This window comes from Polyodon spathula, chromosome 10, assembly GCF_017654505.1.
Source record: "Polyodon spathula isolate WHYD16114869_AA chromosome 10, ASM1765450v1, whole genome shotgun sequence".
Lineage (NCBI taxonomy): Eukaryota > Metazoa > Chordata > Actinopteri > Acipenseriformes > Polyodontidae > Polyodon > Polyodon spathula.
In genome coordinates this window covers 31,144,282-31,288,460 of record NC_054543.1, presented here as the reverse complement: position 1 = coordinate 31,288,460, position 144,179 = coordinate 31,144,282, and the positions used below count along the sequence as shown (strand labels likewise).

At 38.6% G+C, this 144,179-nt stretch overlaps 5 protein-coding genes across 8 annotated transcripts in view; 1 reads left to right on the top strand and 4 right to left on the bottom strand.

Moving 5' to 3' along the window:
• Positions 1 to 3,833, bottom strand: part of LOC121322100 (caspase-8-like) — an 11,417-nt gene extending 7,584 nt beyond the window's left edge. Inside the window, exons 1-4 of the mRNA XM_041261620.1 lie at positions 3,477 to 3,833; positions 2,848 to 2,953; positions 1,197 to 1,332; positions 475 to 584 (exon numbers count right to left, since the gene is read on the bottom strand). Of these exons, the coding sequence (XP_041117554.1) occupies positions 475 to 584; positions 1,197 to 1,332; positions 2,848 to 2,953; positions 3,477 to 3,766 (642 nt within the window). The 5' untranslated portion in view covers positions 3,767 to 3,833. The remainder of the gene's footprint in view (positions 1 to 474; positions 585 to 1,196; positions 1,333 to 2,847; positions 2,954 to 3,476) is intronic.
• A 27,355-nt stretch (positions 3,834 to 31,188) lies between these two features.
• LOC121322097 lies at positions 31,189 to 44,475 on the bottom strand. Its single transcript, XM_041261615.1, has 7 exons — positions 44,303 to 44,475; positions 42,049 to 42,196; positions 40,398 to 40,684; positions 38,821 to 38,867; positions 37,147 to 37,279; positions 34,253 to 35,435; positions 31,189 to 31,861 (listed from the first exon to the last, which is right to left on the bottom strand). Exons 3-7 carry the CDS (start codon positions 40,675 to 40,677, stop codon positions 31,732 to 31,734), a joined length of 1,773 nt encoding a protein of 590 aa, XP_041117549.1. The 5' UTR covers positions 40,678 to 40,684; positions 42,049 to 42,196; positions 44,303 to 44,475; the 3' UTR covers positions 31,189 to 31,731.
• Positions 44,476 to 50,530: 6,055 nt separating this feature from the next.
• LOC121322098 (CASP8 and FADD-like apoptosis regulator) lies at positions 50,531 to 59,789 on the bottom strand. The gene is made up of 10 exons (XM_041261616.1): positions 59,539 to 59,789; positions 57,496 to 57,874; positions 57,169 to 57,274; positions 56,217 to 56,352; positions 55,237 to 55,301; positions 54,974 to 55,040; positions 53,997 to 54,046; positions 53,671 to 53,749; positions 52,967 to 53,450; positions 50,531 to 52,236 (listed from the first exon to the last, which is right to left on the bottom strand). The coding sequence occupies exons 2-10, from the start codon at positions 57,786 to 57,788 to the stop codon at positions 52,101 to 52,103; spliced, it is 1,416 nt and encodes a 471-aa protein (XP_041117550.1). The 5' UTR covers positions 57,789 to 57,874; positions 59,539 to 59,789; the 3' UTR covers positions 50,531 to 52,100.
• Positions 59,790 to 66,067: 6,278 nt separating this feature from the next.
• LOC121321894 (NADH dehydrogenase [ubiquinone] 1 beta subcomplex subunit 3-like) lies at positions 66,068 to 69,926 on the bottom strand. Its single transcript, XM_041261235.1, has 3 exons — positions 69,859 to 69,926; positions 68,843 to 68,974; positions 66,068 to 66,416 (listed from the first exon to the last, which is right to left on the bottom strand). The coding sequence occupies exons 2-3, from the start codon at positions 68,971 to 68,973 to the stop codon at positions 66,263 to 66,265; spliced, it is 285 nt and encodes a 94-aa protein (XP_041117169.1). The 5' UTR covers position 68,974; positions 69,859 to 69,926; the 3' UTR covers positions 66,068 to 66,262.
• A 1,182-nt stretch (positions 69,927 to 71,108) lies between these two features.
• On the top strand, positions 71,109 to 137,892 carry LOC121322095 (protein FAM126B-like). 4 transcript variants are annotated; one of them, XM_041261612.1, is made up of 13 exons: positions 71,109 to 71,238; positions 83,093 to 83,162; positions 96,132 to 96,214; positions 100,091 to 100,169; positions 100,647 to 100,748; positions 102,581 to 102,760; positions 105,088 to 105,168; positions 118,777 to 118,892; positions 120,702 to 120,797; positions 124,282 to 124,398; positions 127,368 to 127,455; positions 128,180 to 128,336; positions 136,937 to 137,892. In XM_041261612.1, the coding sequence occupies exons 4-13, from the start codon at positions 100,119 to 100,121 to the stop codon at positions 137,545 to 137,547; spliced, it is 1,599 nt and encodes a 532-aa protein (XP_041117546.1). In that variant the 5' UTR covers positions 71,109 to 71,238; positions 83,093 to 83,162; positions 96,132 to 96,214; positions 100,091 to 100,118; the 3' UTR covers positions 137,548 to 137,892. The 4 variants fall into 4 exon arrangements, with proteins under 4 accessions (XP_041117546.1, XP_041117545.1, XP_041117548.1 ...); XM_041261611.1 differs by lacking the exon at positions 71,109 to 71,238 and adding an exon at positions 71,875 to 72,141; XM_041261614.1 differs by lacking the exons at positions 71,109 to 71,238; positions 83,093 to 83,162 and adding an exon at positions 130,992 to 131,135 and having other exon boundaries at positions 94,185 to 96,214.
• The last annotated feature ends 6,287 nt before the right edge of the window (positions 137,893 to 144,179 follow it).

Sequence of the window (144,179 nt, the reverse complement as noted above, 5' to 3'; positions counted from 1 at the left end):
AATGTCAAAAAAGTTAGCCTAGGCATTTTCTTTATTTTATTTTAATATTCCATTTGTGGGATTTTCATGCCTAAACAATGTTAATTATGATATTGCTCCACATGTGATAATGGAAATTACAAAAAAAAAAGGATTTTCTTTAAAAAACTAACAAACTTCAAAACCAAAGTTCTCTCGGTTTCAAAAAACTGGGGCTTATGAAGCATAAAAGGCTTCATCTGTTAGGTCCACATAACCTGAAACTGCCATTCCAAAATGTACAGAGGCTAGTGCACACGTCTGACTCATTTTTACTGTGGTGAAGACGCTCGTCCGGGGAGCAAGTGGTCCCTGGTACTTTCCCATATCTTTTTTTTTAAACATGCCACTGATTGTTTCAGATGCATCTTGGTGGGCTTTCCCTTAGCCTCGACTACTACCTATGTATTGTACTACTAATATACTGTGATGTAAAGAACAAAGGCAAGCACTTACTTGTTGAGAAGAGTGACTCAGAGGAGGGAGCGGTGACTGTGCATGCGCCCGGCTGGGATTCCATCCTTGCGCTTCTGAAGAGCTAAACCCAGTCTCCTGTGTGCAGTACCCTGTCCACAAACATCAACAGTCATTTATAATCCAAACCGGAAAACAAACCTTTGCCAATTTCACATTTTAAGATGTGCGAATCCATCTTAGTAATTCTGAGTTTTCTTTCTCCAATAGTGATCTGTATTCATACTTCCCTTAAAGCAGTTTCTAAATAGCTTTCAGCTAAATTATATCCTACTGTCTTCAAATTCCTCTTTTCTATTTATAGGTCTTCCATGACTCCCACATGACAAGCTGACAACAAAACGATATCTTGGTTATCCATAGGGTGGCAAAAGTTATGCCAATCTTCTCAGAGAACCAGACTGCCCAGTCAAGTAACAGTGCTACAGAAGAGGTGTAGGCACTACTCAAATGAACATTGCCAATGAAAGGCATACAGTAATACAATATGCATCAATGGGCAGAATCGTCTGCACAGAAATGCCTTCTTTTAAACTAAGAAAAGTACTTAGTGACACAACCTTGTACCCGCACAGCTAATTTTACATTGCTACAGATGAGTTATAGAGCATATATGTAGGATCCAAAAGAATTATCAAAAATATAGCAACACTGAATTAATGCCAATGCCATAAAATAGCTTCAGGCTAGAAAATGGGGCTCACCATTTTCATTTTTATACTTGGTTATTTTTTTCACTAAACTGGGGGAGATGATTTGTAAGACTTTCTCTAGCATCTCCAGGTTGCTTCGGTCTAAGAGGTCTTCTTTCTCCATCTCTACGAGAAGTTTAAGCATAGTCTAAAAAATAAAGAAAAAAATACATCAGTTAGCTTATTTGAATAAGTTTAAGTGTAGTTTAAAACAAACAAAAAAAATGTCCATGCCCGCTGTGTAGCCAATCACCTCTTTACACCCGCTGAATCAAAGCCACAGATGTTACTATGCTACTGAACACCAGAGACAAGGGCCTATCCCAGGAAGCCTCTGGGGAACCTGACCAATAGGGGTTCTGAAGCGTGATGAGGTGAACAATTCACCAGTTTTTCTGCCATCCAGCGCCTTACAGCAGTGGTGCTGGTGCACAAACCTTTTATACACCGCCCCCTTTTTTTAGCATATAATTTGTCATGACCCCTACACACATATTAAAGCATTAGTTCCACGTACCTTTATATTTTAAGAGGTGTTTTTCCCCCAATTTCATTTAAATTACGTATTCACAATTTTACACTTAGTGAGTGAATATTTAGCTGGGTTTCTAACAAATAAATCTGTGAAAAAAATACAACTGATTTTTTTTTTTTTTTTTTTTTTTTTTACACTTGCCGATTCAACATTTACCTGACAGATGCATCTGAAAAACATTATCGTTCAGCAATTATCTACGAAAAAAAAAAATCTGTTTATTCACAAAAAAATATTTTACCAGCTAAACCTGGAGCTACATGCAAGCCCACACCCATTGACGCGTTTGTATGCTGCGGAGTTGCCGTCACGCCGGCTGTAGCTCTGAGGTGGCTGCACGGTGAGTCTGTTCTGTGAAAAGAAGCGGCCCGGCTGGCGGCACACGCTTCGGAGGACAGCGTGTGCTCGTCTTCGCAGCTCCTGAGTCAGAGTGGGGGTGGTAGGGGTGAGCTGAGCCTAAATAATAATCGCATACTCGAAATTGGGAGAAGACAATAAAATGGCGAATACGAAATTAAAAAAAAAAAAAAAATGCGTTTAACATTAACGTATTTTGTTAAATCTGGACTTATTTTTTGGTTAAACCTAGGGAAAAATATGCGATTCAATTTAAATCCAGAAAAAAACTGGTAGCTGTCATTTCAGCTCTGTTCAGTGCAGTTTCACTAACGCTCGCCACTTCAAACGTCATTTTTTCTCCGGTTCTACAAGTCGTAGAGTGATCGTCAACGGCTCATTTGAAAGGTAAGAACTTGGACTAATTAGCTGTCATGTATGTATTTATTTAAAATGTTCTATCTTTTTTTTTTTTTTTTTTTTTTTTTTTTTTACAGAACTGCCCCTTCAGTCATAGCCACGCCCCCCTTAGTGACTCCCCGCACCTCCCCCGTTTGCATGCCACTACCTTAAAGTTTGACTCACCCTGAGCATTACCTGTAAACAGGTTAAAAATTGATTTGTGATTTGAAACCACAGTGCTATCAAGCTAATCAGCTGTCAGCTACTGTAAGCATGAGTCAGAGTTATTCACCTACAAAGTTCAAACAAATAAAAAGCAAAGCCTCTTTCCAGACTGCACATCACCAGCTGGTCCTGGTACAGAGTACAGAAGAATGCAAAGTCACTTGCCATGTCATCTTCAAGTCTGCATCGCGGAAGGCTGTTTTGCAATAGAAACTTTACACTTTTCAGGTCATCTCTGGTTACGTCCTCAGACAGGTCATATAACAGTTGCCTGCAAATCAGATGAGATAAAAAGTTTTTATACGCTGCAAGTTTTCTCCATAATATGCAGACATAAAACTGGAGCTTTTTTCTCACGATTTTACAGACACCTGCCCAGGCACCATTTTCCCAATCAATGTATAATCAACCACAAAGAGAAAACACACAGAATTTTTCCCGTAATTTGAATGAGCTGGAATAGACCCTATTAATATAGTTTACAGTAAGTGATACATTTAAATGAAACACAGGACAAGTGTTATGGATTTGTAATGTAATTCTGTACTTAAATTTCCCAGTGGAGAGCAATAAACAGTGATCAGTGTGTTTTGTTATGTCATTTCCTGAAGTTTTTTGTCGTTGCCTGTGTTGTTTCAGACTTACTTGGTGAGCAGTGGGTTACTAAAAAAAGATTTCCTGCAGGTAAGACTGCATAAATACAACTGGGTCATTTGCAGTAACACATTGATGTGCATCCAAAATACCGCTGTGTAAGTACAGTACAGTATGGGAAACAATGGCAAACTACTCACCTATAGTTTGAAATTCTTCCTTTCTGTGGCAATTCTTTTTCAACCTGCTCCTTGCTGTTTCCCATTTTTTTGAGCAAACAAAACTGTCGGATTCGGTATAAAAGCTCTGCGACAATAAAGTCATCTTCGGCCTCTAAAAGGTCCATGTTCTTTAGCTTTGTGAAGAGATGGGATGCAGACTCTACTTTGAGGTCTATATCAACGATGTCTCTGCACAAGAAGGCGAGTGCCTCTGTTTCATCTTTGCACAGGGCTTGCTCTATTTTGTGGAGTTGTACTTGGAAGTCCATGGTGTCACGAGATTAATTACCTGAAAATAATAATATAATAATAATAATAATAATAATAATAATAAATGAAAAAGTGAAGGTAATTCTTTTTAAAAAAGAGCTTTTTAGGGTCTGCTTTTCAATCTAATAGATTTTTAGCGGATCAAAATAAACTCATTTATAATAATCTTTATTTTTATATAGCGCCTTTCATAGTGGACCACCATCACAAAGTGCTTTACAAGATACAAGACTGGGGTGTGTGAACTATGCATCACCTGCAGAGTCACTTACAACAACATCTCACCCGAAAGACTGAGCACAATAACAATAATTACAGTCAGCACTCTGATATAGACACTCAGATAGACGTCAGTCGCGTTTGACCGTCCTTGTATTAAGAAAATCAATCCCCATCTCTTTGGCTATTTTTTTTTTTTTTTTTTTTACTTAAACACTTGGTTTATTCTCATACAAATAAATCGAACAAAATAACCAGTTTAAACAATCCAGATTCTTGCAACAGTTCCCTCTGCTCCAAGCTAACCCAGAGGTTCTGCTCACAGCCCCTTTTATAGGGGAGCTGGAGGGAGGCAGTGCCCGCCCCAGCCAATCCACACAAGGCTGGAAATACCCTGCCTGACAGTTGATGAGGGAAAGTACAGGCAGATGGCGATGGGAAATTCCCCAGCCCAGAGATCCTGGAAAGTCCCTGTTAGGAGAAATGGGCGGCACCCGCCGTTACAATAGTGTATATATATATATACACACACACACAAAACATTAATGCACTTATCCGTCACACGCGATTTCCGACGCTGTCACAATTTTTCTGATATAAAGCCCATCTCTTCAATGTTACAATTGACTTGTTTAAGCGTCAGAGCCCGCATTTTTTTTCTGGCATGGCAAATCAGTCTGTCTTTATTGTGCACTGCAGTTACACAGCGCTTCCTCCAAAAACAAAGCGAATGAGCCAAGGCACGGTAATGTAAAAGTTAATCATTAAAGTCCATATCTCACATAGAAAATTTTTTTTTTGGCTTTGGGTAGTAGGCTACTTAGTTTACTTTCACAATGACCAATAAAATCTCCATGATCAATTTCAGAGCACTGAGGCCCAGATCTATAAAAGGACTGCGCCTGTTTTACTACTGTAAAATGGGCACTGAAGTTTCTGAATTCTTGGATGGGATTTCTAAAACACACACAATGGCATAAAATTAAACGTGATTAGCGGGGCAATGTCTCTGTGCGCTTTAGCCCTTGATGCATATGCAACTCTGTACATGCATATGTAATTCTGGGGCATTTGGGAGAGGATTTTGCAAATGAGGTCTATTAAATATTCTGTCTAATTTAGTAAAGCTGCCGGTAATTGTGGACATCGTATTTGTGTGATTATTTTAAGAACTCAGGCGTTAATTTGCCACAGTCAGACAGTATGCTATATAAAAGGCAAGGTGATGTGGGAGACTTAGCTGCAGTAAGGAGACATTGTTTTCAAGGACAAAGAAACATTTAATAACATTTTGCAAAGAGCTCATTTTTTAACCCTTCTGATCAAGTCAGTTTGTAAATTACGGTTTATAATACCACTACCATAGTTTTGCAAACTCCAATTTTCAATGCATGTTTCATAGCTTACATGACAAAACAGAAAGTCTACAAATACAGAATATAGAATCCATGTTAAAAAAAAAAAAAAAAAAAAGTTCTCGGAAGCACCTAAAAAGGTCTTCCCACAGTGGCAAAGCAAGGTTCTACCGAGAGCCAGGGTCGGATTTATTAAGTCCGGGGCCCTGGGCACAAATTTCTGACGGGGCCCAACCGTCACCTACCCACCCATTCATGAAGCCCCCTTGCCACCTTGTGTAACTTTTCCACATATTATGCATTTTGTTTTGATTATGTATTAGGTTTTTGGTATGTGTTTAATTTTATGGGAAAATCTGAAATTGGTTATTTTTAAAACGGAAATCAGGAAAAATGCAAAATATAGATTTCATAGGACCCTACATCTGCTAAACAATAACACCACACAGACACACACTATTTGCCCCGAATGCAACAATCACAAACACTCACTCACACAGAGTACGTAACCACATGAAAACACAGCATACTGTCTGTCTACACACCAACCCAGAGTCTGCAACAGGCAGCGATATCACCCAAAGTGATGACGGTGCACCATTAGCTATAAAACTACATGATGCCACTCTAGAGCACGCTTTCATTTCTAAAATTTCATTTCATAATAGAAATGATGGTAACAAGGCATGTTCATAGGGTTCGCTGAAGTTCACGCATATAACCTGCACAACCCAAACTCTAAGAAGTGAATCACACCAAAATAGTAGTCCATTGTGCATTGCTTTCAAGTTGTTTCAGATATTGTTTTCACAGTTGTGCATCAACAGCAAATGGGGAAAACCACTGCCTTATATTTTAGGACAACACCTTCCTCCTCGATTTCCTCTTGGCGAACTCTTATGATGTCCTCAGAGTCCATTATTTTTAACAGTTCCGACTCGATCGCCATCAGTGATAACGCATTAAGCCGCCTTTGGCACATTGTTGATCTCTGCTCATTTTTACTCTTGCCATCAATGAAAACGTGAGTTCCCCCTCACAATTCGGAACGGGCAAGGTCAGAAAAAGTCTTAGTGCAATGAACACATTGGGAAATGTTGAATAGAGTTTATTTTGCCATAGAATTTGAAGCAGTTGAGTAGGATATTTGTTTGGCTCTTCTTGAATGAAGAATTTGGACTGGATAAGTTCATCAACGACGTTGTGGTCAAGGTCATTTGAGTAAACATCAGCAAGCTCTTCTGCCCGTTTGCGTGTGTCACTGAGGTCAGACACGCCTTTTTCAAAGAGAACCCCAAAGTCATATTTCAGCTCCCTATAGGCACCCAGTCAGTGATTGAGACAAGACAGTAACCTGTCAATTATCACATTGAAAGTCTCTACTCTAAAGTTTTGGCTTCCATCAAGTGACACAGTAGGTTCCGTTTGTCACTAGCAAATGATTTGACTTTTTTTATTCGCCGCATTTCATACTGGTATTTTGGACACAAGTCGGTGCTGAATCCTGCTGTGGCAGACTTCTCAAAGTCTTCAAACCGATCCCGAGGTGAAGACATGAAAGATTCCAGCAATTCTAATAAACTGCTGGCAACAAATCTTTATCACTTTTCTGCAATTGTACACTAGTCAATTTAAATCTCAAGGACAGTCCCAAAATTGAGCCATGAAAGCAGTCTCAAGATGTCCCATTTTACTGTGTAGTGAAGCAGCCTCTCGTTTTGTGTCTGGCGATTGATTTGCGTCTCTAGACAGCTGTACCAAGGCCTCTCTAATGAAGGAGTACCTCTGGCAAAAGGCTAGTGTTGAGTCCGCATGAAAGCTCCATTGTGTGTCTGACAACAATTTGAGAGGGAGTGAATGGCTACTAGAATCACCGTGAAGAACTTTCTGCCAGCGATAAGTAGACGCTGAGCAAAAATTGTAGAGGGACTGCAGAAATCCAAAAAAGTTGGTTGCATTTTGACAACTATTCTCCACACTATTGACTAACTAAGTTTAATGAATGGGCAGCGCAAGGAACATAGTGAATTAATGGGTTGCGTCGATGTAGATGAGACTGCAGACCATTGTACCAACCAGACATGTTGCTGGCATTATCATACGATTGGCCCCAACAATTTGATAAATCCAGTCCCAAATATTGCTTATCATTGCCAATACACAGTCTGAAGCTTGCACCTGTGTGGATCTGGATAGGCTCCAATCCAATAAAGCGCTCAGCAACTTTCCCATCCACATGCGACGCATCAGGTGTTGAGTCTACAATTACAGAGTAACATTTAGCATGTTGACGTTCTGCGGATATGGTCCTTTTAATTTTATCCGCCATCAGATCAATAAATTCTTCGCATGTAATTGTAGAAAGATAAGAAGTGTAACCGCTACGCTTCTGTTTGTATTTGCCCATATGACAAGCCAAAAACGGATCAAACTGTGATATAACCTCCAAAATGCCCAGATAGTTCCCATTGTGTGCGGAGCCCAGCAACTCATCTTTGACTCTGAATGGGAGTCCACGCTCACCCAGAAACTTGATGACAGCTACAACACGCTTCAAAACCTCTTTCCAGCAATGACATTCAGGCTCATACTGTTGAACAATTGCTCCGTCAATTGTGCCTGTTGCCTTTGACCGTTGTAATAAAACCATCACAGTTTGTGTTCCTCGCTTTTCTCGTGTTCAGCGATACACTCCGAATGCCTCCAATCACAAAATTCCTCTACAAAAGCATTTTTTTTTGGTTGAAAAAAGTTTGCACGCAAAACAGTAAACGTGTCCCGTAAAAGGAGAATGGATAAGCCAATCCGTTGACACAGATTCTCCGTTGGGCAGACGACAAGAGAACAAATCATTGGCGAGTGTTCTTCTCTTTTCACCAAATTCTCTGGCAGAGGCGGGGTATTTTAGCCTTTTGTTTTGGCAAGCTAATGAACTCCTTTCAATCTTGTAATTCCTAAAACACTCATCAACCTTACCCCACAAGGAAGGGTCGCTGATCAACTCGATGGTTGTTTTTTCAACATCACCTGGTATATCGTTCACTGTCAGCATTATCTGCTTGCTCAAGTTCATCTCGCTGTTCACCGTCATCTCCTTCTCCAACTTTCTCTTCCTTTTTGTAGAGCCACTCTTATAACGTGCCATTTTTAACTAGCAGCTGGCTTTAGTCACCGTTTAGGTGCATGCATGCATGAGTGACGCAACTCTAAATTTTGCTCAGTAGCGAATTGACATTGCGTATAATTAGGTTGCGCGGGTTATGCAAAATATTTCACGGGACATTTTATGCACAGTTAATATTCGAGGGATTGTAAGCCTAAAGTGCGTTTTGGGGCGATGAGCTAGTTACCGTTGTGAAATTGCATGTGTTTAAAACCTAAAAATTGACAGCATGGTCCAGTGACCATGATAGGGATTTCTAGTGCAAAGCGGTTGTATATAAAACACACACCAAACAAAACCTAGATTAAAAGTGTTTTTATTTGAATCAGCTCACGTTCACATTATATCTACAAAAGGACTGTTGTCGCCACAGAGTTCTTGGGGCCCCTCGGCACCTGCCCCATGTGCCCAGTCTTAAATCTGCCCTTGTCGAGAGCCTTTATTTATAGTGTAGGCATTATTAAAAGAACGGTGGAGGAGAGTAAGAAAAGATGGAATGACATTCAGAGGCACACGAAAGAAAAAGTCTCATATACAATGAGGGCTCATCCTCCACCATTATTTTAGTAATGCCTACAGAATGTATTTTTTGTAATATGGCATTCTGGTATTTAACAATACTGGTTCAGGCAGTATTGTCAAATTCGAGTTAGAAAGAAAATGGTAAAAAAAAAAAAAAAAAAAAAAAAAAAAAAAAGGACAGAGGTGACGTGGTTAGTTTGTAGCTAGAGCAAGCAGTTTTTGACCATTTACAATACAGACATGCTTTAAAATCATACACAGAGTAAGAAATACATAAAATAGGAGCATTGTAACTAAGAAGATATAAGTTGTAGTTAAACTGAAGACTTTGTATGCAGTTGTATTGTTGCTGAACAACAATGGAAGGATTATTCACCCGTTTGACTGCCATGGATGTAAGTACACCAAACTTATTGGGCCTTCATGCAATCCCCTCACTAAATTTGTTCCTCAAAAAAATGTCGCTTGGCACAAAGAGAGATATTCCAATACGGCACAAAGCAGTTTCGCGACATTGGAATATAGCAGTTTTTTGTGCAATTCGCAAATCTGTTTGTGCCTCGCAAATCTGTTTATGCATCATAAAACCATCTGCGCACTACCAACATAGCAACTGCACACAGTCAAGCGAGAATGCAGAACGACGGACCGTTACCATGACCAAGACAAGCTGCTAGCATAGTGTACAGTAAGTAATATCCCCCTATTCTCCACACAAACGTAACCTGAACACGGAATACAGAATCAAACCGCAACACATATCGGTAGCATTGGCACCCCCGAACTGCAGAATTAGAATACAGTATTTATTCAAAATATAACAAATATATTGTAACGACTTGCTAATAAAATGTCAAGAAAGAGATGGCTTTTTTAGTAGCTCAGAATTACGCTGCATACAAACACACCCCGTCTCTTTTCACTAACCTGTTGTCGTGGCCGTCAACGCTATACAGTACACATATTTATAGAAGTATAGCCTGTAAAACAAATCCACAATGCCGAAAACACTCATCCATTTGGAAGCCCCGATCTACACGTGTACCCTTAATCATTCTCCTGTTGAAAGTCTCCCCCTTCCAACTGCCCTGCCTCACCATGCCCCCTGCCATTATCATGGCACAGTACAGGCAATGGCATGGAATGCACATCAAGCATGTATACCGGTAGGCCTACTTCTGATACTAATGAGAAATAAATAACACTATTAAAAAATAAAATCAACAGTCAGCTGTGTCCTTATAGTGTGTGTTGTATGAGAGTGTGAGGAGAGGGAGAGGAGAAGACGAGGAAGAGAGAGGATGGGAATGAGATTGAGAGAAAGCTACATTGAATAGTATTAACAAAGCCTTTGACTTGGTGGTTCAAAGTTATTATATAGGTTCCTGTTTACCGTTTAATAATAAAGAAAACTTAAACAACTGGGCTACTACTTGGAGAATAATTAGCCGTTTATCATCGTATTGAGACCTGCCAATTCTTCAAACTGTGCGTTTACTGGAAAATAAAACACAGACGCTTCATTCAAGAGGATCAGTGATCCGTTTGGATCCCTGTACCATCGAGTTCCAGCTTGTGGACTTGCCTGGTGGATCGGAGGACAAGAATACCTACTAACGGCAGCTGTTTTTGGTGTTTCTGGATGCGCGAGTACCCTGCTACTGGCAGGCTGTTGTAATGCAAATAGTAGCCACCCCCCCCCCCCCCCCCCCCCCCATGCATACATTTTGTTTCTGCACAGCGCAGAATGGATTGTGACGCGCAAAAGGACGTTTCCATTATGGCAACTTGCCACAATTTCGGCACAACGGCCATTTGCGACGCGCATACCCCTCTGCGCGGATCGCAAACCTTTCGAAGATCAAGCCCTATATGCCTGGAATTATTCTATACAAAATAAGAAGTTGAACTAATATGCGAAGCACAGTAACTGGATGATACATCATAATTTATAAGCAACCTACTACAAACTCTGAAGTGGTACATTTGTTTATTAAGAAGCCACCGCACATTCCATATTTTATTAATTTGTCCTGGTAACACATCTTCATGTGTTACAAATACTGCTTGTACCAAAATCTCCAATTCCATATTGGTAAATGTTTTAACATAACCCTGGTTACATTCCATTTCAAGTGGAATGACAACCATTACCAAATGGGAAGCTGTACCAAAACTGTTGTGGCTCCAGATTACCGACAGTACAGCCCCATGGCGATAGCCTCAGAGCCCTCATGACGCCTAACGGAATGCTGTCTGCAACACCCTCTTGCCCAGGGAGAGCCTAATTCGGTTTGCAACATCAAGGCGGTAAAAATGTGCAAATGTCTGACTTCCTGTCCATGTGGCAGCATTGCAAAGCTCATCCAAGGAGGCGCCCTGAAAGAGAGCCCACGAAGTCGCTTGGCCCCTGGTAGAATGGGCCGTAATGTCCCCTGGCATGGGGGGGCGCGTCCATCTGTTCATACGCCAAGCGTATGGCATCGGACACCCAGTGCGCTAGACATTGCTTCGACAGGGCTTGACCTCTAGAGCGGGACCCATAGCAGACAAACAGCTGGGTGGACTGTCACCAGGATGCTGTCCTATCCAGGTAACAACGCAGAGCCCAGACCAGGCAAAGCGTGTGCTGTCTGCGATCCTCTTCTGACTCATGCGGAGGAGGTCTGAAAGCTTCCAAAACCACTGGTTGGTTAATATGGAACCAGCTTTGGCAAAAAGCCTGGGTTAGTTCTTAATGTTACCCATGAGTCATCACCAGTGAAAGCCATACAGGTGTCATCGATGGCCAGTCAATGAAGCTCACTTACTCTTCTGGCAGACATAATGGCTAATAAAAACGCCACTTTGAGGGAAACAGGGTGCAGCTCTGCTGAGGCCATGGGCTCAAATGGGGGACCCGTAAGGACCCCCAGCACCAGGACGGAGCCTCTGGGCCCCTTTATGAAACTGCACTGCCAGGAAGTGTGCCCCAGCGGATACAGAGTCAATTCTATCATGGCACACCGATATTGCTGCCAAGTAGACCTTCAGAGTAGATGCAGATTTTCCCGCATCAAACAGATGTTGTAAGAAGGTTAGAATTGTCTCAATAGAGCAGGTCACAGGGTTGTAACCCCCAGCAATGCACAGTTTTGGAAAATTTTCCATTTATACAAATACTGGGCTCTGGTGCTAGGCGCCCTAGCAAACGGTAGTGTCTCTACCACTGCTTCTGGCAGACCTCGTCTGCATAGACTGCTCTGTATAGATAGCCAAACCCAGAGTTAGAGCTGGGCCGGGTTCGGAAGCCATAAATACCCCTCCGCTTGGCTCAGGAGGTCCTTGCGGAGTGGGAACTGCCACGGTTGGCCCCAGAACATGGTGGAAAGGACAGCAAACCAGGGATGCCTCAGCCATGTGGGTGCGACCAGCAAAACCTGGGCTTTCTCCACCCTCTCTAGTGTCAGGGCTAATAGCAGTAGCAGAAGGAAAGCATATAAAGAGCCCCTGTGGCAGGGGTGAGCTAGTCCGTCTTCTCCCCCTTCTGTCTTCATAGACATAGACAGGGCAGTGAGCGGACTCTGCTATGGCGAAGAGGTTGAATTCTGCTGTACGAAACTCCGAGCTGTTTCTACCTCCTCTTGACAGGAGGTCTGCTGCTCTGTTTGTCCACACCGAGGAGGTGAACCACCCTGATGAAACAAAAGTTTCTGTGCGTCCCGGACAGGAGTCTGTGTGTTGCATGGAGAAGACCAGGTGAGCGCAGGCCGCCTTTGTGATTTATGTAGGCTACCACTGTCGTGCTGTCCTTCTGGACCAGCACGTGTTTGTGCGCAAACTACTGGCGAAAATGAGATAGCGCCAGGGCTACTGCTTGCAGTTCTTGGGCATATATATGCGCTTGCTACAAAGGATTCCTTCCACAGACTTAATATTCCCCTCCCATTCCAGACCACTCCCCAGCCCAGGCTGGAGGCGTCTATAGCGACAACTTCCCTTCTGTGAGGAAAGACGAGGGGAGATCAGAGGTGCAGATTGCCAGGGCGGAGCACCACTCCAATGTTTTCTGGCATTGCATTGAGCATATTCACAAAAACTTGAAGCGGGCGCATTCTCAGCAGCCCTAGGGGAAAGATTCTCGAGGAGGCAGCCATTAGCCCCAAGAACCTTTGAAGAGCATCCTCCCCGAATTGGAGTGTGTTCAGTGGTCAGTCCGGTTGTGAGGAAGGTGACAGCCGGAGCCCCTCAGGGGTGGTCTCACTTGGGCTTGGGAGGGGGCATATCCTTTTTAGGCCCCGGCCTCCAGCCAGAAAACCGGTTACCCCTGGCCAGCGGTGGTCCCCTGCCGCTAGCTTTTCCTCTGCCTGCTTGTTTGGCCTGAGATGGAGGGCAGCGTTCAAGCCCAGCTGCCCCAGCAGGCTGGGAAGGCCACCTAGGACACTGGAGATAGGCAGGAAGGCATGAAAACATTGAAGCGACCACCGTGGCCTTGAGGGACCTCTCAGGGCTCACATCCACAGTCGCTCCGAATGTCTGCCCCGGTGTTATAGGGGCATCCAGCAACGCAGCCTTCTCTGCATCCACCACTTTGGCCTGGGTCAGCCAAAGATGTTGGTGGGCAGCCACCAGCGCCGCCAGAGACCTCCCTGATGCTTGACCTAGCTCCCCCATCAGGTCAGTCATCACTCCAGTCACCGACTGAAGCTCCCCCGCATCTGTCTCCGTTGCCCGCTCCTGCAGTCTTGCCGCTAACTGTAACTGGTAGAGCACCAAAATGGACATGGCATTCACCATGCTGACCGACAGTGTTGCTGAAGCATAAGCTTTCTTTAGCATTGTGTCTGTTGTCGTGCATGGCTTGGATGGGCAGGTAGGGTCTTTATCCCCTCTGGTGAAGGTGGACCCTTGCACCAGTACAGTAACCTTGTCCCTGATGGGAGGGAATGTGCCCAGGCCAGCTTCTTGGGCTCTGGCAGTGTGCAGTAGGGACTCCGCTGTTCTGGAGACAGAGGGAGCAGATGCCGGGTGGTTCCAGGAAGAGCGAACCAGCTCCAAAAAGTCCTCACAGAGAGGAAGGGCATGTTGTGGGTGCCCTTTTTGTTTGAGGAATAGATTCCCCTTTCTCTCCTGTTCCACAGGCCAGGGAACATCTGTGGCAGCATCAGAGCCCGGAACTCCTCCCTCAGAGGTATGTGGGAAGGACAGTGTGGAGCCCCCGGCTGTGGCCTGCCTGACCGAAGTGCCGAGGTCGGACACATCCGCCCTTGAGGCCGTGAAGGATAGCTCATCGGCGTTTGGGGGTCTAGGTGGGGACCGAGAGTGGGAGTGGGGGAGCTGGGGCTGCCCGAGAGCAGGGGGCAGTCTCCCCTGAGCCTGCAGCAAGGTATCCAGCATGGCCTGCTGTACTGGGCTCTCACAGCCTGAGCCAGCTCCTCAAAGTGCCACTCCGCATAGCTCTGGCGTTTCTCCGGAGACGCAGAAGGGGAGCAATACCTCCACGGCAATCGCCTACCTCCCGGTGATCTCCCTCTCGAGCAGTGCTGCCTCAGCGGTGTCCACCGCGATTCCGTGGAGGGGAGTTTATGCCTCTGCACTGGTGGTGGGGTAGGAGAGGGTGAACACGGTGTATGGGGGCGCTCCCTCACCACTGTAGCAGGTGGGGTTCCGGAGATCCTTTGAGAAGGGCCCTGGGCTACTACAGACAGTATCCTTCCCTGCCCCAAGGAATGGGAAACCGCTGGGGAGAGGGCTGCCCTTCTGCATCTGGTTCAATTAGAGAACCGTTGACAAGGGGAGCAGACAGACTCTCCTGCTAGTGCCCTGGCTGCGTGAGAGAGAAAATGATGATATTCTACTGTGAAGATGTCCCTCTTCAGCAGGAGGTGGGAGGGACTTCCCCCTCACATCAGGGCCCTGATAGGGCAGCTTTTTTTTTTTTATATATGCTCAGTGACTGACGGGTCAGAGAGGCAATGGTTGTCATTCCACTTGAAAGGGAATTTAAGTTTTTGCTTCTGAGAATCCTCATCACCATGGCTAGTATCAGGCTGAGGTCTTTATGTGCCATTCATTTTCTTTTGAAATGTGTAGCCTACACACGCAGGGTTAACCCAAACCCGCTATTTATTGTGAGAGGTGTGTAATTCTCCACTGCTAATTGCGGTGAGGCTGGGGTATTTAAATTGGTTGATTGCGCATGGGCTGCTTTACTTAATTATTTCTTATAGAATAGGTCGTTATTTTGACGATGATTTTAGTAGTACTGAGCACGCACATTAGTGTTTTTTTGCGGTCAGTCCCCCCCCCCCCCCATCATAAATTTGGGACAGAGACATAAAACTATCAATAATTCCAGAAAGTACCGACAACGCACCGGAGATGCACGAAGTTGATGTAATGTCACTTGGGGAACACATATCAGGAATAGCTGAGAGATATACATGGCTTCTGACTGCGAAAGCTGTCATTGCGAATTTCTCCGACATTTTGAGTAGTCTGTATTACAATAAGGACAGCGGGAGTGTGCTGCGGAATGAAATAAATTGTGGGGAGGTCCAATTCTGAACTGTTTTAAACCTCCAGCAGGAGAAAATAAGGTCGGCAATTCTGAATGTTGTTCTTGTATACAGTTAACCCCGGCTAGCAGATCATTTATTGCAGGAAAAAAAAAGCCTATTTCTGTATTTGCTTTGTTTTACCATTTATATCTTGCAAATAGTTAGCAATAAAGCATTGAATATTACAGGACCGAAGTGACGTGCATGGTCATGTACAGCTCTTCAACTTCATTCATGAAACACACTTATGCTTTCAGTGATTTAATGAAATTCAATAGGCCTAGCCTCCTTGTGAACGGCACGTAATTATTATTTCTTGGCAGACGCCTCTACCCAGCAATGTACATATGAACATTACCTTAAAGATAACATTGAAAACCGAAAGCTTAACTTAAAGCTAGATAAGCTGATTCATTCTTTTGATTTCTGCATCAGAAATCTTGCGCACGCAATGTGTTTGTACTGGTTTACAGTACTCTGAAGTTGTTGTTTTATTGTCAGCATATATATGAAAGCTGTGCTCATGTTTATTTTCTTTGGGTGGTTTTGGCCCACAGTTTATTTGATAATGGTATAATAACAACAACAAAAACAACAATATCTGACGTCTGAAAAAAACACTTGCAGAGAACTGCTCATGCGCAGTGGATAGCCTAGCAGTATTGAGAACTAGTGCAGAGGGTAAGAAAGAAATCTGTGGTAATCATTTTTATATCTGTATGAAGGGTCTTAAATGTACTTTTGATATAAAAGGAAACTGTACGAAATTGTTTAATTAAGGCTGGTAAAGGGAAAAAAAAAAAAAAAAGATTGTTCTAAATCAGTGGGCCTCAAAGTCGTGCCTGTGGCAGCTGTTCTTAAATTATGGGTCGTGAACATATTTCTGGTGGGTCATAGCGTGGGAAAATAAAGAAAGCTTTAAAACACGTTTTCCAACAAAAGCGCCACAGCAGTCTGATGACAGTGCTGCTCGCTTATGCTGGGCTTGTACGTACGCAACATTTTTTTCCCCGAATTGCTTTTGTGATACGAACAACCAATTGAATAGGTGCATTGTCTCTGCGGTAGCCCAATCATAAGCAAGCTACGTGGGACAAACTGTCTGTTACAAATGGTACTAACTAAGTTTAACCAATAGGAGAGTCAAATATCTGCCAAGTTTTACTTAGCTGTCCAATCATAAGCAAGCAGAGGCCGTTCACGGAAAGATCTGACAGCTGTCCAATCATTCGTGAGCAGAGGCGGGGTGTTAATATGCCTGGTACTTAAAGCATTCGTCGACTTCTTTTTATGTAAACATTACATCTTGTATGTAAAATTAACTTTTTGTATTTTTTTTTTTTTTTTTTTTTTTTTTCACCACCAGACAATGGAAACACCGTAGTCGATTTAGTTACGAATGCACTTTCTCTGAAAAATTGCACTGGAGATGAGCGATCTTTAAAACAAAAGTAGTGTTGACAAATTTGTCAAATTGAAACTAAGCGAGACGCTATCTACACTTTATTTTAGTTTATTCATGGTTATCTGGGTAAACATGCTATTTAAAAATATTTGCATTGCATATTTAATGTAAATTATTTAATGTAAATTATTTAAAGCGCAGCATGCACAATTACTACCTGAGACTTGGCCTTAGAGTGCTTTCTCGCAACATTCTGTGATTCAGTCTATAATTAATTACTTTAAGAAACAAAGGTAAATCTTTAAGACAAATCACAAGAACTTTGCAAGTGTCTGTAACTGCTGTGGCCAAGACTAAACGATTTGAAGAAACTGGCACTCAAGAGGACCGAACAAGGTCAGGCAGGCCAAGGATGACCTCAGAATCAGAGAACAAGTTCATTCGAATCACAAGTATGTGAAACCGGCGATTAACTGTCCCTGAAATACAAGCTCAGCTAAATGCTACTAGAAGTACAGATGTTTCAACATCAACTGTTCAGAGGAGATTGTGTGAAGCTGGCCTAACTGGAAGAATTGCTGCAAATAAACCATTGTTAAGAGTGCAGAATAAGAGGAAGAGACTTGCCTTGTCCAAAAAGCACAGAAACTGGATGTTGAGTAGAAGTCGGTCTTATGGACCAATGAATCAAAATTTGAAATATCGGGGTCCAACTGTTGAGTATTTGTAAGATGCAGAGAGGGTGAGCGCATGAGTTCTGCATGTGTGGTTCCCATTGTCAAGCATGGAGGAGGCAGTGTCATGGTCTGGGGTTGCTTTGCTGGTGACAGAGTTGGTGATCTTTACCAAGTCCATGGCAAGCTCAACCAGCATGGTTGTCCTAGCATACTTCAGAGGCATGCCATTCCATCAGGATTACAGCTAGTTGGGCAGTCCTTCATTCTTCAGCAAGATAATGACCAGAAACACACCTCAAAGTTGTGCAAGAACTATCTGGCAAAGAAGGAAAGTGAAGGACAACTCAATCTAATGACCTGGCCTGCCCAGTCTCCAGACCTCAATCCCACAGAACTTGTATGGGACAAACTGGACAGAAGAGTCAAACCAAAGCTACCCACAAGTGCCCTACATCTCTGGGAATTGCTGCAGAAGAGCTGGGAAGACATGTTGGGTGATTTCCTGCTAAACTTTTTAACCGAATTCCTCCGGTTTGTGAGGCTGTTAAGGCAAAGAGTGGCTATATTGAGGAATCCAAGATTGAGACAATTTTCAATTTTCCTGAACATTGCTTTGATACTCCTTATGTTTTGTTTATTAACATGTTTTCATTTTCAAGTATTTACAGAAACATCTACGACATAAAACAGTCAATTATGAAAAAAATATTAGCTCTCTTTGAGCTAATTATTATATATATATATATATATATATATATATATATATATATATATATATATATATATATATGTCGTGAGAAGGCAGTGCAGTGTGTAAGATAAGATCCTATGCAAGTCAGCGTGTCCGCAAGCAGCCAAGTAAGATCAATTTAACCATGCCATTAGTTACAGCGCAAAAGTATAAATGATATATAATTGATTTCGTTTGGCTGTTTCTTTAAGGGGCAATTTTACATACAGCTACAATACGTACCGGATTTAAAAGCGGATTTGCAGTTCGTGTCCCCAGTCATCTCTTTTGGCAAGTGATATTTTCAGAATCATATCGTTCTGAATTAAAATAGTACTTCTGTTGAAAATATAGTACTGTACCAGCAAAACCAACTGCAGTACATCTAAACGGAAGAATGCTTATTTTAAAACACAGCCCTTTCCCTATTTATTTATTTATTTTTTTTTTTTTGACATTTGTGTTCCTGAAAAAACTGACACGTTTTTATCTTTTACTCCTGTGTTATTCCCCCAAATCGCGCGCTAACAAATGTAACTTTCTCTAAAATTAACAATTTAAGTATTTGTTTCTCCAGATCTGATAAATTACAGGAAGCAGCATTTGCGGGGCTTACTACTAGCGGTATTAAGAACACATTCACCCCAGTACATACAATACAGGCTTCAGATCTGACAATTAACAGTTGCATTTGCCCGACGTATAAGAAAACCGGCGAATTATGAATGAATAAAAAAAGAAAAGTGAATGTCAACTTTATATGTAAAGAACAATGAATGTTTTTGAAGTTATACAACTAATGGCATATTCCAAAAGATGAATAAATCGCAAGTGAATACTTTTTTTTCTTGTTTTTCATTGCAATGGTATTATGATGACACGTTTTATCGTCGATACTGATGGGAGTTGGTTTAGCAATTGATATTGCATGCCGTGTTATTTCACTGGTTCCACTGAGTATTTATTATTATTATTATTACAAAAGCCAGTGACCCTATGATATTTATTAAGTGAATGTGCAATTGAAATGCGATCCATCGCTAACGCAGAAAGGAAACAAACAGAACATTTACGTCATTAAGCATGCCATTTTATATTTAATTACCTGAAAGTTTAAACCTTCTGCACCTTCACTGCTTCTGGTAAGTCAAACAACTTCCACACAGTGTTGCCCAAGTCTCACAAGAAAAAAGCGTCACTCCAGTCTGCCTTTCAAAACAAGCCAACCCATTTCAGAGAGAGGGGTGTGGGTGTGTTTATACAAATTTCATATTTTTTTCTAATGACGTGGCTATACATTAACACGTCGATCAACCAAACAACTCCTACAACCATTTTAAACTGTTGAAGTCACGTCACTTATTACAAAAACCCCGCGACTCTCAATAAAAAAGCCCAGTTCTAATTTTAAGCGGACTTGACAACTGTGCTTATAGGTAGAGAGCGACTGCACTCTAATCACTCACTCCAGGTACGACAAGGTACTGTACAACACAGGATTTCTGGACAGGAGTGAAACTGTTCAGAATTGTCAGAACATAACACATGGGTTTAATAAAACTAACCATTAAATATTTTATTTAACGGTTTGCATCGGTTTTCCAAAACTTTAATGCAAGAAATTATTAAGGTTTCGTTTAAAGTGGCAAGCAGAATAAACAGTACACAGTAATCGCTTAATCTGCAATGAAACCTGAACAAACTGTTGGTCTTGGACTGCTGCCCTTCAGGATATGAAAAATATTGTTTCCCCTGAAACACTACAACAAACAAGAGCATTCAACCTCAGGACAACACAATACTGCCCGAGCTGCTCGCAAGCAGCTCCTAAACAGAGAAGAGTGCAGAGTGACACACAAACAAAGGGAAAGACAGGACAGCACACACACACCCTCACACTTAGCACAGATCGCTACAATATGGTGGATTGCTTTTAGCAAAACACAGGGCCTTTGTGTCTTTTAAAGAATGAAGTTTGTAATACCAGCTACATTGGCATATTCAACAACAAAACAAAGAGCCATAAATAAATCTTTAAATGACTTTTGTATAATTTTGTATTGTGTTGTGCTTTATTTATTGGGGGAAAGATAGGCCTACAGAAAAAATAAGTTAAATTTGGTATATTGGTTACCAGTAAACAGCTTAGCCATCCGTTTTTATAGTTTATAGGACTTGAGAATTTAGTTAGCGCTCCGTGGAGGAGGCTTTTGTTTTGTTTATTGTGTTTTGTGTGCAACAATAAATAGTTTTTTTCTGTAGGCCTGTCCCCCACAGGCTTCACCCAGGCCTTCACGCAGACCTAAACCAAACATTTCAACTCTGCTTAAATACCCGTCAACCTTTTTTTGTATGATAAAAAGCTGCTAAATAAACTTGACTCTTCAACAAGCTCTATATAAAAAACATTTGGAAGTGGAAAAAAAACAAACATGTGCCCTATTAGGGCCAATACCTTGTAGGGAAGCACTGAATCCAAATTTTTAGGATTCGTCCGAACACCGAATCCATCTCAAAAAGTCGGCCGAATACCGAATCTACAAAAACTGTCAAGAAAACTGTTGCATGAACAGACTGGCAGCTACTAACAAGAGATGTGCACAATCTATAGTTTTGAGCCTTTTAGTTAATAGTATTTATTTACAGAATGGAAATAGATCCCTGAATAAGATTTCAGTTTGAACTGTACACAATTTACTGCTAGCCCCCAGCCCCCACAACAGAAACGTCAAACTACAGAACCGTGCCGTAACCCAATATTTTCATTAATGACGTTTCAACCTGTGTCACCTGATCTGAGAGTAGGTTTGCCAACTGGCAACAGAATCTTGGGACACTTTATGGAAAGTCAGGTTTTGTAACTCGCCTCTCTATATAAACTGCACTGTATTCAGTAAAGTGAGTGTGAATTGTGCGAACTGGCTCTAAATTAATTGAATTGTTTTACTTAGTTGTTACCAAAAGCACACACATGCCTGCGAGGATCTTTTCCATCAAACAGACTTATACAGCAGCTGATTAGCTTTCTGAGTCTCTGCCTGGGCGGGACCGTGTGAAGCAAGAAATATTAAACAAATAGAAACTTTACCTGCTGTCACAACGTTAAATGAAAGAGTGCAGGTGAGTGCAAAGGTATGCACAATAATGGTGTTGCACTGTTTTGAAAGATATTGTTTACTGTATAAAAAAATGTAAGCAATACAATTGTTGTTACGAGGCTCTCAATAGAATCACCACCACAATTACATTTACTGAACTGCTGAAGCAATTCACTCTCACTTTAATGTCGAATACATTGCAGTTTAGTTATGCGAGTTTTAAAAAAAAAAAAAAAAAAAAAAAAAAAACCCTGACCTGCCTTAGTGTCCCGAGGTTCTGGAGCCTGTTGACAACCCTATCTGAGACCTATGAGGAAAAAATTAGTGATGCACCGTGTGTATATAACACTTATCAAATAGGCTACGAAATAGTTTTAAAAATATTTTAGCAAAACACAGCGGTTCCCAAGTAAATCAACTTGTTTTGGCACATTACAGTAATTTAATTTACTAAAGCATACTGTTCGACAACGTCTTGCACATCTGATAGTTGTAAAGTTACATATACATTATATATATTATATATATATATATACCGATTATTAATATTGTAACATTGTAGCGATCTCAGCAGGCGCATCACATAGGTCGAAGCAATCCACAAATAGGTTTATTCTCACACAAATCGAACAAAATAACCAGTTTAAACAATCCACAGTCTTGCAACAGTTCCTTCTGCTCCAGGCTAACCCTAATGTTCTTCTCACAGCCCCTTTTATAGGGGAGCTGGAGGGAGGCAGTGCCCGCCCCAGCCAATCCACACATGGCTGGAAATACCCTGCCTGTCAGTTGGTGAGGAAAAGTACAGGCAGATGGCGATGGGAAAATCCCCAGCCCAGAGATCCTGGAAAGTCCCTGCTAGGAGAAGTGGGCGGCACCCGCCGTTACAATATATACACGTGATTTCCAACGCTGTCACAATTTTTCTGATACAAAGCCCACACCAATATAAGGATCTCAGTTCCCACAGGCAGGTGTATCACACAGGGCAAGGCAATCCACACACAGGCGGAGGGCGGGCACAAACCCGGGACCTCTCGCACTAAAGCATAGCGCCAATACCGCTGCATAAAACAGCCGACTCCTTTGAAAGGAGTGTATTAGTATGATCTCTAGAACACCTTTGATAGACAAAGTAACAAAGCACAAAAGTCAACAGTTTGCCATTACTATTACAGGTTTACTGCATAACTTTACTCCATGAAAAGTGTGATCAGACGTGCTGTTGCATGCGGGGGTATGTTTGCATTCAGCAGCTGCATGACTGTTTAGTGCGTGTGGCACTTGTAATAGGGAGTTGAGAGCCGTGACACAGGTCAGACGTGTTCTTGTTATTAAATACAACGTACATTCAATACCAGATTCATGATCACCGAATCCGAACCCTGCTCAAAAAGTAGGTGTTCGGGGCGAATCCGAAATGAATCCTGGATTTGGTGCATCCCTATTACCTTGTGAGATGAAAATAAACATCAGGGCCAGAATTTAATAGCAATGCAGTCATGGTTAACTGGTTATGAAGCGACTGCTCGGTTGTGCTCTGATTTCAGTATGAACTTTAACCCACACCTCTCTTTTGCAAAAACAAAATAGCCAGTCAGCCTGCTCCAACAAGCAGTCCCCAAAGAAAAGCACACATCAGCTTCTGTCCATGATAGACCTCAGTGTTAAATACATTTTACTGCTTCTAATATTCCAGGGTCAATATAATGTCAACTGTAGATTCGAGTGATAGGAGGCTGTAGCAGGCTTTCTTTTTTTTACTGTAATTTCAAATAAACTGCAACCAGTGTAGTTATCTGCCCCTCCCATGAAACAATTGCAAAATCAGTTGCTTTGCTGATCAATAGACAGAAATTGAATGTTTAAAATATTTGCATGCGGCAAACATTAATACATTGAACCTTACACCAAGTCGGTTTCAATTGCATTTTGACACTTGTTCTGAATATATTCTTTGTCAATCTTTTCTTTGGTTTAACAGGCCAGCCTGTTCCAATACATCTATCCATATGCAGGAATATACAAGGCTGGTATAAAGCTAGGATTTATCAAAACATGCCATCTCTTTTCCAGCTGATGTAGAGTGCTGCATTTTGGTATTGCCACAATCAAGCCACAGGGAACCATGTGTTCGTACTAGTACCCTAATTCAGCACTCTACGATAGCTAGATAAGCCACAGCATGTGTGGATGTAACTCATGCAACTTTATGCCAGTATGGATATTTTTGTTGCACTTGCAAGATTTCTCCGCTTTGAATGTAAATTATTCCCACTTATATACCCATTTCACTGACTTCCTTCTCTGGGGTAGCAAATGAATCTATGGTAAAATTTTGAAGTACAACTATGAACAGGACTTACTGAAAGTGTAATTTTTTTTTTTTTTTTTTTTTAAATTGTTGAACAATACTTACCTGACATTTTGGGAAAAAAAATCAGTGGAGTTACCAACAAGAACGTCAGCCCCTTGAAGACGCTCAGGGCAGCAGTCCCCTCTGTTGGTGACAATCACAGTGGAGATCTCATAGGTGAACTTCAGCTTCACTCTCCACCAGGAGGGGGAGTCAGTATTGGTAGATGTGCAGCTTCCCATCAAAGTCACCGTTTCTGTTCCCATCAATGGCATTGTTGGCTCCTCCAAGAGAGTTACCTTGAGATGACTGGTCTGCAACTCCATATCTCGCCACATTGATCTCTAATCAGAATAGAGAATAGTTTGTCAGGACCAATGGATCACAGATGCAGGTCTGCTGAAGTTTGGATAAAAAGACTTGGGGCTCAGAGCATGAGAACCATGCCTGGAGATGCAGTGAGCTTTGCAAAGTATTGAAGCAAAACAACACTGCTATACTTTCAGCAGAACACAATGCCACAGAAAATATCTGTAGACAAGTATCAACTGAATATTTCCCCAAGAAGGACATTGTCAGTTAAAGGTTTTTTTTTTTCTCGGATGCGAAGCTTGAACCAGAGTAATTATTTTAATCTAGTGGTTTCATTTCAATGTAAACGTACTTTCTTTTACATACATCGTACTTGTTATATTAAACAGAATAGTGACAATACTTGAATGTTCATAGAGTGCTGCATTTATTTCAATCATGAGGAGGCAAATGTTCATGCAGTATCATATCAATTACATACATATTTAGAGTTTTCTAGACATTGTTTATTGACTCTCAAAGGGGGGAAATTAAGTTACCATCAGGATGTCGCTAGCAGTCTTGTGCAAGGCAGTGAGCGACCAGCCAGAACAGATACCAGATCTCCATCTGCAGTTGAAACAGTGCTTTGTCAAGGTGCATTCACAAAATATCATTTGATCAAAAGGGCAATGAAAAAGACGCTTGGGTAACACCCACTTGGATAAGGGATGTGCAAAATGGATTGAAATGAGACATGCACATTGCAACTTTGCACTGACTTAGACCACTATCTTGGTACTAAACTGAGGTCTGGTTCAACCCCAGTTAGACCTTTATATTTTCTGTTAATTTACTGAATTTATTAAAACCAACATACAATTAGTCATACAAAAACAGTTAACATGTATTATTTTGTTATTTTTGTAACCTGCGTTTGATAATTAATCACTACTTTGTCAAAGACCCGATGAGAGAAAACTCACAGTAAAACCAAGGCATGGTCTAAGTTAAACCTGTAAATGAGGGCAACGTTTACTAGAAATGCAATACCTTTGCTGTGTTCAGTACTGTCTATCTCAGCGTTATATTTTTAACCATTGACTCATTTTAAGTTTTTAGTCATACATCATGACTCATAAGTCAACTGGGGAATACCGATGCAGACTAATTGCAGGCTTTTTTTTGCTGACAGTTTGATTGGTCACAAACAGAAATTCTTTACTTCAATGTGAGTTTCAAATGCAAAGTATTAAACTGATGCATAACAATGCTGGCATTTTTGTCATTCAACACAGCTGAACCCTTGACTTAAAGGGTATGTTGAACAAGCAAAGGTAAAGTAACTTGTTTGAAAACACTGCAGGGGGTTCTGTAACACTGCTGGTACCTTGAATTTGAAACTTTTGAGGAGGGTTCACATTTTGTGGTTTAAATTGGTATGTTGAAATTGAGCCCACAAAGCAGCGTTTAAGATTTGTTTTTATGTTTGAACCTCCACAGCAAGCAGTGTCTGTACAGAGAGAGAGAGCGGGAGGGAGGGAGGGGTGCAGTTCATCAGTATTCAAAATATTTTCCAAACATGACAACATTAAAATACATTTCCCGGTAGCTGTTTTTATTGTGTATCACTTATCTTTTAAATACATTTTGTAGGTCATGTTTTAATTGGACAAATTGTAGGTTAAAGCGCCAGTGAAGATAAAAAAAAAAAAAAGCTTGCTCTGCATTGTATGTTTATGGCAACACGCTCTCCACTAATTTAGTACAATAAATACTAATGTGAAATCGTCTTGTTTAGTATGTATTCTACTAACTAAGATGCTGCGTAACTGAGACATTTATATAATGTGTTATTTAGTACACATTATATAGTTACTGTGCATAGCAGCTAAAACGGTGTTATTTAGGATTAGGCTTAGTACCATAATTATACTGCATGTACAATATCACTTAATAATGAACTCTTGAAGCAGTGTTAGTAATAGCGACATTTACTGTTAATACCATGGCAATGAAACAACATAATTTTAACCGGACAACCAAGAAAGCCTGGAGGCGAGAAATGACTTAAAATACAAAGAAACAAATGATGTAACCTAAACAATCGTTTTGATAAGTCCAAAAATGAAAGTACCTTGACAAAATGTTTTGCCGGTACACAGTAGCGGGTCGTACAGGCTTAGTTTTACCTCTGAATACAGCTGCTTTATAATATTGTACGCACTGGTGTCTGCACTGCCTTCAGTTGTAACCGTCTTGGGAAACTTAACCATAAATTTTGACTAAAAAGCAGAGAAATCCAACAAAGCCACAAAATAGCATACTCGAAAGTGCCATGTGCAAAACAAAATTAAAAGCGTTAATATTTTAACTTTTTTTCCCCCCCCAAATTTAACTTGAATCTTGTATTTTTCCCCAGATTTAGAAATGTTGCGAAAATACGTAAATATATTTTAAAATGTGTACATAAATATTTATAAATCTTCAAATGTTTAGCAAGTTTAACATTTAAATGCTAAATCTGTATTTAAAAAAATATATATTTTCTTAGTATATATTTTGAGAATCATGACTTAGCCGTTTGCAAATGAATCTGGATTTTGTGAACTTAGATTTAATTAAATCTTAAATCTCTAAAAAGATGCAACATTTAGATAAATATTTAACTAAATTTAAAATCTCTTAAGATTTAATATTTAACTAAATATTTAACTGGTCAGCTAAATCTCTAAGAAATATTTAAGCACATTTGTTCATTTCATCCACAAATTGCAAGGCGTAGTTTTTTCCTATGTGATCTGCAACCATTGATACCTTAGGCCTTTACATCAGCCGTATAGAAAACAAAAACAGAGTGTTCACAAGACGAACGAGTGTTTAATTTATGCTAATATTGTAAAAATAAACAAGCAAACAAACGCATTCCTGTATGTGCAGACATGAGGCTATATGCCACAGAGTCTCAAATACAATAGAAACAAATAAGCCTACCCTATTGCGAGCAACACAAAATAATAATAATAATAACCACCTTATCTGCCACAGTTCCATGTTTGCGAGAAAATCTATCGGCAATTGAACACTGCGCCATTGCAACAGGTGGAAATAATAAAAAAGCTAGTGCCCTACAAGTTCTCGCAATTGACGCGTGCCCAGCAGGTTACGTTCCTGCGGACTCAGAGCTTCTGCAGAAGGAATCAGTCGCAAGACAGAAGCTCGTATGTTTAACGCTTTGCAAGAATGCTCCCAAAGTGATATGTTTACCTCGAGATGTTGGCATCTCGATTTGAGGTTGATATTTATGATAACTTGCAAAAGTTAGTCAACTGAGTGCAAAGGCTGTTATTGCGAAAAATGCGCGCATTGTAGTCTTAGAGGAAACCATGTTTATGCTCATTCTAAATAACACAAATGGGGTTGTGCAATATTACATATACCGTGTAATGTTTGTAAACCTTAAAGTCACATTTTTGTACAAATACTGTAATAGAAACGTGGCGTGCTGGAGAAGGTTCCAGAGAAACAGACGCTAGGAGAGCTGGTTCAATACTGTAGTGCCTGTGCTAAAGGCTGCCATGTCGACAGTAGCACTGGAACAATTTTTAAAGTGGGTGTGCTGAAAACCATTGAACAAAACTGTAACCCCAAGCTATGCACACCTAGTTCCAGCGCCCTTGCATGGCGATGGCCAGGTCTGCATTAGAAGCAGGCAGTGTCATGTGCATGTATAATGCATGTATAGCACAGAGGGCCCTGAAAATATGCTTTTTTTTTTTTTTTCTACTAAAACATTCCTCGTCTGTGTGCTTCTTAGATAAATATATTAAAATAAAAATTCCAAACAGATGATTTTGTACTGGAGTGTGCCACAGGGGTGATATCTTTCTCATAATGTGGCTCACAACAATCTAGGGAAAAAAAAAAAAAAAAAAAAAAAAAAAAAACTCAGCATGAATACAATATAATTGCCATTTTCTGCCTTTAACAGAAATGTTTCATTTTATTTTTAATGGAAATTTAGCCAGTTTTTTTTTTAGATTTAAAAATACTTTATGCATTGCATTAACAATACTACAGCAGTGTCAAGTCCTGTAAAAAATAAACAAACTTTTGGAATTACCTTACAAATTGGAATGGAACAGTGCAGTCAGGTATGCAGCAAAGTAGTTTCCTCTTTGTTTTATGGTTTGTGTGAAGTCACTTCACTGTGCTTTGAATTTGAATACCAGCAAAGATTAATTTCATACAGGTGTCACATTTGTGCCTCAAAGGCAGGCACAGGAGGGTCATTTTCTCCTGGTGTGTTAAGGGATATATTCGTGCGCTGGGCTCGAGTGAAATTAATTTAATAAACCCAATAAACCTTGAGGAAAAAGACTCAACGCTATAATAGGATAACAGCCTCCTTTGGAAATACTATATTTGTTAACACATTCTCAATTTAACAGCATTAGTTTAAAACATAATCCTAGCTTTCAGGAGCACAATCTTTCTAATAACCTACAATTATACAAGGAGAGCCTTCTTTGGGGAGACCATGTTTACTAAGAGTCCAGGCTCTCAATTCGGAACACATTTTCAGTTTAAAACGTAATCCTGCCTTTCAGGAGCACAATCATTCTTTGTAAAGTGCAGTACTATGTTATTCAGGCACACAAAACAATATTATCCACCCATCTAAAACTAATATTAATAGCATAGTAGACACATACATAAGATTTTAGGCAGAGAATTGTGCTTCCTCACTTCTTTTGAGGAGTAATTAACTCAGAGCGGGCAGGTTATGTCAAATTGGTGAGAGTTTTCAGTTTAAGATTCGAACTGCAAAGGCTGGGTTAATCAAGTCACAAGATCAGGTTGAGATCGGAGAATGAGAACATTTTAGTGGGGTTTGACTCCAGTATTTGTCTGAAAGCTGCCAACCTTCAACACATTAATAAAGATGTACTAAAAAAAAAATTAATACATATAATGCGTTTAGCAAAAATGCCAGAACTAGCTCAGGTCTCCAGTATTTAGCATTGCATGTATGCAGAATCAGTTCTGGCTGGCCCCTGTAATGTACTGAAAATTGCTCTATGTTCTCCCCACACTTCACACATTCTGGACTTTCAGCTGCTGCCCATTCTATGTGGTTTTCACACTTAGGACAAGTTGCCCTCACTATTTATTTTCCCATCAGAAACATGGACCGGTTCTCCTGGGTCAATTCTGGTATGAGCATGGCACAGACCCCTGTCATTTCTGACATCTGTCACAATTAGTCTTTTTGTCCGAGGCCCACATCTTGCTAGAATATATTACCCTTAACCCAAACCTATCTGGATCTCATGCAGGACAGTTGTGAAAAGTCCCGTACTTAACCCTCTCAGTCTGTTCACACAGGTACATCATTCTAAGTACTTGTCACAAAAAAGGTGAGCTGATATTTTACTTTATTTTATTATTACCTCTGTCAACACCCGTTCTCCACTCACCGAACACACAACAACCCAGAGTGAGTGAAAACATGCAGCTTTTATGCAGCTGTACCGAGACTCAATGGCTAATCAATCATTCAATTGGAGTCGCAGTACAACTGCACATGAATTAATAAAGTGCAATTCCCCGTGCTCACATATTACATTTTACTTGCATGTGAAGTGCTGTGCAATCCTTGTGCCCAAATACAAATATACATTTTAAACCCTCGTGTTAAACAGATCCGTTTATATCCGTTTACCAATGACTATACACCAACATTAACACATGACATACAACACAAAATGCACACAAGGGCGGGCACTTTGCCACAGTACTCCATTAACTATTTTAATGCTCAGCATAATATTGGCTCCCTTTCATGTCTCCAGACTGCCACTATAAAATTAGACAAAGATCCAGCCTGATCAGCTGTTCCTATTTTGTATATTTTCCTGTGACAGGATGACAGAGTGTTGAGGCTCAGAGACAGAGTAAAGGCAAAAAAAGTTCTTTATTAAATGAAAATAGTCAAATAAGTAGGCACAAGGGCCAACAAAAAGAGGTTCAAAAATAAATAATCAAAGTGAACTTACAAAAATAAACGGTCAAGTTCCAGGTCTTCAAACCAGATACTCCTTTCTTCTTAAAACACAAAACTCTCCAACACAAAAGCAACCTCCCAAACAAAAGAACACACCTCAAACAGAAAACACACACCACCCAGCCAGGGCCTCTCCCCTGGCTTTTATCCCCTGTGGCTGGAGCCCAATTAATCAATAATTACTAATTATTCAATTAGAGCTCCAGCCACATTCTCACATGTTTTCATGGCAGGGAGAAATTTAAACAAGACACAGACACATACCCACTGCATTGAAAGAATCCATTCCCAACAACAACATAGGAGGCTTGTTGCTAGGGAGCTGACATCACTACCTTGTGGCTTTTGCAATGCATTGCTGCCACACGTGAACACCTTGTCGGCTAAAATAAAAACCACTTCAGCAGGTTTAATTTGCTTTGTGTTACTGTGCAATACGTGTGTATATGTTAACAATACGATATTAATGCTTTGTTTTGAATTGTTTTGTATATTGTTGTTTGTGATGTGCAGTACGAAATAAAACAAACAGTAATTCTAAGTGCCTATATGTATATTGCAGCTAAGCCATACGCAGTTAGACAGTAAATATTGGGAGCCGACCAGGACCGTGATATATCCAAATCCACAGTATAGCGAGGGGTGATATAATGAGGGGTGGGTGTATTTAGATATTTAGGGGTTAATGTAAAGTGGGACTTTAACGGCCACAAAAAATGTGGCGTATGTAAAGAATGCTGCAAAGGATGCGGGTGCAAGGCGTTATCATCTCACTCTGCAGCTCATCCTATTAGCTGAATTCCCTTTCTCATCACCTGGTTTAACGGTCCTCCTGGTAACACCGACAGCATTGATCCTCTCCATTTCAGAGGACCATATGGCCTCTTTGGTAGCACAACTGATGTTGGCTGAGGCTTTTCCAAATAACTCAATTTCATGCTGAGTGACCTCAACCGTAAGGACTCTCAGCATCTCCTCAGAAAACATTTATTTTCTTTTCTGAGGACTTTGCTGCCCTTCCTCTGACAGATTTATTTTGTTTGGTTTGATTTTTCGTGCTCCACAAATCGCATACAGCACTTACTGCTCTCTCTAGTCCTAACTCACCTCAGAGGGGCTGTAAGTGCGCCGCTAAATAGCCCGCTCCACAGGCAGCGCTCATTGCAATCCTCATTCTCATGATTGCAGCTCATTATTTGTGCGAGTTGAGTACTTTGCATTGGTCTTAAGCTTACATAAGCCACCTTGCACAATAATTGCCTTGCTGCTAGGCAACTGGGATTTTGCAGCCCCAGTTGGCTAATATAATCCTGTTCAATAATTTAGTCTTGCTGTAAATCACTTGTTATTGCCATAATTTGTGCTGGTCCTTCTATATATATATTTTATACATTCTAACCTATAAGAGGTTAGAATGTATAAAATATAATTGCAAAAATGCCTACTGTATAAGGTAAGTTTTGTGTTTTTCTCTTAGCTATAAGACTGTTAACAACTGTTTTGCTCTACATAAACAACCAATAAGGGCATATCCAAGGGCTGTCAAGACGCAGGAAAGAAGAGCTTTTTCGTCAGGGTATATCTCGGCTCTGGCATTTGCTTGCTGTTCATAAAGTTTTCTCTGCTCAGTTCTCTGTTCACTGTGGTCAGGATACTCAGAATGTCTTCATTCCTACAAAAGAAAATTATATATAGAAAATAAAACATATTTTTTAACATCACAGGCAACTTGAATTCTACATAGTACCTTTGTCGAAGATACACTATTGCTCCTCTTGTCAATAGAACGTATAATGAAACTGTAGTTTCTTTGTATGAAAAAATAGCAGGCTAAAGTGTTTACAAGACACACAAAATAGATGTTGACTGTATGTACATCAGATACACACCAACAGTAAATTAGCTGTGGTTTATTTTTTTTAACCCTAGTCTAGACAAAGATAGATAAATACTAATACTATAACCCACACAGACCCCCCCCTCCCCAAGAAGCTCTGTCCTCTTACAGGACGAACAATATACAGTACTATGGCTTTGCCTTTCAACAACATGAAAGCAGAAGCAGTGAAAAATCTGCTGTTTATTTTTTACCCCTACCCTAGATAAAGACAAAATAGGAACACAGTAACCCACACAGAAAAGCATCAGGCATTCATTTTAGTTTCCTAGCTCAAAGTCTGCTGTGCTCAAATTTGGATCGACATTGGCTCTCTGAAACCACAAGTAGTAATTTTAGCGCAAATCGTTTCAGTAGATATCACAGCTTTCATACTACTACTAGCTCGTTGTCGACATGGCAGAGAAGTGAGAAGAGAGAGTATTTAGGGACCGGGCAAACCCTTTTGATGCGTATACACACTCAGAATTAGTATCAAAGTGCCAAGAGCATTTGTATGATTTATTAGCGCAAGAAATTAGAAATAAAACGCAACGAAATATGTCACCACACTGTAAAAAAAAAAAAATTGTGTTGAAAATGTATTGCATGTCTTAACTGCTCTATATGCAAGCAGTAGTTTTCAGGAAGTAGCAGCTGAGTGTCATGGCCACTGTTTCCAGATGCATATTCAAAGTTTCTACAGCTTTGTCTAACCACATTGGTGACATTACATTAATATTCATGTGATCTGGGATGCAGTATCTAGAAATGTTTAATGATTAATTGTTACATTACCCTAGCTTGTCTCTTCACTTTGTTTTGTCTGCAAACAGTAAAATATAAAGTAAAATAACAAAAATATAATTTAAGATAAAGATAAAATATAAAGAAATTGCAACCGTCATGCATATTCATGAGCAGTCAAGACTGGGGTGTGGTTTGGTAGCGTGTAGATTTATTGTCTGTATCTATTATGAATGGCAACTGCTTCAGACTGACAAAAAAAAAAAAAAAAAAAAACGCGGGCTGCGACGGATATTCAAATAAATTGTAACACTGAAGATATAGGCTTTGTATCAGAAAACTGGTGATGGAAATCTCGTGTGATGGGTAAGTGCATTCATTTATTACGTATATATAATGGGGATTGATTTTATTCTTAATACAAAGGAGGTAAACTCGACTGACGTGTATCTGGGTAACAGATAACCGAGTGCTGACTGTAATAATAATAATAATATAATTTGTTTACCTTATAAATGTTGCTCTACTTAAGTTAGATGGATAACAAAAGATTTGGTTACTTACTCGGAAATTGCGTTAAAGATAACAGGGGGGTGCTAGGTTTCGTTTCTTCTGCTTGTGTCCAATCTGCCCTCAATAAATTTGATTGCCGAGTGACTGATTTTTCACAGCGCAAATCGCTAAAAGGGATCACAAGCGATGGTCCTTGCGATGGGTTTTTATGAAACAGTTGCAGCGAAGACCCGCTCTTGCAACATCATCGCAATCGCAGACATTTCTGAAACTGGCCCCTGCATGGCTGGAAAATTCTCAGTTTCACTAAATACACCCCGGGGAATTGCGCAATTACGTGGCTGTGTAATTTTACGCATAAAACTTATCACGACACACAGGCGCTTAATATTAAATAATACAACGTATCACCATGCATATGAGCGTAATATTAAATAATATCGCTGTTAACAGAGAAGAATAGAGAAAAATGCTGGATCACACTGAGGAACGTTGATCAATTTTGCCAGAAAATGCCATGACAAAGGTCCCACATTGCAAATATACCAGCAAAAGAGAGTAAAAGATTTTCATTGCTGTGCTTTGTACACTGTGAAGGTGGCACCCGATGCGATCCAGAGCGCTCTACCGTCAGGGGAAATTGACATCGGAGACGCTCTCTTTCGGAAGACAAACTGAAAGAGCTGGTGTTCCTTTATTTCAATCTTGGAATTTAGAAGAACTGTTAAAAAAAAAAAATCCAGTGTTTTCTACTTTTTTTTTTTACATATGCTAGTGTTTTGATATCCAGTATGACAGAAGACCCCAAAACAACTGCACAATACTGTTGTTACTTTGCACATACTTGTACAGAGATACCACATAATTTTATATAATTTTTCTGTGCATAATTCCCTGGGGTGTATTTAAATCTACTTCTCTTCTCACCTGGGGCAGAGCAGTTCAAGATTTCTGCACAGGGCCTGAATGTAGAAGGAGCCTTTGGAGGTGCTTCTGTAGGAGAAGTAATCCTCCATTGTAGCCATGCCAAGGAGGAAGTCTGAATGCCTCGGGATGGTGTCCATCTGTACAGGTTTGGCAACCTCCTGTCCAGGGCTCACAAACTGCTGTGGAGTTCTGGCAGCCTGCAGTGCGGGGCTCACAAACTGCTGTGGAGGACTGGCAGGTTGCAGTGCAAGGCTCACAAACTGCTGTGGGGGGCTGACAGCCGGTCGTGCTGGGATGGTGGTCTCCTTTACCAGCTGTAGAAGTCTGTCGACATGCTGTATATTGTCAACAGCAGACTGTACTTGCTGTAGTAAGACAGTGACCTGCTCTATAGGGCTGGTGACCTGCTGTATCTGCTGGACTGGGCTGGTGGTCTGCTGTGCTGGCTGGCAGACCTCCTGTAACTGCTGTAGAAGGACAGTGACCTGCTGTACAGGGCAGACAACCTGCTGTTCCAGGTTAGCTACCTGCTGTGAAGAGCTGGTAACCTGCTGTAACTGCTGTAGAAAGCTGGAGAACCACTGGACCGGGCTGGTGTCCTGCTGTTCTGTGCTGGTGAGCTCCTGTATCTGATGTAGAAGGTAAGTGACCTGTTCTATAGGGCAGGCTACTTGGTGTACTGGGTTTGTGACCTGCTGTTCCTGCTGTACAGAGCTGGTAACCTCATGCATTTGTTGCAGAAACCTGGAGACATGCTGTATAGGGCTGGTGATCTGCTGTGCTATGTTAGTGTACTGCTGTACATGATTGACATCTGCTTCAGGCTCTGGTTCAGTTTCCGGTTGTGAAGCAGGACCTCCACTGTCTGCCTGGATTTCCACAGCTATTTGGATTTTTTGCCCCTGGCAAGCTTGGATGAAAAAAACCTTTGGCTTTTTCTTAAGAGAAGGGCACGAACTGCCAGTAAAATAGGAGGTAATGTCCTGAATGGAGACAGAACAGCCATCGGTTCCCTCAATGGCTCCCTTCAATCCATGGGAGAGGATGCAGCAGACAAAGCAGTCCCTGCTACTGTGGTCCTGCTGGCTATACCTCTTCATAGTGGAATGGATTTCCTCTGCTGTCTGGTCATTGTACAGCACAACTTCAAAATGCAACCACTTGAAGACCTTTATCAGGCTCACTGTAGAGGAAAGAGCAATTATTATTACACAAACTTTTGGTGCAAATATGTGGGTATATTATGAAAACAATATTGCACTTTAAAAAAGTGCTGAGTGCATTTAGGAAAGGTACGGTTCGTTAACCAGGCTTAAAATACAGGATAAAACAAACCATTGTAAAAAAACACAAAACATTTGACATGTTGTATAACAAAAAATATCTTTACTTTCCATACCACAGGCTCCAATCAGCTACCGACAAGGTAAAACTCTTAACTCATTCACGCTCATTGTTCAAACCGGCATACTGTACGCCAGCCAAATACATCTCCAGGCTCCTTTCACTTCTCTCTGTTACTCTTCATTCCAAACACTACATGTGTTTCCACTCCTGCACGGACACACGGACACAAACCCCCAGGATGGCCATCCAGTTTGCAAGAGATTATCATTAATTATGATGGAAAGTCTAATTGACCACTTGTATATTTTATGTGTTTGACTATGTTTTTTGGGTTTTTTTTGGTGACATTGTTTCCCTATTTTAATTCTCTATCTGAATAAAAAGAACCTCATCATGTGTCTAATATTCTGTGCTTTATCACACTGAACTGGTGTAGTCACGCTACATATTAAAAGATATAACCCTGTGTTTTGTAGCCCCTCTGACCGAGCGGGTGTTACAGAAGGGCAGGAAGGCAGAGGCTTAAGCCAGTTACTTATTCAATTTGCGTTATTGGCCAACTTGCTATCTGTGCCATGTTTGCCCGCTGTTTTCATATCAAAATAAGTTTTGGGCCAGGACACATACACATGGGAGGCATAGAGGGGTTCCCACTCTGTGAGAATCAACTTTGAAATAAGTGTCCCAAAGCAATTTAACCGCTGAAATACCCTAGTTACTTATTCAATTTACACTTGTTGTATGTGAATAATAAGCCGAAATGCGAATAAGAAGCTGGCCAAATAAGAAGCTGGCGAATAAGAAGCCAACTTCAGCATCATTGTGCTTTAAGTAAATGTGGGTTCTGAACCCAAAGCAAAACGGCATGGTGGCCAAAATAAACAGACAATAATCAAAACAAGTATATTGCTGGTGTAGACAGCACCAGTAGCAACTGTGATATTTTCTATTTAGTTTCTCTTTAGCTCACATACCTCCTCTCTGTACACCCAAAAACCTCGATCAGCCAAAGCTGCAGGTTTTTATACACGTGACCGTCTCTAGATTAGACAACTGTATAACAACTGGAGTTTAGCTGGATGGGAAATTTTAACCCCACTAGTGATGTAAAACAACAATACAAAAACACGTGTGTTTTCAAACACCAAACAATACCTTTAAATAATAATAATAATACAACAAATATAAAATAAACAAAATACACACATGAATTTATGTATTTATATTTATATTAATTCTGAAACGAAACAGCACTCTAACCCCAGTGCTGTGGATCTCAGTCCAGTGCATGACTCCTGAGGGATTTCAGATCAAAGTACATGAGCTTCATTTTTTGCTGTAGGGAATAACAATATCCTTCTGCATTACTATAGAGGCTTCCTATTACAATAAGTTTCAACGATTATATAGCAAAACCTTCAGTTGTCCCATATTTGATCAACCTCTTTAGTTAACCGTGTGGCTGGTTAATCCTTTACGAATGGCTTAACCAACAAAAGCATGGAGTTTAGGGATATACAGTAATGTGCTGTTATACGTTCTCTCACCAGCATCGATATCTGTGCCTTTTCTGTCATTCAGAGGTCGTGAAGGAAATTTCAGCCTTGCTCTTTCAAAGTCCTTGTTGTTTATTATCACACAGTAGCCCCTGGGCATGCTTGTCATTTTATAAGCATCAACCTGCAACATAAATAAATAAAATACCTTTCTGATCAAAAATAAAGCATTCCCTCTATCACAAATGTGAACTCACTCAATGTATTCTGTATATATTTGTGTTGGATTAAAAAAAACCTGCATGTTGCACACAACATGTAAATGAGATGTCACTTTTAATGAAACCCCTGAATTGTATTCTTGTAACCACTGTGTGGTTCAGGGGGCAGAAGCAAGGGCTCCTTCTCTTCCTTCATTCAGCTTACTATTTAAACCCTAGTTCAAGCACCTCTCCCTGTCTGTACAGTTTTTAGCCACCTCTGCAAATGCATCTCCCTCTGGGGACAAGCGAAGCTCGTTGTACTGCCTTGGAGGCCCGGCAGCGCCTACCTAATTTCTTTGACCCCCGACCAAAATTACTTAAGAAACCAGAACACATCAGAAAATCCTGTCCAGTGAATACTATAAATAAAACTTCATACGTAAGCAAGCACTGGCGGACCAAGTTGTGCAAGACTACTGTGGTAGCAGTCTTATAATTTACATCGATCAGATCTCTGAACACCAATTTGTTCATTCGCCTGATCTATGTGTGATGGACAAATTCCTGCATGCCATCACTAAATACTAACATTACCATCCTGCAAACTTTATGTAGCAGCATGTTAAGAGCTTCAGTTTAAAAAAAAAAAAATCTATAGCATTGCACGAAATGCAATTAAAAGGCACTTATTTGTGGGCGATATTCTTTATAATGATCCATGAGAAAAAAGAAAATAAGCATATTCAAACTAAAGGAGTAAATGTGTTTATTTTGGGGGAAAGGTACACAATGTTTTAAGAATTAAGTTAATGTTTTATAAAACACAATACGTTTAAATCATAATCGTCCTCGGAAACCAATAACGCTCTTTAAGGAGCACATACAACTCAAAAAAGAAGACACCCAGAAAATGTCTGCCCAAAACAATTAATTATTAGTTTTATATTCAGTACTACTAGTACAATATTAAAATCATACATCTGATCTCAAATAAAATGAGAAAAATTCCTCCACAAACAATACCTCCACTTGAAATTTACAGGAGAACTTAATGAACCAATATTATTGATAACTTTTGTGTCGCAGTTTAGTTTACAGTGTCTACTGGGTGCCTATTATCAGGAAACAAAAAAAACCACATGGCACTTCCATTCCAACCTAGAAGTTTCAATTATTCTTTAAATAAGACGTTGCAAACTGAGGGATAATTAGCAGGGGTAGTGATGACGACGGTGAAATCGCAAATGAATACAAGTTACCCTCATAGGGATGCTTACTTACAGTGCATGTACCATGGTCAACTTTTATACAGGTTTTCAAGTAAGCTCACCTTACCGGAAACGTAATACTAATTTTGAATGTAATCCACATTAACAGGTAAGTTTTTTCATCTCCGTTACTGTCCTAGAGGTAGCAGTGAGGTACAGTGCTTAACTGTTTAAAATCTTTAAAATAGTTCATTTCTACTACAGTACAGACCTGAGCACCTGTTTTAATGCACTGTGAAAATAAAAGCCATTACCTCGTTTGTGATTCCAACTTGTGATTCTTCATAGGTTAAGGATGCATCTGAAAAAAAAGAAATGTGTGTAATTAACTTGTGAAGGTTTCTTAGTGATTGCAACTAACAACAGCACCCTCTTACCTCCCATATGGAAAAAAATATAGACAAGCATCTTCTGTGTTAACTAAACATATAAGGACAGGTATAATTTTCACATAAGTGAAATTATGAGAACCTTGATAGAATAAACTGTTGTGCACATGTAATTTATATAAGTATGTTTATATGAAACATGCATGCATTTTAATATGTTTCCTTTATATGAAAGTGTCCATAATCAGTAAATAAAACATGTATTTTTCATTCAACATATCTTATATGGAATATACTATGATATACACGTACAAATGATATATCATCCATTCATTCTGTTTATATAAGAAACACATGTTACAGTAAACATGATATCTGGTACTACATTTGTTAATGAAACCTCGGTTTGATATCAATGCTTTCAGATTCCTTTGGTTTTATTCTGCAGTCTCTGACTTACTCTGCAGAGTTAACATCCATTTTGTGTGTATTAATACCCTGCTCACACGTATTGGAAAAATTTGTTTCGGTTTAGAATATACTGATATGATACCACTTTCTGTCCTAACTCACTTTTCAACACCAGTAAGTCTGATACCGTTGCGATATACCTATCCACATTTAACCTGGTTTACACTTACATCAAAGATACTCTGTATTACTCCACTCTACTACTGATTCTCTATAGGGGACCTCCGTCACACTGCACGCAAAGGGTTGTGGGATACAGAGCTCGGGAGAAGATTTTCTATTGCGTCAATGGAGCGCTGTCAGACTGAGCTGCTTTGAGTTTATTTTATCGATGTTTAAAAATATAAAAAACTTGTTGAGTCTATTTTACTCTTGTTCAACTTGACGAAAAATATAAACCATGGAAATGGTAACATACCGTAATCTATATGAAAAAATGCACTTTTCTGAACGCAAAACCAGTGACGGCACATGCGCAGAAAACAGAGATGAGCAAACCACCTATCCACACTTCACTGTTCTGAGTCATAACTGTACCGGTACGAAACTTGCTCTCGCCTGGGTGTTTCCATTACATTATATTGTCGTGTAGTATTCCAATTCTGCGCATTCACGCGTAGCTCTTGTGCATTTCTGCTATATAGGTAATGAATGCGCAGGTGGTTTTGCGAGGCACAAACATTTGCAAATTGAGCAAAAAACTGCTATTTTCCAACTTCATGCAAATGTTTTGTGCCGTGTTGGAAAATATAAATTTTTGTGCAAAAGCACTAATTTTTGCGAGGCACACATTTTGCAAGGGGATTGCGCATCGCTTCGAATATCTGGGTCACTGTGTTCAGCATTGAGAGATGGACGGACACGATCAGTGCTTAAGGCTACCCAATTTTTGAATGATGACTAAAAATATTTAATAAACTCATGAAACCCCAAATGACTTGCAAATAATAAATCTTATTATTAGGATTACTTATTAAATTAGAGAGAACTGTCAGCAAATGATTTGCAGAACGCAGGCTATGCAATAATACCTGTTTTAATTTCTTGAATCCTGCATAACCACGCTTCCAGTTGTGGGTAGGAGTCCGTGACCAATTTCAAGATGTTTAGAAAGTCCTGACATGCTTGATCTGATTTTCTCAGAATTGTGTCCAAGAGTTCGATGACCAGCTGCTCAGGGTTCTGTTGACACTTGACGTTATCATACTCTCGGTCTGTAAGGATCTTGCTGTGGCAGTGCTGAAGAATGGGAACTGGGTCAGATCTCAACCACCCGATGAGTTCCACTTTATGTGCTCTGATTATTTCCATGTGGGTTCTAAAATGAAAGGGAGATTGTTAATGGAAAATGGATCATGTTTAAGGAATAGTAACCGAATATTTTAAATGTATTTGCTTAAGTGTCATCACTGGTGATGAAAATATTTGGGTCATATGATTTTTCAAATGTAACATTATATATATATATATATATATATAATATATATATATATATATATATATATATATATATATATATATATATATATATAGACACACACACACACACGCACACGCACACATATATATATTTGGGTTTTTTTCGGGGGTGTCGCTTTTTATATACTGTATGAAATTACTGTTTTTGGTTACTTGCCAAAATTCTTGGGCATTTTTTTCTGTCACAATATGTATGAACTTGAGAGTACTTGTACACTTCAATTGTACCTTCTTTCCTTTGCTGTCTTCCACAACGAAATCCTCATGCTCACAACCATATTCTTCTGGGGTTTCTTAATTTTTAATTCAGTTTTAAATTCCACAAGCGTGTAAACACTCCCTATGATGGAACTGCAATATAGCTTTAAATCTTGTGAGCAAGAACAATCCTCTGCTTCTAGTAATTGTAATCTTGTTTTAAGTCTTGCATGTATGATACAATCGTCCAAAAGAAATGTATGAATGTGCTGCCACTCAGTAGTTGGGATGGGTTTAAAGTTTTAAGAACAAAACAATGCGAGATACAAGTCAGGATGGAGGGACATTGCCCAACTACACCGATAACGTTTTTTTTCTTTTTAGTAGGTTACTGTATTTTATTTATTTATTGCAGGGAAAGGGGTAATGACAACTAACCGAGTAACCATTTCCAGTGTTTTTCCAGTGTTTAGTGGATATGCACTGTTTTAATGTTTCAAAAATCAGAAGACCTAATTATATAATAAAAGCTGTATAATGTTTGCCTTCTATATCTGTATTCATAAAATTTAAATTAATATTGCAGCGGGGGTCCCCTAGTGCCTCACCTGGTAGAAACGCAGATCAGAGTTCTGTTAATAAGCACCTGTGAAAGGGGGGATGTGTGTATTTGCTGAAGGACTGGAAGAGATGCAGGAACTGACTTTGCAATAACACACACGCTCCCAGGAAGTATTTACAATTATTTACAATGGTGATTGCAGACTGCCGCGAGAGTACCATCAATAGTAGTGTCTAGGGCAAGGTTACACAAAACAGAATAACAGTGGTACAGTGCATGGGAGGTAAATACACATAAGTGTAAAATAAAGAAATACCAAAAATGCTCAATAAAACCCAGTGGGATAAAACAACAGGATCCTATACTAACTCTGCTTTTTAAAAATCACCTAAACTAATCCCTTTTCTAAATGGATTTTTCTGATCCCAGTCATCTTCACTCACCAAAGAGTAGATACAGGTTTGAGAACAAAGCTCTCTCTTGGACTGTTGTTCCTGGCTCATCAGCCCGGGCGTGTGTCTGCGGCTCTGTCGGGACACGCCCGTCTGCAGGTCAGGGATCTGGAGCTGGCCAGTCCCTGGCTGCCATTACCTGCAAATAATCAAGTTCAACATTTAAATAAAATAGCAAAAAATGTGATGTTTTTTTTTTTTTTTTTTTGTACCTTATAGAGACCTAAAACAACTGACAGAGAATACCAAATCAAGAATAAATGAACCAATATTACAACTACTTTTAGCATAACACCCTTCCACGAATTTGCCCTTGTACTTGTATAAGGAATACCTACAGTAAAAAGTAGATGTCTTTTTGCAAGAATTAGTTTTTCCTACTGTATTACTCTCTGGTCCTGTCTCCTCTTTTTCTTGTTCAGACTCTTACTTTTCAGTACCTGGCATTTATTTCAAAATTATGAATGAATGCATTGATATTACTGTACTAGGGTAAGAGAACAGTTCTAAAAAAGTTACAGCAACTATCATGAATAGTTCTACAGAAACAGGTGAGGTTCGTGTGAACTGGAAGCTTGCAAATGCTATGCTTATATTTAACCATGTTTTGCTTAAATAGAATGACTATATACAGGCATGAATACGTTGTGTTTTAGTGCTTGTACCTTGGCAACCTTAAATCAAAAATTAAAACCTAATATACCTACAGAAAAGCATTAAGTAGCTGTTTCCAATGATATCATTTATTTTGTTGTGGAGCTACAATATTTTGTCCGAGTCATGTGTATGAGGAAATTCCTAAAAGTGTCCCTAATTTCAGCTGTCTTATAGTAGTCCAGACTAAGCAAAACATCAACAAAGTGCATTGCCAAATCTTATGTAAAACTCTTTCTCCTTGAAATGTATGAATAAATACAAGTAAAAAAATACAGTTTAAAAAAAAAAAAAAATTAAATATTGAATATTCAAACATTTTGCATTATAAAGAGAAAATCATATTTATATACAGAAGTTATAGAATTCAATATAATCACGAACAACAAATCAACAATAAAAACAACAAAAAAGAGCAACTAACTATATGGTGGTTAAGCTAAATGTAAAAATAATGGAGAGATTAATGTGGCTACCGCTGTAAGCAAATACATACATAAATACATAAACTGGTGCAGTGCGGTGTACGTACTGACAAGTACAAGCCACCTCCCAAACACTCCATAAAATAGCTGACAGTGCCTGTAATAGGGCCATTTTGTCATACAGGCCATGGCTCGGACAAAATCTTGTAGCTCCTCAACGGTAGAAAATATTTTAAATCTGATGTTTTATTTGAAATCCTCACAAAACTTGGCAATTGTAATGTTCCAGTATTTTTTTCTATATCTAACTTAGAAAGGGGTCGAAATTGCCAGTTTTTAAAATTATTATTTGTTATCATAAATTGTGATATGTTTTTTTTTTTTTTTTTTTTTGGGGGGGGGGGGTTTGCAGAGCTTATATAAAAAGAAAAAAATATATACATTCCACAACAAAATACATTATATAATTGGAAACTGCTACGTATGGCCTTTCTGTGGATAAATTTGGTTTTACTTTCTGATTTAAGGTTGCCAAGCTACAAGCGCTAAAACACGAAGGGGTCATATTCATGCCTATATTGTCATTCTGCTTAGGCGTCAAATGGTTAATGTTTTGAAAAGCGCTCCTATTACAATCATTACGGTACATTTGAACGCACTCAGACACATATCATCAAGGGGCAAAAATAAAAGTATTGGTAAATAATTCTTAAATTTAAATTTATCATCAGGACAAATATAGTAAAATAATCATTCTCTGATGCTAAAAATATATTATCTGTTTTTTAAAAAATCCGCGATCCCCACTTATGTATTTAGACTCATCGTTTTAATTAACCGGTATGTTACATTCTTAAACAATTAGTTTTACAATGAAAATAGTTACACGATTATTATTGTAAAAAGCACCAGACGAAAAGCCTATACAACATTACAATCACTAACGGAAAGCTAACGACGTAGAAAAAGTTGATGGGCAATAAAGTTAAACTCAAGTATGTAAACAAAACGACAGTCCTGAACCATTACATATTTTTTGATTTTAGAAATTGTGAAAAAAAAAAATCTGAATATTAATCTAATTCTGTTTTTTTTTTTTCTATACCATAAAAACAGTTTTATACTGTATAATGTAAATGCTACTTATGATCAACTGTATTCCTTACCTTTCACGAACCAGGTAATTAACAGGTGTACATTTTCGACATGAGCGTATTTTGGTTTCCTTCCTCACTTAGTCTAATACAAAAAAAATAAGAGTGACGCCAATTCCCGTAATATAAGCGTGGAGCTCATAAATTCTTTTGAAGCGTCAGGTGGTCTGGGACTGAACTGCAAGCAACATCAACCAGAAACAAGAATCCGCCCAGGAAGTCCACTCTATACACGACCATACTGCAATCCATTTCATTACGATTACATAACTAGGGCCTTGCGTTTTGCACTTGTCCTGTAATTTAGCCCTACAGCCACAAGGTGTCGACAGCCTCCACAGTAAGATACGTAATTAAACAATCATCTCAGTAGGTTTTAACCATTTGAACAGCTCATGCCACTACTACAAGTACCTGTTAATATTAATAAACAGAACGCTGTGGCGACTGACATTTATTTAACCCTTGCATCCCTGTGGATACGTATAACAGGATTTTAAAAGGCTGTTTTTAAATATTATTTTAAAAAACTCATATACATTATTTATAGGTTTTAATTGACCAGTGCACTTTTACGCAATTCATTTTGTTAAAAAAAAAACCAAAACATTTTCTTGATATCTGGATACCACCGGGCACAAATATATATTTCGTCAAGAGAAGAGATTGTTTTTTTTTTTAATGGAGTTCCGATTCTGGCTCCAATCCCTGAAGTGTAGATATTATACCCATTTATTGGAATCTGGGCATTTGACAGATTTGATAGATTGTTCATAAGAAGCCCATAAGTGTCCAAAAAAATCCATTCTCAGTTCTTGTGCATTATATTTTGCTGTTAAACGTAAGCATTGTCAGTTAGTGAAGCTGGTCTTCTTTCATGGATTGACGTTGCTCTGTAAAAATGTGTCCATATGAAGAACACTTCTCTCGGCATCCAGAGAATTGGTAACAATACTGACAAATATGTACTGATGCACAATGAAAATGCAACAGTGTTTTACATCAATAGCTGATTGGGCACATACATAATGTTATTTACATTTCAAATAGTGAGCAGATAGTTTTGTTGATTGTTTGAATATTATTGTTCCTTGGGATAGCAAAATACTGAGTTCAAGTTATGTGATTTCATAAAAACGCCAGGTGCTCAGTATTTGGTATTTGCGTTGAGTTAAAATTGCCAAAATCAGTTGATTAAGAATCTGTATAAATAGCCATTCGAAAAGACATGATTTTAATTAACACAAGAACAGCAAAAGATATGACCATGCTCTGCTTCTGTAATGAAGATCGCCTGGTTGCTATTGGCATGATTGAAGACGGCCTGTCTGTGAGAGAAGTTGCCTGGAGAATGAGATGTTCTGCTTCAACAATCAGCAGACTAGACAAGAGAAACTAGGCCATGTCCAGGAGGGCAGAGGGTCACCACACCGGCCCAGGACCGTCACATCCAACTGATCCACCTGCGTAATTGCTTTCCGATTGCAGTGGCTACAACACAAGAAATTCCAGGAAGAAATAACCTGCGCATCAGCAGAATGACTGTAGCTCGCCGTCTGCGTGAAAATGATTTGCATGCTCAGAGGCCGTTCAGGGGCAACATGTTGACAGCTGAGAGACGAAATTGACGTCGTCTGTGGGCCTGAGCACATATGAAGCGGTGGCAGAGAAAGTGGTGGAGTGTTTTATTTACTGATTAATGCTCTTGACAAACCTGATGGATAACAACATGTGTGGAGACCTTGTGGTTAGCGTTATGCTGACTGTTGCATTGTTCAAGCAGGCGGTGGAGGTGTGATGATCTGGGGAGGAATCTCCTAACACAAGAACGCCTTTGGTGCAGATTGAGGGCAACCTTACAGCTCAACGATACATTGACGACATCCTTGATTACAATTGCACTGCTTCAAGAAAACAATGTCGAGGTCTTGCCGTGTCCAGCTTTTTCTCATGACCTGAGTCCAATAGAACATCCTGTGGGATCAAATTGTCAGTGCCATCCACAGGAGACAACTGTAACCAGCCAACCTTCGCCAGCTGGTTGCAGCTGCACTGGCGGAGTGATGGAACATCTCCCAGGAGTCTATCCAGAGGCTGATCAGGTCTATGCATCAGCATTGCCAGGATTGTGTTAATGCTCAGGAAGGTCATAACCAATAGTAATGTTTTCATTTAGACAGTGTGTCACAGTTCATACTGAAAACTTATCATGATTCTTTGATCTGTATTGTAGTTCACATTTTCTGTGATTTTGTTTGATATCTATGTTTAAAATATTCAATAAAATCCGTTTAGACCTGAGTGTTGTGTTTCTTTTATGCATCAGTATATTTTAGCCTTTCTTGCTAAATTGGGAAATTGTTTTTCTGCACACCTCCAAAATTCAGTCAAAGAAATTCCACTACCGTTTATTTTGCATATACCCCTTTTTCATTTGAATTTTTGTCTTTGTTTTAAATTCAAGTACAATAAAGTGATGCCTGTATTAAAATCACCAACAAAAGATGTGACTACCCGAGTTCACAAGCAGCAACGTGACTGACTGCCCGAATACACAAGCAGCAACGTTGTTTTCTACTGAGAAAAGACAAACAAAAAATTGCATGTGTGTTTTTTATCATTGTCTTGCTTCATGACCCAGATGCACTTCAACTTCAGCTCACGGACAGATGGCCTGACATTCTCCTGTAGAATTCTCTGATACAGAGCAGAATTCATGGTTCCTTCAATGATGGCAAGTCGTCCAGGTCCTGATGCAGCAAAGCATCTTCAAATCATGACACTATCACCACCATGTTTGACCGTTGGTATGAGGTTCTTACTGTGGAATGCAGTGTTTGGTTTTTGCCAGACATAACAGGGCCCATGTTGGCCAAAAAGTTGTGCTTTTGACTCATCTGTCCATAGAACTGTTCCAGAACTCTTGAGGATCATCCAGGTGCTTTTTGGCAAACAAGAAGAGCATTCATGTTCTTCTTAGTGAGCAATGGTTTCCGCCTTACTACTCTGCCATGAATCCCATTTTTGCCCAGTATCTTTCTGATGGTGGAGTCATGAACTCTGACCTTAGCTGAGGCGAGAGAGGCCTGCAAATCCCTGGATGTTGTTCTAGGGTTCTTTTGTGATTTCCTGGACGATTTTATGCCTTGCTGTGGGAGAGATTTTGGCAGGCCACTCCTGGGAAGATTCACTACTGTCCCAAACTTTCTCCATTTGGACAGTATAGCTCTGATTGTGGTTTGGTGGAGCCCCAGAGCCTTAGAAATGGCTTTGTAACCCTTTCCAGATTGATAGGCATAAACAACTTTTTTTCCCGGAGGTCTTCAGGAATTTCTTTTGATCACGGCATGATTTGCCTCTAAACCTGTGTGCTGACTTCACTCTGATGGTAAGGGCCAAAGTTAGTCAGAATTATATTGGGCAGAGCTGGCCCAGATCAAGCCTGATTGTTAACCAAAGTATTCAAACAATTGACCCTAATTATCCCTATAATTGGTTTGAGTTATCTAGGGGGGGGCAATAACTTCTTCACACCTGAAGATTGCATGTTTGATTACCTTGCACACCAAACAAATGAAAGAAGCACCAAACTTTGGTGTCATTTTTTCTGTCAGACTCCCTCTATATACTACTACAACCCACAAAAAGATCTGACCAAATTCAATGTGAAAAATGTGCAAAAATGCAGAAAATCAGACAGGGGGCAAATACTTTTTCACAGAACTGTAGTTAGTATTGAGCATACCATTTTGACTGTTGTGTTTGCAATTCTTGGTGTTGCCTGATGTTGTGGAGTGTTGTGTCGTGCTTGCTGTTGCGAGGTTGTGTGATGCCGTAAGTGAGTGAGGAGTGTGTCTACGACAGAGACGACATTTAAGTATTATACAGTACACAGCACAATAAACAAGCTCTGTGGTTAATCTACAACAACGCTATTTTGTGTCAGTTTGGTATGATACAACAGAGTAATTGAGGTTGTATCTTTGTAGCTTCGTCTTAAATTCAAGGGCTTCTTAAATTCAAAAGAATACGGTAGTTGATATCTCTTCATTTCTGATTTACAGTAATCATCACATCTAACCGGAGGGGTTCTTTACCCAAACTACAAACATCTTGTGGGCCTTACTGACTCCAGAAATTTGTGAGCTGGTTCAATAAAACATGGTTTTATTCGACATTGATCAGTGCTGTTGTAGTAACTCAACTATAAACTTCTTAACCATTGCTGTTTCAGTAAAGCTGGTCACACTTTAGAATGGACTGGTAAACATGACGAGTGTAGACAAGGTTTACTGCAATATCATTTTATTATTTGACACGTTACTTAAAAATTATTTGCGAAGTAAAAAGAAACATGACAAATAGTGTATTTTTAGCATGTAATTATTGACATAGTTGCAATGGACAGGACATCACAGGTTAACCCTTTGGAATTTCATTAGAGCTCTTTATGTGAGACAATCAAGTTGTGAACTGGGATGCCAAGTGTTGTTTGGAGTTGAGCAAGCCCTTTGATAATTACATTTTAGTATTACAAATAGACAAAGAGAAGGAGATGTGACACATTTTATTGGACTAACTAAATAATAACTATTCACAAATTTTCAAGACCTCAACAGTCTCTTCTTCAGGTGAAAGTAGGAAAGAGAGATTGATGTTTTACAAATGATTACTCGTTTATAATGAGTATTACAAATAAGCGTTATGCTTAAGTGTCAAGTGTATTGCTGCAGACAGTTAACTCACAGGCTACACAGAGTGGAGAAATTATTTTAAATGTAGTAACATTTTTACATTGACCACCATTGGGAAAGCCTTTACTTTAGTTCTCCCAGGGGAAAAGATGGTAACATATAGTATCAGTCACCACATCACTTTGTGAAAAGGGCCCAGTACGACATATTTACTGTAAAACTTTACACATTCTGAATATGATATTATATAGAAATCTATATATATATATATATATATATATATATATATATATATATATATATATATATATATACTATATATTATATATATATATATATATATATATATATATATTATTATCTATTGGAAAGAGCTTCCTTCCCCTGTGGTTTCAGATCAATATCTGGAATGTACTGTAATAGTTAATTAAATACTAAATTGACTTGCAATTACATAGCTTTTAATGACCATACATATTTTGTACACCACATAAAATCAACAATAAAACATTTAGTGAAGAGCAAGCCTTGCTCATACGTCCTGTCACCCGTTCAATGCTGGTAAGACCTTTATGGCATTGCCAAGTTCGATTTTTCTCATTTGTTGCCAGTTGTGCTCAATGCATTTGAGACAAACGCTCATGTACCTAATTTTCGCCAAAGTCAGGGTGTACTTACAAGCCTAGAAAACACATTTCTATGACATTTCATTCTGAGCATCTGTATCGGACCATGATCTATTGTGTGTTAATTGTCTAGCTACTAAGTAGACCAAGTTAAAATTAAGAAAAAACCCTGAAATCATTAAGTTTCAATTTAAAATAATCTTTTATTCGCATTGTACACCAATGTGTACAACGTAGCAGCATCATTTATTTTGTGTTACCAATAGGCTAAAGCAAAACAAAATGTGTGCAAGGTATTCATTTGATTTTACTACTGTACAGATTTATATTTTAACACAGTGTAATGTGTTGCGTACGCAAAACACATTAGGGTTATTTCACGCAATGATTTATACTTAAAATACATTGAGAACCCGACACCACCTTATGTCGGACAAACATGTCTGGTTTAGCGAGGGGCTACTGTATGATTCGGGGGTGAAGGTTGGGGCCCCACTATAGATCCTGATGTGATTAAACTTCCTTTCTCATATATATATATATAGAGAGAGAGAGAGAGAGAGAGAGAGAGAGAGAGAGAGAGAGAGAGAGAGAGAGATAGATAGATAACAGTATTAAAATAGGTCAAATGAAGACGGAACAGAATGCTTTGTACTGATTACGTTTACATTTTACAAAAACAATGTTGTTTTGATTCTTGCACACTTGCATGTATAGACGTTATCCTTCGGGCTCCCTCTGCTGCAACAAACCACAACTCAACCTCCGCTATTTGAAAAAATGTCGCACAACTCTCAATAGAGATCTCGCCAAGGTGACGCAAATAATATTTAAGTATTATATTAGTATATTAGTATATTGCGGCTCTCTTCATTAACATATTTGTTCTTAGTACATAAGACAAAATGTGCACTTTGCGAATTATCATAACGAAAATGCAAATTGCGGTATGTTTGCCCTGCGACTGGCCCATCTTAGTACATCTACCCCAAAGGTCTGTTATCTACAGGTATTGACCACTGCAGATGATATTCATACTATTATAAACTGAACAAAAGTGTATTTAGGTTATATTTTTGGACTGAATCTCTTGGGTTGCTTGAAGACTATGCTGCTGTGTAAGCGAGTTTCAAGATTCTGTTCTGTTAGCTTTCAGGGAGCATCTAACTGTGGGATAAAGACTGCTCTACTCGCGTCCTCATTGGCTGAAAAGACCTGTGAGCTCATCGTCAAAATTGTTGAGTATGATGACTTTTTAAGATTTTTTTGTGTTTACCAGCTCAGGACAGTCCCTTTTCAGTTCAACGAATAATTAAAACAATAATAACTGGCTGATCAAGATTCCAAGCTGCTGTTGCTAGCTTCCTCAGAGGTTTCATTTTCTTACACAGCTTGTTTTCAGTCTGGAATGGGCCATTTTGTCATCACACCAGACACGTTAAGGTTTTTATTGCTGTTAAATTACAGTCACAATGTGTCTTATTGCTTAAACTTTGGTCATGCACTGTAGTATCTGTAACTACTAGATAATATACACCTAAAAACAAAACAAAAAACCAGCAACTGAATCTCACACAGCACTGCAGTATACAAACCAGGACAGGGAATGTGCAGTCAGTTTTGTAAAATAATTTAATGCTGACATAATCTACTTTACATCAGGGAAATATCTCCACAATCCATTCAACTCTACTCAGATTACATTACATGACTGTACAGCTGCTAAAGCAATCATACTACCTACAATGTACATCTTCACTCTCGTCAAAGCTATTGTTTCCATCTCTATGCTTCCTGTATCCCCTCAACACCTCTCAATACATTAAAGAAACTATACAGTGTGTTTTTACCTGTTCTAAAAGAGATATTCACTTGAGAAGTATCTGATTGAAGACAATCACCCATCAACACTTCCTCACTAACTTCAAGACTTTCACTACCCTTCCAGAACTTCTTCAGTACTTGTCCAGTCCATTTAAAGAGATTAGAATTTCACTGAAGTCTTTGCTCTGTATTGTTTTTCACCCAGTAACCAAAACTATTCCAATTGAACCTGCATTCTACATGACCCAAGTGTCAAAATGTCCATGGATTTATTATATCTATGGTTAAAAGTACTGAGACAATACTGTGTACCCAAAAATGAGTTATAGCTTTAGTCCCAGAGCCAAAAAAATTGCTAAACATAACTTACTATTGCTAAACAGAACTTTCTTAGACTGTATAAAAGTGCACTGCTCTGAAAGCCAACACCAATGGCAAACTATTTTTTGTTGAATAGATAAATGTATAAAACACATAGAAAGACGCCATCAGATGCTTTTCACTCTTTTAAGGAAAGACCAGCCAGTCTCTCATAGCTGCAGAACTACAGTATCTACTGTACAAAATAAATATTAAATATACAGATAGCCCAACTCTATAGTTGGAAATAATACCACAAAACACTTCTTAACTGAGCAGTAAATAAATACGGCCCATATTAAGTATCTAATTTAGAGGAAAGAGCAGTTTCTTGCGCAGAGTGTGGCGCAGATCCATGGTGTAGGTCTCTCCGTGCTGCTGTCTGTTTTTCTCGTAGATCACATTGTTCACCTCAGTGTGGATGTCAATGAGATGCCTGTTTCTGGAATAAAACAAGGCCATTTCAGTTAATTTTCTTTGTGTTTATAAATTTACATTTACTTTTTAATTGTATTTTTTTTGTTTTCTTTTTTACATTAAAGGTGTAAATATATATAGTATATATACTTTTTACACACACACACACACACACACACACACACACACACACACACACACACACACACACACACACACACAAACACAGTATGAATATATGCCTAATTTAAGGATTCAAGGTGCCTAAGTTGTCTGTTACTTTTTTCCATTCGACCAAAAAAATGGTCTGCCAGTATTTGTTGGTCTTTTTCTTTCTTTGTAAACAGGGATTCTTGAATTGATTTGGTCAATGGGATCTATACAAGTGACATAAAAGAGGCAGGTCTAAATGCTTTTGCTGTTTGAATCATTAAATTTGAGCTCACTGGAGCCGACATCTAACAGTGCATGCAAGTCCCCTTGGCGTATTCCTGTCTTTAAAAATGTATGAAGACGCCAGGGAGGGATCTAGTTTAAAAGAACAGGTATGAAATGGCAGCTAATGTATTCCCTTTATATCACTTTCTATCACAGGGGTGTTTTAAACATCCAAGTCACCAGGATGTGATGACTGAAACCAGGATGACCACAGAAACCATGATGTGATGACTGAAGCGGAAAATGATACAAAGGGAATCTAAACAACAAGAAGAATACATTTAATAGACCCCGTGGCTGCAGAGGATGTGCTTTACCTTTTCTGTCCCCTTAGTAGAGATGCTGAGAGAGCATGTAGGTATTCTGACCGATGATGCACTTTTTCAAGGGTGCAAGCGTCAGTATTACAGCAGCTCCAAAAAACATCAGCTTCATTAGGGATATACTCTACCCTACTGGCAACAGAAGACCCATCAACCTCCACGTCATTGTAGTCACAGTGCTCTGGAACGGTGTAGTTCTGGATGAAGAATAGCTTTGGTTTGCCCGAAAGGCCCGGGCAGTGCTCCACAGTAAAGAGCTGCTTTATTGTGTCAAAGCCGATGCCTGGACCCTCTTTCTCAGTGGCTATCATCTTGGTGGAGCTGCCCCGACTGATAATGCAACAGACGAAGCAGTCTGAGTTCCTGTGCTCTCTCATCCTAGCTGTTTCCTTCAACACTGAACAGGCGTCACCTAGGCTTAACCACTTGTACAGGATGACTTGGAAGTGAAGTCTCTTGAAGGTGTGTTCTAGCATATCTGTAAGACACAAGGCACTTCTTTATAGGACGTACCTACCGCCTTTCACAGAAGCATTGCCTCAAGTTGATTTACAATCAATGGGCAACCACACCCGGAGATGTAAAGAGCTTCAAATGTCATTTAATTGCTGTTTTTTTTCTCCCTCACCCATTTAAATACTGTATACAGCAGAATGGGATCAAGCATTCTTTCAGCAGAGCAAAACATATCTCCTCACCTCCATCAGTGCCAACGCAGTCTATTATTAAACACACTCCAAAAGGACGTCTCTGCATTCTGTATACTTCTTCAGGGTTCTGTGACACAAAAGAGACAGGCTTGTGATAGGATTATCACCACAGAAAAGCCTGCCAATTAGAGCATTCTGCATGGAAGATCATTCCTAGTCAATAAACTAAAAATACAATCAAATAAATAGCTGGCAATACAGTTGGTGAAACCTTAAATAGCATCAGCTGAATATGCATGCACTAATGGAGATAACCTCATCTTAAACATTGTACATGGATAGTTTTAAATGAAAGCTTGAAATTTGTTTTTTACCTGCATTCCCATTTCAGGTACTGAAAAGGAAACTTTGATGTTTTCTGCAGCTGAAACAGAGAAAACTTTTTTTTTGTTGTACTGTTGGTCGTTGTTTTGATCCGCAAAGTACAGTATTTTGGTTTGAGTGAGTGCAAGTTATTTTTACATCATGCATCAGAGATGATCTTTTTATTGATCTTTACTTTTTTGAAGACCAAAGTAATATTACATCTACAGATGAGAGAAAATACAGACAAGCTTTCCAGCACGCCTCTGAATGGTCCTCAATGCAGCCTGGAGGAGTGGGAGGGCAGCTCAGATATATTTCAAGCCCATGCATGTCACAGATGGAAATAGATCATGGTTTTCTAATGTGGACCTTTGGGAAGTCTCACAAGGTAAAGGCAGGGTTAGAAACTCACACTAGTCTTGCACCCAGTCCTGGGTTCCAGAACGATCAGGAGCCAGTATGAGCAATCAGGCCCCCTGATAAATAAATTGTTATAGCTGCATACAATTCCTTGGTAAACCAAATGACTCTGTTGAAACTTGTGCATGCTGTGAGAAGAACGATTAGTTTAGAGCACATTTAGCAGAGGCCTAATTACTCCAATACCTAACTACTGGCCAGTTCAATAATTTACCTAACAAGGGGACCTGGAGACAGGACAAGTGTGAGCTTGTAACCCTGTAAAGGATTCTGAATAATTGTATATAAGACATAGCATATTTGTGCTGGGACATGAATAGCAGTCCAAACCTGAGTAGCCCACTGTTCAATAAATAGTGAAAGACAGAACGGTAATATTGGAAAGCAATACAGAGCTCTTTATGCACTGAAGCAATCCGTTCCAAGTGAATCACAATGTAAGGTTTCCATGGTGATCCATGAAAGCATGAAAGCAGACCCCTTTGTTTGCCAATTTGATTACATTGCAACAATTAATATAGTCTGACAGGGGTTTGAGAGGATAAAAATGAATGCTACAGCCTACCTTGGGCTCCAGCAGGACTTTGATAGATTCTTGCAGGAAGAGGTGGTGCACTGGCAGCTTCTTGTGACTTGGGTGAAAGAAATATGTATTAATAACAGATAAAATAAATAAAGCTACAACAGAAATAAAAGAGCAGACTTCATTAGTGGACTAATTGATAGACATTTTCACATTTGAACACAAACTGTAAATGAGTTGAATAGAGCAATGCTGTGCAGGAATTGCCACAGATAAACAAATACTTATTTGTTCAATATACTTACATGAGAAAGACCCAAACATTTTTCCCTCTGATTGTGTGAGGCAACGTTTGGATGTGAAACTTGACCTGTAATTTAGACAAAAATACTTTTCTTTAGAACCACGATATACCTTTGTTTCCATAAAATGTAGGAGTTGTCTATGTGCAGGATTACAAGAAAGACACACAGTAGAGTGATCTAATTAGTTACAGTTTTAATCACAAGCTAATTTACTGTATTTTTTTGCAGCTGTACATGGTCCTCCATCATTGTATGGCCACATACAGGCCAGGTACCATACCGGAGCTATTGCAAGGGTGGCATTACAACGAGGACCAACAACAAACCAATAAACTACAAAAACAAAGGCCAATAAAAAACAAAACTGCAAGTTAGCAATCAAAAAGTTTCATTTTCCCATACAACAATAACACTACTGTGTTCCGTACAGTAAACAACGAGGATGGTTAAGCAGTTGTTCTGTATTTTATTCGGTTAGGGTTTTCTACAGTAGCTGCTGGTAAAGTGAGTGCAAAATGCACTAGTTTGTATTGGTGCACATCAGAAGGATTGGCATGTGGCGAGGACTATATATTTGAACACAGACGACAATGCATTACTACTTGAATGAACCGTGCAGGGATAGAAATAAAACTCCTGTTGCATAGCAGTTTCACCCATTCCAGGTTTTACTATGAGCTTGGTAAGCCACAGTGTATAGGTATCAAGCTCTGGTGTGTATTAATAAACTAGATCAAACCACGTAAATGGTATCTGTCTGTACTTTATTGTTGATTGTTTGGTATGTTTGAGGAAATGTATGGGTGTGTGTTAATAAATAAATAAATAGAGATAGAACAACAGCCAGATAGATAGACAGACAGTTAGATAGATAGATAGATAGATAGATAGATAGATAGATAGATAGATAGATAGATAGATAGATAGATAGATAGATAGATAGATAGATAGATAGATAGATCAAGGATAAGGGTTCTTACTGCTGCGCTTGTACTTCAGCACCTTCTTCTTGAGGTCTTTCCTGTGGATGTGATGCAGGCAGTGCTCTATTAATTCCACTTTATCAGGTGAGACTTTATCATGCTTCTCCAACTCAATCACCACATCAAGGAAGCCCTGCAGCAACAAAAAATGTCTGGCTATAAAAGCATTGCTTTGATACTTTTCCAATACTTTTATTAGGGTTCATACTACTGGACTGAAGACACAAGGCCCTATGTTGACTGGCACAATGTCAGTTTTACAGACTGGTTTCATGGATCACACAGAAAAGTTTTTCTTTGGGAGTCAATTAAATAAATTAAATTGTTACTTAATATGGGTGAGCATCTAGATGAGAAATAAAGAAATGAAAAAGTAAAGGTAATTCTTTTTAAAAATAGCTTTTTAGAGTGCTTTTCAAACTAAAGATTTTTAGTGGATCAAAATAAACTCATTTATAATAATCTTTATACAGCGCCTTTCATAGTGAACCACCACCACAAAGTGCTTTACAAGATACAAGACTGGGGCATCAGCTGCAGAGTCAATTACAACAACATCTCAACCGAAAGACAGAACATAAGGAGGTTAATGACTTCCTCAGGGTCACACAATGAGTCAATGGCTGAGCTGGGACTTAAACTGGGGATGTCCTGGTTACAAGCCAGTTTCTTTAACCACTGGACCACATAGCATCCTATTTATATACACACAGTTCCGTATTACCATACAGCAGCTGATATCATATCTTAAAACGCTTTCCTGACAACTACATTCTAAAGATGAAGCATGAAATGTGTGAACACGACACATTTCCGACTAAAAGCCAGAGTATGAATTTTCAAATAAAGGCTGTTTAGAGGATGTCAAATGGATTCGGTCAAGATGTTGTCAAGCAATAATGTCATGAAATCAACTTTACAGTAAATGAAATTCAAATACAAGTCTTACTGTAGCTTTATCAAGCCGCCCTTTTGGTATAGTGTCATTTAATAAAAATATTAGTGAACGCAAATCTTCTTTATCTAGGTCTTCACTGATTTCTGCCATGAGCACCCTAGAACAAAAACACAAGAAACAGGTGTTACTATACTTTATACTTGATGATTGGGTCTTTAAAGTTTAAACTCGCTGAAGCCCGTGCAACACTTCCCACTTCCATTCAGAAAATCAGCCTTTTCAGAAGCAGTTTTTGCAGAATTAGTAAGCAAGGCAAGTAATGATATAAATCAGAAAGAGCAGATGAACAGACGTAGAAAATAAAAGTCCCATCCTTACCTGTAAGCAGAAACAGTGCACAGACTACTTTCCAAAAGAGCTTTCACTTGTTTTTTATTTGAACTTAGTATCTTTTTCAAAAGGTCAAATCTTTTGATTCTGTACAGCAGTTCAGCCAGAACTAGATGGTCTAGCACTCCACTTTTTATCTGTGATTTCAAAACTTCCTTCACGTCTTGTTTCGAACAGCCTCCATCAAGATCGCGGCACAAATAGATTAACGTTTGGCTTTCATCGCTGGAGAGTTCTTCATAGATCCAGTTGATTTTTAATGATAACTGTCCTTCAGCCATTGTAATAAGTGAGTCAGGAAAACTAAACCAGCATCATTATATGTTCCAAGACTCCATTACCCACTGTTCCACACTTCGATACCACTCTAAAAAAAAGGGGACAATGATTATATTTCCAATTTCGATGTAACGCCAATGCTGCTGAGAAGTACATATATTAGTATTGAAAGTGTCATATTATTAACCATTGATTTTTTAAAAAATATTCTTAACTCTCCTTAGCCTAACCATCTTCTCCCTTTTGAGTGGGATTTTTAAATTTCGTTTTCAGTCTTGTTTTTACTTGTTTTTACTGTAAGAAAAAAATTCTCTCAGTAAATCGTGAGCCGAAGCTTTGCGAGCAGGGCCAGATCACTCGCCAGTTTATAGTGGTAAGTAATAAGGATTCCGACACATGTCAATTGCATGGGGAGAAGCAGAAGTAAATACCATTATATATGAATATCACTGACCACATTTGCACAATAATTTTACAGTTGCCCCATGCACTTCCCATGGTTATAGTATGCGTTTCCAATTGTTTCCATGGTTTGCCATGTTTTTTTCATATGCTTTACTTTACCATTGTCTCTGGGTTTTACCATGCTTTCACTATCCTTTATTGCGTTTTGCTGTGCTTTTACTGTGGGAAACTTTAATAAGGTGTGCTGTTAACGCAAACCATCTATCTTAAATACACAATAGATAAAAGCAGCCAGTTCAGACTATCCTGTGCTCATATGCCTCCTTTTCCAGTTACTGTCTTCTGATCAAGCACGTGCAGGGCAGAAGGGAAGATGAGGGTTACTAGAGGGTGTTTATGAATTACACAACTGCTTTAGAAACAGTCTGTCAAGTATTGAAAATCAGCAACATTTTCTTAGAAAAGAGATTTGTGGCTATTATGGTTATCTGTTTAACACTGAAGCCAATAAAATAAAAAAAATAATAATAATAATAATAATAATAATAATAATAATAATAATAATAATAATAATAATAATAATATATTATAGGGCTTTTCACTTAAAAACAAACTTTAGACAAACAATAGACAAACAGTAAGAACAACAAATCATTTACAGAAAGCCAATCGAAAAAAGTTTTAAGATTTAAAAGCATCAGTTGAGTCACAATTTTTCAAATAGCACGGCAGGGCGTTCCATAGGCGTGGGGCTAAAAAGTGGATAGCCAGACCAGCCACAGTACGCAGACGACTCCTAGGCACAGACAAAATAACATTGTTACCACATCGCAATTTGCGTTTAGGTATATGGTACTGAAGGAGATCCCTAAGACAGGAAATGCCTTGAGAATGTAAGGATTTATGTTAGTAACAAAACCTCAAAATCAATGCTATATTTGACTGGCAGCCAGTGGAGAGAAGCAAGGGCAGGAGCTAGGAAGCTGGCAAATAACAATACTATCCTTCCAACGCCGATCGTAACTTTTCATAGGTATAGTAGTTTATACAGATTAAAAGTACCCAGCACTCCGCTTATATAAATATCATGACGAGTCACGGATTTAAAAAAATAATTATTGAAACCACATTTTAATGACAACAATGTCATACGGATATCCATATTACAATTGTACATTACAGTTACATATTATTATTATTATTATTATTATTATTATTATTATTATTATTATGTTTAATATCGTCTTTGCTCTGTATCGTATATAACTACTGACTGGGGTTTCTGAAATGATCGTTCTGTAAATAAAGTAGTACATTTAGTAAAATAAATAAAAAAAAATAAAATACCTGTTGTGTAGCTTTAACTGCGGCGTCGGTAAAAAATGAAACAATATGAAAGCTATCAGCAGCACACATTTTAAACTATATCAATTTCGGCTATTGCGTAGGCTGTAGAGTAATACTGGATGAAATGCAGGTTTCGTTTCACCCAGCTGGTGATGTAAGGTTTCTGGTATTTTGCCTGTATAGAGGATGTGAGTAAGTCTTTAGTTATTTTAGAATGTACCACTCATACTGTTCACTCATACTGGAAACTCAAAAGTAAGTAGGCGTTTTGGGCTGGTTTAAGTTAAAACATAGCTTTAGACTTTATTCTGGTGAAGACGGTCAACGTTTTGTTTTTTTCTTTTCCCCACTCATAATAATTATCGACATTTTATTTACGCAATTATAACTAGGTAGACGTGTATCAATATGGGCTACATCAACTGCAAATTTATAAAACGTTTTGATGAATACTTACATGTACATTATATCTGTTTCTAAATAACCAATTTGCATAGAGAGCAACGTAGCTGAAACGAATATGTTCCGCTTCAGTTGTTCCAGATGTAAGTGACTAATGGCGAAGGGAATTGCCCGAGAAAGACACAAGAATTACATTCATTATCACATGCTCTTGCATCTGTTCTGCCCACTGCGACTCATATAGGTGTCGGTTTTACAGCATGTGCGGTATAAATTGATATATTATAAAAACATACCTCTTCCTTCTATGATTGCCATGGCACGTCCAACAACTTAATTAAAAGTGAAAGAAGACTTTTTTTTTTAAAGGTGGACCAGGGTTGAATGCACACATGGTGTATCACTCTTCAATGTTAAATCAAGTAATATACAAATCGTTGTAAACCTATTTTTATATATATATATATATATATATATATATATATATATATATATATATATATATATATATATATATATATATATATATATATATGGGTCATTCTACAAATGCGGTGGCAAATGCTGCCACTCAGTAGTAGTTAAATTCAGATATAAATGACAAATAATACCAAAATACTTAGTTTAATTAAGGTCTTTATGAATATTCACATTATTTTCTACCTTTTTGGCTGCAAAAGTTTAATTTATTTTACATTTCAAAGTCAGTGAGAGTATGAAAATTGGCCGTCACTCATATTATGAGCAGAGGTGTTATGACATTTTTCTAGTGTAAAAAATATATATTTTGATAGTTTTTAAAGCTTGGCTGTAAACAAGTGCATTTAAATATGTGTTTAGATATGTGGAGAAGTAGTAGTCTTAAATAATTATTTAAATATGTTTCATTAAAATGTGTTACTCAATTTATCGTCATTGGTGTTACCACAATGAAAACTCTCCATTACAATGAAATAAAAAGGCCTCAAGAAGTCCTTACTGTTGCAAAAGGTCACTGGAGAGGGGGCTTGCGCAATGAGCACATGGTGAGTGAGCACCCTCTTGCACTTTTCCATAAATTTGATGAACTATACGGTTATTTTGTGTGTCACACTTTAAAAGCATCAGTGGTGTTACCCCCATTTATTGTTGGGAAAATGTAATTTCAGCAAAAATATCAAATACACTTAATACTTCACTGGTACATAAAGGGTTGATGAACTTTTTATCTTGGAGGCTATGGTCTCCACCTTGGAAAATCTCTCATTCCTCAAATTTGTCAGTGGTGTTACCATCAGAGGTGTTACCGGTCTTGCTGGTAACACCACTGACAATGAGGAACATCACTGGCTATTTGTGTATTTTTTAAACATTATCCAGCTTCTAAACAAATGTTCAACATAAAAAAACATTTATTTATTTATTTAGCATTTATTAAAGCGTCTTTAACCAAGGCGCTTTACAAGTTTTTAGAATTTGTGCGATCTGAAAAAAACGGGTGAAGAAAGAGGGTAAGATTATTGGGGCAAGGTGAGGAGATTAATAGCTATAAGAAAGCAAGGGCCAAAGGCTAGGTCAGGGTCGGGCAGGCAAGGTCATAACAGGAGGTCAGGGGCCAGCAGTAAGGGTAGGATGGGCTAGAGAAAAAATATGAGTTTTAAGGGAGGAATGAAAACTGCGTAGAGTGGGTGACTGTTTTATGATGAGTGGGAATTTATTCCAATGAAGGGGAGCAAGAAGAGAGAAGGAATGGAAACGGGATTGGGCACAGGGCGAGGGTGGGACAGAGAGGGACAGTAGGGATTGGGAGCGTAAGGGTCGAGCAGGAATATAATAGGAAATAAGTGCAGCCAGATAAGGTGGGGCACGGCCTTGGAGAGATTTATATACTAGTGTAAGGAATTTAAACAGGTAACGGTGGTAAACAGGGAGCCAGTGTAGCTGGAGGAAGAGAGGGGAAGTGTTTAAGGAGTCGGGAAGGTTAAATACAGGCAGCAGCATTTTGAATTTGTTGAAGGCATAACCAAGCTGGGTGAAAATGAGAGAATGGACCAGGAGTTTGGTAGTGGAGAAGGAGATGGAGGGGTGTATTTTGTGGATGTTGAATAGGTGAAAATGGCAGATGTGTGTTATGGCTGATATATGGTCAGAAAGGGAGAGGGTGGAATCGAGTATGACCCCGAGGTTACAAGCTTAGAGGGTTGGAATGAGGGACAAGGAGGGATGAAATGGTGGGGCAGGGTGGTGGAGATGAGGGGGAGGGGAAGAAAAGAATTTCAGCTTTTGATGGGTTGATGAGGAGGTAACGGTATGCCATACAGGATTGGACAGCGACCAGAAAAGGCTGATATACGGGCGGCCAGGTCAGGGGTAAAAGAGGGGAATGAAAAGAAAATCTGGCTGTCATCAGCAAAGAAATGGTGGGGGAAGTTAAATGAGGAAATTATAGCTTCTAGTGGTGAGGTGTACAGGGAGAATAGTAAAGGTCCGAGGACTGAGCCCTGGGGGACACCAACAGTCAGGGGGGAGGGGGGTGGTTATTGAAGGCAATGGCAAAGGTGCATGAAGAAAGATATAACTGTAGCCAGACAAGGGGTGTGCCAGAGATTCCCAGACTAGAGAGAGTTGAGATGAGGACAGGGCTGTTGACAGTGTCAAAAACAGAGGAAAGATTGAGAAAAATGAGGATAGAGGAAAGTCCAGCATGGGAGGAGTTAGCCAGATGGTTCTATTATATATTATCATTACTGTATTGGAATATCATAACCATATCTTATCACATGACTTGTCAAGTAGACAAAATTAAATGCAGCAGAGAAACAAAAGAGATACAGGTACAGTTGTTCCTTTAGAAAATGTATTCAAAATATTTAAACGATTGAATTGTTAGAATAAAACATCTTAATTGATCATTTTGAATGTATTTTAAACTAATGTCAGCTTTCAAAATATGATATATTTCTTAACAGTTCGTAAATGAATGAAGTTTGTTGATATAACAATGTGTCAATGTCACTGGTGTTACATTGTGTCAGTGGCGTTACTGCACAGAGGATTGATGCTCTGGTAACAAGAATGCCACAACCTAAAAATTCATCATTTCAACATGCCTAGTTGTAACATTATTTGAAAGACAACATGTTAAGGACATACTTGTGCAAGTTTGATGAAATATATTCAATTATTGTTTAAATTAGAGGAAAAATGGGCCAGCGCAAATCGATAAATAGCATGCAGTGCAATTTTACACTTAAAAAAAAAAAAAAGAAATAATTACAAAAATCTTAATTTAGAATTGTTAGAAGACATTCCTTTCTTAAACATGTTGAGCAAAAAAAAATAACAAATAAGATTGTGGTTAACCCATATTTGCATTTTAGGTATGAGTAACACCACTGACAAAAGAGCATCTTGACCACTATTTGAATAAAAATATTAAAATAACTGAAATTCATTAAGCTCTAAAATTAGTTGTATAATAAAGATAAGTAATAAATGCATTACACAACTTTTTCTTAAAGAATGGTGAGTTTCAGATCCAAAGCCACCGCATTTGTAGAATGACCCATATATATATATATATATATATATATATATATATATATATATATATATATATATATATATATATTTTGTCATAAATATATGTATAAATATATATAATTCATTATAACCTGACCGGCCTGTAAATACAAATATATATATATATATATATATATATATAATCTATATATATATATATATATATATATATATATATATATATATATATATAGTTGTGTGTATTTACAGGGCCCGCAGGTAATAATGACATGTTGACAAAATTTCGTTTAAAATGAACTTTACTTTTTTAAAATTTGCCACCATTTAAAAAATTATAATAATAATAATAATAATAATATATAATAATTATAATAATATTAATAATAATAATAATCTATCTTAATCAGGTTAACACTAAAATCATAACCCCTAGTTTTTCTGTGGTCCACCTTAACACTGCCCAATGTGAGAAAAGCAGGAAGTGGTTGAACTGGTAAGTTCAACATTCACAGTTTTATTTTTTTTTTCCTTGAGTTTTGTTTTGAGCTGTTAGACAAAGAGAAGAAGTGATACCTTTTATTGGACTAACTAAATAATAATTATTCACAAACTTTCAAGACCTCAAAGGCCTCTTCTTCAGGTGAAAGTAGGAAAGAGAGATTGATGTGTGATGGTGAACCATCACTGTAATTGTAAATCTGTCTATAAAGACCAGTAATGCTGCAAGTAAAAACTTATCTGTGTTGGGTCTTGCATACAATTCAAGGATTCCCATGGGAAGATATAAAAGATAAAAGACAAAGAAATGTTTGCTTAATTATATTAATGAACTACATTTTAAAGTGCACTTAGTCCTAAAGAATGCAAGCTTGCTTTTAAAATAAGGTTAGCTCAAATAAACACAATAAACTAGTGGCAAGAGAACTGCACTATATGTAGAAGTAGGGTCCTCTAGTGGTGAATGTCAGCACTGCGCAGTTTGTCTGGGAGCCGGTCTCACATGTATATTGGCCATATCAAACAATTTGTATTGGCTATAGGGTTAAATTGTTGTCTATTTACTGTATATGGTTGTGCGGGTTAATGTATTGATGTTTCTTCTCTTGGATGTATGTGTAACTGATTTATGGGTCATGATAATGGGGGCTGTTTATACAACTTTCTATTGGGACAGTATCCCTTCAAATGATTAAAGGTAACTAACCTGTGGTGGGGTTGGTGCTTATAAAATGAAGGCAATCTGGCTTCCCAAGGGAAGCTTTGTGCACTGCGCTGTTGGGATCTGCATGCTTTATCTAAAGTAATGAACAAGGGACTGTGCTACTGTTTTAAATGTGTTGGATATTCATGTGCACCGTGGAGCTACCTGAAAATAAAGTCTCTCTCACCTTTTTCTACAAATTGGTGTGTACTTGTTTTTTTTTTTTTTCCCTCCAGTCTTTGTTGTGTAGAGGCCGGTCCTTAAAAACACCCATGCCAGCATTGCTATGTTCTATGTAATTTCACTTGATTTCGTCTTTACTATTGTTTTGTTAAGTCTTGTCTGATAGTCTAGATAAATATATGTGAAACTTAATTTGTAAAAAATATACAGAACTCAAAATGTTTTTTTTTTTTTTTTTTTCTGGATAACACCAATAATGGAACTAGAATATGGAATAGGTACCAGGTATGAAGGTGTTATCCCAAGTTACGTTTTGAATTTTGGGCAAGCTTTTTTTGACTTTTTTTTTGGGCTTTCAAGTTACTGCGAATGAAAGACATTACAGAATTCGAACATAGTGTGCATTAAGGCAATTTCTAGCTGCATTAAAACAGGACTTCTTTATAAATTCCAGCTGTCTATTTTACTTCAACCAGAAACTGTGTGTGTGTGTTTTTTTAAAACTTTGTTCTGATTTTACTTCTGTAAAGAGCACAGTATATGTTTTTAAAAAAAAAAAAAAAAAAATCAGTATAACATAAAAGCTGAAATAAATTTAAAACACAATACGGTTAAATGTGTGTGTTTATTTTTAAAGAAAATTATTTTAGATTTTCTGTACATCAGAAGTTTACTCGGGAGGTTTTGTCTTCCTTTTGCTGCACAGTATTTTGTTAAATATAAAGAGCATGAAAAGAAACTTATCACGACTATAACACATTTTTGAAAAACAAATAAGGTATATGACAAGCTTGAGTGACTATGACTGAAGCATATGCACTAAATCACCCAATTAATGAGACAGCTGATTGGACACTGGATATGAAGTGATTTCAGCTGTTGAATTGGAGGCTTGAATAAAAGCAATAAAGAAAATCACAGAAAAAAAAAAACAATATGCCACGTCTGTCAAGCAGCGCCTTCGTGCAATCGGCATGTTGGAGGCTCACTGTCTTGGGTGCTCACACCCAGAAATTTCAAACCTGGCGAGATGGTATAAACAGACACACACTGTTAATGACAGGCCACGAACTGGGAGACTAAGAGTAACAACACCTGCCAAAACTAGACAGATCATTTTGCAGCATCTTTGTGATGTCAGTTGTTAATCAGCACAATAAAAAGTCACTGCATCTGACGTTTTATTTATAGTTTGTAATTTTTCGATCAAATCTAGTGAATTTTATCCAAATATAAGTGATAAGTTTCTTTTGATGCTCAAATATAAGTGAAAAGTTTATTTTGATGCTCAGTATACGAAGGTACTGTAGGTAAATTGTGGATATCGCAATATCTTCAAATGAATTGGGAATGGCTTCATGTTCTCCTGTATGGATGTTAAATCGCATGTTTAAAGTCTTGGGAATTTTGCACTTTCTAGTGATCTCCACTCTTCTTTGGACGGAACAGGGCATACTCAACGCTCAAAGCTGCAACGAAAGCTGCAAAACCCCACTTGAAGCCCCTGAAGAAAACATCTTTAAAGGTGGTTGGCTTAGTGAAGCCTCCCATGTACCTCCAAGCCTCGTTTCTGTAGAAAACAGGAAAACAAAGAAAAGACAATGCAGCACTTTATCATGTGCACAGAACCCTGAAGAGCATCACCCAAACCTAACTGTGTACCACTGCTTACAATTCAAGACTAGGAATATATTAATCCCATTTACTGACTGATTCAATGGTTAATGGGCACAAATCCTTCGTAAATAGTGGAATTAAGATAAGTACCATCAAAAGGGTTGATATTCTGACATTCTACACTTTAGAGATAGACAACGTGAGATGGCATGTTCTTAAATTAATGATGAAACCCAGCAGAATCATCCAATGGTAATTTTCCTGGACAAAAAGTGAATATGTTAAAATGTAAAAATACTATACAGGGTCATAAAAAACATGCCATAAGACAAAACAAATTGTTACTTAACATGTCTATTTCAGGTGCATATGTAGACAGTCATGGGGGGGGAGTGGGGGGGGGGCAGGAACACAAAAAGTGTTGATGAAGTGTGGACTTGGTATTTATGCAAGTTGTGCAGCACAGGCCCAAGTCATATTATGAATCCCCCATTTATACAATGAAACATGTACAAAATGAGTTATTTCATAGTATGGCAGCTGGATCTCCTAACCAAATATCCAGTGTACAGCATCCATGTTATATTAGCCATATATATATATATATATATATATATATATATATATATATATATATATATATATATATATATATATATATATATACACACACACACACACACACACACACACACACACACACACACACACTGAGTGTACAAAACATTAGGAACACCTGCTCCTTCCATGAAATAGACTGACGAGGTGAATCCAGGTGAAAGCTATGATCCCTTATTGATATAACCTGTTAAATCCACTTCAATCAGTGTAGATGAAGGGGAGACAGGTTAAAGAAGGATTTTTAAGCCTTGACACAGTTGAGACATGGATTGTGTATGTGTGCCATTCAGAGGGTAAATGGGCAAGACAAAAGATTTAAGTGCCTTTGAACGGGGTATGGTAGTAGGTGCCAGGCGCACCGGTTTAAGTGTGTCAAGAACTGCAACACTGCTGGGTTTTTCACGCTCAACAGTATCAAAGATGGTCCACCACCCAAAGGACATCCAGCCAACAGCAGGCCAGTGGTTGAAAAACGCTCATTGATGAAAGATGTCAATGGAGACTGACATGAATTATGCAGAGCAACAGACGGGATACAGTTAATCAACTGACAGTCCAGTACAACATTGGTGCCGAAAGACCAATAAAAGAATTCACAACTCGTCGTACCTTAACACGAATGGGGTATGGCAGCCGACGACCTAACAGAGTTCCACTTCTTTCTGCAAAACACAAGAAACTGCAGTTGCAGTGGGCTAAGGAACAAGAACACTGGACACTAGAGGATTGGAAAAACATTGCCTGGTCTGAAGAATCCTGGTTCCTGCTGTTTCACACTGATGGGAGGACTTGGGTATGGAGAAAACCACATGAGTACATGCATCCATCATGCCGCATGTCAACATTGCAGGCTGGTGGTGGTATGATAGTGTGGGGTGTATTTTCATGGCACACATTGGGCCCCTTGATAAAAGTGGAGCAATGTTTGAATGCCACAGGATATCTGAACATCATTGCCAATCAGGTGCCTCCCTTCATGGCAGCAGTGTATCCATCTGCTAATGGATTTTTTCAGCAGGATAATGCCTCATGCTACAAGGCTAGGATTGTCCATGAATGATTCCACGAACATGACAGTGAATTCAGCTTACTGCAGTGGCCCAGTCACTAGATCTCAATCCAATTGAGCATCTGTGGGATGAGATGGAACAAGCTACTCGGAGTAGAGATCCACTACCAGCCAACTTGACAAAACTGTGGGAAGCATTGGAGTCAACATGGGCCAGCATCCCGTGGAACACTTTCGACACCTTGTAGTGTCCATGCTCCGACGAACTGAGGCTATTCTGAGGACTAAAGGGGGTGCAACTCAATATTAGGAAGGTTTTCGTAATGTTTTGTACACTCAGTGTGTGTGTGTGTGTGTGTGTATATATATATATATATATATATATATATATATATATATATATATATATATATATATATATATATATGAACATCATGTTATCAAAATAACGACAAAATTATATCACAGAAGTCTACCGGAAGCCATAATACTACTACAAAAGTATTTCATGTTAGATTTCAAAATGTCACGTTTTTCAATTTGTCAGTTTTTCGTTATGTATATGGAAAACTACAAAGAGGTATGTAATTCAACATGTTAACGTAACGTTACACTGCAGGTTTCATTCTTGACTATCACACAGAATTAATTAATTGTACAGGGTGATGCAAAACTTTTGGCCGTAGCTGTGGGAGGCTCGACAGGGTTGAGCATTGTGCTCTCTGACGCAGCAATTCCACTTTCCATACCGAGCCCAGGGGTCTTTCAGCCCCCTCCTTGCCAGTCTCTCCTGTGTGAACTGCAGGGGGGTCCCCTCCACTCGCCACTGTTTGTAATCTGGCATCGAAAGGCCATGTCCTTGTTCATGGCCGTGACCCATCCTTCAGAAACAGGAAAACAAAAGCCTGCCATTGTAGCTATGAGTACAACCCAGAATCTTGTTTAAATACAAAGGCGCTAACTCAGTGTGTGCAGGACCTGGTACATTTCCTGATTTTACAAAACAAATTGCAATTTAAAAAAATCACATCCTTATAGTCTGTTCCAAATGCATTAGACCCCAGGTTACTAAATCGATGGTCTAATGACTGGGCTCTCTCGTCTGGGTTTTTACTATATTGCATTGTTTGGAAACTTTGTATTTATTAATCCTTCATTTAAGTTTGCATGTACTGTAGGTAAGATGAGTTGAACCATCATTTTCAACAGGGGAACTTACAACCAAGTCACTAAGTTTCAATAGCACATATTCACTCAGCATCACTGTAGAAATCTGAAATATGAATGTATGGATGAGGCGTCACTGGATCCTAATCATGAACATCAAGACACTACTGTTTGAGATATGGGCTGCATTGTTTAATACGTGTATTAAGTAGCCGTACCTGTCGTACCCATTACATTGCTATATTCATTGTAAATGTTAATGTTCCTGGGAATCATTTAAATCCGAGACCTCTGAACATTTTAAAGAATGTCATAAACTACCTGACTTTTTTTTTGCTTTTGAACACAAAACTTACATGTACATTACAAAACCGGGAAATGTGTTATAACTACAGTATTGTATTGTCAACACAACATTTTCATACACTCTACACACAGTAACTAAGCTCTAGGCCTCGTTATCCTTATTTTTTAAATAATCACAGCTGATACATTATATATTCTATAATATCGCTCATGCATTTCTGATTAAAAGACAGTTGCTAAGGAACCGAACACACCAGACGTTTTATTTATAAACATTAAATAAAAGCCTCACTTCTGGCAGTTGCTCGTTGACCTCTGTAGAAAAGCAATCAACTGCACTCGCCGACGAGAGACACGGCCCCTTTAAAACTACGGGCACGCACAAAGTCCAGACATCTGTAAAACGCGTTTCAATATTTAGTGACAGTCGATTTAGCTCTTGTTAATTATTATTATATTTTTATTACAAGAATAATTTGTTTTTTTACTTATGAATGTTACAAATTTTATATAACTTTTTTTTTTTAGGCCTTCAAACAATAGTTCTCAATATTACCATTAAACTAGCTATCCTAACTGCATTCCTCAGTGTACAATATCTGCAACAAGGGCAGTGCTAAAAGATCTGCCTGCAGAGATCGCTGATGTATGAGAAAAAATGCTGGACAAAAAAAATCATAGTGGCAATGCTGACTTTGTTTAAATTTCCAGTCCCGCTAAGGACTGATTCAGTTGTTATGCACATTTTATTAGCGACTGTTCTGTATGTATGTCGCCACCTGTATTGTTCTGTATTGTTCTGTATGTATGTCGCCAACTTGAAGTACGTCATAATAATACATATTGCACAATGCTGCATGATGCATTTTGTTTTATAAAGGAAATCTGTATTTTACTAATTTGCATATTCTGAGAACACACTATTACCACGTTCTTTAAAAAGATTGCTCTTGCAGTGGTAGAAATAGCTATTCGTTCTTTCTGATGATTACAATGAAGACTCCCGGGGACCACAGGCTCTCTGTGTGTTAAAGATATGTTCTGAGATCTCATAGGACAGCTATCACATTCCTGTAGGACATCCTACGGAATATGTTTTGTGAAGGTTACTGAAGTAAATACCGTAGTAAATTGTCCTGTACACTTCGTAGGTACACAGGTGTACTTTATAATGTACTGCAGTACATACAGTAGAGGGAGCTGTGAATATTGAAATAAAGCGTCCATTGCACACACTGCACATATGTTAGGTTAAGGGTAAGGACATTCTTTAGCACCCCGTCTATATATCACACTAACAATAATTTACAGATATCTAGATAGTCGTATCCAGTGGTGGTGGAACTTGCTTATGAAAATTGTTTAGCACAAGCTACTGCGAGCATCAGTCAGGGGGATCTGGAGGATCTTACGCAGTATTTGCAGACATGTGATTTGCCTGTTTTTTAGTTCCAGAGGTTGATAATCATGCCCCTATTGGGAAGGAGAAGTACAGATTCAAACTAAACGGTTAAGCTGGTGATAGGCATTCTTGCACAAGTTCCTTCTATTCAGGCGGTTTGCTGGGTCAGCAATCTTAAGAAATAACTCAACTCTAACTTTTAAATTTCAGTTTAGTTATTCCCATGGGCTTCAAGTAGTACATTCTGACTACTGCTACTTGACCTGGCTGGTAATGTATTTATTTAAAACTCGCATCGTAAAAATCTGCTTCATAAAGGGTGATACTCTAGCTACGTTTTCTTATGGTAAGAAAGTGTTACCGGTAGCTATACAATCAGGATGTTAATTTTATAAAAAAAAATAGTGTGAACAGGTTTCGGACTGTCCCAACTGTTGGGAAAGGTTTCATTTTCGTTACGACAATTATTCCGGGATTGCAGACTAATCGCAATACGTCAGTAATAATAAACACAATACTGTAACATATTAGTGTCATGGAAATGGCTTCCTTGTAAACCCAAATAAGATTTTTGCGATCAACAATACAATTTTAACAATGTATCCAAAAGCGCTTTGTGTTCACAATCTGTCCATTCCATTGTTTGCGTTTTATGTAAATAGAATCCCTTAATGTTATTAAAAGAAGGCGATGAAACAACAATACAAATAAAGACTGATACATTATTATGGGCTTCGGTTTTATTATGTGCTGTTAATTCACGGAAAGCTTGCTTGTTTTATTTCCTATTCTTTCCTAACTGTTGACTCTCCTAAAAAGGCTGTCCAATGGGAAGGCTTGTTTTAAGAACCGGCAGCAGATGTCCAATGGCAGGATGTTTTAGTGAGAAGCCGAAGAGTGGCAGGAAGGAGAAGATGTTATTGGAGAGTCAATGAGACACTCAGCTGGGAGGTTGGGAGGTTTGCGGCTTCTGATAACAAGAAATAGCCACGCGAATGGGATTGCATTTGTATATTAATATATTGCCGCTTGATTGTTATCCGGGGTCAAATCTAACAAGCAGCATACCTACAGAAGCGCAGTGTAAAGGGGATTGCATGTACATGTTTAAATTACATCATTGTTGAAACAGGACTCAGATTGACTGGCTGGGCTAAGCGGCAATACTCACAGGTAAGAACAGTATAGGCAGCGATACTTAGTACTGCACTGTAGTGGGAAAATGGAAATGTCGTTCATTTCTATTGCACCATAAGAATGTTGACTCGGTGAGATTTCTGTTGGAGTCACAGTTGTGTGGTTTACTTGCTTGCATGTTTATGAAACGCGTCACACACGTAGATATTATTGATGTGGTCAGTGGGAAAGCTGCATTGAGTGGGTACACGACCACACAGAGGGAGGTGTGTTTTTCGCTGTTGCGATTGCGGTAGGCAAACATTTTCCATCATTGATCACAGCGTCTGCAAAGCTATGCGAATGCGTGCGACACAATTTGCTATACATCATAATGATAAGCTGGTTATGTGTCACCTGGGAAGGCAATATACATGGAAGCGATTGATGACTTATTTGTGTGTGTGTATGTTTGACTGGCTGCTATGAAGAGGATCACCTGGTGTGTGTGTGATGCTGTTGCATGTTCTTAATAATGCCACCACGCAGGTGCTGGCTTGGGCTTTTTGTGATTGACGACAGTGAGAACATGCTAAAGCACACGTGATTGTAGCTAGCGTAATGCGACATGGGTTGAACATACTACAGGCTACTGTACTACTCTGCGTTCCATGGTGAGTGAATGTTGTTAGTTGCGGTGACGTATGTGATTTGCTCTGTCAAGCCAATCGTACAGAAGGTGCTTGAATATGCCTAATGATGATACATATTATTGGAATAATTTAATTCGGTTTAAGTAAGTCCGGGTAGAATGTTACGTTGTGAGTGAAAATAAATGTGAAATGAAGCTGCAGTATCGAATAAATTGCTGCCTGTGGTGATGATAAAACTAACAATAATATGTTGTCATTGTGTGTGTGTGTGTGTGTGTGTGTGTGTGTGTGTGTGTCCATCTACAAATCTGTATCCTCTACATGCTATTGCTGAACCCTTTTAAAGCGTGGATAGATTCACACGTTTAGTGAATTGTATTAAAAACGCAGTTGTTTCCTTTTGGAATAGACGTACCATTCAAACACCTGGACCAGGCTTTTTTTCACACATTTTCCCGTGCAAATTGTATTTGTATAGTAAATACAAAATGAAAGCTTTAAGAAAGTAGATTAAAACCCATTACATACATATTCTTCCTGTATTTACATTTTTGCACACGGACATGCAGATTCTTCCATATATGTCCAGATTATGGTATTCTAGTGATACAAAATAGCCTTATCAGGTTTCAACACAACTGGTTTCCTAGATATGTGCAAGCAAGTATTGGGTAGTGGAATCAGATTTCTCTGGAAAAAGTGATAGAATAAAAAAAGGAAAATATGCCCCCTAATAATGACCATGTAGTCAAAATGAAAATGTGAGTGTGTGTTTGTGAGTTAACATTGATTATTATTTATTCATTTTTTTGACTGGGATTTCTGTTCTGTGCTCTGTCAATGTTAGCCTGAATAACGTAGCTAGAAGTTGTGTGTTTGCCAATATCAAAACATTGTAAAACCGCAGTTTCTGCTGTCGATCCTTCCAGCACGACACACAGGGAGCCTTGTCTTCTCTGACCTTCCTCAATGTCTCTCATCCAGCTTGCAGCACCAGGAGCCAAGAAACGGTCTAGTTTACAGTGTCTAAAAAACAGTATTTTTCTCTCATACTCTTGCAAAGTGTACAATATTTGTAGGTTATTCTCGCCTAAAACATTTTTTTTCTCTGCCTGTAATAATCTCTCTCTCTCTCTCTCTCTGAGAATGTAATGTCTAATGTATTGTTCTGGTTGTTTTTTGCATCCTTTTTTTAAAATCTCATACGTTTAAAGCATCCCTGTGGAGCTTTCAGAATCATGTCCCTACATCAGGTGCTCAGGGACAGGTTAACCTGATGTACTAAGAATTTAGACATGATTCTGAGAGCTCTATTTGGAGACCATAGGTGTACTTCAGACACATCCGTTTTAAAGTCACCAGGATATAAAGCAGCGGAAAATGAATCTTAACAACAACAAGAATGCATTTGTTAATATAAGTCTTGGCATTTCAGACCCAGTTACTTTTTAAAGTGCCCCAAATAGTTTTAAAAAAATGCTTGAACTTTTCAGCTGTGGAAGACTGTAGTGAAGAAAAATCAATAAACAATCTTGTAAAAAGTCAAATGTAACATTTGAGGGAAATTGCAGCTTTTAATTTTAATTTTCCACTGTTAAAACCACCAAGAAATCTTCCCTTGTAGCCAGAGATTGATTTAATGCTAGGATTGGAAGACATGAACATGTATCGAGTTACCCCATCACTGCAGCAACACTAGCCCACTGTCAGCATTGACTGCACTTGGATTTCCACATGTGCCCAGAGACTGTGGACGGTGCTGGATTTTGTTCTGCTCAGTGAATGAACTGTACAAAGAGGACTGATGGTTATCAGGAAACTTACTGACACTCTGAGCTAGCTAACGGTGGAAATTGATTGCACTTCTGTAAACACTAGGGTCTTTGTGGTTAACTAGTGCAATTTCAGTCAGCAGCAGGAGGAAGGGTTGTATAGCATTGAACTAATGAGACAAATCCACATATTTTAGGAGATTTTCTGATCTATAATCCATTTTAATTAACGTCTAGGCTACAGAAAACTCATTTGAGTGTTTTATGTAAAAAGTTTGCTTTGGTCTATAAATATATTGTTTGATCATTTTCTATAAAAGAGTGTTTTTTGAATAAATTCATTAGTATTGGCTGAAAAATGGGGGGCATGCAATTCTGAAATCAACACTTGTGGATTTTATCATGGCTGTGTTTCCATAATCAGTTATACCCTCCAAGTTCAGATTAGTACAGAGCTCTCTTTGTTCAGGAATAAATAAAGAGGATTTTTTATACGCTGCATGACCTGAATTTGGACGTCTTTGTAAAACCGCCACACACTACATTTCATTCATAAAGCTCTGAATTTCTCAGAAGATCTTTATTTTGTAGTATCATTTCAGTATCATTTATAACAGTTCCTTAAACCTTGGGACTTGTGCAGTAATCATGGATTGATAAAATAAATGTGATTTTAACAAATTCCTTTGTACTGAGTAAAATACGTTTACTTAGTATTGTGCATTAGTAACTGTAGCTTACTTGGACTTCAGAAAGGTTACCAACATTTCATTGGATTCTTTCAGGAGTTTGTTTTTTTCCATAGCAAACAGTGCTGCGTATGACGATGGGACCCTTCTTGAAGGCAAAGTTAATTCTTACAAAACCTTAACTAAAATAATTAGTAGTAATATACATTCAAGTTCTCTTAAACACTCTCAAATGATTTATTTCACAATTTTAAATCAAAATAGCTTGCCTGGCTAATTGGTGTTCCCTCAGTACTGCAATTAAGAAAATGCATCCATACTAAATTGGATGGCTAAAAATATATACAGCAGTAATATAAGGAGAGGTGCACGCTTATTCTGGGAATTGGGTGGGTGGTTCTTTTGCTTGCTGCAGTTTCTTTCCTTTATCTCTCTGTGAATTAATTATTTGTATAATCTAATATAATTAAGTAAAAAAAAACAAACGCTGTTGCACTGATGTGCTTGTTGCCATTACTTTCACAGTTCTAGCATATGAATGGTAGGCTTTGAGTTTGTTGTCCTTGGATCAGGGGTGGCCAACCCTGGTCCTGGAGAGCCACAGTCCAGCAGGTTTTATAGGTAACCCTTAATGATCAATTTCTAAAGATTGTAATTTGTTGATCTGTTTAGCAAGTTAGTGTTCCATGAGAGCTGCAGGGTGTTCAGGTTTTTGTTCCAAATTATCTCTGAACAAATTATTACTTAAATTGAAAAAATACTGATTAACTAGTCAAAATTCAAGTCTTTAGAAATTGATGATTTAAGGGTTACACATTAAACCTGCTGGATAGTGGTTCTCCATGATCAGGGTTGTCCACCCCTGCCTTAGAGGAATGCAGATTTTCCATGGACGATGTGCAAATGCAGTTTCCTGTGGGTGGAGCACAGTGTATACTTCACTTACACATGACTTACTGGTAGTATGTATTTTGTTATTAATATATACATTATTTATAGGTGATGATTGTGTCACCACTAACTGGTCCTACCCTGGCATTTCTTAACGTGTTTTAGAGGAGAACACAATACCTACCACTTTAAAATGACCTTCTGTTTTTTTTAAAACGTGTCCTGACTTGTACCTTTGTCGGCTAGATTTTTAAAAGGGGCAGCTGTAGATTTGAAGTGTAGATTGAGGAAGTGGCCTTCTGTATTGTATGTCTCTAAACTGTGGTGTGTTTGGTAAATGCTGTAAGAACCTCAGGGACCACTCTTCCAAATTTGAAACACTCTTGTTTTCGTGACCCCCTAAACTGGTCATTAACACCCTCTGAAATTAGAATTTCTGGTATTTCTACCAAGTTTAAGTTACATAAGGTTCTTACAGCAATACTAACATTTTAGGACCCGCATCCCCTTCAGGGTAAAGGGTTGAGCTGAAATTCGAATAAAACTCGTCACTTACCCCTTGTAGGGCAACTTGCCAAAAGTGAGTTAGGGGCTCCTGGTATTTTTTTTTCTCGAAAGCCCTTTTCATTACGAGTTGAACAAGGTGCTACACGTGATGGTAGCGTCTAAGTTGAGCCCAGGGGGATTTTTCTGGTCAGGGTCACTTTTTCACTTTAGGTTGACCTTTTGTCCATCACAGCTTGAAGGAGAATAAATAAATAAATAAATAAATAAATAAATAAATAAAATAGCATTTCTCAACTCAGAGGGCCCGAAAAGCCCCAGGTGAATTTTTCTAGCAAAATCTGAGACGGTCAGGTAACAAAATGCCCCTTTTCTGGTTGAGTTGGTATGGAATGACCCATGAACTGTTTGGAACATAAAAAAAATAAATAAATGATTTTTAAAGTTAAGGGAAATGTACTGTGGATTTCAAAGATGAGATACAAAATAACTGCAAGTAGGAAGAAGTAGAAAGTTGTGGAGACTTCACCAAACCCTGTGGTAGAGAATGAGACTTAAAACTCATGTCACCATTGAAGATATAGGGAAAGGTGTCCACTTTTTTTTTTCCCCAGAAGTGTCTTTTGGTATGTAGGCCTACAGTACTGCTGTACATATTCTACCATTTCACGTTTTATGCTGTAGTTCTGGATGATAGTCCTGCTTTTGTACAGACGACACAAAAGTAGGAGGAGTGGCAAACACTGTTGTAGCAGCAAAGGTCATTCAAAATGATCTAGACAAGATTCAGAACTGGGCAGACACATGGCAAATGACATTTAATAGAGAAAAGTGTAAGGTATTGCACGCAAGAAATAAAAATGTACATTATAAATATCATATGGGAGATACTGAAATTGGAGAAGGAATCTATGAAAAAGACCTAGGAGTTTTTGTTGACTCAGAAATGTCTTCATCTAGACAATGTGGGGAAGCTATAAAAAAGGCTAACAAGATGCTCGGATACATTGTGAAAAGTGTTGAATTTAAATCAAGTGGAAGTAATGTTAAAACTGTACAATGCACTAGTAAGACCTCATCTTGAATATTGTGTGCAGTTCTGGTCACCTCGCTATAAAAAAGATATTGCTGCTCTAGAAAGAGTGCAAAGAAGAGCGACCAGAATTATTCTGGGCTTAAAAGGCATGTCATATGCAGACAGGCTAAAAGAATTGAATCTGTTCAGTCTTGAACAAAGAAGACTACGTGGCGACCTAATTCAAGCATTCAAAATTCTAAAAGGTATTGACAGTGTCGACCCAAGGGACTTTTTCACCCTGAAAAAAGAAACAAGGACCAGGGGTCACAAATGGAGATTAGAAAAAGGGGCATTCAGAACAGAAAATAGGAGACACTTTTTTACACAGAGAATTGTGAGGGTCTGGAATCAACTCCCCAGTAATGTTGTTGAAGCTGACACCCTGGGATCCTTCAAGAAGCTGCTTGATGAGATTCTAGGATCAATAAGCTACTAACAACCAAACGAGCAAGATGGGCCGAATGGCCTCCTCTCGTTTGTAAACTTTCTTATGTTCTTATATTTCAACTCTTCTGTGTTTAAACAGACCAGTACAGCAATAAGACTGAACTACTGTATCTGTTATAGGCACTGGGATATGTTGGTTAAGTGTACACTTGCATGTACTCTAATGGTGAATTGAGGATGTGAGACATGGGAAAAGGTTCCTTTAATTCATAACAATACACACACACACACACACAATATATTTGCTATATGTATATTGCCATGACTTTTTTAAACTGTGCATCGCATCTGTTGGTGTTGTTTCTGTCGCTTGTCTATTGAGGGTATCCTTCGTTTCTTTTGAATGTGTAGCAGATAGCCAAGGGATGGGATGCTACAATGTAGATTACAAATTGCTTTGCAGTATGTATGGGAATAATCTTTTTTGCAACTAAACACAGCTGTGAAAACACGAAGCCCGCTTATCCTCTGTCCTATACAGGATGGACTTTGTATTGTCAGTGCCGATTTCTGTTTTTGACTAGATGAGTTATTAAGTATAAAGGTTGCTGTTGCTGGACACACGAGTCAGGAACACCCAGCTGCAATACTTTTATTAGCTCTGTTTTATTGCACTGCACACCCGGGGAAGGCCCTATACTGTCCAAAAGAACCACTCCTGTTGGCATCAATGTGATTCCTATAATATGTAACTTTTCCTGTTTTGAAATGGTAATAGAGACTAAAATGACAATATATTTTAGGTGTTTAAAAGAAGGTGAATTCATAAATTAAATAATATTTTTTACATATAGAAAGATGGAGTTTACCTTTCAGTTGACATTGTAGTCGGGTGCTCAGTTTCTATTATGAATTCTGCTGTTTCAGAAGGAGAATTGGAATGGATGAAATACTGTAAGCTGATATTTATTTATTTATTTATTTATTTATTGTTATTTATGTTTACCGGTATACACAAGACTCAAGCCAAAATACCATCCCCAGTCCAGCTGGTCCCAACCAGCCATCAGACTTGGACTGCAATCAGAAAGCATCCTTTTTTAAAAGCCATTGAGATCCTGCAGTACTGAACAAACACCACAATGAGCTGCAGAATGGAGACCTTTATTATACTGTAATTCAGCCTTCTTTCAGAGGAGCTCTGCAGTGCTTTCCAGTGCGGTTTCAATAACAACACCTTCTGTTTAGAAGCACTGAAGGTTAGTGTAAGGATAGCACAGGTGCTCACACATGCTGTGGATTGTGGTTATTTACCCATCCCGGCCACAGGTCTTTTCTGACCACAGGGATCTCAGTCAGAGTTTTCCGAGGCCTCTGTTTTAATTAACATTCAATGGATTAATGGTGCTCGCTTTTGGCCAAGCTATTTTTGTGCTGCTGCTTTGCCCTGTGGCAGAAGCACTGCACTGTTTAAACATTCTACATATATGGAGAGTTGTACTGTACAGTAAATTATTTCACACATTTCCTTGTCTTGCATTCGCTATCTGAATTTCCATGATGACGTGTGCTCAACATGTGCTCTGGAGGGCCACAGTTCAGAAGCCACCAGGCTCACCCAAGATGGGTGATTGGGATGCTTATGGTCTTCTTACTGTATTTGTCTCATATACCCCCCAAAAAAATGTTCTGCTGAAATTACTGTATTTATCATTAAGATTAATCTTTCAATAGAAAAACAAACCAAACAAGTTTATTAACCCCCACAGGGAATACTGTAAATGTACTGTAGCGGAGGCCTTTCAAGTTTTACTGTACAGTGTATCATGACAGGAAATACAATGATTTGATTCGTATTGATTTTTGTGAAAAAGAAAAGTTACGAAAGTCTGTACTCGCTTTACTGTAATTAAACACAAACAGGAGAATATTCGGTTGCACTGTGTCATTACAGCATAACAGATGGGTGGTGTTAATTGGGCCTAATTCACTGTTTCTTGACTCTAATGAAGCGATGGTGTTGGTGTGTAATTGTAAGAGTGTACTGTATTGTTTGCTGATTGTGGGCATCATTCCTGTGTATTTGTTTTCGGCAGGGGTGGGGGGGTTGGCACAAGAACAGCTCCTTGTGAAACACAGGCGCTACAGTAAGCCTGTTTACAGATAAACAGGTTTGTTAATAATTGTAGCGCAGAGCTGCCTCCATTATAGGGAATGGAAATGCACAGGTTGCATGCATCTAACCTTCTTCTTTTGCTTTACATCCCTTTTGAAGCAAATTTAAACCAGGCTGCATTTCAGCTACCGCATTTAAAATGGTTTTGTAAACCTGTAAACCACCTGCAATAAACTGAACAACAGTGTTTTAAATGAAAACAACCTTCCAATGGAGATAAAATACTACTTCACATTTACAACTAACAAGTGCAAAATACACTTTCACTAAAGTAAAACCAAACAAATAAATAAATTGGTTCCTTAGTAAAAGTTATTTGCACACAGGTGCTTCTGTGGTGGAGTCGTGACCAGTTAAAAAACACATGAAACACAAAAATACATGGCTAATTTGCATAGAACTTGAGGTAAAGTACAGCCAGCTGCTGCTTCTGCTTTCATTAATACTTCTGTAATGCAGGAAGATGCAAATGTAACTTAGAAATGCAAACCAAAAATAAAAATGAGAAATTATACTCCAATGTTCGTCTATAGTTTTAGGATTTTCAAAACGGCTATTAGAAGTATACAAAATGGTGACGTTTACACATTTTTGAAGGTGGCAGCCTTACATATTTGTAATATGAACAGGAACTTATGATGTCAACAGAAATCTGTAATATTTTTGCATGCAATATTCCTGCAGTGTAGATCTACACAGTACCTGTTCATCCCTAGTAAAATGGCTCTGAACTCTTCAGTCACCACTGTCCTTGACAGTTGGAAATTTCCTTCAACAGCTCCAACAATTAAATGCTGGTGATGGGAGAGTGATTCGCATCCCAGCTGTCACATACGAGTGCTTTAGCCTCCTGCAGTGTTCCTGCAGACCCATCTCTGATCAGTTTAATGGTGTCTTCACTGTTCCTCCTATCTCTTGTCTCCAGGGCTGCTTATCTCCCCGTAGGATACTCTTATTCCTAGTATCCACAGCCTTTTCTCAGGTACAGCGGAGCTTGACTGGCTGGTCGAGGCGTTGTTGAAGATGGTCGTCTGCTTCCCAGTGTAATTGTCAGATATAGCTACACCTCCCCCAGACCGCCCAGCTCCGCTATACCTGGGGAATTGCAGTGGAAACAAGGAATTCGATGGCACATTATTTCTTCTGAGCAAAGGGGATTCTGTGATCTGATAATTGAATGGACTACAATTCTGACCGATCATGGAGTGATTGAGCCAGTCTGTGATGGAACACACATTGTGTAGTTCACGAAGCAGCTGTTCTGTAATTTGAGGTCCATGATCACCCAGTAATGGACATGATGTCAATAAGGTGCAAAAGGTATAACATTAAAACTATATTAAAGGTGCTTGGTTTATGTAGAAATTGATGGTTTGCTGTTGAGTTCTTCCAAGTGCTTTCCTCCTTGAAGAGGGACAAACCCCAATGCAAGACCTGTCATTTTCTAGTTGTAACCAGTAGATTACACATTTTATACACAATGCCCTATCTTTCTGTCCTCACTAATCTTGACTGGCTTGTTAAGCAGATACTGGCACCAGTTTGAATTCATATTTTTCAGCAAGTGCAGCCATTAACATTTAAAAAATTATTTTGTGCTGTGCCACCGTTTGTGCTGTGCCAGCATTGAGTCCACAGAGACTCATTAGAATTAGTTAGAGTGAAATTATATTTTGCCAGCATATGTGTCGAAAAAATCTTATAATAGCTTTAACCAAGACATTATAAAAATGACCGTCGCAATCCTCACTGTGGAAAATACAAGACACTTGAAAGAGTTCACCACAATACCATAGAACTGTGGGGCCACAAAATGCAAAACATACTGCAAAAGTACTGTAACAAAAACCCACTGAAGGCATTTTCCAGGACTGAATTATTTCTCATGGGAATTCTCCATTTAGCACATTTTATTTCTGCACAGATAATTCATAACTAATATGTTTAGGATACTGCTGAGAGTAAAAGGAACTACCTTGCAGAAACAGACATGTTACGTGTAGGCTGTTCATTGGAGGAACTTTTTACAGGCAGCTTTCCAACTGATACCATGGTCTGGGACACACTGTGATTTGTGGAATCCCATTCATTCATTTATAAATTTTGTTTGCTTGTTTTTATTTTCCTAGCAAGCTGTTGCAGACAGCCTGTACTGTACATATCAGAATGGGCTCAGAGGCTTGCTTTAGCTTGCCTGGCATAGTACTGGCTGCTCAGAGTCGTGTTGGGGATACTGCTGCAGAATATCCCCCTTCACCATCTGTCATGGCTAGAAACAAAACAGATTGACCCTCATTATTTGCACTTGTTTAAAATGGGCAAAGACGGATATAACCATGTTTTTCTGCTGTTGGAAAGCTGTTTCGGGCATAAAATTGCGAAGGGATCTTGGGATTATGTGTGCTTTCACGTCGTCATTTATCAACCTCCATACTTCCCTGACAGTAAAATATTATAACTACACATTATTTTTCTGCAGTCTTTGAGATTTAAAACTCATCCTTCCAATTTTACAGTACCATACAGCATCAGTGTGAGTTGGAGAGCCATTGAAATCAATTTGATCTCGATCTGCAGCTGATGGAAATGAACGAGTATGATTTCAAACCACTTACAAGTCAGTCCCAGTGACAGATGGAAACAAGCATTAGAGATCCTGACTAGTTAACACCACCCCCCTCCTCAAAACACACACACACTTTCCAGCCCACATAATCATCTGACCTACGTTAATAACGTCTCATGTTTTCCTATGTTTCAGCTTACACAAGTCTAATTCCAATAATGCAAAGTCATTTATGTCAATATTTAAACTTGTTTTAACTCATATAGTTTTTTTTTTTCTTGTAATTTTAAAGGTTGGCTTGAGGAGAAAGAGTTCTCTGCCAGGAACAAGGAGGAAGACTGAAGCATCACAGTCAACTGGAAGTGAGTAGTGTTTTCTGAAAGGGAAATGTCAACCTTTTAAACATGTTTACTTTCTGATACAGGCTTTTTCTGCTTTTGTTACCTCTGACTCCTGCTAATCAGAAACCACACAATTCAATATACCACAATTCCTTTGCTTTTTATTGGGCAACAGTTTGTCCCAGTTACCGTGCAAACGCTTATAAATATCACAATTATTAGTTTTTATGTTCTTGCTTGTAGATTTTCTGGGAATTAGTTTTGTACTGAAAAACAAACAGTTCTGTAAAGCCATTCTTCTAATGTAGATTGGAAACACATTGTTAGTCCTGGGTTGAACAGAAAATGGACTGTTGGGAAGGATCTTTTAAAGTGATACAGAACACCCTGCAAAGTTGCCTGCTCTATTTTTAAGGCTGCATTTTGTAATCACACATCACAGGTTACAAATCGATGGGAATACATTTCTCCACATTTACTTGGGAAAGTTTTGTAATGCTTTAAGACTAGTAGGGCTGACAGACTTTTGGCTGCCTTGTATTTTGTTGGAGGAAAACATTTCCCCACGTATAGTGTAAACAGCAGTGATTGCTACAGGACAGTCTCTGAAGCTGCTAGCTGCTTTGCAGAGTTCTCCGCGGTTATAATTGCAGCTTGTTAGTATCTTGCTGGATGAGGGGATGGTTTTTTTTACGTACAAATACAACCTGATTTCATCTGAAAACAAATACCAAATACTCCCTGTGGAAATTATTTTTGTATAATTTTAAAAAAACAGAATGTTACCGAAAAACAACAACCACATAAACAAAGTGGCCTCCTAACCCATCATACTTCTAAATGCCACTGAAATTAACCCAACGAGATCAAAACAGGATTTTACATGAGCAGAAAAAAAAGGGTTACAAATTGGTGTGGAATAGCTTTTTTTGGATTAGTGTGTCATGTCATTAGTTGACAACAGGAAGTAAGAATGCATCAGTCTTTTGTGTCCACAGAACTACGGTTATTGGTCTTAGAAATCAGGAAAGAAAAGATGAGATTTAATCACATTCCCTTCATGCCATGCAAGTAAATCTGCCAGCCTGTACTTTGTAAATCACACTGTACTTAGAATAACCATCGCTACAAACTGGGAGCTTGTTATCTTTCCTGTCTTCAAAAGGATTTAATGTATGGACTCTGGGCATATGAGCATTCATAACAAGGGGAAATGTATTAACTGTGACGTTGAATAGCGCCAGCCTAGCCAGATGACATTCGTGATGGTTTATGCCTCGTGCAAATTAACTGCTTCTGTATTTAGAAGACTATACCAAGTGATTCATCATTTACATTTAGAATAGAGCCACAGCTATTGAGGTCATTATTTCCACATGGTCCTCTCTGTCTCTTCTTTTTCTCTTTCTCAAAACAGGTGGAATATTAGTGTGTTGGTTGTAAAATGTGATATTTAGCCCCATGCATGTACAGCAGTACAGTATCAAACTAAAAGATTATAAAGCATTAACAAATTAAAGAAGTTCCTAATTCATGCTATATATTTTTTTCTCCCTTCTAAGCCTTTTTAATGAATAATGAAAAGCAATGATATTGGACTGATCAGTCCTTTGTTTAATTTAGCCCAGTGTTTCTGTTTACTGCATATCAAGCTGTACAGAAAACTGAGGAAACATACAGTATATACTGTGAGGCTGTACATTCACTGTTTGCAGGGAGTAGAATATTCACTTTTCAATGATTTCATCCTAGCGGTAAAGTCTTGTATGGCATTGCCTTATGCGCGTTGGAGGAAAGAACAGAAGGCAGGTTCATTGCCATGAATAATAGGTTGTGGAACTAGAGCAGTTTCCAAGGTATAAATGCGTAGCAATAAAACCCTCAAACACACACCGCTTCCCTCGCATTTCTGCCTCAGCTGGTCCTCCGAGCTAGTATGTGTGTTACCTGTGGGATCCCTGTGTGGCAATGTGAAGTTTCTTGGTTCATTCTGGCTAAGTAAGGTTCTAAAAATCAGTAGAATTATACAGTATTGTATTATTTCAAGTGCATTAGCTGTTCCCTATGCAGGGTAATTCTCCTAATGTATGATGTAGGAAAGCCCAAGGATTACCAATCCCCAGTCTTGACAGTTGGATTTAACATGTAGAAGAATGGGTTTCGCTTTGTTTAGTTTTTTCTTCTGCAGCACACCTAGGGGTAGATTTACTAAAGTATTGCGTCTGTCGCAATCGTTGCAGACCACATGCAAATCAGTCGGAAGTGTAGCATGAAATGTATTAAACAAACCCAACGCTGTTAGCATCAATAACGAATGCTTTGCAGCCGCGGTTCTTCTATGCACTTTAGCCTTAAATTAATATGTAATTCTAGGCACTCCTGCAGAAATTTGCAAAAACAGGGTGGAGACATTACAAATGAGGGATCAAAACGATTGTAATGAGATGTACTAAAGCTGCGGGCAATTGCGACACTTACAGTTGCATCAATTTGTTAAGAACTTTTGAAAGCGCGTTTTAAACAGTTGAAATTGTTGCTGGCATTTCCCAGTCCGCTTTTTCTCGTGTGTTGAGTTGCCAGCTCAGTGTATTTTTGAGATGAACACCCATGCACCTAATTTTAACTAAAGTCAGTGTGTACTTACAAGCCTTGAAAACAAATTTCTATGACATTTCTGGTTTCCCCAGTGTGTTAGGAGCAGTAGACTGCACACTAACCCCTCCAGCTCATTCTGAGCGTCTGTATAGGGCCATGATTGTGTGTTAACTGTCTAGGTTACTAAGTAGACCAAGTTTAAAATAATTAAAATAAAATAAAAAATAAAAAACCTTTAAATCATTTAGTTTCAAATTAAAGTAAACTTTTATTCGCATTATACACCAATGTGTAAATCACTAACGATGTCAAGTTTGACCTCATGTTTAGAATATGCTGTGTAGGAAATATAAAGGGTTCAACACTGAAAACATTGCCCATGAGAATGGCATTGCATCACTACCATGTTTTAAAATGATCTCTGAATAAACAGGCACTGTATTAGTAAAATAATAACATGGGATTTCCAGTGGAATGAAAGATTATGAAAAAGTTGCATAAACCTAGCCAGAGAAGCCTTTAGTCTAATTCCTGTTTTTTTTTTAATAGGGAACAATTACATGTTCCAGATGATTAAGGGAGCTTGAGTTTTGATTACCATCACTGTTCCTATGTAACCCGGAGCATACCATGCATGATGGAGCAGCCTTGGGTTCTTCCTTTGTATAATGCACTTGTTTTGTAAAAGTATCATATGGTACAATATACACTGTATTATATACACCATGTAGAATACTGTAACCCAATGCATTGCACCTTGTGTAACATACAGCACACACTGTATTTGTGTGATATTCTGTGTATATTATGGTATATTACTTGGCTGTTTGCATCACATTTTGAAAAACAAAACTGTAAACCACCTGAATTTTATTGCTTTGGTGCCCTGTGGAACTTATGTACTCAAGTGTACATACACTGATATCGCTGCAGTAAACTGCAGCTGTCATGTTGTTGCCGTGACAGTAAATAAATACACTGATACAGTAATTACTTATCTATAACTAGTACACCCTCGATAATGTTACATTTAGAAATGCCTACTCCTCAGGTACACAGGTAAGGAAACAAAGTAGGGACACACCGGGGGGGAGTCAAGTGGAGCTTCCAAGTGGTGGAATTCAGTGGCCAGTAGTGCTGAAGGTGGTGTGTATTGCACTTCTTTATATGAACACCAATAATCCTATACAAATAGGAAGGGCAGCATTTCCACAGAAACACTTGTCAGCTCTTGATGTGATTGATTGACGTCCTTCAGTTTGAATAGGGATTGTTTTTTATTGATGTGATTTGCCCTGTGCTTTGTTGCGTTTGATTGTTCTTGCCTTGCTTTAACAGCAGGTCCTCTTTGGAATTAGATTGCTCTGTAACATGTAAAATGGTGGTGCTAAAGAAGTTATTGTTTTACAAGCTGTCAGCTGCCATCTGCACCATACCGAATCATTCTGTTTCTGTGCAGTTTAGTTGCAGCATAGACTTCAGTTTAATTCTTGTGGTCTTTTTATGGCTGCTATTGCAGGTGTTCATTGCTAACCAGTTATCCTGATTAGCCAGGTGCTGGAGGTGTTTACCGCTGTCTTATTCATGATAGGCTACTTAAAGGTGAAAATCTTTCTTGCCTTTCTGAAAAAGTATATTTCTTAAGGTGGAAAACGTGAGTTTTAATTCCCTTGCTTTGTAGTTGGTGTATTCTTGTTACCTTTTTCTGTACAGTACTTTTGGTGTTTGTTTTTTTTATATATTTTAATGAGGATTCTCAGTTGCTTGGAATATTCCATAATAACGTAATATTTTTTTTATCACAATTGTCACTAAATGTATTTTGATACACAGCAGTTAACAACAAAATGCAGTAATTGTATTCTAGTGGGAAAAATACCATCCGCCCAAGCTCTGTCAGCAAGTGTCCCTGGTCCAGTTGCTGTCAGTTCAGCAGTGTTGAGAGAGTTAACCTGACAGAAAGGGGGTGGGGGTACCGAAGTACAATACCAGTAGACCTTATCTATTGGACTAAGACCAGATCTTTGTGCTCCAAGCTTGGCCCTGCAACATTCCAAAGTCATGTCAATATTAACACTTGTAGATTACTTTCGTTTTAACTGCATTGTGAGCTGCTTTGGAAATGTAGCTGGCAAGTGAGGAAAAAAAGACAGCATCTGATGGGTTAAAAGGCTTGAATTCAGTTGATCTTTTGTTGGTGGGAGTGTGAGACTGGTTACCATTTTTTGATAAATGACACAATTTGCAAATAACACGCACAGAAAAATAAACCCTCCTGACCTTGCAATGCCCTTGAACAGGATTAGATGGTGAAACCAATCTTCTTTTTGGGTGTGCTTGTTGTGGTTATTTGCGAGCAATTGCTGGGAAGTTGCACAAAGTAGTGGTCAGCTTTAGCAACTGCCACAAATTATGTATGTTATGATATTCACTCACACAAGGAAGCAGTCTTATGTAACAGTAGATTTTACTGCATTGATTTAATGCAAAGAAATCTACATTATTTGTGAACAATACTAATTAACTGTTGCAGTCATAAACTGACATGTTTGTTTTCTTCCTAACCCACTTCAGCATATATCAGGTGTTTTTCAGAAAGAATTTGCTTAATGGTGACTCAGAATATCTTGTAGCTTTAGCTAATCTCTGCATTAGGGGTGCACCAATAAAGGTTGTATATATGACAAAATGAACAAGTGTTGTTTACTTGCATTTACTTCAGAAAATGAATACACATATTGTGTGCTTGACAACAATTTATACATTTGTTTTACAACATAGTCACATAAAAATAACACTTTACAATTGTACTAGTAAAAACACTTTTGTAGAAAAAAAATATATTATGTGACTAACTTTTATAGCCACTTGCTGTCAGACATTGCGTATTATAACTTCTACCTAAACTTTACAAAAGAAAAATGTAGCCTACGCAATGTCAGCCATAACAACTTGTTGTTTTTATTTTAAGCCTACACTGCTTAAAAATGCAGCTCAACTTAAATTGTTTACATAACTATAAAAATAATACATTTCCAATTACAAAATTCTGTCAAACCACAATAATCAATTTGTGCTTCAAAATGCTGCCAAATATACCTGTTCTGGACCTTTTTCCACCTCCACCAACAGTACGGAGTTCAAACCAGGGCTCTGCCTGTATCCTTTTTTTTTTTTTTTTTATTTACAACAAACAATAAAATAAAATAAATCAAATGACTAACTCCTTTCGGAGCGCTAACTTACCAACTCAGGTTTTCCCTCTGCTACTAAACCAACAGCTAACCCTTTTTCAGCTTTCCCCCAAACTTTCTTCTTTTCCTTTCATTTTTTAAAAATGTTATTACTTTTCTCTCTATCCTTCTCACCCCTAAGCTCACCTCCCATTTCTCTCTCTCTCTCAAAAAACTATCCTCTCCCTCTATATATTGGTCCCTTAATTCCCCACAGGTGTGCCTTAATTCAGTTCTCCGCTTGTTCTTCTGGGAGATGTAGTTTCCTTTCTGGGCTTTACATAACATGACACTGTTCCTTATACTAGACTGGGGTTCTGTAATAAATGCAGACCTATATACCTACCATCCACTACCTTCCCCCATACTTTATTACTATATATACAGTGCCTTGCAAAAGTATTCAGACCCCTGACCAATTCTCTCATATTACTGAATTACAAATGGTACGCTGAAATTTCGTTGTGTGTGTGTGTGTGTGTGTGTGTCTATATATATATATATATATATATATATATATATATATATATATATATATATATATATATATATATATATATATATATATATATTTTTTTTTTTTTTTTTTTTTTTTAAAAAGCATCAGAATAATATTCTACTCACAGTTCATCGTTGGATTTAATGTCGCATCAAGCCTGTTGTGCTGCACAAAACTCGGCGTTCGAATTGTCTTCAGATATTTTTTTTTTTAAATCCAAGCACCGCTCTTTTGAGACATGTTTACTGCAGGTTGATCGCACGCTACATGGCACTGCAAGGAAAATTACTGTCTCGGTGTTCTTGAGTCATTGGTAAGCACCTAACCTGATTCTGTGCTGGAAGAAATTCAAGCATGAATGTTGGTATACTCTATTGGCTAAAATAACAGAAACTGCCAATAGCCGATTGTGGTTTTTCCTTATATCTGTGCCATGCCAATAGACTACCGATTATTGGTGCACATCTAGTCTGTATATACAGATGGATGCATACCCATGTATTCGTGTTTGCAGACAGGAGCAGGTATTGATGTATTCAGTGGTGTGCAGGCAAGTGTTCATTGACACAGCACTTAATTAACCTCCCTCATCTAATTTCAATTGACTGCGTTGAGCAATTGTACTGTTATTTTGCTGAAACGGTTTAGGCAGAACTGTCATTGGCGTTGTCCTGTGATGCTGTTCCCTCCAGGATTCCTGTGTGTTTTGTTTTGTTTTTTTTAATTACATTTTCTGCTGTGCATCACATGTTACAGTCCTGGGGACTTGCCTCCTGCACATCCTATGGTGGCGATTGTTAGTTACAAGCCAGGCCTCTCTTACGCATGGAGGGCCCTGCATTGCAAGTGAAAGACGATCTGTTTGGAAGCAGTGGTGATTAAAGCCTCCTGTGCTACAAAGAGTAGGTGTAGAACAGGCAAGGACAGGACAAACTACACAGTTTGTAGTCATTGAGTGACCTTGAGGGAACACAACATGCAGGGAGAAGTCGTCTTCTTCAAATTAACATTCTGTAGCTCTTGGGACACGAAGGGCTCCGTCAACGGTCCACCGTCGCTTAGATCAATTAAATACCCCCCATTGTGTGTTCTTTTCTTCTTTTTTTTTTTTTGCAGTTGTCAAGACTATAAGCCATGCAGAGCAAATCAGTGTACAGTAGGACATGCTCTGAAAAGCTGCTGTAATTTCTCAATAGGGAAGAGTGTTCTCAGCTGCTTTCAGTCTTGCATGAGCCCGTGCTGCTCCGGGAGGGGGGGGTCAATTGAGGGGTATAAAATAAATAGTTGTGCAACAAAATAGTTCCAGTGAAATATGTACTCACATTTGCTTACGTGAATGATGCATACGTTATGATAGTGTATTTGAGTTTTTTTTTTTTTTTTTTTTTTTTATAGCCTTTGGTGAACCAATAATTAGCAAATTCATTTTGGCCTATTTCAGTGCTGATCATAAGGGAAAGCAGTCGGCATTAAAAACGTGTCATTGGGAAAGCAGTGGAATTGTTACTTTAAACTGTTCCTTCATGCAGACTTATGTAATTGCTAAAGAATAAAGTGACGAATTGACGTAAGGAGACAAGCAACCTCCCTTAGTCCACTAGAGCTGGAATGGAGAGTGTCATGGTGGTGAATGAATGACCCTTCGGTAGCAGGTGATTTATCAGGGAAAAAAAGCCAGCTGCCGTATGCTATCTGGAGCGGGACAGAGAAGTGAATGGTTATTACCCCAAATATCCATGAACCAGCAGTTCTGTTTGTGCATTGCAGTAACTGATAAACTGTTCATTGACTTCAGTTAACTAACTGCTTACAGTTATGCAGGACTAAAGGCTACATTCAGTATATCTAGCTACACACATTATGCATTATAAGGTAATTAAGCCTGTTTTCAGCATTGTTACGAATTGATTACATTTCTTTGCCACTACAGGTGACTGTAAGATCTGTTTCTCCATCTCTGATAAACTTGTGTTTTGTGACTCTCCTCTGTACAGAGGTGAGCACACAACTCCGAACAGGTTCCCAAGACCATGTCATGTTGTGTGCAATTCTCTTATGCTTTGCTGTCATAGAAAATTCAGTAACTAGCCCTCCATCTCTGATATTTGCTATGCAGTACAGTACTGGATGTTATACATTTAAAGGTTACTGGTATATATTTGTGAAGTTTCTGAGTGGGAAATTTCATATTAAACATTTTCCTGAATATTCAAACAAATCGATTTTAGGAGTTGATCCTGATCCCAGCTGGTTTGCATAATAGAGGTTTTCCTGTGCTTCACTTAAAAAGGGACCTTTTTGGTCTTTGAAACTTAGAAAGTGGCTTTTGTTTTAAAGATTTTTCTTAAAAAAACAAACAAAAACAAAACAAAACAGCACCATTGGCATTATGGAAGTGTCTTCTAGATGGTCATTGATTTCCGAGATGGAGAGTGTTACATTAGGAGGCAAGAATGTGTAACTTTCATTCGTATAATCATAGCAGCACATTTCCAGCTGTGCCACTGCTGATGCAGGCAGATACAGAGTCTGAGAGCTGTATTTCCACAATGTTGTTTTCATCCCCTGTTCTAGGAGCTTTGGGACGTACAGCAGATGGTATTTTGAGGGCGTTTTACAAGAACTCTAAAAGCAGTGTCAGAATGTAGAATACAAAGAGATGATTAATTTTAAGCCTCAGGTTTTGTTTGAAGTTTTGAGGGTTCATTGTTTTAAGGAGGGCTGAGTGTTTGTACAGAGCGATAACAAGGTGTTCATTGTGTGAATAAAAAAACCATCAATGCTTTCTTTGTTCGGTCACATACAGAGAGCACTAAGTGATTTCCAGTTGTGGAGTGGAAAGAACCCTTGAACGTTCTTGACACTTGCCAAAGCTGAGTAATTCAGGGAAAGGAAGTTGACTGCTGCAGTAGGAAAAGAAACCAAAGGTCTGCATTATTCATTGATTTATTAATTACCACCGAAGGCACATAGAATCACACCTGTTCAGTTGCAGGCTTGGATGCAGAACCCATTAATATTGTAGTTATTGTAGTATATAGTATATATAGTATATTGTATATTGTAGTAAAGTTCTTACTGCGCCTTTGGACAAAGTCCAAACAAATGAATCCAGGTGCGTATATCCCCAAATACTTGTAGTAGCAGAAGTCAAAGGATCCGCACACTGTCATCAGGAAAGTGGCAACAAAGAAACCACTACATATTCAAACATTGTTTTATTTGAGCAAAGAACAAGCAAATAAAGAAATAAAGTGCTCTGTGCAAGCAATGTTTTATCCCCAACAGCCTGGCCAGGTTTGTTATGGTACTGTATATACTATCCTATTAGTTTCCCTTGAGTGAACAAGTTCAGCTCGAAGGGCAACGGCTGGTCTGACCTTTACTTCAAATGTAGTATAAAGTGGACGGCTCTGCAGCTAATGCATCTATTTTTAGAGTGCGGATGTGATGGAGACTCTGGACCTGCAAGGATGTCTGCCTCGATCTTCAAAGCAGATTCAGCAGCTCAGTGCAGTGGCAATGTGGAGATCTGAATGTGGAATCTGACTTTTTATATATGTGTTTCTAAATATGATTAAATTCCTCTTCAGCGAACTTTAAGGTGGAAGCTCCCAGATCTCACCCACTTTATGTTTTTGGCAGGGTGAGTTCAACCTTCAGTCCCACAGCGAATATAGAAGGTCCCTCCTGGTGTGCCATAGTGAAAATGACAACAGTGCTTGGTTATATTAAAGTATTTTCAATTAACATAGTTAGAATTTAAAAGAAAATGTGAACAAAGTTCATAAACAGTAACTTCTCTTTAGTAAGGAAATCCTGGTTGATAACAAATATTGGCTGGATGTACTGATCAGTAACGTGTTTATAAAAGCATTAAATGGCAATTATTATTTTTTATTTAAAACTTTAAAAGTGACCTCGTTTCATACTGTATAGAATTAATTTAATTTTGTAAAGAAGCCTACAGTATACTCTACTGGGGGATTGCAAGAGGGTATTCCCGTCAAATCACTATCCTCCAAAACATTTTAAAACAGAGTTACTTGAGAATCTAGGAATAAAATACCTGCTGCAGTGCCCTCCCGTGCTCCAGTGCCTTCACTTGCCAAGTTTCATTGATCTGCTTTGAATAGTTTTTAACCACTTTGTAAATCTGAGCTCCCCTAAACGGATAAGTGCGGGGAGACCCACCTGAGTCCCAGAGTGCAGGGCCCTACTGTATTCCTCTAAGCCGATTACAGCACTGAGAGGTTACTAATACAGTAATTGGTTCTTTTCATAATTAAAACTGAAGTTGAGTTAGTGCAGAGTCCATTTACTATTTTGCTAGACATTGGTCCTAACTGTAACGAGAATGCCTTTTCTAATCATATAATATAACTGAACTTATTTACTCTAGAACTTTAAGTATAGTTGACATGGATGTAAATCATGTTCAGTCAAGCTCATTCCTAGCAGTCCACTAAACTGAAGTTTTTACCTGTACCCTGTACAGGGTGCTGAACTGATGTGTTGATCAGATCAGTAGACCGTCTGTGTGTGCGCGGCCAGCGAGATGTTAATAATTAAGTAGCAGGCGCATAACACTATCTAGAAGAGATGCAGAGTAGAGTATTTGCTCTTTATCTTGGGCAGGACCTTGTACTGTACATGTAATGTTAATAAAAGAGTGCAGTGATGCATTTATGTCATTTGTTTAAAGGCAAATTAATTAAAGCAGGTCACTGACCTCTCCTAGTCATATCAGTATTTCTTCTTTAGAAAATGCTCCTATTAATTAGAGTGAATGGTACTGTTTTTTATTCAGCACTTTGCAGAAATTTCAGAAGCCATGTGTTATTTCATTGAAATTTTAAATTTCTACGTTAAAGCAATATTCCCTGTGACTGGGGATATAGAGCAGTGGAGGCAGTGTACTGTACAGACTGTCTGATTTACATTTCTTGTTTATTAATAACCGCTTATACACTCTCGATTTATGGACTTTCTTTTGCATAATGCCTTGAACGTCTAGGCTATGGCGATTACCTTCAGAATGAAAGTATAACTGAATATGCCAGTAGTCTATACTACAGAAAGTCCTGGGACTGCGATGGGCACGCTAGATAAATGAGAATTCACTGCAAGCTCACAGAACTAATTGAAATGACTAAACTCTTTCTACTGGAGAGCACTGAGCACCTTTTTAAACGTTTTACTGTAGTTGTAAGTTTTTGCCTTTTTTGGTTTGATTGCACTACTGCTGGCCTCCCCCTTTTCCTCATTTAACACTAAACATGTATGCTTGCTCTGTGGAAATAAACAAGTAAGTAACAGTGTCCTGTAATAAAGCATAATTAAGCAGTGCTTTGCAATGCAACTGAAAGCCCAACTGTTATGTGCATGTATGCTGAAACAGCTAAGGCTTAGGTTGTTAAAAAATCCACTGTAGAAGTCAACATTCAACCAACACAGGTGTTTTCAAGTACACCAAATGTTCAAGATTTTTGTTTGATCAGGTATTATTATTTGTTTCAAACATGCATTGTTTCCCAGTGCACCCGCAACACTGACAGACACAGCCTTTGACACAATTAAAAAAAAAAAAAAAAAAAAAAAAAAAGGGTAATTGAATGTTATTTGCTTTTTTAAAACTTTGTTTTGTGGCAACATGACTTGTACGTGGCACAGGGCTATATGACACTGTCCATGAAGTTTGAATGGTGTGACACAAATAGGAGTACATTTGGATGAACACGAAGTGTATCAATGGCTATACAGGAGCCTCAGGTATTATCATGTCCTCAATGATGGTTAATATAGCTTGATTTGTAACCAGTGAATTGCAAGCTCCCTAAATGACAAGCAGACTGATGAACACATGCCTGGTCAAGTGTCTGTCAGCAGCCCAGTGTAAAGATCCCTGGTTCAGATGCTGTCTGCTCAGACCGACGTTTGCATTTTCAGTATGTTTCACCCACATGAGTCGAAGGCTGTTTTCTTCACACAGCTTGCTTTATGGAATTTAAAGAAAAGGCTGTTTTTGAACGGGGATGCTTCGGTGAAACTGGCTCAGTCAGTAAATGCACAGGGTCTGTAAGCAGATTAACCCTTGCACATAGCTTGTAGATGTTTAATAGGATTTTCCAGTGCGTAAGCCATTTTGATCTGCACAAGGCCCTGCTCTGTTGCGGGTTTGTTATATTCAAAGTTAATTGTTAAAATGGAAGCTATGTAAGGTTTTTGAATGGGATGACTGTAGGAAATAAATAAAAAATAACAATATATCGGTGGTGGAGAATGTAATAAACTCTCTATTGTCTTTTTAATAATTAAAAAAAAAAAAACAGAAGTATGCTGTACTGTAATTCAAAAGGCATCAATGCACACTGGCACTTAACGGGAACTCTTATTATCTTACTAAAACAGAAGGTGCTGTATTAGATTTCCCTGTTTTTAATAAATCTTTTTATATTGCCTCTGCAGACTCCTCACACAAAGGATGTAGTGCATGTGAGTCTCTGGCATTTGATTAAGTTAGTCCATGAGTTATATATTCCTGATCCATATGCTTCTCTTTCCAAAACTGGACTTCTAGCTGGAGACAGCTGTTGCGATTGCTTTCCTTTTATTGAGGTTTACCTTTCATAGCAAACGGAAATCTAATCCTTCCTTCCTTAGGTATCCCTAAAGATCAACAGATGTGTCACAGTACAGAGACCTGTTGGATTCAGCCACAAGAGAACTGATTTCCTGAGAGTAAGGTAAGCACCTGACATACTTTAAAATCTCATTGAAATCATCTTTATTTTACCTGCATTCTATTCCCCTAGTTGTACACAGTGGTTGAAAGCAAATCAAAAGAGCTGTTCTGCTCAGCACCCTTTCAATAAACAGACCATTAAAAATCAATATCCATACCTGTCATGTAATTTAGTTCCATAAGGCCACTGTGCCATAATTATATGGCATGATTCATTTAATTTAATTTAGTAAGGTCAAATGGTGCTTTAATCACGCATTCTGTAAATACATCAGTTTTGCATTTTCCTTTTACTCTTAATAAATGACTTTTTTATTGCATGCTTTTTAAACTGGAATGTATGAGCACATACTTTTTTGGTGAGAAAGGTGGTGTCCTTTCAAGTTGCAAAAAGTGCCTGGTCCTGGTGCACTTGTAAACATTAGTTGATGGTAAAGGACTGGGAGCAGCAGGTTGTGCTCCCAGTCTCTGTACCATGATAGCAGTTTGGATACTGTTTTGTTGATTTTCTATTTCAAGTTTTTTTTTGGTTTTCATTTATTTTAAATAAAAGTGCGTGAGTAGTGCTGAATTGTACTTTTCTTTGTCCATGTCTGCTATTCCTGCCGCTAGCCAGCCTTGACCACAGCGCTACTCTACCGCAAGTATATTACATGAAAAAAGATGATTTTCACGTTCTGGAAACTAGCCCTTTGTTTACAGTAATGCCCTTCTGCTACATTTCTTTCTTCACATGTGGAGTCCTAAACCTGTGCATGGCTGTCCAGAGGATTGTCATTTTTGTTTCTACTGATTTTATATTTCAAGTGTTTGAAAAGACTAAAAGATTGAGATTGACAAAGCTTCCTTTTATTTGCATCCTTAGATTTGATAAAACTAGCTTTCTCCCACCTGGGTCCTATAGTTACACTTGCAGACCTGATTGTTTTCAAAAGCTCTGTTCCACATCTTATGTCATTTTATCCCTTCTGAGTCTGATCAGCTTTCACACTGCTTAGCTTCATGCATTTTTAACAAGTTTTGGAGCCTGTAACTGGGGAAAACAATGCTAGAGTTGTTTTTAGAAATGCAGACTAAAGGCCAGTGTGTCTGGTTTTGCAGTATAAGTTAGTTTATAGAGTCGCATAAGGTTTAAAGTAAGCACAGGCTTGCTGTGGAGAGCAGGCAAGTCATTTATCCATGTTGTCAGTCAGGGTTTAACTCAATTGGTTTTTGTTGATTTAGCACTTTCCTGGTGAAGGCCACGCACTATGGTTATGAGGCACAGAGCAGAGAAAAGGTATCCAATATTATAAAGGTCATAATCTTGGCTGAAGCCAGATGGTGTGATGTTTGCTGAACATCTCTCCCCATTAGTTGCAGGGTCAGATTGATTTTCAACTTGAAATGAAAGAAATAAGCATGCAGAGTTGAGCCTTGTGAACCTTTTGCCTATACAGAACAGTCGTCAGATTATCTAGTTGCTATCTTATCTAATTGCTATTAGATGCAGATTTTGTTTCATATTTTTGATTGGGCCAACATTTAAGTTCAAAACATTGGTTTAGAAGTCCCTTCAACAAGTGGAAATGGGTTTGAGGAGAAATTGTGTTGATTGCATTTTAAAATGCTTTGTGAGTTTAAGTGTCAGTGTGCTTTATTTCTGAGTGTTCTTAAAATGGCACTCCATTACTAAAACAGATCAGAAGCAAAATGATTTCCTACTGGAGTGCTGTCAATTTTTATTGTTTTTCATGGTGTGCGTGCGTGTTAATTCACCCAGGGTTGAAGGTGTTACTGTGTTTGTCGCACACACCTGAACATTTTCTTGCACAGGAGCATGCTGACTAAATTTTTTCATTTGCAAGAAATGGATCTCTTATAACAGGCTGGTTACCCATCGTTTCCCATACTGGACTCAGGGTTGATGTGGAGGATGGAGTTCAGTATTTTATTTTATTAGTCCTGTACGCAGTTTCTATGTGAACTTTCGTTTATTTATTTAAACATTTTAATTACTTTTTTAAACTCCCTTTAATCTCAGGAAGGACTAATACAGCCAACGCTGTAATGGCAGTCTGTATGCTTCCTCAGATTTAACAGTAATTTGCATTAATCTGAGCTAATGACATCTGTGTCATATCCCCCGTTTATCAGCATGGCAGAGCTAATGTCAGGCTATTAAATATTTTAATATAATAAGTGACGTCAGAGGAATAAACTACCACATGCGGAGCATGGGCTTGTGTGTGCAGCTCTAAATTGATCTAAAAATAATCTATTTATAAGTATATATTTATAAGTTCTAACTGCTTATAAATATATATTAAGTATTTGGATTAATCTACACAGATGAAGGTCATTGATGTTGATTGGGCTAATGTGCCATTTCAAATGAAGAAACAGCTGCTTGATTTGTGTGGATTGATGTTCTCCACAGTCAAAGAAAAGCAGCAATCAACACAAGTCCAAGCAGCTGTTTGTTCACTGGTTTCACTTTGAATGGTAAATTAGCCTAATCGACACCAATGACTCTCATTTCATTGTCAGCACATGATTTCTGTGGGACCTCAATCCGAATAATCAAATGATCAATTAGTGCAGCACTAATACCTGTTCTTCCTATTGCGCAGTGGTTAAATGATGCTAACTGTGAGTGTAGTAGTTAAACATTTACAGTATTTGGTCAGCTTTACTATAACTATATGAGGCTAATCTTCTAGAAAGGCCAATATGGGAGTCATGAAACCCAGCCCATGGTTCCTTTGTTAATTTATGAAGAACTGACACTGGTTCACTACAAGAGATGTCTGTGGGAAGTATTGTATTTCTACTGAGTACATGTTCTCAGGGTGCATTGATTCTTCAGTACGCTGCATGCCTCAGTAATTCTTGCTTTGATGAAGCCCGGAAATTGAAGTGACAAGTTTTAAGCCTGTCTAATGCAGTTGGCAATCAAGAGAGCATCACGGTGGGGAGATTGGCAAAGGCTTTTCTTTTCAAGTTGCACTTTGCAGTGTTGGGGGCGAACAAAAGTGTTTAATATCTAAAAAGTCCACCCCCTGTAAATAAGATGTGGAAAGCTGCTCAACAAGGCTATGCACATACAAAGGCTCCAGAACAGGTCTAAACAGCAAAGGCTGGGCACTTCTTTACAAAGAGGGATAAAACCTCAACTAATCCAGGGGTGGCCAACCCTGGTCCTGGAGAGCCACAGGGCCTTCTGTTTTTTGTTTCACCAGAGTTCTCAATTACTTTATTGGACCAATTGTCTTCTTAATTGGTCAACACTTCACATTTTTTCCAGGTCTTTTAGCCATTGATGATTTTAAGAATACTCCAATTATCCAATTACGGGATTGGCCACCCCTCTACTAGTCCTTTAACAGAAGATTCCTTAAAACTGTCCTTAATGTTTTGTGAACGTGCAGCTTTAGAGAGGGAAGTTTTGTTTTTTGTTTTATTCTCAGTTACACCTAATATTAAACAGTGTATTTGTATAGTGGCTCGTAAGGTAACTGAAGAATATTTGGTAGATCACCACAAGTCAACATAAAGGGTTTGCTGACACAGCTGGCGCCATCAAAAATCTTTTTCTGGCTGCATCACGTGTATTTAGACCCTAAAGCGGTATGGGTTATTGAAGCACGTCTGTGGTTGCACAGTTCAGTGTACTGTGGTGTGTGAGCATTGTTAAGCTTTTAAGTGGCTTGTGCGATATTGCACAGTTGTATTGTTTGTTGTTCGTGCAGTAACTTGTTGGCTTGATTGAAGTGTGTGATCTTTGGCTGAGACAGCGAGTCTCATTACAGCAGCTGCTGCACCTGTCTTCACTGAGTTCTGTACAATGGCTTGACACGGATCCCCCTGAATCACGGCTGTCTCTTTTGTTCCCCAGGTGTCTCAGCAGTTGAATCTGTAAGAAGATGCTGGAACCAGACAGAGGTGTGGTGGAGGAATGGCTCTCAGAATTCAAGGTAAGGAGAGTGTAGCAGCTTTTAAAAGTTTTATAATGTATTCTACTAGTTCTTCCTGATAGAAGCTGTACAAACCTTACTTCAATATCATAATTGTGTGACAAGCATTTAAAATGTTTACTCTGTATGTTTTTATTTAAAGGATTGTTACTGATTTAAATATAACTGTCAAAAACATAAAATGACGAGTAGATACATTTGCTGTAGCATTTTTATTTGATTTTATGTGGAAATTCACCTTTTAAAATGCCAGCAGAGACACTGATACAAATACAGAAAGGCATCTATTTGTGGGACTTGGATGTTTCATATACAGTGCTGTTCATTTTGATAGTCACTTTCTAGGGATTTGTTGACCCCACAGCCGTCTGTATATTTTTAGATATATGTGACACTCCCTTTAGTTCTAAGTCACATGTCCAACCAGCTAGCCACTCGCCCAGTCTAACCTGTTGTTTTTTGTTGTTCTCCTTCCAGACATTACCTGAATCTCAAGTTTCCAGTTATGCAGCAACGCTTCATCAGAAGAAAAAACTTGTGTCTGCTCTTTATAAAGTCATCCAGGATTCTGGCAATGAGGTATGAAGTGGCAACTACTAGCAAGACCAAGGAGCACTGCTCTTAAAACCACACACACACATACACACATATAAATACCCAGGGTCCTCATAATCTCAGATTATATTTAATGGTTAAAAATTGGTATAAAATCGGCAGTGATCCTAAAAAGGAATTATTTGGTATAAAATCAATTTTACTGAGGGGTCACTTATGTAGGAGTGTAAAATGAGTTGATTTTACACTGTAGGTTGTGATAGTGTGCTTACTGGGAATCCAAGATCATGAATATCTTGATCAGAAGGGTAGGAGCCAAGCCGCCTTAAAACTCCTACATTTTCTGCGTGTTCAGCACAAACCTTCTATCATCTTCCTAGTTCATTCTGTGAGTCGAATTCTGGGTTTGTCCTGGTTTCACACGCTGATAAACAGATTTTACTAACTATGCTTTATGGTACAACAGCAGGGCCAAAGTGCATCAAAATAGTAAGTTAATTTGTACAAATCCTTTCTAAAAGGGAGCATAACAAGCTTGTGGTAGTAACTTTTAACGGTTTTAAAAAGTGCAGTGACTGTATTCTTCATAAACAGGAACCTTGTTTATATTGTTTAGAAAGAGGAACTGAGCATGTGGATTTGGTTTAAATGTACTTCCCAATTTCATTTTTCTTTTTCTATTCATGACTGTTGAACATGTTGTATTATTTCTCTAGACAGATTATTGCTTATCATGATCGATGAAACCATACAATCGTGTTTTTATAAAATCATCCCTGCAAATATGAATTGGACTGGAGTTATTTCTCCTAGACTTCTTCTGCGGGTCTGCAGTGTTGAAAGACTTTAAGATAAATTTACTTAACGCTCAAGCTACAGAAGATATGTAGATTTCTAAGTGTCTTTCCTTGAGTTAAACTAAAGCACTTGTTCTTGTACAGTATTTATTTATTGTATTTTTTGGGATCACCAATTATTTTAACTCTGATTTTCTCCCAATTTGGAATGGCCAATTATTCAATTGCTGCAACCCCCCCACTAACTCGGGAGAGACGAGGATGAGCACTCGCATCCTCTGAAACGTGTGCCGTCAACCATCCGCTTCTTTTGCACTGCAACGCTGTTCGCGAAGCCACTACAGAACTACAGCTTTGACCACACAGTTCTGAATTGCACATTGGCAGGCCTGCAGGTGCCCGGCCAGCCACAGGGGTTGCTGGTGCGCGGTGAGCCAAGGATTCCCCAGCCGACCTAAACCCTCCCCGCCCTGGCAGTGCTTGGTCAGTTGTGTGCCACCCCTGGGAACTCCCGGCCACAGTCGGCAGTGACATAGCCTGGGTTAGAACTGGCGATCTCCAAGATATAGGGCGCATCCTGGATCCGCCACTCGGGAGACCCCTTGTACAGTATCTTTTATCACAGTGCATTTCAGTTGTACACAATAATACACCTTGCCTCCAGTGTATCACCATTCCTTATCAGCGGGCCTTGCCTTCTATGGTTTGAAGAACTATGTGCCTTGTTTTGAACCTGGGTCACACTGATGATGCAGTCAACCTCAGGAAGAAAAAGTGAAACAGTTCCCGAGTAGAAGCACTTGAAAAGTTTTGAAACAGCAGGTCTTGTATTGCTCCAAATTATGTTTTATATTAACAAAAATACCGATTTTCATTATTATGTTGCTTTCACAACTTAATATTTGAGACCTGCATAAAGGAATGACAATACACTGAAGGAAAGGATGGTTTAATTGTGGATAAAATAAAGGTAAAAGTGTGAAATAAGGCATGGGTCTGCAGGATGATTTACTTGTTGCTACTGTTTGAGAGCTAACCCGCTGGTTTCTTCGTCCACAGCTTCTGGAGCCAGTGTGCCACCAGCTGTTCGAACTTTACCGGAGTTCTGAAGTGAAGCTCAAGAGATTTACACTGCAGTTCCTTCCAGAGCTGGTCTGGGTTTACCTCAGAGTCACCGCCAGCAGGGACCGCCAAAGCAACGGCTGCATTGAGGCGCTCCTGCTGGGCATTTACAACCTGGTGGGTGTCCTGAGCACTGAGGGAATCCGAGAAGGGCTGTGGCTGGCAGGACACTGGGGTGGGTTAGGGTGGGCTGACCCTCGGAGATTATCCGGATCATGAACTGATATTAATCATTTCACTCCCAGGATTTGCTTTTAAGGTTCAAAGCTCCCGTATTATTTATCATTGAGTAGTGTCTTTGGAGTCTGGGTAGTCGAGGCTTAAACTACCGGTTGCACCTTCAAAGGCATGTCCTGCTTTGCATGATGTTTTGTTTTAAACCAAATCATTTAACTAGACTGTCAGAAAAACTGCAGACCTGTAGTAAAAAAAAAAAAAAAAGGTGCTGGACAGATAATTCCACACACTGTCAGACTACTAGTGCAGTGTAGAAAGAACACAGCTAATGAAATGCTCACCTATAGTCTATTACCATGCACTTTGTATCAATAGCATCCCGGGGTTTGAAAGAGAAGCACGTCATGGAACTGTATTTTTAGATTCTGCAACAAAATAAAGGTAGCAACACAACTTTGGGAGATGGAAAGCTATTGAAAATTAAGATATCTTTACAGGTATTCTGTAACCATTCCATGTTGGCAGAACGTTAGACCAATACACCGACTAGCAATGCGCTGATGGTATGATTGATGGCATGATTTAGCTTTACACAGTTTAGCTTTTTATCTTTTAAAGATGTTTTATCTTTTTATCTTTTAAAAACTGGTAATTGAATATACAGTCATTCAAACTATGTTGTTTTCTGAAAAGGAATGTCAGAAATTTCATGTACAGAAATATGAATGTGCATTGCACGAGTCAATCTGAATCCTCTGCTCTTTTCTGTTTTAAAGTTGTTTTTTTACCACAAGGTTATTCCTTTTTCATTTTCTGTCCATATTTTTTTTTAGGTGTCCATTTTTCATAGAACCCTTTACCTGCCTGTAGTATTATATATTATTATATATCCATTGCATTGGACACTGATTAGGTAACTTCCTCCCTCAAAGTACTTTGTACGGACTGATTTCTGTCGGCCTCCTAACTTAAGCCCCAATCCAAACTCATTTGACTACTGTGTCAGACTACTGCTGAGGAAAACGTAAGAGATTTGAAATCCGTCCTGTCCAACTCCGTCCCAGACAGAAACAAAGCAAAAGGTGTCTAGTTTGTTACCAGTTGTAATGATGGATTTGTGACTTTCAACCATGGATTTATGGTGAAACACTTCAGATAGTATTTATGAACAGTTTGTTCTTGTTCAATTATCCAATGACCTTGCCCAGAGCAAAGCCCCAGCTGCCAGGATGGCTTGGTCTCAGTTTTTCGCTCCCGATGGGATACCTATGACAGACAAGGTGGACGGCAAAGGGGCCCAGGTGCAATTCTTTAAATTTTGTAGTGACTTTGAGGTGTAAGCTACTGGCCATTTATGACCATCAAACTCACCTGGGATTTAAAACCCAACCTCCAACAGCAAGAGGCTGGTGTATTAACCCTCTGCAACCCCAAGCCCCAGTGCTGTGGATTTTGGTATCTTACAAGTAGACACAACTGTCCCCATCTGCAAAGAAAATTACTTCCCTTTGCAAACCTGTTTAACACATGGAAGCTTCATGTATAATGAGAGGGCATAGGGTTAACAAGTGGAATCCATTATATTCATAGTTCATATAGAATTTGTGTTTTGGGACATCCTTCTGTGGTTTTGTGTTTAGATTGATTGGTGTCCATGTTCAAATGTGTTTCTGTTTTTCCCTACACAGGAAAAAAAAACAGAAAACTGCTGCCTAATTTTCCTTTAGTCCTGTCATGCTTACTGACAATAGCTTGAGATGAGTATTTATAGATCAGTGTTTTTCTTAGTTTTAACAGAAGAGTCTCCTGTTTAGTCTATGAGTTCTGCAGCAGTCTTGTTACAAGTTTCTTTGGTCTTTGAGAACAGTTTACATTACTCAAGGTGAAGTGTGGATCTGAGAAGGATCTTGTCACGTACACAGACGAATTGTCATAAGACATGGTGCTTTAAAACAGAAAATGGGTTGAGAACTTAGAAGTTGATTTGATCAACCTACTGCATACCCTGCTGTGATAAACTACAACTGGATTTTTTTACAGTAGCAGGAAATCCACCTGAATTTCATTAACCATTTCTATTTGGAGATAATCCAAGGATAGGTGGGTGATGTCATTCAGGGTGATCCTCAAGCGTGGCTGTTGGTGGCTTATCCATTACCGGCTGGTCATGTCAACCGCTTAGCTGAAAATGGTCCCCGAAAAGCCTGCACCAGGTTTGAAAAGAAGAGAGTATGCAGATTATGTAATATATCTCTCTTTCTCTGCAGGAAATTGTCGACAAGGATGGAAACAACAAACTGCTGTCTTTCACAATACCTTCGTTATCCAAACCATCCATCTATCACGAGGTGAGTGAAAGCAGCTTGAATAATAATGCGCATGTTACAGTCAGTTGAAGCTACTAGTTTGTAAATGAGGTGATAACTAGCAGGTAACAAAATAGAATTAACTTTTATTAGAAAATGATTTAGTGCCATCAGCCAATCAGTTTCCAGAAATAACGAGCATTAATACAAAGTAGATGCCCATTGGAACATCACCGCATCACCTGCAAATCAAATTTAAAATCGGTCTGTGCAATACTGGCTTTTTCATTTTGACTTGCTGTATTTTTAAGTGTAGTTTACATCTAATGGACAGTAAACACTAAACAAAGACGAAATTGGTCCAAATTTAAGTTTTATTATCCACCAAAACCAGCCAATCAATACTTTGCATTGCATTGACAAAAGCAACCAATCCTGTACCTGCAACTGCCGGTACCAGCCAAGCACAGACTGTCCGCTTGACTGGAGCTAAGACACAGCATCTTCCAATAACAGCAAACGGAGACATGGACAGTTCAGTAATATCGCTCCATTCAGATATCTGCCACTGTTCAGATAAACTATAAGCAACTCTGACAAGTAAAAAAAGTTATTTGTTTAAAGTTTTTTTTTCCCTCTAATTATGTGTGTGATCATTTATGAAAATATTTGGGACTATTTTAAAACCTCTCTTAGTAGAAGGCTATCCGACGAATCATTACCAGTTCAGTGTAAATGTAGGTTCCAAAGTGTTTTTTTTTTCTAAAGAAAATAATGAGAGAATTTTTTTCTAATGGCGATAGTGCTCTCTTGATGAAGGCTCTGTCTTGCTTTAGTTGACCTTGACTTTCATTAGCGCCCTTTGGCTCGGGGCACATAACTCCAGTTGTGGTCAACTAACACACATTAGAGCCTTCATCAACTGGCACTTTTGATTTAATTAATCACTAAGCAATACAATTCTGTAATTCTATCATCTTTCAGCCAGTCAGAGAACCACATCACAAACATCATATATATGTTGTGGACCGTTGCCGAAATTGGGCAGTGCCCAGCTGCAGCGGGCAGATGCTGAATTAGCTTTGAATTTTACGTCATTTCGGCATCTGTCCGGGGTGTTCGTCAGCTGCCAACGGACACCCGGGCTGATGGCAAAGAAAGACCTTAGTGCGCCCTGTTGTAACAAATGAAAGGCTAATGGAAAGTAACACAGCAGCGTTCATCCTCTGGGTATCTACTGCAGTTCTCAATAACAGTTTGTCAGTCGAATAACTTTATTAATCATTAGACTGACCTGAATCCTTTATATTTATTTTTCTTTATTTATTTTAATAAAATGCTGAGGAAAATGTCTAATTTTCTGAGATCTGATGTCAACTAATGTTAGATGAAATCATATAGTTTGAATATGTAAAAAATATTTTCTACATAACAAATTAAACTTTTTAGAAGAAAACGTTTTCTTCGGAATTAAGTTGTCATTCATATTTCTAAATAAGAAAAATACAAACTTTATGCTGCTGATTAATGATTAATTTATATTGCTATGATAAATTAGTTTTGGCACTGCGTTCTTCCTGAGTTTCAGGTAACTATATTTAAACTTAACTGTGATTATTAGTGTCTTGCTGATATTGAATGATCTCTCATTCAAACAACGCAACTCTGCTCAGAAATTTGTATTGTATTACTGCAATAAGAATAAAATAAAACAATGTTGCATTTTATTCTTGGCTTGTGTCATCGTTGTCCCCACTTGCTCTAACCTCTATATCTAATCCATAATGAAAATAAATTCTGCATTGATATTTAGTTTCGTTCCGTTGCTATAGCGTTGTCAGAAAGTATTTAAGTTATTTAAACATTTCAGTGGGTGTCTTGGTGAACGTGCGCGTTTGCTCTTAAAGGCAACAAAGGTAATTCACTCTCTATATGTATTATACTCTCTGTTAACAATCTTTCTTCGCCCGGGTCTCTGTAGGCAGTTGACCGGTCAGGGCAGATCCATAACACACACACACACACACACACACACACACACACACACACACACACACACACACACACACACACACACACACACACACACACACACATACATAAATACATTCATTTCCTTTTAAAATACATCTTTATTTCCCTCCACTAGGCAGTGAGTTTTAGTAATTGTCCAACCTTGTATAAATTAAATAAGAAATAAGTACGCTACCTGGTGTTGGCAGGCACTTGCCTCATCTTCAGTCATCAAGACAAATGTAAGTGCCTGTCTGGTTTTATGCCAAGATTGGGGCTTTCTCTTAGAAGGGCAATACATCAAGATACATTCATTTGATATAGTTGTACTGCTTTAGTGCCTTCCTGGGCCAGTAATATCTGTACAGGTTGCTATGCAGAGTCCTCAGAAGACAAAGGTTGCAGAAAACAAAACTGCAGATTGGAATAGTATAGTTGTGGGTTGCATGTCAATTTCCAATTGTGATGACGCTGCTTATGGACAGCCATTTCACATCTGTTTGAGAGTAAAGTTAGTAACCTACTAATTAAAGAACTTGTACAGGCATGGCCGTCTGGAGTCAGGTGGTTTTCGATGGAGATTCTACAGGGAGCATCTCATTTGTTATGGTGCTCCTGCAGCTTAACCCTTTACTGCCCCGGGTATGTCCCTATACCTATTTAATGCCTAATTTCTCAATGTCAGATATATTGGACACTTGGCAGCAAAAGGTAGGGAATGCCAGATTGTCAGTGTTCAGTCACCCCACCACACTGGGCCCTTGTGGACAGGCGCTTCAGTTCTTCTGAGCTGTTTGGGGAGTCACTCCGGTTGGGGAACATAATTGTACATTCTAAACTGGGGATATAAAAAAAAAAATACAGTGCACCCTAAAATATATATTTAAAATAATTTGGTTGGGACTTTTCCAAATGGTGTGTTTTGTCATACTGATAACAATGGCTGATCTGATGTTCCCCAATGTTATCTTTAGGGAAGCAAAATTCTTCTCCATGGAGAACTGCTTGTCGCAACGTTTCTCATGTTAAAATTTAAACTAATCCTTTACAATCCAATAACTCATTCACTGCACATCTTCAGCTAATTCCAATTTCAGCAGAATATTAGGGCCTCTGTGGTATTTGAACATATGCCAAAATTTGATGGACGAGCTGTAGGCTGCGATCGTGTACAAGGAATTCCTCATTTGAAATATTACCTGGCACAGTTCAGATATGTAGCTGAGTAAATTACATCGGCTCATCCGCAGAAAATAAGGCTTCTTAGATTCCTTGGATTTAAATAGCTGATTTAGCAACCAGAACGCACAGCAATTAACAATAGATTGAAGTTGATCAGTTTGTTTGTTCTTCTTTAGGACATTAGCTAAAATACTCTGTTCTGTCACACATTGTCCTCTGACTGCCCGTGTGCCCCTAGCTGTGTGTAATGATGTAAGCTGAAATCCAAACCGCTTTACCAGTTAATTTTGGATCTGATATGACAAAGGCGTACAGCAGAACAGTGAGGGTCTGCATCCTGAATGGGTGCTTTATTAATAATTTTATAGATGATGTTGATATGAGGATTACCATACACCCAGCACTGTATCAATAGTATTGTTTTACTAACAGAAACTAACGTGCACATATATATATATATATATAATCATGCATTGCGTTAGGCAGCAGCGGGGCTGGTAGGTGACGTAGTCACACACGGAGACATAAACCTGATATACGCTCATTGCAAAGGAGCCGGCTCTTTTGTACAGCGGTATCGGCGCTATGCTTCAGTGCGAGAGGTCCCGGGTTAGCTTCCGCCCTCCACCTGTGTGTGGAGTGCCTCGCCCTGTGTGATGCGCTTGCCTGCATTAAGCGAGATCGCTACATTGGTGTAAGAAATGGGATGCAGGTATCCCGGGAAGCACTCGTCGGACTGTAGCCTGGTGAGCAAGTCCAGGGCGGACTTGAAGCTGGCAGTGGAGAGTGTAGCGTGCACGGGGGAAGGCAGCAGCAGGGCTGGTAGGTGACATAATCACACATAGAGACATAAGCCCGATATACGCTCCTTGCAAAGGAGCTGGGTCTTTTGTACAGCAGTATCGGCGCTGTGATTTAGTATATGTTATCTCAAAGAGCCAGCTGCCCAACGTTTTGATATGTTGTACATATCTTTCGCAAGGGAGCCTGTGTTTGAATCAAAACATTGGAGGTATTTATAGGTGTTTGACGGCATGAGAACTACTTGTTATTGTTTATATTCAAATCCATGATTTATTCTTACATGATGTAATGGTGTTCTGTATATTGTGACATCATTTTTACTTATATCTTCAAATCTATATATTAGTTCTAATTAACATTATTTTATATAAACTTATATTTACATTATCAAGCAATGCTGGCTTTGAGGATCAGCCTTGATATGGTCTTCCCAGTGCATCAGCATGCACAACTTTTGAATTAATTTTGTTTATATAATTATTTTTAACTTTTTATATATTTGTTGGAATTAGTTGGAATTGTTGGAATATCGTGTTCAGTCTATTTATCCATTTACTTTCTTTTATTCTTCTATATGTTGCATTGTCTAATTTTAGCTGTTAAGAACATAAGAACATAAGAACATAAGAAAGTTTACAAACGAGAGGAGGCCATTCGGCCCATCTTGCTCGTTTGGTTGTTAGTAGCTTATTGATCCCAAAATCTCATCAAGCAGCTTCTTGAAGGATCCCAGGGTGTCAGCTTCAACAACATTACTGGGGAGTTGATTCCAGACCCTCACAATTCTCTGTGTAAAAAAGTGTCTCCTATTTTCTGTTCTGAATGCCCCTTTTTCTAAACTCCATTTGTGACCCCTGGTCCTTGTTTCTTTTTTCAGGCTGAAAAAGTCCCTTGCGTCCACACTGTCAATACCTTTTAGAATTTTGAATGCTTGAATTAGGTCGCCACGTAGTCTTCTTTGTTCAAGACTGAACAGATTCAATTCTTTTAGCCTGTCTGCATATGACATGCCTTTTAAGCCCGGAATAATTCTGGTCGCTCTAATACTACAAACTGTACATCATTTATGTCATGTCCTTGATCATCCTCCTCACGGTTTGGACCAAGTAAGTTTCGTCGGATTTCAATACAGTGAAGTGTTTTACTAGATTTCTGCTGTTTTTTTTTGTTTTTTGTGGGTTCCAGTCTTGAAGTCGTTGACCTTCGGGTCGTGATGGTGAAGTGCTGTGCTATTGGTTCATTCATTTTTTTATTTCTAATTAATGAAAGGTGGTTCTGAATTCTTTTATATAAAGTTGTTCTAGTCTCTCCAACATATTTTATTTCATCACATTTTTCACAGGCTATTCCATAAACAACGTTGATATTTTTACAGTAGATATTAGCATTTAGTGGATATGTGGTGTTCTTATGTTTAATTATATTTTTACTTTTGTCCATGTATTTACAAACTTTACATGTACTAATGCAAGTATTTGTAGAACCTAGTCTGTCAGTTATTGTTTACTGTGAACTAAAATATCACCTAACTTAGCTTCTCTTTTGAATGCTACAAGTGGGGCCTTAAGAAGTACTTTTTTCAATGTTTCTGAATTATGTAGAATCCGCAAGTGTTTCCAAACTATCGTAGAAATATTAGGCAAAAGTTTAGAGTAAGTCATTACTAGTGGGACTCTTGACCTTTTTATCTCTATTTTTATAATCTAGTAGATCATCTCATTAGTTTATCCACTTTTCATAACTCTGCCTCTAATTCTTTCTTTGTATCTGCTTTTTTAAGATTTGTTTTTCATAGTCACTTTCTTTTGAGCATATTCTTCGTGTTCTTATTCCTAGACTCTTTGGGATTGCCCTTTGGGATTTTTGCTCATTAATTTATGGCCGTTAGTTGATTAATTGGTTGATTAATCAATAGATTCATCCATGCACATTTTTAATAAGATAACAATGTTATAGCAGCTGTCCTGTATAGTAATACTAAAAAAATCAATAGAATATAAAAAAATAATAATAAATAAGCCCAATGGTAAATTTGTTTTTTTAAAAGGCAGATTTTTGGCTTTCCCATTGGTTAACTCCCAATTATGTCCCGCCTCTGTTCACTCGTGATTTGACACCTGTATAAGTAGGAGCAGATCTTTGACTCTCTCATTGGTTAAACCTACTAAAGACCGTCGCTGTTTTTGTCCCACCTCTGCTCCTCACTTATGATTGTACAGCCGCAAAGAAAATGCAGATCTTATATTTGTTGATTTTATTTTATATACAAAAATAAAACTGCATGATTACATTTTTTAAAAATTAATCTGCGATCAACTCGTTAGTTGATTAATCAGTCCAATAAATCTGTTGATCGGAGCAGCCCTCTCTCTCCTCTCTCTCTCTCTCTCTCTCTCTCTCCCTGTGATATGTGAGAATAACAGATATATTAAAAAAACACAGAATCAGCATAGCAGCTCTAAGCCTCTATTTAAGAGTTCTAGACAGCAAAAAATTACAAACCATATTATGCACACACACACATAGTGATCTCTATGGAAAGCCATCTGGGACAAAAATGCCAGAATCTCATGGGACATAAAAAAGGCAAGCACGTCATTCTGAACTGCCTTGCTTAAACAGTAACTTCCTGAAAATGTTGTGTACTGATTTTTATATATATAAATATATATATATAATTAGTTGCAACTTTGTTATGTGGAATGTAATAAATGAGAACCAAGTTTTTTCCCCTTCACTTTACAATGCCATTTCCACGTTTTATTTGAAGTGTTTAAAGTTACATTTTGGTTTTTGTTTGCTTGTTCAGATACAGAAAGGCACAAGTAAACCATGTTACTGTACTTTATGAAAAGGTGTCTGGCCACTGTTTACTGTGAAGAAACGGCAAGGAATGAAAGAGAAATAAATAAAATGCGTTATCAACTTTATGTGCTAATTATTTTGGGAATAAACAACAACTTTTAACTGCTATTTGGCATCCTTTGTTTTGTAGTTAATTCACTAGGGTAAAGCAAGTCCTACGCAACTTATTATTTATTCCTGGGATTAACGTGTTACATATTGGAAGGTCTTGCCGTAAAATAAAGGCACACACATGGGCCACGGGCACGCCCCCTGCGTACCTGTGTATTGTAGCAGTATGTAAAATTCCCCATTAACGACCCAACAGCAAAATGAAATAAAAATGTTACCCATGCACAGAACTGGGAACACCAGTTTCCAGAATTAAAACAGTATACAATGTCAGTATTCAAGATTGTAGAATATAGTGCTTGATAAGGCCCTAATGTCATAGTTCACATGCAAATGAAAATGCAGAAAAGCTACTAAAGATTGCAGATTTAAATTAAAAAAAAAAAGCATCAGAGTTTCTACAACTGTTTAATGATTAACTTTTACATTACTGTAGCTTGTCTCATTTGCTTTGTTTTTGCTGCAGTTCAGCATGAATTCCGTGAGCACTCAGCTAGCATTTAATGCTGCAGTTTTCTGTTTTTTTTTTTTTTTTTTTTTGTTTTGTTTGTTTTGTTTTGCAAGCAGGTGCTGGGTCAACCACATTTCAATTCTTTACCCTTTGCTGGCAATCTAATTTAAAAATAAAATTCAAAGCTGATTGGGGAGCATACCAGTCTATTACCATAAGAGGCATGAGAGCAGTCTTGGCGAAGGTCCACTCAGAATGCCCTTCTCTTAAAAGATTACATTAGCATGCACTCTGGTGCCTTCTCCAAAATGAACTCCAGCTTTTATTGAATGCTTCATATCGTTATCTCTGTTGCTAGAGGGACCTGATCTCAAAGTAACAGATACCAGTTTTACATGCTGGCTGAATGTAACCCACATACACAGCAGCATGTGTTCAGTTCAATCAATCAACCTTTATTTAATGTAGCGTCTTTCACAAAGGCAATGCCGCAAAGCGCTTTACATGGCTAAAACAGAAAATACAAAATAAAATAACTCCCTCTTTATAATGCATATATAGTGAAGCAAAAATGTAACTTTCCGTGAATTAACCATGTATAAAGCACCATGTAATCAACGCAAGATTTTTTACAAAATAAAAGGTGACATTCCCACTCATGTATCATTTTAATTAGCAGTTTTTAAACTATAACTAGCCTGGCTAAACGACGGTCGGGAGTTCAGTTTGAAGCGACAGACAAACAAACCAAGTGCGAGAAGAAGAGGGAATGGGCTTACCCCAGGTTCGGCTGGCGAAGAGGGGCTGAAGCGTCTTGTCTCTCGGAGAAAGCCGCAGCTCCTCTCGCAGCAAAAAAAAGTAAATCCATTAGGAAAGATAACCACATAATAGGCCTAATATTTATTTAGTTATAAAACAAATGCTGAATAAGATGTCTGTGTTATAAAGGGCCAGCACAGCTTTTCATCAGTTCAGATAGTGTATCAAAAGGGAGAGAGAGAAGCGGAAGTGAGACTGAGAAGTTGTTTATAGTTTGAACACCAGTACTGTATTTACTGTAGAAATATTGCATGAATCACTAGTATAGGGAATTGGGGGACATGCTGTAGGAACGTTATATCCAAGGTGTGTTATAACCGAGAGCCTTATAGCGAGGGAGCCCTGTACTCCTCATTGGGTAATAAAGCCAAAGGTATATCTTATGCACATACCATTACAACATGGCTTTTTTTTGTTGTTGTTGTTTATTTTGACTGTCTTGTGTGACATTTTGTATTTTAAAAATGATTGACGTTGAGCTCCTTAACCCTTTCAATCCTGGCAAGACCTCAAGGTCCCGTTTTATCTTAACGCCGTATGTTAACATATGCCGTTGTCTGAAATCACGTTGGAACCTCACTGGACTCCTAGGTCCCAGTCTTCAGTAGTGTAGAAATAGATGTAAAAAACGTTTTTGTCTTGTTCTCATATATACTCAATAAATTGGTTCCTTTTTTTAATTGTATAAGGCTTAACCTGAAGGGGGCGAGCTTTAAACTAATGTGTTCTATACCGCCATTGGTCTATAAACACCGGTACGGTGCTAACCAAATTATTGTGAAATATCCAGGCAGCCCTGTATTATAAAAAGTACTACAGGATTTAAGCTTTCACCAACATCACTTGAGCATTGTGAAGAACTGGTGTCCTGACAGCTAACTGAGCCAGGCTTTGACACGTACACAGTTTAAATTATTTATTATTATTATTATTTATTATTATTATTTTTTTTTTTTTTTTTTTTTTTTTTTTTTTTTTTAAGTATAGCAACTTGAAATTTCTGAACTATATAAAGGTTTATCCAGACTACGATACGTAACAGGCTGTGCATTAACGAAAAGTGAGATTTTATTTCTCTAATAAAGTAATAAATGGAGTGACCTTGCAACCTCACTGGAAGTTTGGATAATGATTACTACTAAAAATTCGTTTTTTTTTGTCTGTTTTTTTTTTTTTAAGCAAGAAATGTTTTATTTGTCAATTCATTATTGCAGATGTATCTATTTATATATAATTCTAATGATATATAACAATTACGTTTTTAAAAAGATAGCAACCTATTTTAATTCCCTAGAAACATGTTCTTTACAGTGATGTGCATTTTTTCAGGTCAAGTATGCTAAAGGTATTCTGTCATTATGAATGATTAACCTACTTTGTCTCATTTTCCCAGCTGGGTATTCAGAATTTTAGGCCATTACTCAATATAGACCATCAACAGTGGCTACAAAATATCCATTTGGAAGATGGGTCCCCTGTGACATATAACCTGAAGTGTTGAAACAGCCTTTTATTCACTCACAAAAGTTCAAGAGTCCTAGGTAGAACACAATTAAATTAATTTTCTAATGCCCCATAATGATGCAGTAGTGAGTCAACCGGTCATAGATTTCAAACACTTGAAAGCAGGTTGCAGAGACAGATTCCAATGACTTGGCCATTAGGCCAAATGGGAACAAATGAAAATCCTATGGGCCTCATTCACTAAACTACGATAAATGACCAGAATTACCTCCACATAGTGCATAAAAATAAATCAATGGTAGCTAATTATATGCACACAACATGCAGGAATTTAGCACGCAGAATTCAACACACTGAATTATGGATCATTTTTACATACACTGTATATATATATATATATATATATATAGCATATATATATATATATATATATATATATATACTGCAGGAGTGCTTAACCCCAATGAGGTGCCGACCATATAAAGTAATTGTATTGGCTGTGATTCATTGCTTTGTAATTACAAAACCACGAGTCATAGCTCTGCTTCAAGTTTAAAGTTTGTAGCGATTGAAAAAGTTTCAGCTCCTATTAGAGGTGGTAATGTAATTAAACAATTCTTAAGAAGAGAATAATTTAGAGTATTTACACTAAACTATGGAGCCGTATGGACTAAATGAAACATTGGATTTGAGCCAATGTCTCTGAATAAGTTGATTGCACCCTCTATCAGCTGAAGTAGAAATTTGTTTTATAGTTTTGAATTATTAATTGGAAGTAGATGTTGTTTTTAGTATGTCAATAGTACAGTGTGGATAATTATGTAAAGTGCCAAATAACTTTATTTTATTGTTAAATTATGTAATTGATCATCTATGTATAAGTGATTACAGTTGAAAGTCTCAATTGTTAAGAACTAATGGAAATTGCACAATATAGATTATAGATATAATTATTATAACTGAATTATCTAATTGAATTAGTGTGTGTGTGTGTGTGTGTGTGTGTATATATATATATATATATATATATATATATATATATATATATAATATATATATATATATATATATATATATATATATATATTATATATATATATATATATATATACACTTAGTAGTCTTGTGAACCTGAAAAAGACCTGTTGTGGCGAAATGCGTAGTTTTACTATCTTTTTGTTTGTTCGACCTTTTTTTTGTTTGCTTGGTTTAGTAAAAAAACTTTGCTTTAATAATCAAATGAAGAAAATCATTTTTAAAAGACTACAGTAAATGTTGTGCGACCAATTGGTCTTTTGGTCTTCAATCTATAAGTTAAGGTTGGTGGATCCATTTGAGAAATGACCGTAAGCCCAAAAACCTTCTTTTGTGTGTGTGTGTGTGTGTGTGTATGTATGTGTGTGTGTATGTATAATCTCTATATAGAGGGTGCTCGAAAGAAACGGTAAGTACGGCGACCAAGGACGACAGAGTGAGGAATCTAAAGTTTACAGACAAGGAACTATATGTATCAGCAGAAGAAGTGGTGGGGAATTATGAAAGGCTTTTTGGTGCTGAATCAGCGAGACAGTTAACTTTAATGAAACACTAAAGACAAAATAAATGGGCTCTGTCCCAAATCACAGCATCCTGTGAGACCCAGTCAAAGCAGAGAAAGTAATTGTTAATGGAACATTTACATTATTTACATTTATTTACAGTTCATTGATTCTGGACCATGTGCAGCTACTGCTGCACTGCTTCTTCTTGATAAAGTATAAAATCAATAGGGGAGGTGAAGAGTACAGTAATGTGAAATACTGTAATGCTAATAAAATGCATATTTTTCATGGTAGGCAGTCAGATACACGATTTCTGTGAAATTTGTGATATTGTGAATTTCCCAGGGCCCTACATATAAGGCTAGTATGATCTGTGCTCAATCAGTATCTAGTTATTACCGCCTCCTCACACAGCCCTAGTAGTGTGTCCCTGGTCTGAAATACTCTGTCCCTGACTTCAGCTCCTCTGCTGGTTCTGTGACACCGTCTGGTCTCAATAAGCGGTACTTTTAACGCTCTCTGAGGCACCTAGTAAAAGTTAGCACCCTTAAGTGAATATGGTTTGTATATCAAGTACCTCTCATGGTATTTTCTGATGTAATTTGCATACATTTCCATTATTCATTATATTTAAATGACTCCCAGCACGGTATTTTTTCCACGCTTTAGGTTGCCTGCAACTGGTTAGTGAATACAGCAGGCATACAAAGCACACAGTAAAGGGCTTAGTGCCTGAAAACACGTTACCACTGTTTATTGAGTGAGGCCTTATGTTTCTGGCATTTAGGAGGATGTGTGTTTTGCCTCTTTTACTTCATCTGCAGATGCTGAGGTCTATGTGCAGTTGATCTTAGCAGTGGCAGACCCACAGTACGTATAGGGTTAGGTCATCATTTTAAATTCTGAAACCAATCCCTCCCAGCTGATCACTTCCCGACCATTCCAGTGCATCTTGTTTTTTGACTACGGTTGGGTCTGCAAATTTAAATAACATAATTAAGTTAACTATATAGTAGTAGTAATAGTATATTATATTTAGGGCTTTCGACATTATAAAAACAAACAAAAAAAAACCCCAACATTTTTCAGGTACATGAAACAGGTAAACATTGGTTAAAACAACTCTCCTACCCGTGTTCCACAATATAAACTAGTAAAAATCAGTATACATAAACAACTTGAACAGTAATGTAATATTAACAGTTCTAACATCAATAAAACAAAACTTTGTAGTCTCAGCTTGTGACACTAGTGAAAGACATTTACTCGCCTGAAACCAGGCCAAATGAAAAATAAATGCTGCGCTGCACAGTCAATTCCATTGAAATGAACTTTGTACATCCAACTTAAACATAAACTCCCTTTTCACCAACACACTTTTAAAATGAATAAAGTCTGCTTTGACTGTAGTAAATGCAGACGTATTTTTCCAAGGTGGCAGCAGACATTGAGGATTGTTCTGGACGTTGTAGAAAATTTAAGACGTGTGTGTAACAACAACAAACCAGATACGAACTGACTTGCGTGCATTCTTTCTCTGCCCGATTTTATAAATTGTAAAAAAAAAAAAAAAAATGTTTGCGATCAAATATTTAGTTGATTAATTGGTCTGATTTAAACTGTTAATTGGAGCAGCCCTAATATATTTTAGCGATCCCGGTTCCCGCAGGCAGGCGCATCACACAGGGTGAGGCAATCCATACACAGGGTGCGAACCTGAATCTCTCACTAAAGCACAGCGCCGATACTGCTGCACAGAAGAGCCGGCTCCTTTGCAAGGAGCGTATATAAGGCTTATGTCTTCGTATGTGATAGGGTCACCTACCAGCCCTGCTGCTACCTTCCCTCGTGCGCACTACACTCTCCCCTGCCAGCTTCAAGTCCACCAGGGACTTGCTCACCAGGCTACAATCCAACGAGTGCGTGCCGGGGTACCTGCGTCCACTTCTGACACCAATGTAGCGATCCTGGTTCTTACAGTCTGGCGCATCAGACAGAGAGAGACAGTCCACACACAGGCGGAGGGTGTGTGCGAACCCGGAAACTCTCACACTAAAGCATAACGCTGATACCGCTGTACAAAAGAGCCGGCAATTTTTTTAATAAAAAAAATAATAATGGGCCACTTCAGTGAGTGACAGGAAAACAATTCCATCTCAGGTTTCTGTGACAGTTTATAAATTACTCAACCTTAGGAATTATTTTCCTGTAACTCTCTCTATTATTTTTTTCTCTCTCTCTCACACACACACATTATATATATATATATATATATATATATATATATATATATATATATATATATATATATATATATATATATAAATTCATTCTTTTGTTATCTATCTTAATTCATCTGACCTTAGAACCTGTTTTTTCTTTGTTTTTTTTTCCTCTCAGCCCTCCAGTCTTGGATCCATGGCGTTGACGGAAGGGGCCCTGTGTCAGCATGACCTCATCAGGGTGGTTTACAGCGACATGCACTCTCAACGAGAGACCTTCACGGCACAGAACAGGTAGCCTCATCTCCTGGGTTTCCATGCAAATAGCTTATTAACAAAATTAACAAAATTACTTTTAATTAAACCTTCCATCTATATTTTTAAACATGCTCGCTGTTGTCAGGCAGTGATTTCCTCCTCATCAGGGGTTGGTACTGTCGTCTTCATAGAAACAAGGCTGGTGTAAAAGTAGAGGGTGACACTCAGGGCTGATTTTAAGCTTTTTGGGATCTTAGCTCAAAAGATCCTTGGGCTTGAGAGGAAAATTTATACAAATCATCTTGCTTGTTCTACTGCTTCCATATAGATAAGCACAGTGTCTTTTCCCCAGGCTTTAAAGATTCCACACACAGAGTGAAATATGTATAAATGTCCCTCTCTATAGAGTTGTGAGTCTTTATGGTTGGTCCATTTTTCCAGTGATGCCATTTCACTTGCATATGTCAGGGCTGAACAAGTGCAGTATAACGCTGTCTCTTAACTATGGCTCCTGTTGACAGATATATAAGGAGGGACCAGTGAATAGGTTTGTCTGCCTTGTTTTGTCTTATGAAAAATACATGACTAATTCATGTAGTTTTTCGTTTGTTTTTTTTAAAACGAGGATTCGTGTTTAATCTGACTTTGACTTAGCTTTGACTTGAGTGTTTGGAGCTTGAGGCTTGAGCTTGAAATCTGCTTTAGTAGCCTTGTTTATTTATTAGCTGTGGATGTGCCAGTCATTTTCAATTTCTGAAAAAAAAAAAAAAAGTGAACCCAGTCATTTGCTAGCCAACTGTGTGTAGCAGACGAAGTGGGAATATATTGATAGTGCTTTCCTGTCTAGATCTTGACGTGCCCAGACAGATCACTGGATAGAAACTTGGAACAGACGGAATGTTGGCATCCTTAATTTGACTCATAATGTTTTTTTCTTTGGTTAAAAGAAGTGTTACAATGTCTTTCATGCTAGGCCATCTCAATTTAGTCCTGAGACGTCTCAATTTATTCAAACTGGCTGCCAACTTGGCCTTGTTTAACCTAGTTAATACTCCAGCTGTTACAGAAAGCAAAACTGTGTTAGGAACCCCCCTTTTGTCAGGAGACATAAGCAGCAAATACTGTATACAGTAATAAGCACGATAGCTTAGTGTTATGAAGTGATTTACTGGGTCCACCACCTGTTAGAGCTCTCCTTTCACTCATCCTGTGTTTTGAGTCCCACATGCACTAGCCTACTCTCATGGCATGTGTAACAATGGCACTGGTACTGTGTGACTGCTTTGCTGTCTGTTCCAGTCGACAGGGTAGCTGGTCCAGCATCCTGGATCACCTCCCTCCAGGGACCAGGGTTTGATTACATAGCATATAGAAATGAATATTAATGTACTGTACAGTGGATTATTGGGAAATCAATCTATTTAATATACTGTACTGGAAAATCACCCTGTAGACAAGGTCACCTGCTGCCCTTGTGGGATCCCTTTGTGATGTCATAGATGTGGTGAGCTGAACAAATTCATGGATCTGGTTTGAGAGCTGTGCTGCCTGTGATCTAGTCAAAGCAATGACAAAAGGAAGTCTTCTGACTGGGTGTAAAGTCACCCTATTCTTCTGATCATATCACCATATTGTAAAACTCCTCATGCCATTTTTAAGGCCTGCAAACCACCATTCTACATGTCGAACAGGTGCTGCACAGCTGTTGTAAAAGTATTTTTATTGGAGACATTTTATTGGAGACATGGGCCATGTAGCGCTGAAAAATATCTGCTATCTGTGCTGTTTTTTGGGGGGCGGGGGGGCACTTAACAAAGTGTTTTGCTATTTTATTTTTCTTTCCAGATTCGATGTTCTCCGTTTCCTGATGTTGTGCTATAACTCTGCTGTGGTTTTCATGCCACCTTCTTCCTACCAGTCTGTCTGCAGAATGTGTTCCAGGTAAGGATTCCATTGAAGACTAAATACATGCTGATATTCCATATTAAAATCTATTTGCTTACCTCTTATTAGCTGCTAAAGATACTACATGCAAGTTTAAAATATGCAGATTAAAGTTCAAAGGCAACGCTTTGTATAAACTGTTGCTGCTGCTGCTTCCTGGTACTAATCACTTCCTGTGTTGTTCACACTCACTACAGTAGATTGCAGTCAGATCATGTGACCTACAGCAAAGGTACCATGATGCAACAGTTTAACTGTAACTTTAAATATATGTATATCCTGTATGAATGTACAAAAAATAAGAGGAACCAAAAAATTATTGATAAAATAAAAAAGGGTGGGGGGGGTTAACCTCTAATAAAGCAAAATTGAAATAGATATGAAATTCTTGGTTATCGCTCCTTTTAAGCCATCATTGGTATGCCCTGAAAGTTTTTGACTGCAGGTGAGAGAGGAGAGACATTTTAAGTTAAACATTAGTGTTTTCCACCCAAATGAAAGTAAGGTCATATTACTGTGAAGTTACTTTTAGACGAGCTTTATGTGTGCTGGTCTGTTTTAGGAGTCTATGTGGTCTGGTGGTTAAACAAAAGGGTTTGTAACCAGGAGGTCCCGGGTTCAAATCCCAGCTCAGCCACTGACTCACTGTGTGACCCTGAGCAAGTCACTTAACCTCCTTGTGCTCCGTCATTTGGGCGAGACGTTGTTGTAATTTACTTTGCAGCATAGTTCAGAAACCTGGGATTCTGTTCTGAAAAGCCAACAAACAGGAGAAAACCTAGAATAATGGTTTCTAGTCACTTTTAATGAGTAAATACTAGCAGTCTAATATGTTCCAATTTAAGTTTAAGTGGGCACTTCCGAATCTATAGTGAATAATCCACATTAACAAGTGATTGAGCCATGAGACCTATACTGTTTTATTCTCTAGACTAGTCAATAATCCGTTTGTACAGCTGTAAAGTATTACCATCGCTCCTGTTTAACAGCAATTTCAGAAGGAACACCTCCTGTGCAAAAGGCAGACACTTGTATGAGAAGTTTATATTGATTTCCTTTGAAGCTAAAACGAATACATTGCCAGTTTTTTTTTTTTTCTCTTCTTCTCAATCCTTTATATCACATCATGGATTGTTATCGCTGTGTTACCTGTAATAATCCTTACACTATCAGTGCACTAGAGCGGCCATTTTGAAAATAGCTTTGAAACAGACTTTAAAGGTTTATAAGAGTAAAAAATTGTCAGGATGTTAACAGTGAAAATAAAAATGACAGGTACACTATTTAAACAGTTGTAGCAACATGTGGGGACGTGTAATGCTATCTTTTTCGGAACCCCGTTACATATTGGTAGCTCTCTGCCTTCTAACAAGCAAGCATTAACTGTTGAAACATGTGACGTATTTTGGCCATTTAATTGCAGAGCCATACTGTCTCTCTATAAGAGAGTTTACGCTAGAATTGTTGACCTGGAAGTAAGTGTTATAGCAAAGCCATCACTGGATTTGGCTCAGTCAGCAGCACGGCTCGATACTTCTGTTGGAAAAGAGACCGGGGATTGAGTGTTATAGAGGCTGTACTCTCCAGGCATACTTAAGGCAAAATCAGGGAACCTTATGTTGGGAATTCTTGATGCTATCCCTGTTTTGTGGATGACCATGGAAGATTTTAACCTCTAGTGCAGTGTTTCTCAACGGGGACGGTACTGCCCCCCCAAGAGGCATTTGGAAGACAAAGAGGGACGTTTTAGCTAAAAAGGGTGCGTCGTGTTTTCTTATTTAAACTTAAGGAAACTTTTAATTCAAAATGTTGATTAACTACTTGCACACGTGCCAGTGATGTACTCACTGACTTGTGAGCAGAAGTTCCGACAATATTTTGAAATCGCCCTGTATAATTAAAGTTAACAAAATAATCAATAATCTCCAATTTGCACAGTAACAATTTTATTACAATAGCGAAAGCCATTGTGTGCTTGTATATGAACCTTATTAATTGTAAATTTCACAAAGCATACAATTAAAAAAAATCTTTAACCAGATGGCATGTGCAAACAGGTCAGTGGATGTTAGGATCCCAAGCTGAAATCCGACCCCGTCGGCTTAGGGTTAAATTACTTTTTTAGGTAGCTGCAATCGTGTGTGTTCAGCATGCGGTTGTCTTGCGAATGTTTTTATCACTTCAGTGAGACTGAATTATTCTCCAGGGAAATACATATAATTAAAAATAATAATAATAATTAAACCCCTGTTATTGCTGTAATAAATATTCTGCAGACCTTTTTTTGTGAACATGTCAATTGTAGTTATCAAATGTATTTTTGACATAAATTAATGTTTTAATAATCAGTTTTACTAAAAACATAACACTCACTGCCACCGGATCCCTGATATTTGTATCCGGTTCGTCGGTTCCAAAGCAGGAACCGGGTACCAGATTTCAAAGGAACCGGTTCACGTCTCTCTATTGCTATCCACAGCATGGCTCAAGCAACGAAGATATGTCGGCAATATTCCATAATAAGCATTTTATGTATGTATCTACATGTTGATTATACCAGTGACTGGGGTTTAGTTATTTACATTTTATGAATTATTTATCTGTAATTTTCAGAACTAGTGGAATTAAATTTAAGTAATAATTGATATTAATTAAACTGCATTGTTAATCTGCAATAATTTGTAATTTTTTTTTTATTTGCTGTGGCAAGGGGGCGATGACTAAGCTCAGCTGATCCTTATGGAGCGTTGTTACGAAAAAGTTTCAACCTTGGCAGGGTAGCTGTGTGTGAAATATTGATGAATCCACAGCCTGAATCCTAGACTCTTACAGAATATCTGCTTTATTCCAGTTATGCCATTATAAACCTCTATTAAGGGTTACATGATAGAATAAGATACATCAAAAAGTTATCTTCTGAAAAGATTGAATGTAAATGGTAGGAACAGGGCTCAGATTCAGCATTGACCACTGGAGAATAAGCGTCCTATTAAACTATCTTACCACCTGCTGTGCTTTGAATTGAAAAGATAAAGTGTTGAAAATCTTAAATACAATAACCAGTACCACCATTTGACTCTCCAGTTCCACTACAGTTCTATAGATATATTCTTTCCATCTGTGCACCCTGCTTCATCGCTAAACAGACCCTGCTGACACACAACTGGGGGCCTCTATTGAAACCTGCTTGCCAAAACCTCATTCTGAGAGCCAAATGGATGGGCTTCTTTGACAAGTTGCAGCAGAAGAAGTTTATAAGTAGTTTTTAAGCTGTATGACTTGGCTTTTGAAGCTGTGACATATTTAATCCCATGATATCACGATATGGAAACTCAAAATTTCAATATTTGTGCCCACCTCAATGTCACACACACACACACAGGATGTTGTTCAGATATTGAAGCCGTCTTAAACCGCCTAATTACAATTTTGAATATCATAAATACAATCTTAACATGTTTGATCCTGTTTCACCTGCTAGGTTATGTGTGTGTGGTTTTCCACGGCAACAGGAGAAGGCGTGGAAGGAGCTGTGCGGACGGGTGATTCTAGATGCCGAGTTCATGGTGCAGATGTTGACGGCGGTCTATCATGCCATGTAAGTATTAAACAAAGCCAGCACACATCATTACCCCACCCCACCCCCCCCCACTTCCTAAACGCAAACAACTTTCAACTGTAAGTTGCTCTGTAAAAAAGGGCATTATTATGCTATCATTATCGGTAATCTATTAGAAGTAAATATGAAAATTACAGTAGGCATTGGCTTTTAAGGAAAGCTTGGCTACATTGCCCTTGGTGTATATGTGGTGCTAGCTGTTTTTATGAGAACAGGTATGTTAGAAAGTACAGGCTTGGGACTTGAGTTTCCCTGTAGATATAGTATTGGATCTTGGTTTGGTATTCTTAAATCCAAAAGGTGCTATGGGTAAAATCACTGTAGAATGGGTCCCTGAGTGAAACACTTGGTAGAGGCACAGTCATGTGGTATGCAGGGTCAGGGAGTGCAGGTTTGTGTCCTGGCTGTGGGAAGTTGTCAATCTCAAGGTACAGTGATCCCCTAAAAGGTTTCCCATAGTAAAAGCATGCCAAGTGTAATAAAGCGTAGTGAAAAAAAAAAAAAAAAAAAAAAAAGCCAGAGCCAATGGCAAATCCCTGGTGTGCTGCAGCTAGACCAATCACAGTGATTGCCATAGACGAGACCAAAACTAGCCTGCTGCAATACATCGAAGGGCCTTCTCAGTAAAACTGCATTATGAAAACCAATGCCTAAAGGGACTATGTATTCTATGGAACGCACTATACAGTGTTTCAGGGTTTTTATTTATTTTATTTTTTTTATGTATTCCTAATGTTAGTATTTGAGTAAACACACCTATAGACCCTGGACAATTCTACTGTATTGACTTGTAGTCACGTTTTTCCCCAGGACGCGTTCTGTAAGGTCTGGGATGACTTTGCGATAGCGGCTCGCTGTCCAGTGTGACGGCAGGCTTATATTTCCCAATCAGTAAGTTCCGTTCGCTCATCGTTGTCATTAATAACACTCAAGGCCCCACAAAAAACAAAACACATTGTTGTTCCTGTGTGCTGATCAGTGTCCTTAATAACACCCAAGGCCTCATGAAAAAACAAAACACCATGTCATTAATTGAGGTTTGGAAGACTAATGGTCTGGAAGCTGTGCCGCTGGGGAGATGTTGCCCTTCAGCACAAATTGCTTTGGTCTTTTGCTTCTTATTGTTCTGACTTTTCAGATGTCAAATAGCTGGAGAGAGTTGGCGGTTATACCTGTAACTTGTCTGAGGAATTATGAAGAAGCTGTAAAGGTTTCCTTGATGTGTTTTGAGCTAGAATCCCAGCTCAGACAGCGGGCAAATCATTCCACCTACCGAAGTCTCAGCTCCAGACAGCAATTAAATTATGTAGGAGAAGAACTTAAAAGGTTGCTTGTCTTCTTGATTTAACTCTCTTTTATAATAAAGCAAGGACAAATTTAAATACTTTAGAGGAGGATAGTGAGTACCTAATGAACATGAATGTATCCCTTACTCTACACAGGCTGGCTTCTCTGTCATCAGATTTCTCTATAGTGTTGATCTATCCCCAGTTGCTAGTGTACAGTACGTTACCCTTGCTCATGTCTCCTCCTGTCATCTTTCAACAAACTGCAATTAATAGCTTCTGGAAATATCACATGTTGACACATCCACACATCTTCCTATTGAAAGTAGTCCAAAAAAGCAAACATTGTGTTTTGGTTTTCCCTTAGCATTTACGATGAAAAAGAGAAAAATGGCTAAAATGTTCTTTTTGTACTGGAATTTCATATTGCATTATTTAAGCGTTACACATTACTATATTTAACAAAAATACCATCCTGCTGCATGTAAATGTCATTTCACTAAGTTCACAAAATCGGTTAATTCACTGTCAGGCCATGTTGACAGTAAATTGCTATACGTTTATTGTGAGTAGTTCACCAATTCACTGCCTACAATATTTCACAATGTGTAGGTGTCAGATTGTCTGGCACTACTGTATGTGGGCAGTAACAAAAATGGTTCATAAGCTCTGGTATTTTCCTCTGTGTCATTACTTGAGTAATGCTTTTTGTTTTAAAGAAGACTACATTTTTGCCATTTGTGTTTTTTCATACAAGACTTTGATAAACGGGGTCTGTGTTGAGTACTTCAATTGGAAAATGAGTGTTGCATCTCACTTGGGCTGGCTTGGGTTAATACTTGCTATAAAAAAAAGAATGAATCCCATTTTCTGTGATTTTTCTAATGTAAATATGAGCTTGACTGGTTTTGCCCTCATTCAATATACAGTGTTTGCTTGGCTCTGTGCTGTGTGACAGCTTGGGATCACTCCATCATTGCAACCTCTGGGCACAGCTACTGCACATGCTGAGATCAAATGAATGAACTTAGTGAAAACTGCCGACCAGCATCCATTTACTCACTGGCAGGAATGCTAAGGGATCAAGCTAATAGCTTGAGCTGCCATCAAAACACACACACACATATACATGCATACATATATAGAATATTTTTTTTATTTTATTTTTTTTAACAAAGTGTGATTGGGAACATGTGGCAGGATCAGGGGTTGACACAAATGCTGTCTGTACTAGCACACACTTCTGTGCAAATGTGCTGTTCACTTGGAATGATTTCATTTGGAATAATAGCATCACTGGCACATACTGTAACATTATTAATGCTGCATATCTCTGTTGCTAAATTGGTTTCAGTCACGATGAGCAAGACGGAACAGCTCACAGACATTGAAAAAGGGCCGATAGATGGCACATGGTTTGCAGTTGTATCTGCACAAATTACTGGAGGACACAATGTGATGCAAAATATATTTTCACCCCAAGTTTCCGTGAAGGACCTGAATAACAATGTAACAAGCTTGCAAGCTGGAGTCAGAGCAATGCTAGCTTCCCAGCGGTGGCTGTATGCCATATTGACAGTATTATGTTTGTATATTTTCTTCCAGTTCACGATAAGCCATTGCTTTTTTATACTAATTGTGCTCTGTCTTCTTTCATTTCAGATTCAATGGGGAGTGGGACTTGGGCAGGGAGGCACTGGAGGACATTATCTATAGAGCACAGCTGGAGCTTTACTCTCAGCCCCTTCTGGTAAGCTAGAGCGTTCCTTCCATGGCTAATACGGTAGAGGACCTTCTTGCTGTGGGATAACCAAAAGGTGATACTTGTGTGGTTCACCTGGTGAAGGCACGACCCCATGGTGTGGAGAATGAGCCATGCAGTCAAGGGAGTGCAGCTTTTGAGCTCTGGGTGTGCCGAGTTGTCGATCGTGGCTGGAGATCCGACGGTTTGGGGAGGTAAAATCGTCGAACTGCTTCACTTCACAGCACTACAGCAGCCTTTCAAAGGCAGGTGCTGGATGGGTTCGAGTGGACACATACAGAACTGGCCTTTTGTCATACAGGGGGCCAGTAGCTTGCTGAGGCACTTGGCTTGGTGGTGGGATCCGAGGACACCTGCTGACCTTCAGTTCCCCTATGCAGTTGTGGTGACAAAACATAGTTGGACATTCTAAATCAAGGGGGGAGGGGGTAAAATAGTCAGCCATCATCGAGAACTACATTGACATGCCTGAAAGCGATACTAACCAGAGTTATATTTCAAACACAACGCCATAGACAAAGTTCCTGGATTGCATCAAGCAGATATCCATGGACAGGGGGTTGATGATATCAAGAGTGATTAGATCAACCCTTGAGCTGTTTCTCTACTTTAAATTTCAATATTCTGTATTCAGTGGTAGTATTTGTTTGCCAACGCCTACAGTTTGCGTCATCACTGGGAATTTGGCCGACTTTGCTTCCCCTCCCCTCAGGTGGCTAATGCGATGAAGAGCTCCTTGCCAATGAATGCTCCCGACGGGTCTATGGGCCGGAATGTGCTGAATGTGGAGGTGACGCCCACGGTAGCCCGGGTATCCCGCTCTGCCATTACCACGGCCTCCATCCGCCGCCATCGGTGGAAGAGAGAGGGTAAGGTCTGCCGAAGGGGCTAGTGGAGGGCTCAGAGGGGTCCTAGATTGCATTGCAGCCTTCTTAGATCATTTCATTTTCATGAACAAGTAATGATGAGCTTGAAACAAGACAGTTGTATAATATCATGTCCGGTCTGTTGCACACATATCTTAGTATTGCACTGTGGGTTTTGTAGCTATCCCTCTTGCTTTGATGTAAACCCACGAAAATTAACCTCCATTTTAAGAGGTGGTTTGCAGAGAAATACATTTAAAAGTAAATGGAAGATAAGAAACAGGTTTATTTGCAGAAAATGGAATTATTAAAAGTTGTTCACTTTTAACTAAATTACATCACAGGGCCCAAAACAACTACAGATTTCCTACCACCGACCTCATGTCTTTTAAAAGCTGAATAGAAATTTGCTGAGAGTAGGACAGGAATTGTCCATACTGTGCTGTAGGAGATGTTGTGTTGTCGCTTCTGAACCCTACAGTGAATTGCAGTTTATCTCCCATGCCTCGGCCGATAGGCGCTAGCTGTACTGTCTGTCTCCTTGTTTTTGTTTCAATGGCTGTAGTGATGGTGTGGGTGTTTTGCCAGGAAGCTAGCAGTCACCTGTCCTTGCACTTACTCAACATTTTCAATCATAAGTCATTCTCATAATAATTAGTAAATGTATTTCAAGAGTTGAAAATGAAATACAAGTTTATTGACAAACAAAACATGAACATGGAATTGCAGCAATAAGTACATGAGCCTGCTTGGCATAACCCAACTCGAGCCAACTACAGTATATAAAATACTGACACCAGCAGGCCATAGTGTTTTAACAACTTGGACTTGATGTTTCTATATATGTATGTGTGTGTATATAAACAGAATAATGTATGGGTCAGAATATATTATCACACAATAATGTCTCTAATTGGTTTTGCATGAGTGGCAGAGGTCGCAGTTTATATTACCAGCCTGTGTGTATATAAACAGCCGCATATTACCAGCCCAAAACTAATTAAAAATCAATATTATTACCATATTTTCTGACCCAAATGTTATTTTATATGTCTGTTTTTCTTCTAGCATACAAAAGTGCATGAGTGGCAGAGCCGCAAGTTTATTACCAGCCCAAAACTAATTAAAAATCAATATTATTACCATATTTTCTGACCCAAATGTTATTTTATATGTCTGTTTTTCTTCTAGCATACAAAAGTGAATACCATTTAAAACGACAGTTAAACGGAGAAGAAATAAAACATTCAAAATAAAGACATGATCCTGTTTCAAAGCTCTTTTCAAAACGGCCGCTCTAGTGTAAGGATTATTGCCCACATTTGTCAAACAGGTAACACAGCAATAACGATCCATGATGTGGTACGGAACAGAGAAGCCAGAGCACTGTTTTTATTTATTTTGGTTTATTTTTAATTGCTCTTATCCTGCAATGATTTAGAGGACAGATCTCAAACCCCAGTGCACTAGAGCGGACGTTTTGAAGAGAGCTTGAAACAGTTCTAAGAGTAAAGTTATCAGGATGTTAACAATGAAAATAAAACTGACAGGTATGTTATTTAAACAGTTGTAGCAACATGTGGGGATGCATAACGCTATCTAGCACACTACTTACTGTTTAACCTCATTGTTTGCAAGTTCTAGTCATTGTTTGTTATTATCCATGTCTTTATTTTGAATGCATTCTCTCTTACCTGTTGTACTGTGCTTATTGTAGAATGATAATGGGGGTGGTTTGTTTTTAGTTGAAGAAGCTGCTGACCGGGGAGCATATATATTATACACACACATATACATACATACATACATTGAAATTGCATATGGTTGTTCTAGTCATAGTTTTGAAAACACACACAGTACACTTTTTTTTCTATGAACTATATTTTGTGCCAGTAGTCCGGAAATATAACTGATTGGAATTGCTTTTAAGTTTAACAGGGCTGTGTCGTCTTATCTTACAGTCCTTACAAAATCACTAGAACAGCCAAACTAATGGAGAAGTCATAATAAGGGATGTTTTATTGTTTGAATCAGCATTTTGTGTTTTATGCTTTACGCAACAAAAAAGTCTAATGTTCTATACAAATTAGAATATAAATCAGACAACTTTCTTTAAATCTTGGATAATCAGCATCTTGAACATACAGTATATTGTCCCATTTGTCACTAGGGAATTTAATGGTAAGTTCAATAAAATACGGTAACTAACTAACTATGAAAACCAGCTCATTTAAACCACCTTTTCATTATTCCTTGTTAAAACTACAATACAAAGCAATGGAAATTTCAGGTTATCAGTCATGGGATAAAACCATTGCCATGATTTTGACTGTAGTGAGAGCCTTCGCCATCCACACAGGATTATGTGATTTTAGTAAATGCTGACGGGTCTCAACAGCTGTTATACACAGATGGTCAGACTTCCTTCAAGTCATCATTACCATGTTTAACCTTATCACCACCTTCTTACTGTACTAACATTGTTTTGGTGTGTGTGACTCTCCTCTCTTCTCTCTTTTTTATGTTGCTTTTGATTGTCTAACCCTATATTTCCTTGTTCAACACTGCAGCAGTGGACCCCCCCCCCCCCCCCCCCAACAAATAAAACCTCAACCGCTAAAACCCAAACATTTTCCGGCTCTGTGTGTTGAATCCCAGATTGTTTTGACTTCTCAAACGAGGCAGACATGAGCCACCCAGCCACCCCGAATCGTCACACCTCCTTGGAACCAGCAGCCAATCGGCAGCGAGAGAGGGAGGGGCCAGCGGTGCAGTTCAGCATCCCCCCGGTCACGCTTGAGGGTAGGCCAGAGCTGCAGACTGAGGGAGTGAGGGAGTCTATGGAGCACAGGGAGTTATTCCTTTCTAATGTGTCTTTCTACAGCTCCCAGGGAGTGCTAGCCGTCTCTCGTCAAAAACAATATTAAAAATACAACTGTACCCCCAACCAGTTCCATAAGGCCAAGCCAGGTTAGATCTGAGGTCAGCCGCCAAGGGGAGGGTTGGATATTGCATGACCCTGCATATTAAAACCTGCATCTTTGATCCATGATGCTTCTTGTACTTATGTGGCATGACCAGTGGCATTTAATTGGCTAGGGTGTCTCTCTCCCCAGTCTCGGAGCATGGCCACATTTTTCAGCTTCCTTGAACGTTGTTTTTCCCTTCTTGCTTGCGTTTGATACACAGCAGGCCCAAAGCTATTTCTGTGATCTCGGTAGCTGTCAGAAGTTGTGTTGGAGAGTCCGGCGAGCCGTGGAGTTTGTCAAGTCATCACTGGGGCTTTTTCTTTAGGTTTTTAAACATTGTCACGCTCTAGTGTGGTTCAGCCTTGCCCTTTTTAGCTTCCGTTTGGTAAAATAAGTCTCAGAATTTTTGAAATTGGTAATGCCATGCTGATGTACATGATTAAATATCATACAGTGGCACCAAATGTTATTCAGGCAATAGTTTAGAGTCAGTGTCCAAATTTGTATATATCCCAGTGTAGGTTCAATTAGATTAAACAAGAGAACAGTATTGAAGAAAATACATTAAATACATTTGAAACAATTTTTAGACTAAAACGAACCTGACAGGTTTTTTTTTTTTTTTTTTTTTTTTTTTTTTTTTTCTTACACTGATGTGAAAAAGCACTAATTAAAATACACTTTACATTTGGGATAAATGTATGAACAGGTTTTGGTGCCACCGTTTAATATCCTCAAGCTAATAAATATTGCAGCTGTACCAGGTTAATCAGAGGTATCTAGAGACAATGCCTCCACAAAGTGAACACTGCCGCAGGTTAATGGTTAGAGTAGTGGGAGAAGGAGACTGTTTTCAGCAGCTACTGTTGATAAAAGACAGATTGGGAGGCATTTGTTTATGTACTTTGTACTGTACACGCATTCAAAGTGTATCAGTTTCAAAATCTGCCAACTATAACTCATTTTGATGAAAATCTGACACATTTTCTGCCAAAGTTGAGCCTAAGATAATAACGGGTCTTTATAATTACAGCTGAAACATTGGCAAGCTGCCTCTTCAGCGCACAGATGTGTCCGCTGGTACAGCTCACAGCACTGCAATGCAGCGTTGGGAATGTATTAGTCATGTCACAGCACAGCCACAGTCCTGTCAATGAAAGATGAAGTCCCAAACTGCATGATGATGTCTGTGTAGGCAGTGCACTCATTGTAGGGGCAGATTCATTAAAAAAAAAATACTGTGCCTGTGTTATTGGCCTATTCTAGGGCAGCATTAGATGGCATTTGCATGGCATATGTGTCTTTTAAAGAAAGCGATTTCTTAAGTTTTTAAATACATTCAAACCCTTTTAATATCAGTTCAAAGGGACCAACCAGAAATGGTGACAATACTTGGAGTTTATAAGGAAACAGGAAAATAGTTGATCAGATATGCATATTTTGCTGTGACACTCAAAATATTAGTACTAGATATTGCATTAATTATAATAAGTGTTGATACCATTTCTTTCTAATATAGAGTCTACTGTACTGGACATATACAACACATGGTAATCATTAAAGAAAACATGAGAACTGTAAGCGTACACATTTCAAGGTGAGACATATCATTTGTCAGTGGTTGTCAGGATTTACCAGTTTTAATGAACCTTGACAACTGCACTAATGCTTGTTTTAGCAAGAAAATAGGATTTCTGAAATTCTAGTGTGCGCTCCAGCATGAGTAAAATGACTCGATAGCTTTGCTCGTTTCAGCTCTTAACATTATTCATTATTATTTCTTAGCTATTCTGCTAGCTGAGCAGGAGATCCTATAAACTGCTTTTTTTGGGAAGGACCCTGTTCCCACTGCATGGATTATTGCTCAGATGCATGTGCATGGGAATGAAAAGGTTGGAGAGATACGACACGGTATTTTCAACTAGTGCTTTACGAGGTAGGATGTAGTGTTCAGTTATTCAGGTTACTTGAGTGGGCTGCCTAATTACAGATATTGAAAAGTCCTCTTACCTTCTAGCTGTTGCTCTGTGTTTGAACTCAAAAGTGAAATTGGGGCTTGGCTATTGTTGGTTGTTTGACTTTGCACAAATATTTTGCAAAGTAAAGCACCACAATATATTTTACAAAAGCAACACGATAATTGGGTGTCTGTCCACTATATTCGTCCATAATTTAGCTTTCTGTGAATTCTATTCACCAAAATAATTGTAAAGGAGTTTTTTTAAATGTATTTAGGGATTATTTTACAGTCTCGTTGCAAAATGTCCCTCTGTGTACACATTCAGGCTCTGAAGAAACATCCAAAACTTCAAAGTGACTTAGTTCTTTCAAATACAAAACTAAGATTTTACTGTTGAGTTTAAAGGCAATGCAAGAAAAATGTGTCTCATTGAAAATTGACAATAAACATGCTTTTCAAGGTAGGCTGGACCTTTGAATGCTGTAATAGACTATGTAGTGAGCCCTGAAATGAGGCAGATTGCTGCAGTGCTAGGGCGATTGTAGCTTGTACCTGTGCTCTACTGTCTGCCCCTTTCATGATCCTCCGAGCTGAATGTCATCTCTGTTTCTTACAGTCTATTCTGCCTGGTGTCTGAGATGTTGTGATCAGTTTGGTTTTGGTTAGTGGGTAACGGGGACTGTAGCTGGGAAAGGCCTGTTTGTGGAAATCCAGATGAACAGTTGCCATGACAATTACTAAGACTCTTAATCCATCTTGCCCTTCTCTCTTCTGCTCAAAACTGAGAGAGATAAGTTCTTGTCAGTTCAGGACCTGCTCTTGCTATCGCACCGTTATGCTGTCATGTAGAGATGGAACAAAGAAACACATCCACGCATCTATTGAAGAAGCTTGAAGAATTTTCCCCCAGCCAATAACCATCCTTTTCTATGTTCTTTTCAGCACCTCTGGGTTGGAGGTTTTTTTTGGTTTGTTTGGGTTTTTCTTTTTTGCTTTGAAGCGGGATAAAAAAACAAGAACTGACTTACCAGGTTTTCATGGCCTTTTTGATACATGCAGTACGTCTCCCTGAAATGCGCAATTAGTAGGTCAAGAAAGTCTTAGACATGGAGTGTACAATCCAGCATTGTTTTTTATATACACTGCAATGTGGAAATTAAGTCAAAGGACATGTAATTGGCAAATATTAAAGTTACAGTATTTATTGCACCTCCAAGTTGGACTGCTGGGTTTATCAATATCTGTATATGTGGTGATAAATCTCTGGGGGATGACAGTGGAGTCAGGTTTTTTTTTTTTTTTTTTTTTTTTTTGTGCAATAGTGTGTTGCAGGAGTGGGTTAAGAGGTTAGCCCATTGCTTCACAGCCAAGGGTCACCAATATAACCATTTATTTCAGGATCTCTGTACTGGATGTGCACCGACTTCGCATGTGTCCTGTGATTTTAGTCTGTGGCCTGTACACTTTTTTTTTTTTTTTTTTTTTTTTTTTTTTTTTTTTTTTTTTTTTTTTTTTTTTTTTTTTTTTTTTTTTTTTTTTTTTTTTTTTTTTTTTTTTTTTTTTTTTTTTTTTTTTTTTTTTTTTTTGTTTTTTTTTTTTTTTTTTTTTTTTTTTTTTTTTTTTTTTTTTTTTTTTTTTTTTTTTTTTTTTTTTTTTTTTTTTTTTTTTTTTTTTTTTTTTTTTTTTTTTTTTTTTGTTTTTTTTTTTTTTTTGTGCTATGGTTCTATGACGTATCCCAAGGAGAGCCAATGCTGGGGTCTTCTCTTGTCTTCCTTTGGGAGGTAGAGATGAGGAATGGAGCATGCTGTTTTCACTCCCCCACTGTTGTCTTGTGCATGTCTTGACTTTACTGTACCATCTCTTCTCCCCATCTTTCCTTCACTGGATCACCATTGTGTTGAGACATCACCACCTCATGTTTGTGATGGACCTAACCCAACAAATTGTTAAAGCTTGTGAGGCTGTGCATGTAGTAATCAATTTTACTTTTTTATGGATTAGTTTTGTTTATGAATGTATTTATTTGTATATATAAAAAATATATATTTTAGAAGATTAAAGTTGCAGTATCTCCTTGTGTGACTATAGTTGATTGAGGGAGGGGAAAAGTCATGTTTTAAAATGACCAAAGCAGGTAAGAATGGGTCACAGAATGTTTGGAGTTATCGGAATTTGTACCAAACTGAAAATTCCTTGTCTCCTCCTTGTCATGTTTGATCCTTACATGCCTAACAAATTTGAAGTAACACAACTAGGCATAGAACTGGTATATGAAATTATCTAATTTAATACATTCATGGGTCAAAGTCCCATCAGTGCCTACTTATATTACACTCGCACACCTCCAGACAAATCAAGCACGCTTTTCAGACAGACAGCTTGGCATCAGTGAATAGTAATTAATACAATATGGAATAAGAAGGGAATATGTTTTATAATCTTTTTCTTTATAAACATGAGAACTCTGGGCCACCTAATTCAATATACTGGACCAAATTAATGTGTTTATCCCTTTAGTTAAAGACCATTTACAGCAGTAATAATTTCAAATCCTGGTCCTGATAGGTTTCCTCATTCATGCAGCTCTTGCACAAAGAAACATTTTCATCGCAAAATAATAGCTGTAAAAATCAATAACAGTAATATGATATCGTGAAAGGCAAGATAACAGTGAAGCCTGCTAGATTTCTAATCCCATGAAGGCCAGGTTAATAACAAAAAACTATCGAATAATGTACAAATCCTTAAGGGCTTTGGATTATTATTATTTTTAGACATTTCTTTTCTAAAATTCAGAAGGTATTGGAACGGTGGCTAATAAAAGGAGAGATGTCTACATTTAAGTGTTTTGGATTCCCCATATCTTGCATTTAAATAATCAGTAACACCCCCCTAGAGACACCTAAGTTAGTTAGAAAGGTACCTCAGCTTACAGTATCCATAGCTTTTATATATCATAGTTGCGTAAAAGAAAGTTCCTTAACTTTTGATTTCTATAAGCATGACCCATATTGAAGAAGATCAATCTAAATAATTATACAGAAATTATAGTAAATGTAATGTCCTCGCCCAGTCAACGATCAGGCGGTAAAGGTCTCTAATTTGGGGTCTATATTATTTTACAGTGTGGCCACAGGGAATGGATTTTCCATCCAACTTTCACTTTGTGACAAGCCGTCCTAATTTAAAATCCCTCCGAAAAAATACCTTATCCAGTGCCTTGAAATGTTGTAGTCCATTAATTAATGAATTGGTAATACGAAGCCTGGCTGCAGACCACACAAGCACAGTTGGGAATGGATGTGTCTGTAGTTTAACATCTTGCATACTAAGTACCCATTCATACCTGCTTTCATAAAGGGTGGGGGCATCTTAGTAGCGAAGCTGGGGCTTGCAAATACCAGGATAATGATATGTTTTAAATGGGCCATATAGAAATGTACAGAAAAACAAAACCTATACTCGGATGTAAGCATGTTGGTGAGCAAGAGGATTGCACTTATCGATGCGCTAATGCTTTATTGAAAATGCTGTTAAGATTGAAAATGAAAGACATCTTGTTGAAATTGTTTGGTTCCGGCTATTTTCAAGAAGAGTCAGTCATTAGCATTGGGATAGACCGGCACCTTCACCTTGCAGCTTGAAACAGGACTGTCTCTTTTTTTCCCTTGCAGATGCGGAAGGCATGAGTGGAGGTGAGGACTCAATCAACCTAAATGACCCAGATGAGGGCTTCTCATCTGGGGCCTCCAACAGCAGCCAGCCCAGCGGGAGCAAGCCGGTCGCCCCTTCCCAGAGAGGCAGTGTTAAGAAGGGTGCAGCGGGGAGGACTGCCAGAGAGAGGGAGAGGGAGCCACTGATGACCCCCCCTTCCACCTCTGCTGAGCCTCAGCCAGCCCCTCGCAGGCAGCTGCCACAACCCCCGCCGCAGTCGCCGCCGCAACCCCCCTCCCCTCCCAGTGTCTCCTTGGAAGCCATCGAGCTGAGCCCCATGAAGAAGCAGCATCTCAGCTTGCCGGCCAGCCAGAGCCTGGTCAGGACTGCCAGCGCCACCTCCAGCAAGTCCTTTGACTTCATGAACGGCAATCGGGGAGAGGGGGCAGGCCTCGAGGCCGTCTCCAACCTGACAGCTAGCAACGCTCATCGCTTCTCCACCGTGAGCCTGCAGGAGGAGCGGCTGGGTGGCAGGGCTGGGGAGGGGAAGGATCTGCTGTCCCCAGGGGCCCCCCTGACAAAGCAGTCACGCTCCCCCAGCTTCAATATGCAAATCATATCGCAGGTTTAGTGGGCGCCTTCCCCTTTCTGTACAACTTTCAACGTCCCCAAGCAGCAAACCACATACGATAACTGCTTTTGACCTAACTGCCCAGCAGCAACATCTGGTCAACTGGAGAGACCAGCTCTTAGCTGTTGCGTAACTCTGAACAAACTGTCATCTGATGCTGGACTGCCTTTTCAGAGAAGGGGAGGGGAAGGGTTGAGATTATGGAACTGGTGACGATGATGATGATGATGAAGAAACGGGTGGCAATCTTTTATTGTAAATTAACATTATGGAGGCACCATCATGCTGAAGAATAACAAAGTAACCAGGTACTGTACTGAGCAGCCAGGTGACCCCCTCCCCCCCCCCCCCAAAAAAAAAAAAAAAAAAACTAGAATAGGTTTCCAGAAGCCTCGTTCTGCCAAGAATATATTTGGGAATGGGATTTCCTTTCTCCTCCTTGCTGTACTTGTCTGACCAAATGGTGCATTCCATGTATATTTTGTTGACGAAAACAACAAATCTACTATTGTTACCCATTATGGAAAATGTAATTGTCGTGGGTCTGCTGTAATTTAATCCTGAGATTCACATAATATATATTTTGTATTAAAACAGCAATAAGATGACCATTGTAGATTGAAGATTTCGTGATTCACTGTTTTCTCATGCGGACTTGCTTATGCCTTCCTGGTTTTTTTTTTCATTGGGGTGACGTGCAATCCGTTTGTTTGTTTAATTGTTGTTTTTGATGTTGTTTCTGGCCAATCTATCTTGTAAATCTGCATCCCCAAAGACAGTGCTGAGAATGTGAAAATTAAAACGAAGATCAAGTCAGACTGAGAAGCACTGGTTTTTAGCTTCTCACATAAAGCCTGATCATTTTTTTCTTTTCGTAATTTATATATAAAAAATCTGATAATTTTTTACCTGTCAGATTTTTTAAATTATTGTTCTTAATATTCTTATTATTATCCAAAAAGTAAAATCAAAGAAAAGGGTCCAGAATTCTATCTGCTGGCCATTGGATCCAGTTCTAGAAACTTGAAAGTACCAAGTGCAAGACATGCAGAGCGGAGCAGCTGTACAAAGTGAATGGGATCTACAACCTGCCTTCTCCAACAGCCGTGTGTGGTAGAAACAGGCAGGGACCAGCCTGGCAAAGTGACAGTGTAAGCCAAGAATGTCCTTATCTGATGTACAGTACTGGGTGTCTTCACAAGTCTCAAAACAGTGAGGTGCCTCAATTTGTCGCTGCTTATCCCTTTGGCAATGTGAACTGTAAGGGTTACTGTGGACGCCTGGTTTTAATCCAGCTGCTAGAACGTTGTCTTTAGCGCACTTCCTTTTCATTGCCTGGACAACAGAGGGCACTGTACACCGGCCCCTGCAGTGCATTTCAGCTGATCTCCAATGGGGGAAGAAACAGAATTGTTCTGGGATTCTGAAAAACAAGGGGTCAGCACAGCGACGGATGGAAATACAACCTCCCTTTTAATCCCCCAGTGGGGATTTATTGACCCTCTTTTTAAATTCCCATAATAGAATAATAAATACTGTAGTGCAGGGTTACAGGTTATTTAGACCCTGTTTAGACTGCGTGCTGCTGGCTGTCTTGGCTGCTGTGTATAAAAACGGGTGAAATTCCTCACTGCTTAAGACCAGGCTGTACACTTGACATGAGGCATATGTATTGTGTGGATATGGTCCCTCTTTGCAACAGAGGGATATTAAGGAGTGGTGTAAGGAATATGTAGTAAGGATTCTGTAGATCATTATCATAGCCGATGTGTGTGTTTCGGATGAAATGGACCATGGCATTTTCTTTTAATCCTTAATCTGAGCAGGTCTATTGCAGGTGAAAAAAAGACCCAACGACATGGTTAATTTAGTTTCATCGAGTGAGGGAGTCTGTACTTGAGTGAATGATGTAAACATCCAAATTGTAGAGGCTTTGGGTAATCAGTAGATTAGACTCATCATTTACCCCTCCTTGCTCTGTTCTGTTCCCATAGTGTAATCGCCCTGAGGTTTGAAAGAATAAATTAAGGATGCACATTGTTGTAAGCAAGTTAAAAACCTCTTCATCTACCAGCTGAAAATCCTGCAGAAAAGGAAACGTAGATTGTAATTTTCACACAGATGGTCATGAAAGTTTTTTTTCAGCAGTCATCCAACAATTGTTTAGCAACTTTTTCATTTTCTTGACACCAAAGGGCTTTTAGCATAGTTTATCAAATACTCTGCAATGGTAGAACTTCTATGAATATATAGCACAGAGCCCTGTATATTTTATATATGAAATGAGGCCAGTTCAAATTAATGTTGATTTTCTAAAAGATCTATATTTTGGCATCCACAGTCCAATAAGCTGATGTTAATCTCTAGAAGTCTGGCATGCAGTGACTTTAAATGCATTGACCGTATACTGTCTTCTGTTTTGTTTAATATTCTGTTCATGTTGCAGTAGCTGAAAGGAATTTGGTCATTTTATTCTCTCTCAGTAGAAACCTGTATAGAGAACTTTCTCAAAAGGTTGAAAGTCATTTAGAAAGCAGTGCTTCAGTATGAAAGTATGTGTTCTACCTGTCATGCCTGGGAGCTTGTCAAATAAATTGGTTTGCTAAATGTTGGAAAGGTCATTCCAGACTTTATTCTCTGTAATTTTTCCATTACAAGAATAGTCAACATCCAGTGATTTGGATATGAAGCGTGGGAAAGTAGCAGTCATTTTCCGGTCTTGTTTTTAATGGGCTACTATATGTTTATCTTGGTTTGTGAAAGCTGTTCTATAACTTGGCACTAATATATTTGCTGACATGTACAATTAATTGTGTTGTCAGTAGAGTGATGTTCACTTTACAGAGTGCAGGACACAGTAAAGGCGTTGGCGGGTTGTTTTCATTTATATTACTAGATGCCTCTTCATGTGACTTGCAATAGTAGCAGCTGATCTGTACTGATTAGCAGTAACCTTGGGCTACCTCATGCTACCTTTCAGGTAGTCCAAGATTAGTACTAATCGAGGTCTGTGAAACAAATGTCTGGAATTCAAACTGTATTGGTTATTTTAATATTGGAAGGAATTTAAGCAATATGTACTGTACGTGACGCCTTCTTAAACTTTATTCAGTGTAATATGTCTATTAACAGATATTTGTAAGAGGAACCTGAATGCATAGCAACATCAGGCACAATTGCAGCAAAAGGCAGGCTAGCATATTCTGTTTAGAACACTCCCCTTTCTGTAAAGAGATTAATGCAGTTACTGAACCCCTTTTAAACATAGAGGCAGGTTGCATAGCCCCTGCACTCATCTGGAATACCTAATGTTACAATAGGTAAGATAATTCAAGGCTAGTGCTAATCAGGGTCTGTGAAACCAGTCAATAAACTTAAACTAGTCCCAGTTTTGAATTCAAATCAAGCAAGCAAAGTTCCATTATTCAAGCTCAAGGTTTCCTCTGTACAACAGTGGCTGTGTCCTCAGCACCGATTCTTTCCCTTTGCAGAAGCTTCACACGCCTTCATCCCCTTAATTGCTTGCAGATAATGTTGCAGTAAACATTTCCAGACCTTTAAATCATGTCCTACTAAAACACCCACAATAGGCTTTGCATTTTATCCTCAATGATTTCCTTTAAAAGACATCCAGAGAATGTGATTTATTTTCCAGTCTATATCCATTAAATGGATTTGGTATGCCCCTGGAATGCATGCTACTAGTTTAGTTTTTTTGTTTTTTTTTTCTCATCGTTGCTGTAGTAGGAATGACGTTGAAGAGATGTGCATGGATTTCATAGGCGTCGGCATAACATTCGCAGGACACCCGATCACATTATGGAATAGAGTGTCTTGTGCACACTATGGGTACTTTTGCTGTCATACTTCCTATGAAGAATCGTTTGTGTCAGTTTTGAATTTCTGTCAGTTGATTGTGTAACAGGTTAAAAGGTGAAACCATAACCACGAATGCGGGTGAGCCTGGCTCATTGAGACGCTCGCTGGCAATGGACAGGTTGCCGGTTCATGCCCAGCCTCATCTTTGTTAGTTGCTTATCAAGCACATGATGATGCTTGTTGTCGAATAAGATGTAGAGCCAATGTTTTAAAATAACATTTCCTTATGTTCAGCATATCCACATTCTTACCCATCCCCTGTCAGTTGGGTTCGTTTTCCAGACTTCAGATTCACTTCGACTCAGGTGAAGCCAGTTCATCAACACCGATGAAGGCTTTAGCCAAAAATGTTTGTCTACTTGAATCATTTTCTTTATCCTCAGGTTTTTTGATTAAGCTTGAAATTTGAAGTTGGGTGGATGAATGATCTCATTTCATCTCAGTTCATTAACTCCATTACTTACTTAAATTTGTTTTTATCAAAACCCTTGCTATTGTACACTATTACTCCAAAAAACAAATTATTTCTTCTCAATATTTGTGCCATAGTTGCTGTAGTGGTAAAATGATTTATGTTTTAAATTGGACGGAACAAAATAACCAGACCCGGGCACAACCATTTAGTCTTCACAGGGTTTTACCAAATGTTCTATTGCAATCAGAGGTTCAAATACTGAAATCTATTATATTGCAAATATACAATGTGTAGTTACAGTCACACAGAAAGAATTTAGAAATAGAGGTCGAAAGCAAAGGCATTAGGGTTACAATTCCCAGATATGGTGTGTGTACAAAATAAATAGTGTGTATATGATATTAGAAATGGTTTGTGTAAGCTGTTCTGTTACATATGCATGTGTACTGATTGATCAAGCTAATCCGATCATTTGATTCAGAGTAAGAGAACTGTTTAGATCCATAAGGAAGGTATAAACAATTAACATTTCTTAACCATTTATTTTATGTTTTTTTTTTTTAAACTTTATTTTCTATGCTGCTGCTGTAGAGAACACTTATAAAGGAAAGGTAAAGAGAATCTCTGTATTTTACACAGTATATATTATCTCAGAAGGCTTATATGTATATTTCAGGTCCCATATTAAAATTTTATGTCAGCAGACTGAGCCTAGCTTGTTTTTAAATACATTCCTTTGTAAAACTAAAGATGAAAATGCATGTGGATAGTGTGCGATTCCTTTATTGTTTCTTATAGTCTTCCCACTAAGCACAACACTTTACTTTGCCCACCCCCCCTTGAAAGTTAACCCTCCACCCTTGTGCGCGGTGCATGGATTTATTTTTGAGACGGCAGAAGCACAGTGTTACACAGCTGCTAGCTGATGTTCTAAAGGGAGTCTTGCTTGGGGAGATTCTTTCATAGGTGGTAGAGATGGTGATGTTATTGCATGTTGGTGAACACTCTGCTGTTCCTGCCTCATTCTACAGTGGCTTGTTTCATTTTAGTTTTTTAGCCAAGGAAATTACTTGGACCCATTTATGCATTATTCCACTGATCAGCTGGGGGAATGCTACCAGTTATTTGTCCGTCTGTCACTGTTTGGAGAAGACCTGTATTCAATCTTCTGAGCGTCAGTTTGGAGAAGACCTGTATTCAATCTTCTGAGCGTCACAGTTTGTAAACAAGGCTAGAAATACAAAAAGAAACACAAATCAAATGACACTCATTTCGACAGTCTTTTTCAGTGTCATTTTTTTTAAAACGTCCGTCATTGAATTTTAGTCTGTGTCTTTCTAAAAATGAAGCACTGTTGACTGTTTAATATGGATAAATACATCTGTCACTTTCAACCAATCCTTTTGTTGCCGAGGCAGGGTGGGTCAGGAGTGAAATGACTCTGGTAGCATTGCCCATCTGATTGCAGATACAAATGTCCAAACAATTGTAATTGTATTTAAAAATGACATTCCCAACAATGCACAGCACACGGGACAATCGTCAGTGTTCACTAATGTTTTAATTTATGCTGCCACCTTCTGGCAGTCAGCAAGAATTACAGTGTGTTTTTTTTTTTTTTAAAAACAATAGGTTGGACAAATTGTTAATTTGTTGTTTGCAAGTTACAAGTGTATCGTTGGAATGCTTTACTGTATTAACTAGTAGGGGATAAGAATCATTGTATTGGGGGTAGTTATTTGGCCAACTCTTCTCACATCTGCCAACACTACTGTTTCGTAGGAATTTAAATGTTTATATAAAATTTACAAAATCTATGCAACAAATCGGGTGTCATTTTGTTATTTAAAAACATGCTAGCTGTGATCGCTTTGGCTGCTATGTTTGTTATGGGAGTGTAACCAAGACACTGAAAAATATTTTCTCAACCCTCTAGCAGCAACAACACGTCCTGTTTTTTCTCTTTTCGTTTTCCTGACTGACATTTTGGCTCAGGTGAAGGCGACACTAAGGCCAATTCCAGTGTTACAGGTAATAGGACGCACAGGGAAAATCTAGGTGTGGTCAGGTGGGATCTTATTAAATGTAGCACAGGAAGTGAATTTGCTTATAACATACTTCTATCGGATTTAGTGGTGTGACAAGATAAAAGTACTTCATCCAAAACAAAAACAAAAAAATCAGAGAGACGTGACAATGTTGTTGTTTTATTTATTTTTTTATTTTTATTTTTTTAAAGCCTTGATTCTGACACCTGGAAGAACAGAGAGTGAGACATCATTCACACACTCTGTTAGTGAGGCAGTCCCCTGTCTGGGACCTGTCTGATTTACTCTCC

What these genes read in the sequence shown, in the direction of transcription:
- LOC121322097 (XM_041261615.1), bottom strand. Translation starts at nt 40,677, where the DNA reads ATGGAAATAATCAGAGCACATAAAGTGGAACTCATCGGGTGGTTGAGA. An exon ending in AGGCACAGATATCGATGCTG is followed by an intron (nt 35,436 to 37,146) that starts GTGAGAGAACGT and finishes TTTCCTCTACAG; the next exon opens with TGAGCCTGATAAAGGTCTTC. An exon ending in CTTGAACTGCTCTGCCCCAG is followed by an intron (nt 31,862 to 34,252) that starts GTGAGAAGAGAA and finishes TTTCTTTTGTAG; the next exon opens with GAATGAAGACATTCTGAGTA.
- LOC121322098 (XM_041261616.1), bottom strand. Translation starts at nt 57,788, where the DNA reads ATGGCTGAAGGACAGTTATCATTAAAAATCAACTGGATCTATGAAGAA. An exon ending in TGCACTGTTTCTGCTTACAG is followed by an intron (nt 57,275 to 57,495) that starts GTAAGGATGGGA and finishes TTTTTGTTCTAG; the next exon opens with GGTGCTCATGGCAGAAATCA. An exon ending in AAGTCCTGCTGGAGCCCAAG is followed by an intron (nt 54,047 to 54,973) that starts GTAGGCTGTAGC and finishes TCTCTGTTTCAG; the next exon opens with CTGCAGAAAACATCAAAGTT.
- LOC121321894 (XM_041261235.1), bottom strand. Translation starts at nt 68,973, where the DNA reads ATGGGTCACGGCCATGAACAAGGACATGGCCTTTCGATGCCAGATTAC. An exon ending in CTGAAAGACCCCTGGGCTCG is followed by an intron (nt 66,417 to 68,842) that starts GTATGGAAAGTG and finishes TGTTTTCTACAG; the next exon opens with AAACGAGGCTTGGAGGTACA.
- LOC121322095 (XM_041261614.1), top strand. Translation starts at nt 100,119, where the DNA reads ATGCTGGAACCAGACAGAGGTGTGGTGGAGGAATGGCTCTCAGAATTC. An exon ending in AATGGCTCTCAGAATTCAAG is followed by an intron (nt 100,170 to 100,646) that starts GTAAGGAGAGTG and finishes TTCTCCTTCCAG; the next exon opens with ACATTACCTGAATCTCAAGT. An exon ending in GTCTGCAGAATGTGTTCCAG is followed by an intron (nt 120,798 to 124,281) that starts GTAAGGATTCCA and finishes TTCACCTGCTAG; the next exon opens with GTTATGTGTGTGTGGTTTTC.